This window comes from Dendrobates tinctorius, unplaced genomic scaffold (genome assembly GCF_039654945.1).
Source record: "Dendrobates tinctorius isolate UK_male_01 unplaced genomic scaffold, ASM3965494v1 ptg000126l, whole genome shotgun sequence".
In the NCBI taxonomy this organism is placed as follows: domain Eukaryota; kingdom Metazoa; phylum Chordata; class Amphibia; order Anura; family Dendrobatidae; genus Dendrobates; species Dendrobates tinctorius.
The window spans coordinates 9895265-10039443 of record NW_027361794.1 but is presented as its reverse complement, the minus strand read 5'-3'; the positions used below and the strand labels follow the sequence as shown (position 1 = coordinate 10039443).

General features: G+C 47.7%; 1 protein-coding gene across 1 annotated transcript; it reads right to left on the bottom strand.

Annotated features, from left to right (window-relative positions):
- Positions 1 to 68051: 68051 nt before the first annotated feature.
- LOC141047311 (uncharacterized) lies at positions 68052 to 143485 on the bottom strand. The gene is made up of 7 exons (XM_073542371.1): positions 143372 to 143485; positions 97421 to 97570; positions 97112 to 97291; positions 96905 to 97028; positions 96724 to 96821; positions 95486 to 95576; positions 68052 to 69853 (listed from the first exon to the last, which is right to left on the bottom strand). Exons 2-7 carry the CDS (start codon positions 97511 to 97513, stop codon positions 68682 to 68684), a joined length of 1758 nt encoding a protein of 585 aa, XP_073398472.1. The 5' UTR covers positions 97514 to 97570; positions 143372 to 143485; the 3' UTR covers positions 68052 to 68681.
- Positions 143486 to 144179: the final 694 nt, after the last annotated feature.

Below are 144179 nucleotides of genomic sequence, written 5' to 3'. Positions count from 1 at the left end.
GTCAGTGGTGAATACTGCACTTGTGGCTGTCAGTGGTGGATACTGCACTTGTGATTGTCAGTGGTGGATACTGCACTTGTGGCTGTCAGTGGTGGATACTGCACTTGTGGCTGTCAGTGGTGGATACTGCACTTGTGACTGTCAGTGGTGGATACTGCACTTGTGACTGTCAGTGGTGGATACTGCACTTGTGACTGTCAGTGGTGAATACTGCATTTGTAATTAACACAGTCTATTACTCAGTAATCATAGCTTTGTTACCTTCTGGGACTTCTGGATAGCGACATTCTTCTTCTTGCAACTGATAAGAATCAATAAAGTTTAGAAATGTGAAAAGTCTTTATTAACATAATTTCAGTATCTTGCTTGAAGTCTTCATTCCCTAGTCTATACCAAATCTGGTAATTTTCCTATCCTATAATATCACAGCGTACCATAGCAATCAGTAATATCCATAGAATTATTATCAGAATTTGTACCATATATGGATTTCAATGTTTGAAATAATAAACCAATAATAAGTGATAATACATTATTATCCATATTCTTCATGTGACAGAACTTTTTTTATGTCATAGGTGTAATTACCTTTTTCAACCCATAGGTGTCACTGTGTTTTATGTAACCAGTGTTTTCATCTTTATTAATAAAGAATATATTTATTATACTAATAATATGTAGGAATGTAAAGCCATGAACCAAAATAAGAATATATGAGTGAGCGAATGAATGAATAAAAGAATTGTTGCATATAACTCAGAAGTGAAACATTTCCTTAGTAATAGAACCATATAATTGCTATATTTAATGAAGCAATATTCTCAGTAGATATTACTTTACTAAATATTGGTGAAAGAATTAAAAATAATGAAAAATAAGAATAAAAATAAAAATAAGGCCTTTATGTTGATGCAGAGTAGTTCTGTCCTCAGTAACATATACCCTTAATATTTCCATGATCTGGATTATTTCATAATTGTCATAAACTTGTGTTACCAAAATATTCAAATTATGCAACTTTACATGTATTACTCCTCTTACTGTAAAGAAATGACTCTTTATAATACTTAATGTTATTATCCCCAATACTTATACCATTGTACCTTATTTCTATTTGTTCTTTATTAAAATGTGTGAAGAAGAGGTATTAATCAAATGTGATGATGTAGTCAGGATCAAAAACATATTTTCCCCCTTAATACCAAAAAATATTGTTTCATGAAATAATTCATTTATCAAAACCAAAATTAAAAATAATTAATGTATAAATTATGTGAATTTATACTTGCTTATACCATTATTTGTCTGAAGATGTGTGACCATTAAAATTAATTTGAATATCATAAAATTATCCTTTGGAAAATTTAATTTAAATGTAGACTTTCTTCATAAACCATTTTGATGTGCGATTGCACTTATCCACAATTAACTAAATCAAGAAATAATAATTACTATAGAAATATAGAAATATATGTTGTGTAGATAATATTTCATTATATATCCTAATATTCTAATAATTTAACTGATCTGCATATTTCTCCTAAAGATAAAGGCTTTTGGGTTTTTTTTTTTTCTCTCATTCAGAATCCTGAGGCCTCTTACAAACGTATCACATTACTCCTAAGCAGCTGCTCATACACTCAGTCACTGTCACTCAGACTGTGTAATATATTTAAGTTTAAACCAAATACCTCACATACGAAGGTGTGATGAATACACGTATTTTAACCCAAATTATCCTAATTATCAATGCATTGTAAACTATTTCAATTTAGTCTCTTAATATTTCTTAGAATATTCCCCAAATACACATGACATAAATATATGTATAGCTATACTTGACATTTAGGCCTGGAAAAAAAATTCCATTGGTTTGCAAAAGTTGAGACCCCCTTAAAAATTCTTTTACTTATTATTAGAACAAGGTTCAAATTCCACATGCTGTGGTTGTCATTCAAACCATGCAGTTAGTTATATGCATATTATTTCAGTGTTAAATATATAAAATCATGCCATTATTGCAACTTCCTGTGTAAATAAAGGCATAAATCCTTGGAAGAGAATTTTTCCGGATTAAGTCCTGCTTTGAAATGAAAATTCTAAGGAAACATAAAAAATAAGGTTAATATCATAGTCATAATTCTAAATATTATTACTGATGTAGATTTTAATTTTCACTAAAAAATACAGTTCTACTATTTCTACTTCTACAAACACTCTATATATACTGTATGAATATGTATCTATCCACAAACCATAAAACTACAGGATTATACTCTATATAATAATTACATATAACTAATTAATACATTGTATAACACTTTTACACAATATATATAATTACTTTTTCTAGCCAATTCCTACACCCATACTTATTTCTCTGCAAAAAATATCCTGAAAAGTTCTTGCCATTTTGAAGCTGATAGATTCTTGGAGCAGAGTATTCAGTTTACAGGCCATGATGTCACTCACCACCTGTTTCTGTCTGTTAAATTCGGCCATCTTGGTTACAGAAAGAAGATCAGAACTTGGAATTTTATAGGGCTTAAACTGTGAAGTTTTTTCGGTGATCCTTTGCATCATTCCATAAGGCTTATAACAAATATGTAATTTTCTTCGTTCTTCACAGATTTGATTTTGGGGAAATCTCATTTTAGAAGGCTTTGCTAATACCGGCTTCTGATAAGATTTTACTCTGCCTGTCTTCACAAAATTAGCACAATTTACTTTCCTTTCACGATTCTCGTGTTTTCTGGCAAAATCAAGGGACTGCGCACATTCAAATAAAGAATCTTTTTGTGACGCAATAACACGAGATGCAGGATTTAAAAACCAAAATTTGCCTACAAAACTCCTTATGAGGGATGGTGTTTTGACATTCTCACTCAGCATTTTGTACAGACGGTCATATATGGACATGAACGTAAAAATACATTCCTTCCGACCAATCCTTAATTTTTGAAGAATATCAATATCTGGATGATTTTCATTTGATGAACAAAAAAAATCAAAATTTTTAATCTGTCTTTATCAGTTAAATTCTCATGTGTTTCACCAGATAACTTTAAAGATAACCTCCTGGAAAAGGTTACAGGGATCCACATTTTGAACAACTGATTCTTCTCCTCGTTACATAAATCAAATTTGTCAACACAACTTTCAAAAACCTCAGAGTTTCTATAAACATGAATTGTGTTGTCATATGCAGGAATTATTTTGCATATCTTTAGCAAACTTTTCCTTACTTTACTTCGGATTTCGGCCTGTGAGTCGTCTATTTTTAGTGGTACGTCTTTCCCTTGTACGTCCTCTACGTCAGTTCTGAAGTCTCCTCCTACTTCTCCATCTTGTTCCACGTCTGCAAGGTCACCTTCAATGGCTGCTACAGACACTTGATTACAGTCAATCTCCCTAACTTTACAGCCAATCTCGAGAACATCACAACAATCATTTTTGGATTTCTCTGACACAGATCTATGAAATATATCTACCATCTGTAGAATATTTTTTAATCTCTCTCTTTCTCTATTGAAGAATTTACAATCTAACTTCTGATTCGCCATTTCGCACTCGGCATATAAGCTAAGCCATAATACTTCTGGATTAGACTTGTCTACAGACTTAAATTCCAATTTACTCTGCTTAGCAAGAGAATTAATGACATCCATTTTATTTCTCTTACCTTGAAATGTCTCAGCTTGTTCCTTTGATGGACAAGGCTGGGCTCTTGTCTTCACACGTCTGGCACTTTGGCACTTGTAGTACTTCTCAATCCATCTGGCAATTCTTAGTCCCCACTTCTAGATTCTGTCTGATTTTTGTGAATAGTGGAATTCCTGATAACTTGCACATATGACTGACGGTAGCAAAGTTCAATCCCCCTTTTGGGCAAGTTGAGGGAAATCCGCAAAAAAAATACAAAAATTCAGATCTGGCTGGCTCTCCAATGTAAAATAATGCTTATCCTGTAAAATACTCAGGACTAGTTACCAGATAAAAATGTAGTGGTTTATTTGGATTCTTCCATCCAACAAAAGATTATTACAGAAAACATAAAAAAATAAGTGAAAGATTGTCCATTAGTTCATATCAAAGCAACATGTATTCTTCTTCTCTCCAGGATCCTGAATAGCAAATGGCTGCTGTCTCTCAGTTCGGCTTCTCACATAGCCGTCAAGTAATATCCCAGCTGTCTGTCCATTCAATGCTATATCCGTGCCGAGATGTCATCCTTGCGTCTGTGTCTCATGATGGGGAGGGAGCAAGAGCGCCCTCTACAGTTAGCTATGAATTATATACGTCTCCTAAAGCACGTGGTCTCTACATATATAGAGCTGTCTTTCTACCATGAGCCAAGCTTAAAAATAGCCTATGTCATATAAGCTAAAGCAATCTACAGAACTGGGTGTAATAAGAAATATTTAACGAATTATTAATATTTAACAATAATTCGCACAATTCATGTCCATTTAGTGGTTTCATGTGAGAATGGACAGTTCCATACTGCGCGCAGTCATTCATCTTTTTCGCTTATATCCTACATTCGCTTGGTCATTTATGTAATGCATTGTTATCTGTGCAACATAAGTTTATCATTAGCTCTATCTGGGGTTTGTCAGTCCTATGTTGTGCGCAGTACCTCATCTACTTTGCTTGTATACTATGTCTGTTTGAGTATTCATGTTGTGCGTTTTGCCATCTACGCATTATATATTCATTCAGTAGTTCTGTGTGAAGATTGACAATACCATATTGCGTATGTATCAGTCTCTTTGCTTACTATTGGTCACGACTAGAGATGAGCGACTTTGCCTTTTTTCGGGTCGAGTCGGGTTTCATGAAACCTGACTTTATCAAAAGTCGAGTCGAACGAAATCGGCCGACTATAGGGAAAAGTTGAAGGTTCGACTGAAGCACGAAACCCAATGCAAGTCAATGGGGAAGAAAAGTCGGCAGGGAGTGGAGGACAGTAAACACACATGCATGCCGGACCGCTTTTTTAAAGTGCGCGAAAACCCGACTTTGGCGAAAGTCAGCGACTTTTGAATCTGACCGACCTGTTTCGCTCAACTCTAGTCGCGACATATTGAATACGTTTGAGTGTCCATACAATACATTTTGTTGCTAGCGCAATATAGTTTTGATCAGTGGTGCCATGTGGGGAATATGTTTTATGCCATGCACATTCATTTTACTTGGCATTAGTTATATCCTACTTTCTGTATGCATAAGGGAACCGTTTATTTCTCAGTTCGAAAATCATGCTGCTCTAGTAGCTGAATGAATCGAAAATAGGTGTATATACATCAATATTTATATTATTGTTTCATTTTAGGCACTACTTCACTCATAATTTATGTGGTCTTTACCATGCTGACATTGGCTTGTCAGTCCCTTTTGTGCATATTCATTGCACACTATTCATCTCCTTCAGACTGAACTCTTGTTTGAGTGTCTGGCTGCACAGTGTATCTCTTTTTCATGCTGGCTACAGGTGGGGGCTGATGTCTGTGTAGGAGAGGCCTCCACCGAGGGGACCATCTTCTGGGTTCCTGGGGTATCTGTTTCCAGGGAGCAGAGCCAGGGGATGGACTGCTAAGGCTGGTTTCACATTTGCATTTTTTGCGCTGCGTTTTTCCCCTATATTTAACATGGGTGCGTGTTGGCATGCGCACATATGCGTTTTTCGTGCGCTGCGTTTTTTTATGGTGTGCATCCTTAATTTCCAGACGCTACATGTTGCATTTTTTGGTCCGCCCAACGGCTTAAAAAAACGCATGTGCACGTTTTGCGCAAAAAATTACCATTATGGTCTATGGATGCGCATGTATGCTTTTTTTGCGCAGGCGTTATTTTGGTGTCCATTGGTTAGACTAGTTATAAAAATCCCCACCTAAAAAACTTCCTGTCTATATAAAAGGAGTTGTCTGCCAGCACTGTACCATAACTATAGAGACTGCCTGGAGAGCAGAAAGACTGCAAAAGAAGACCCCATTTTCAATTCCAGCGTCAGCAGCAAGAATGTGAGTATTATTACATCTAAAAATGTATGTCTCTCCTTTTAAATTGTATATGTACTAATGCATTGTATTATTTTTACATGCAGTATGTCATCGGAATATTCACCATCCCGGCAGGAACTGGCACAAGCAGACCGTGAGGTGATTATTTTCGTGCGTTTGGTAAGTATATCTGCTGCTTCCCAAAATCTCCCCAACGTTTGTTGGTTTTTTCAGACATCTTCAGCGGACGCAACTAGTGAGGGCGAACAGCATGAGCAGCCAAGTCCCGGTGGTGATACGGAATGTAAGTATCAAATGATTTGTAATGTTCTTTATTTTTTATCTTCTATATTTCCTCTTATCGGGAACTTTTTTGTAACTTCTTATTCACACAAAATTCGAATATTCTAATGATTGTGTTTTGTCTAGGTTCCACAACGGGATGAAGACGTCTACCTGGATAATGAGCACCTTATTCGCCTGGTCCAGGAGCGTGACCGGCTGTACAACAAGGACGTGGTGACCCGGCGGCTATGGAATGAGGTGGCCGCAGCGTTGATGGATGGCTGGGACAGCACAACTGCATCCTCAAAAAAGGCGTTTAGTAAGTATTTCCCTGCTCTGTTATGCCGCAGTGACTATTGTCCTTGATTGCACTGTTGGGTTTCGTGCTAGATATATTCTAGCAGGAAATCCAACAGTGTCATCTGACTCAACAGTGACTGCTTTGGGTATTGTATTGCTGTATTGTGCCACAGTGACTATTGTCCTTGATGGCACTGTTGGGTTTGGTGCTAGATATACAGTTGTGGCCAAAAGTATTGACACCCCTGCAATTCTGTCAGATAATACTCAGTTTCTTCCTGAAAATGATTGCAAACACAAATTCTTTGGTATTATCTTCATTTAATTTGTCTTAAATGAAAAAAACACAAAAAGAATTGTCCTAAAGCCAAATTGGATATAATTCCACACCAAACATAAAAAAAGAGGGTGGACAAAAGTATTGGCACTGTTCGAAAAATCATGTGAGGCTTCTCTAATTTGTGTAATTAACAGCACCTGCAACTTACCTATGGCATCTAACAGGTGTTGGCAATAACTAAATCACACTTTCAGCCAGTTGACATGGATTAAAGTTGACTCAACCTCTGTCCTTGTGAGTACCACATTGAGCATGGAGAAAAGAAAGAAGACCAAAGAACTGACTGAGGACTTGAGAAACCAAATTGTGAAGAAGCATGAGCAATCTCAAGGCTACAAGTCCATCTCCAAAGACCTGAATGTTTCTGTGTCTACCGTGCGCAGTGTCATCAAGAAGTTTAAAGCCCATGGCACTGTGGCTAACCTCCCTAGATGTGGACGGAAAAGAAAAATTGACAAGAGATTTCAACACAAGATTGTGCGGATGTTGGATAAAGAACCTCGACTAACATCCAAACAAGTTCAAGCTGCCCTGCAGTCCGAGGGTACAACAGTGTGAACCTGTACTATCCGTCGGCGTCTGAATGAAAAGGGACCCAGGAAGACCCCACTTCTTACCCCGAGACATAAAAAAGCCAGGCTGGAGTTTGCCAAAACTTACCTGAAAAAGCCTAAAACGTTTTGGAAGAATGTTCTCTTGTCAGATGAGACAAAACTAGAGCTTTATGGGCAAAGGCATCAACATAGATTTTACAGGAGAAAAAAAGAGGCATTCAAAGAAAAGAACACGGTCCCTACAGTTAAACATGGCGGAGGTTCCCGGATGTTTTGGGGTTGCTTTGCTGCCTCTGGCACTGGACTGCTTGACCGTGTGCATGGCATTATGAAGTCTGAAGACTACCAACAAATTTTGCAGCATAATGTAGGGCCCAGTGTGAGAAAGATGGGTCTCCCTCAGAGGTCATGGGTGTTCCAGCAGGACAATGACCCAAAACACACTTCAAAAAGCACTAGAAAATGGTTTGCGAGAAAGCACTGGAGACTTCTAAGGTGGCCAGCAATGAGTCCAGACCTGAATCCCATAGAACACCTGTGGAGAGATCTAAAAATGGCAGTTTGGAGAAGGCACCCTTCAAATATCAGGGACCTGGAGCAGTTTGCCATAGAAGAATGGTCTAAAATTCCAGCACAGCATTGTAAGAAACTCATTGACGGTTACCGGAAGCGGTTGGTCGCAGTTATTTTGGCTAAAAGTTGTGCAACCAAGTATTAGGCTGAGGGTGCCAATACTTTTGTCTGGCCCATTTTTGGAGTTTTGTGTGAAATGATCAATGTTTTGCTTTTTGCTTCATTCGCTTTTGTGTTTTTTCATTTAAGACAAATTAAATGAAGATAATACCAAAGAATTTGTGTTTGCAATCATTTTCAGTAAGAAACTGAGTATTATCTGTCAGAATTGCAGGGGTGTCAATACTTTTGGCCACAACTGTAGCACCCACTGTCAGAAACAGCCCCACCAACATGCAGCCTCACGAGAGTGACACTACCCACTGCCCGACAAAGCCCCCCAACATGCAGCCTCACGAGAGTGACAACACCCACTGCCTGACACAGCCCCCCAACATGCAGCCTCACGAGAGTGACAACACCCACTGCCTGACACAGCCCCCCAACATGCAGCCTCACAAGAGTGACAACACCCACTGCCTGACACAGCCCCCCAACATGCAGCCTCACGAGTGTGACAGCACCCACTGTCCGACAGCCACACCAACATGCAGCCTCACGAGAGTGACATTACCCACTGCCCAACACAGGACCCCAACATGCAGCCTCACGAGTGACAGCACCCTCCCCCCCCACAGCCCCCCAACATACAGCCTCACAAGTGATATTACCCACTGCCCGACACAGCTCCCCAACATGCAGCCTCACAAGAGTGACATTACTAACTGCCCGACACAGCCCCCAACATGCAGCCTCACAAGAGTGACAGCACCCAATGCCCGACACAGCTCCCCAACATGCAGTCTCACGAGTGACAGCACCCAATGCCCGACACAGCTCCCCAACATGCAGTCTCACGAGTGACATTACCCACAGCCCGACACAGCCCCCCAACATGCAGCCTCACAAGAGTGACACTACCTACTGCCCGACACAGCCCCCCAACATGCAGCCTCAGTAGAGTGACAGCACCCTCTTCCTCACACAGCCCCCCAATATGCAGCCTCACGCGAGTAACATCACCCACTGCCCAACAAAGCCCCCCCAACATGCAGCCTCACGAGTGTGACATTACCCACTGCCCGACACAGCCCCCAACATGCAGCCTCACGAGAGTGACAGCACCCTCTTCCCCCACACAGCCCCACGAGTGACATTACCCACTGCCAAACACAGACCAACATGCAGCCTCACAAGTGACAGCACCCACTGCCCGACAGCCTCCCAACATGCAGCCTCAGGAGAGTGACGTTACCCACTGCCCAACACAGCCCCACCAACATGCAGCCTCACGAGACATTACCCACTGCCCAACACAGCCCCACCAACATGCAGCATCACGAGTGACAGCACCCTCTTCCCCCACACAGCCCCCAACATGCAGCCTCACAAGAGTGACAGCACCCTCTTCCCTACACAGCCCCCTAACTGGCAGCCTCACGAGTGTGACATTACACACTGCCGAACACAGCCCCCCAACATGCAGCCTCACGAGAGTGACACTACCCACTGCCCGACAGCCCGAGAGTGACAGCACCCTCTTCCCCCCACAGCCCCCCAACATACAGCCTCACGAGAGTGATATTACCCACTGCCCGACACAGCCCCCCAACATGAAGCCTCACAAGAGTGACAGCACCCACTGCCCGACACAGGCCCCCAAAATGCAGCCTCAGGAGAGACATTACCCACTGCCCAACACAGCCCCCCCAACATGCAGCCTCAGGAGAGGGACGTTACCCACTGCCCGACACAGCCCCACCAACATGAAGCCTCAGGAGAGGGACGTTACCCACTGCCCGACACAGCCCCACCAACATGCAGCCTCACGAGTGATAGCACCCACTGCCTGACACAGCCTCCCAACATGCAGCCTCACAAGAGTGACATTACCAACTGCCCGACACAGCCCCCCCCAACATGCAGTCTCACGAGTGTGACATTACCCATTGCCCAACACAGCCCCCCAACATGCAGCCTCAGGAGAGTGACAGTACCCTCTTCCCCACACAGCCCCCCCAATATGCAGCCTCACGAGTGTGACATTACCCACTGACTGACCCATCCCCCCAACATGCAGTCTCACGAGTGTGACAGCACCCACTCCCCGAAACAGCCCCCCAACATGCAGCCTCACGAGTGTGACATTACCCACTGACCGACCCATCCCCCAACATGCAGCCTCACGACTGACAGCACCCACTGCCCGACACAGCCCCCCAACATGCAGCCTCACGAGTGACAGCACCCTCTTCCCCCCCACAGCCCCCCAACATACAGCCTCACGAGTGACAGCGCCCACTGCCTGACACAGCCCCCAACATGCAGCCTCACGAGTGACAGCACCCACTGCCCGACACAGCCCCCAACATGCAGCCTCACGACTGACAGCACCCACTGCCCGACACAGCCCCCCAACATGCAGCCTCACTAGAGTGACATTACCCACTGCCCGACAGCCCCCCAATATGCAGCCTCACGAGTGACGGCACCCTCTTCCCCACACAGCCCCCCAACATGCAGCCTCAAGAGTGTGACAGCACCCACTGCCCGACAGCCCCACGAGTGACCTTACCCACTGCCCGACACAGCCCCCCAACATGCAGCCTCACGAGTGACAGCACCCACTGCCCGACACAGCCCCCCCAACATGCAGCCTCACTAGAGTGACATTACCCACTGCCCGACACAGCCCCCCAACATGCAGCCTCACGAGTAATAGCACCCACTGCCCGACACAGCCCCCCAACATGTAGCCTCACGAGTGATAGCGCCCACTGCCCGACACAGCCCCCCAACATGTAGCCTCACGAGTGATAGCGCCCACTACCTGACACAGCCACAAGGGATTCACAAATGTAAAGAAAATCCATTTTTTGGGAAATTGCTATATTGGAAAATAGATAAATAATGAAAACATGATAAATAGCAGAGACAGCATAGAGACGCGTTCCAGACGCCCATGGCATCGTGCGGTGCTATGCTGTCTCTGCTGTTCAGCATTTTCAGAATATTTTCTCTCTTTCATTACATTTTGTGATTTCCAAGAAGCTGGATTTTCTCCATATTCACTTTTAGTCCAGGGATTCGGTGCTTCTGTTCCTCTAGAGCTTGGGGAAGCGTTTGTTTTCGATTTTATGTAGGAGGGAGTTACATCACCCCATTCAACCTGCAGCAAAGCAATATGCATGATCTCACCCTTCCCCACACAGCCCCTCATCATCCCCCCTTCCCCCACACAGCCCCTCATCATCCCCCCTTCCCCCACACAGCCCCTCATCATCCCCCCTTCCCCCACACAGCCCCTCATCATTCCCCCTTCCCCCACACAGCCCCTCATCATCATCTTCCCTATGCAGCCCCACTCACTCAAGCAACATCAACTCCTTTCCAAAATCCATCCTCACACCGAGTCCTGCGTCCTCATTCCCATTTGAACAAGGGTCCATGGTGCAGCCCTCGGTCCTCTCCTCTCACACCCTCCATGGAGCAGCGGTAAATGCTAGACTGTATGGGCTCCTTCCAGGTGTGATGTCAGCTCTGGGTGCGTGTCATACCAGGGGGGGGGCGTGTTCTGACAGCAAAGGCAGGAAGAGAAGACGCCATTACACGTGTCTCTGCCGTCTGGTGCAGGGAGAGAAGCCTCCAATACACACTGTCTTAGCTGTCTCTATGGTGCCGGCGTCTGTGAGCAGTGTGGAGTTAGGTCAGCCGCGTCGGTGACAGGCAGGAGGGTTTAGTAACAGGTTGGTGTCTTCTTAGATGTTTGGTTGATGGGGCTGATACTTGGGGCTAACTAGTGGGATTTGGGGGCTTACCTGGGAGCTGTTGGGCTCCCGGAGGGGAGGGGGGGATTAATGCACGCTGGTGGGGTCTGGGGGGGTTAATGCACGCTTACGGGATCTGTTTAGGGTCTGGAGGGGTTAATGCTTGTGGGGTCTGCTTGGGCTCCCAGAAGGGTTAATGCATGCTTGCAAGTTCTATTTGGGGTCCGGGGGGGTTAATGCATGCTTGTGGGGTCAGTTTGGGGCAGGGGGCTTGGGGTATATAATGCACACTTGTGGGGTCTGGTTGTACTTCGGGGGGTACTAATGCATGCTTGTGGGGTCTGGTTGGGGAAGGGGGGTGGGGTGTTAATGCACGCTTGTGGGGCCTGGTTGTACTTTGGGGGGTTCTAATGCATGCTTGTGGGGTCGGGGTGGGGGGTTAATGCATGCTTGTGGGGTCTGGTTGTACTTTGGGGGGGGTTCTAATATATGCTTGTGGGGTCTGTTTGGGGCAAGGGGGGTGGGGGTTAATGCACGCTTACGGGTCTGGTGGGTCTGGGGGGTTAATGCATGCTTGTGGGGTCTGGTTGTACTTCGGGGGGTACTAATGCGTGCTTGTGGGGTCTGGTTGGGGAAGGGGGGTGGGGTGTTAATGCACGCTTGTGGGGCCTGGTTGTACTTTGGGGGGTTCTAATGCATGCTTGTGGGGTCGGGGTGGGGGGTTAATGCATGCTTGTGGGGTCTGGTTGTACTTTGGGGGGGTTCTAATATATGCTTGTGGGGTCTGTTTGGGGCAAGGGGGGTGGGGGTTAATGCACGCTTACGGGTCTGGTGGGTCTGGGGGGTTAATGCATGCTTGTGGGGTCTGGTTGTACTTCGGGGGGTACTAATGCATGCTTCTGGGGTCTGTTTGGGGCAGGGGGTGGGGGTTAATGCATGCTTATGGGTCTGGTGGGGTCCGTGGAGGGTTAATGCATGCTTGTGGGGTCTGGCTGTACTTTTGGGGGGGGGTTCTAATGCATGCTTGTGGAGTATGTTTGGGGCAGGGGGTTAATCCACGCTTACGGGTCTGGTGGGGTCCGGGGGGGTTAATGCATGCTTCTGGGGTCTGGTTGGGGGTGGTGGGGTTAATGCACGCTTGTGGGGTCTGGTTGTACTTCGGGGGGTACTAATGCACGCTTCTGGGGTCTGTTTGGGGCAGGGGGTGGGGGTTAATGCACGCTTGTGGGGTCTGTTTGGGGCAGGGGGTGGGGGTTAATGCACGCTTGTGGGGGTCTGGTTGTACTTGGGGGGGTTACTAATGCATGTTTGTGGGGTCTGGTTGGGGGTGGGGGTTAATGCACACTTGTGGGGTCTGGTTGTACTTCGGGGGGTACTAATGCATGCATGTGAGGTCTGCTTTTGGCTCCCAGGGGGGTTAATGCACGCTTGCAGGGTCTGTTTTGTCAGGGGGGTGGGGGTTAATGCACACTTGTGGGGTCTGCTTGGGCTCCCAGGGGGGCTATGGCTGGCTTGTGGGGTCTGTTTGGGTCTGGGGGGTTAATGCACGCTTGTGGGGTCCGGCTTTGTCCTAGGGGGGTTAATGCACGTCTGAGGGGTCTGGTTGGGTCTCCGGGGGGGGTGTTAATGCATGCTCCCGGGGTCTGGCTGGGTACAGGGTGTGTTAGTGCACGTTTGTGGTGTCTGGTAGTCCCAGAAGAGAGGGGTTAATGCACGCTTGTGGTGTCTGGTAGTCCCGGGAGAGGGGGGTTAATGCACGCTTGTGGTGTCTGGTAGTCCCGGGAGAGGAGGGTTGATGATGCACGCTTGTGGTTGTGGTGTCTGGTAGTCCTGGGAGAGGGGGGTTGATGATGCACGGTTGTGGTGTCTGGTAGTCCCGAGAGAGAGGGATTAATGCACGCTTGTGGTGTCTGGTAGTCCGGGGAGAGAGGGATTAATGCACGCTTGTGGTGTCTGGTAGTCCTGGGAGAGGGGGGTTAATGCACGCTTGTGGTGTCTGGTAGTCCCGGGAGAGGAGGGTTGATGATGCACGCTTGTGGTGTCTGGTAGTCCTGGGAGAGGAGGGTTGATGATGCACGCTTGTGGTGTCTGGTAGTCCCGGGAGAGGAGGGTTGATGATGCACGCTTGTGGTGTCTGGTAGTCCCGGGAGAGGAGGGTTGATGATGCACGCTTGTGGTGTCTGGTAGTCCCGGGAGAGGAGGGTTGATGATGCACGCTTGTGGTGTCTGGGAGTCCCGGGAGAGGGGGTTTAATGATGCACGCTTGGGGTGTCTGGCAGTCCCGGGAGAGGGGAGTTAATGATGCATGCTTGGGGTGTCTGGCAATCCCGGGAGAGAGGGTTAATGATGCACGCTTGGGGTGTCTGGCAGTCCTGGGAGAGGGGGGTTAATGATGCATGCTTGTGGGGTCTGGTTGGGGGTTAATGCACGCTTGTGGGCTCTGGTTGTACTTCGGGGGGGTACTAATGCATGCTTGTGGGGTCTGCTTGGGCTCCCAGGAGGGTTAATGCACGCTTGCCGTGTCTGGTTGGGCCCCGGGGGGGTTAATGCACGCTTGCCGTGTTTGGTTGGGTCCCGGGGGGGTTAATGCACGCTTGCCGTGTTTGGTTGGGTCCCGGGGGGGTTAATGCACGCTTGCCGTGTTTGGTTGGGTCCCGGGGGGTTAATGCACGCTTGCCGTGTTTGGTTGGGTCCCGGGGGGGGGTTTATGCACGCTTGCCGTGTTTGGTTGGGTCCCGGGGGGGGTTAATGCACGCTTGCCGTGTTTGGTTGGGTCCCGGGGGGGGTTAATGCACGCCTGCCGTGTTTGGTTGGGTCCCGGGGGGGGGGTTAATGCACGCTTGCCGTGTTTGGTTGGGTCTCGGGGGGGGTGGTTAATGCACGCTTGCCGTATTTGGTTGGGTCCGGGGGGGGGTTAATGCACGCTTGCCGTGTTTGGTTGGGCCCCGGGGGGGAGGTTAATGCACACGCAGGGTTGGGTAGTCCCGGGGGGGGGTTAATGCACGTTTGTGAGGTCTGGTTGGGCTCCCGGGGGATTAATGCACGCTTATGGGTTCTGGTTGGATCTCAGGGGTTTTTAATGTACGCTTGTGGGTTCTGTTTGGGTTTCCGGCGGGATTAATGCATGCTTGTGGGGTCTGGGTGGGCTCCTTACTGTGGGGGGATTAGTGCACGTTTTTGTGGTTTGGTTGGGCTCCAGGGGTGGTTAATGCATGCTTTTGGGGTCTAGTTTCTGCCCTGGGGGGGTTAATGCACGTTTGCGGGGTCTGAGTGGACCCTGCATTAACCCACCCCAGAAGCCCACCAGATCCCACAAGCGCGGAGGGTTTAATTTACACTTGTGTGTCTGGTTGGGCTCACGGGGAGGGGGTTAATGCATGCGTTTGTGGTCTGGTGGGCTCCTTGGGGGTCTAATGCAGGGCCCAACCAGACCTCTCAAGCGTGCATTAACCCTTCCCCGGGGCCCTACCAGACCCCACAAGCATGCGTTAATCGACCCCCAGAAGCCCAACCAGACCCCACGAGCGTGCATTATCCCCAGTAGGGCCCCCCGGGGACAAACAGACCCCACAAGCGTGCATTAACGCCTCCTGGTCTGGTTGGGATCTTGGGACAGGGGGGGATTTAATGCGCAATTGTGGTGTCTTGGGGACTTGATGCTAGGGCGAAGGGGCCTGTCTGCATCTGTTGTGACTTGAAAGGGGTGGATTTATTTTGGGGTAGGCGCTCGACTGGTAGGGCTTTTTGTTTGGGGAAGAGGTGCCATCTGGTGGGGGTTTATACTTTCGGGGGATGGACATCCGACGGGGGTTTATGATGGGGAAGCTGGACATCCGATGGGACTTATGCTGGGAGGGGGTGGACGTCCGATGAGGTTTATGCTGGGGAGGGGTCAGGGGTGGACGTCCGATGAGGTTTTATGCGGGGGTGTATGTCCAATGATGGTTTTATGCTGGGAATGGCATCCAATAGGGGCTTAAGGGGGGTGGACGTCCGATAGGGGCTTAGGCTTAAGGGGGGTGGACGTCCGATGAGGGTTTATGCTGGGGGGGTGGACGTCCGATGGGGGTTTATGCCGGGGTGGACGTCGGATGGGGGCTTATGCTTGGGGGCGTGTGGACGTCGGATGGGGGCTTATGCTTGGGGGCGTGTGGACGTCGGATGGGGGCTTATGCTTGGGGGCGTGTGGACGTCCGATGGGGGCTTATGCTTGGTGGCGTGTGGACGTCCGATGGGGCCTAATCTTTGGGGGGTGTTTACGTCCGATGTGGGCTTATGCTTGGGGGCGTGTGGACGTCCGATGGGGGCTTGTGCGCTTGGAGGGCGTGTGGACGTCCGATGGGGGCTTGTGCGCTTGGAGGGCGTGTGGACGTCCGATGGGGGCTTGTGCGTTTGGAGGGCGTGTGGACGTCCGATGGGGGCTTGTGCGCTTGGGGGTGTGCGGACGTCCGGTGGGGGCGTGCGGACGTCCGGTGGGGGCGTGCGGACGTCCGGTGGGGGCGTGTGGACGTCCGATGAGGGGTTTTGCTTGGGGGTGGAGGGTGCATGATGGGGATTTATGCTTGAGAGGGCATCTGATGGGGATTTATGCTTGGGGGAAGGGGGCATTTGGGCTTTTATGGGTTTATCCTGTGGGGTCCACTGATTAGTGTGAGGTGGAGGTTTATGATTGGACAGGGGGGGGTTACCCTGTGTGGCCCTCTGGTTGGTGTGCGGGGTGGTTAATGCTTCATTGGGGCACACAAAAAGCTATGTTTGTATGCTGCTTATGCTTGGAGGGAACACTACTAACTGGCATGAAGCTAATCCGTTTTAGCTTAGTGTCAGTAGGAGGCAGACATGGGTCCGGACCACCCAGGCTGGTTTCTGCCTTAGGTCTTGATTTTTTTTATTAATGATTTCCCTTTTTCTTTCAGATATGGCGTTTAAGGGCGACAGAGTGGAGTTATCACTCTGATCTCCCACCTAGAATTGTCACTACCATATCATCTGTGGTCTACGAGGCATCAAGAGTGTTTGCGGTTTTCCGGCGGATAGTCCTTGCCACTAATCCCCCTACCCTCTTGCCCCCCCATATCCAGATAGAGTAGGGAGGGAAGACAAATCCCGTTACCTGCCAGTCGCCTGAAAGTCTGTGTAAAGGTTAGGATTTGAAATCTTCAGGACAGGTATATCCTACCAGGCAGTGAGGGGGCTCCATTAAAAAAATGAAGGGACAAGACAAATATGTCCTAGTTTTCCCCTGAGCAATATGGACATCTCCTGGGGAAACCTTCCTATTCATGCGGCCTCCACGTTTGACAGAGGCTCCTGCGACCCTACTCTTAAAAATCCAGGCTCTCGTCTAGCCTCTGGTGGCCGGGCCACACCACCTGCGCCCTGAACAATCATGCACACCAACTTTCTAGTGCTTCCTGCCCTCTACCTATCAGGGTAAGAGTACTTTTCTTCTGCAACAGAAGACTAAACTCCTCCTTCCCAAGAGGTGCACAGTCCAATTGTGGTTTCGGAAATGTTCAGTCCAAAAAAGCAACCAACAGGACAACTCTCCTACCCGCCAGGAAAAGAAACCTTCCTTCAGGCCCAACCCCCTCCTGGCGTCCACAAACCCATCAGCGCTGGTCTACTACGCCTGGATCTAGCAGACTCCCTTTGGCATGACGGGGCGTTCCCAATTGGATGTCTCTCAGGGTTGGTTGCTGTCTCCTTCTATTCAAGGCTGGTATTATGATATCTGGTCCTAGACACCGGAAGCAGGCCATGGGGGGGGCCGAGCCACAGACCCTCCCATCAGTCCTGCCCGCATGCACCAACAGCATATTACAGTTGTACAATACATAAGAAATGCATTGCATGAAACAAGCAAAATTTTTCAATGCAAAAAAATGCACTTTTATAAAATTAAAGGTTTCTATATATGTAAGAATGTTATTTAGCCAATATTTCTGTAAGTAAAAGTCTGAGATTTCTGTGGGAAATCTTAATTTGTTCCTCTTAAACTGGTTCTGAATGTAAATAAAACACTGCTCTGATCTCCATGTTGTAATTTAGCCTTTTATTTCATGCATGGACAAGCCCATGATGCATCTCTGTAACACATGGAAGGTGCTGTAATAACTGGGTTAGGCTAGTTTTACACTAGCGTAGCTACACGCAGCGCACGGCGCCCCCTCCGGTCATCTACTATCGCACATCGCTGCATGCCATCTGCGCCCCCTATCTTGAGCATAGGGTGCACAGACTGCGCTAGTAGGATTTTGCGTGTGCTGCGCTCTTTTGACGGTGCGCCGAGCGCCCCAAAATGCAACATGGTGCGCTCGGCGCACCGTCAAAAGGGCGCAGCGCACACAAAATCCTACTAGCACACAGTCTGCGCACCCTATGCTAAAGGTAGGGTGCGCAGATCGCATGCAGTGATGTGCGATAGGAGATGACCGGAGGAGGCGGGGCTTAGTGGCGCCGTGCGCTGCATGTAGATACACTAGTGTGAAACTAGCCTTAGACAGGTAAACCACTTTTGAGACAGTGAAGTTCACTTGTACAAGCTGCATAGATGTAAGCCTGCCTAAAGGGAACATGTCACCAGGATTCCCCATAAAAAATGATACAAACTGGTGTGCATGGAGCGTGTAAGCGCACGTTCACACTGGCCACTGAACAGAAAAAAAACACAAACATGACTGAATACCCTGCAGTAAATGGCGTTGTGCATGAAAATAATATAGGAGATTTAGTTAACACGTTCTTTATTAAAAAAGCCAAAGCCATCCCACCACTTCACGGTGACGTAATTGGGACAGTCCTAACTAATATTAAAAACCTTACCGCTTTGTCCTGTGACTTGCTTGTGGATAAGGACTGAGAAGGATTAGGCCCAAAGAGTGGACACACAGGAATGGGAAACCACATCAATATATAAAGGGTTTTAATATTAGTTATCACTGTCCCAATTAGGGTCACTGTGAAATGGTAGATGGCTATTGGCTTCTGCATTTTTTTTAAATCGAGCGTGTTAACCAAGTACCTTATATTTTCATGCATTATTGCTGTTTACTACAGGGTATTCAATCATTGTTTATGCCCCGCCCCCCCCGTATAAAGTACTACCACCACCTGTATGTTGCCATATACAGCATTCTAGAATGCTGTGTACATAGTACGACCACTACCTGTCAAACCCCCCCACTGCTACACTCAGAAACCCCTCTAATCTTATTAATATTCCCTGCATGCCATCTGTCTCTCTTAATTGTGCACTTTGGAATTCTCGCTCAGTGTGTAACAAACTCTCCTTCATTCATGACTTCTTCCTTTCTAATTCTCTTAACCTCCTGGCTCTTACTGAAACCTGGATCCAGCAGTCAGATACTACCGCTGCTGCTGCTCTTTCATACGGGGGGCTACACTTCTCTCATACCCCAAGATCAGACAATAGAGCTGGTGGAGGCGTTGGTCTGCTCCTATTACCAAAATGTACCTTTCAGGTTATCCCTCAAGTACCCTCACTTGTCTTCCCTTCTTTTGAGGTCCATGCCGTCAGACTCTACACCCCCTTCTCCATGCAAGTGGCGGTGGTGTATCGTCCTCCCGGCCCCTCCCATCAGTTCCTGGATCATTTTGCCACTTGGCTTCCACATTTTCTCTCCTGTGACATCCCTACCCTCATCATGGGAGATTTCAACATCCCCATTGCTCTTCCCCTCTCCCCATCTGCTACTCACCTTTTATCTCTAACCTCCTCATTTGGCCTTTCACAGCTTACTAATTCTCCAACGCATGAAGACGGAAACTCCCTCGACTTGGTCTTCTCTCGGCTTTGTGCAGTGGATGATTTTGCAAACTCCCCTCTCCCGCTCTCTGACCACAATCTTCTTTCATTCTCTATACAGAACTGCCAGGCTGCTCAGGTCACCCCCACTGTCCAGACTTATAGAAACATACAGGCCATTAACACCCAGAAACTTCTGAAGAACTTGCAGTCTTCATTGGCCCCTATCTCCTCCCTCTCATGTCCTGATTCTGCATTGAAGCATTACAATGAAACACTTCAAAGTGCCCTGGATGAATTTGCACCCCCTATAAATAGAACACCACAACACAGACGGCGACAACCCTGGCACACGGTGCAAACACGTTTCCTGCAGCGGTGCTCCAGGTGCGCCGAACGTCTGTGGAGAAAGTCCAATCTACACGAAGATTTCATCCATTTTAAGTTTATGCTTAGAACATACAACACTGCCCTTCACCTCTCCAAACAAACCTATTTCAACACCCTCATCACCTCACTATCCAATAACCCGAAACGTCTCTTTGACACTTTTCATTCTCTACTTAATCCAAGAGTACAGGCCCCAACCACGGAGCTCCGAGCTGACGATCTGGCCAATTACTTCAAAGAAAAAATTGACCAGATCCGACAGGAAATTATCTCCAAATCCCCTCATACCATGCACTGTCCTCCCTCCCCCACTGCATCTAACTCACTCTCTGATTTTGAACCAGTCACAGAAGAAGAAGTAAGCAGGCTCCTTGCATCTTCTCGCCCAACTACTTGCACCAGTGACCCATTTCCGTCACATCTCCTCCAGTCCCTTTCCCCTGCTGTCACCCCTCACCTAACTAAAATATTTAACCTCTCTCTCTCTTCTGGTATTTTTCCCTCCTCATTTAAGCATGCCATCATACATCCACTACTTAAAAAACCATCCCTCGACCAAAACTGTGCCGCTAACTATAGACCTGTCTCTAATCTTCCCTTCATCTCTAAACTCCTGGAACGCCTGGTCCACTCCCGTCTTATCCGCTATCTCTCAGAAAACTCTGTTCTCGACCCTCTCCAATCCGGTTTCCGCTCTTTACACTCCACTGAAACTGCCCTCACTAAAGTCTCTAATGATCTGCTAACAGCTAAATCAAATGGTCATTACTCCATGCTAATTCTCTTGGATCTCTCTGCAGCATTCGACACTGTGGATCATCAGCTCCTCCTCACTATGCTCCATTCCATTGGCCTCAAGGACACCGTTCTCTCCTGGTTCTCCTCCTATCTCTCCGACCGCTCCTTTATTGTTTCTTTTGCCGGTTCCTCCTCCTCTCACCTTCCCCTTACTGTTGGGGTTCCTCAAGGATCGGTTCTAGGCCCCCTCCTCTTCTCCTTGTACACTGCCCCTATTGGTCAAACAATCAGTAGATTTGGTTTCCAGTACCATCTCTATGCTGATGACACCCAATTATACGCTTCTTCTCCTGACATCACGCCAGCCTTTCTAGAAAACACTGGCGATTGTCTAAACGCTGTGTCTAATATCATGTCCTCACTATATCTGAAACTGAACCTGTCAAAGACTGAACTCCTGGTGTTTCCTCCTGCTACTAATGTACCTATACCCGACATTGCTATTTCTGTGTGTGGTTCCACTATTACTCCCCAGCAACATGCCCGCTGTCTTGGGGTCATACTTGATTCCGAGCTTTCCTTTGCACCCCACATTCGATCACTGGCTCGCTCTTGTCATCTGCACCTCAAAAACATTTCTAGAATTCGACCTTTTCTTACTTTTGACTCTGCAAAAACTCTTACTGTTTCTCTTATTCATTCTCGTCTCGACTATTGTAACTCTCTTCTAATCGGTCTCCCTCTTACCAAACTCTCCCCTCTCCAATCTGTCTTGAATGCTGCAGCCAGGATCATATTCCTCGCCAATCGTTACACCGATGCCTCTACCTTGTGCCAGTCATTACACTGGCTACCCATCCACTCCAGAATTCAGTATAAACTTATTACCCTCACCCACAAAGCCCTCCATGGCTCAGCACCACCCTACATCTCCTCCCTTGTTTCAGTATACCACCCTACCCGCGCCCTCCGTTCTGCTGATGACCTGAGGTTAGTATCCTCAATAGTCAGAACCTCCCACTCCCGTCTCCAAGACTTTACACGTGCGGCGCCAATTCTTTGGAATGCACTTCCCAGGTCAATACGATTAGTCCCCAATCCCCACAATTTTAAGTGCATCCTGAAAACGCATTTATTCAGACTGGCCTATCGCCTCAACACATTAACCTAACCTATCCCTGTGTGGCAGAGCCAAAAGTTTTACCATAACCAGGTTCCCAGCATCATGTTCCCACATGCTTTATGCATCCATTAGCCCTCTGTGTCTGTACTGTTACACACTTAACATTATGGCTGGTCCATACAATCAGAGCAACTGTTACCACCCACCTTTCGTGTCTCCCTCTTTCCTCATAGACTGTAAGCTTGCGAGCAGGGCCCTCACTCCTCTTGTTATTTGTTATAATCTACTGTATGTGATTATTGTTATGCTGTAATGTCTATTGTCTGTACAAATCCCCTCTGAAATGTAAAGTGCTGCGGAATATGTCGGCGCTATAAAAATAAAATGTATTATTATTATTACCTGTATACCCTCTATATACAGCATTTTATAAAGCACGTCCACTATCTGAATGCCCTTATATATACACAACATTCTAGAGTGCCAATCTGTATATCTTTGTTTTTTTTTGTTTTTTTTATTAGATTTGCCCTTGGGGCAGCCCCATCCAATGGGCTTCGCTTGTCTTAATCCGGTGCCTCCTCCTATCCTTCTTTGAGTCGACGACGCGTCCTAAGTCCATCCACACGGTGTCTTCCATTGCTCTTCGGTGCAGACTTCTCTTTGTGCTTTGCAGTACTTTGCTTTGTGATCGGCAGGGCAGAGACGTGTTCCTGCACAGAAGCGTCAAGGGGGAGGTTGTGTGGATGATGTAGGATGCATCATCCACGGGAAGGAGGACTGTACTGGAAGAAGAACAGTGACAAACATAATACCAGACTGCCCCGTAGGTGAGTATAAGATGTTATTCACATTTGCCTCAGACCACACTTGAGGACGTTTCGAGACCGTGCCTCAGACCACACGTGAGGACGTTTCGAGACCGTGCCTCAGACCACACGTGAGGACGTTTCGAGACCGTGCCTCAGACCACACGTGAGGACGTTTCGAGACCGTGCCTCAGACCACACGTGAGGACGTTTCGAGACCGTGCCTCAGACCACACGTGAGGACGTTTCGAGACCGTACCCGCCAGACATCAGACCACATGGGAGAACATTCCTACGTTGTGCCTGCCATGCCTCAAAGTGGCACAGAAAGCAGAGTAGAAAGTTGGTCATTGTATTTTAACCCCTTCATGACCAAGCCTATTTTGACCTTAATGACCAGGCCATTTTTTACAATTATGACCAGTGTCCCTTTATGAGGTAATAACTCTGGAACACTTCTAACAGATCCTAGCGATTCTGAGATTATTTTTTCGTGACATATTGGGCTTCATGTTAGTGGTAAATTTAGGTCGATAATTTTTGCGTTTATTTGTGATAAAATCAGAAATTTGGCAAATTTTGCAATTTTCAAATTTTGAATTTTTATTCTGTTAAACCAGAGACTTATGTGGCACAAAATAGTTACAAACTAACATTTCCCACGTGTCTACTTTACATCAGCACAATTTTGGAAACAAATTTTTTTTTTTTGTTAGGACGTTAAAAGGGTTAAAAGTTGACCAGTGATTTCTCATTTTTACAACAAAATTTACAAAAAAAAAAATTTTTTTAGGGACCACCTCACATTTGAAGTCACTTTGAGGGGTCTATATGGCAGAAAACACCCAAAAGTGACACCATTCTAAAAACTGCACCCCTCAAGCTACTCAAAACTACATTCAGGAAGATTAGTAGCCCTTCAGGTGCGTCACAGGAACTAAACCAACGTGGAAGGAAAAAATGGACATTTTAATTTTTCCAACAAAAATTTTCTTTTAGCATCAATTTTTTTTTTTTTATTTTCACATGGGCAACAGGATAAAATGGATCCTAAAATTTGTTGGGCAATATCTCTTGAGTACATGGATACCTTTTTGGGTGCACAGCAGGGCTCAGAAGGGAAGGAGCGCCATTTGACTTTTTGAATGGAAAATATGCTGGAATATTTAGCGGTTGCCATGTCGTGTTTGGAGAGCCCCTGTGTGCCTAAACATTGGAGCTCCCCACAACTGACCCCATTTTGGAAACTAGACCCCCCAAGGAACTTATCTAGATGCATAGTGACCACTTTGAACCCCCAGGTGCTTCACAAATTGATCCTTAAAAAAAATTACTTTTTTTCACAAAAATTTTCCTTTAGCCTCAGTTTTTTCATTTTCACATGGGCAACAGGATAAAATGGATCCTAAAATTTGTTGGGCAATTTCTCCTGAGTGCACGGATACCTCATATGTGGTCATAAACCACTGTTTCGGTGCATAGAAGGGAAGGAGCGCCATTTGACTTTTTGAATGGAAAATTAGCTCCAATCGTTATTGGACGCCATGTCACGTTTGGAGAGCCCCTGTGTGCCTAAACAGTGAAAACCCCCTACAAGTAACACCATTTTGGAAACTAGACCCCTTAAAGAACGTATCTAGATGTCTAGTGATCACTTTGAAACCCCAAGTGCTTTACAAAAGTTTATAACAGCAGTGAAAATAATCTTTTTTTAATCAAAAATGATTTTTTAGCACGCTATTTTTTATTTTCCTAAGGGTAATAGGAGAAATTAGCCCCCCAAAGTTGTTGTGCAATTTGTCCTGAGTACGCTGATACCCCATATGTTGGGGTAAACCACTGTTTGGACACACGTCGGGGCCTGGAAGGGGGTGAGCACCGTTTGACTTTTGGAACGCAAAATTGGCTGGAATCAATGGTGGCACCATGACGTGTTTGGAGACCCCCTGTGATGTGCCTAAACAGTGGAAACCCCGCAATTCTAACTCCAACCCTAATCCCAATACACCCCTAACCACAACCCTAACCCCAACACACCCCTAATCCCAACCCTAACCACAAGCCTAACCCCAAAACACCCCTAACCCTAATTCTAACACAAATTCCATCTGAAACTCTAGTTGCACCCTAACCCTAATTTCAACCCTAACCCTAATGGAAAAATAAAAATATGTTCTTTATTTCATTATATGTGGCTACCTATGGGGGTGATAAAGGGGGGGTTTATTTACTTTTTATTTTACTTTGATCGCTGTTAAAGTTTATCACAGTGATCAAAATGCACTTCCATAATATTCCATATTATATGCCAAACAAGTCGCAGTGTGCGCCGGTCACACTTCAGCACCACTGAGTGGGCCTCTATGAAGGACATCTGCCTCGTTTTGCGTGCCTTCGATGATTCCACGCGGATGGCGAGTGCAGATGATGCACTAGTCAGCATGACTGTCCCCCTTATCTGCCTGCTTCAAAAAACACTGCAAGCACTAAGGGATGAGGTTTTGGAAGAGGTGGAGGATGAGTCCCAAATGCCATCTGCTTCTGGACAGTCTGCGCTACGTGCTTCCTCACAAAGGCCTAGGCAGGGGACACTGTGAGGAGGATGAGGAGGAGTCGATGGAGGAGGAAGACATCTCTCCAGAGGAGGGAGGTACACAAAGCTCTAGTCAGTATGTACAGCGAGGGTGGGGTGATGCAGAGCAGGCAGAGATCACTCCTCAAGCAGGGGACAGCGGTTCTTTGGCAGTTGGGAGTCTGCAGCACATGGTTGATTTCATGCTGCAGTGCCTGAGAAACGACCGCCGCATCGCCCACATTCTCTACATGGCTGATTATTGGGTGTACACCCTCCTAGGTCCTCACTACCGGGACAACTTACAAAGCCTCATACCAACGTTAAACCGGGAGCGTAAACTGCGGGAGTACCAAGACACACTGGTGCAGTCCATCATGTTTTCCATTCCACCCGACAGCAGTGGTGCCAGTGCTTTACAAAGCAGCTCTGTGCGTCGAGGTAGTGGAGGAAACTTGGCACAAAGAGGGGGCAGTGGCAGCGCCTCAGCACAAGGCAAGACCACTATGGCCCAAATGAGGCAAAGTTTTGTGTGTCCGCCACAATTGTCTACACCATCACAGATGGCTCCAGTCAGCAGGAGGCAACGTTTCCGTCAGATGGTGACAGACTACATGTCTTGCCCTGTCAGTGTACCCCCAGAAGGCTCTTCCCCCTTCAAGTTTTTGGTCTCTAAGCTGGATACATGGCCAGAGCTTAGCCAGTATGCATTGGAGGTACTGGCTTGCCCTGCTGCCAGTGTATTATCGGAACGCGTCTTTAGTGCCGCAGGTGGTGTACTAACAGACCGTCGCACGCGACTATCTTCCGATAACGTCAACTGGCTTACTTTTCTGAAAATGAACAAGGCCTGGATCTCTCCAGAATTTGCCAGTCCTCTTCCCGACTAAATAATTGGTTGGCAACTGTATCCAGGTCTCCTGTTGTGTTCATGTTTCTACCACCTGAACTATAATCCCTGGGTTTCAACACAGCCAGTTGTCGCTCAGATGTGTCGTCTGCACAGAGAAAAACACACTAGCTCCTGTGTTAGTGGGGTTCAGTAACGCCAGGTGCTCCCCTGCTGTGTGGACAGCAAAGTCTCCTGCTCCATCCACATTCAAACTCCTACTGATTTTTAACCGTGCTCCACTTAGGCCTCTGGCTCCACTGTCTCTAGTATTTCCCCTGGCCTCCAACCCCGCCTGTTACAGCTCTGAAGTGGTGTCTGCACAATCCACACTTGTTCCTGTGTTACTTGGGCTCAGTCACGTCAGTTGATCCCCTGATGTGTGTCCGGCAAGGTCTCCTGCTCTGTCCACATTCCCGTTACTAGTAGTGTAAATGAGGACAGAGCAGGAGACCTTGCCGGACACACATCAGGGGATCAACTGACGGGACAGAGCCCCAGGAACACAGGAACAAGTGTGGATTGTGCTGACGCCACTTCAGAGCTGTAACTGGCGGGGTTGGAGGCCAGGGGAAATACTAGAGACAGTGGAGCCAGAGGCCTAAGTGGAGCACGGTTACAATCAGTTGTAGTCTACAACCTCTATAAAACCAGCTGCAAGTTGGCCTTCGCCTGCTGCATGCCTCATCCTGGGCTCCAACATCGTCAGTTGGTGTTCAGAAGTGCCGTCTTCACAGAGAAAAACACACTTGCTCCTGTGTTAGTGGGGTTCAGTAACGCCAGCTGTTCCCCTGCTGTGTAGATGGCAATGTCTCCTGCTGACTCCACATGCCCAAAACATCAGGCCTCAGCCTGCTCCATGCCTCAACCTGGGCTCCAACAATGCCAGTTGGTGTTCAGAAGTGTCGTCTTCACAGAGAAAAACACACTAGCTCCTGTGTTAGTGGGGTTCAGTAATGCCAGCTGTTCCCCTGCTGTGTAGACAGCAAAGTCTCCTGCTGCCTCCACATGCCAACAACATCAGGCCTCAGCCTGCTCCATGCCTCATCCTGGGCACCAACAACGCCAGTTGGTGTTCAGAAGTGCCGTCTTCACAGAGAAAAACACACTAGCTCCTGTGTTAGTGGGGTTCAGTAATGCCAGCTGTTCCCTTGCTGTGTAGACGGCAAAGTCTCCTGCTGCCTCCACATGCCAACAACATCAGGCCTCAGCCTGCTCCATGCCTCATCCTGGGCTCCAACAACGCCAGTTGGTGTTCAGAAGTGTCGTCTTCACAGAGAAAAACACACTAGCTCCTGCGTTAGTGGGGTTCAGTAACGCCAGCTGTTCCCCTGCTGTGTAGACAGCAAAGTCTCCTGCTGCCTCCACATGCCAACAACATCAGGCCTCAGCCTGCTCCATGCCTCATCCTGGGCTCCAACAACGCCAGTTGGTGTTCAGAAGTGCCGTCTTCACAGAGAAAAACACACTAGCTCCTGTGTTAGTGGGGTTCAGTAATGCCAGCTGTTCCCCTGCTGTGTAGACGGCAAAGTCTCCTGCTGCCTCCACATGCCAACAACATCAGGCCTCAGCCTGCTCCATGCCTCATCCTGGGCTCCAACAACGCCAGTTGGTGTTCAGAAGTGTCGTCTTCACAGAGAAAAACACACTAGCTCCTGCATTAGTGGGGTTCAGTAACGCCAGCTGTTCCCCTGCTGTGTAGACGGCAATGTCTCCTGCTGACTCCACATGCCCAAAACATCAGGCCTCAGCCTGCTCCATGCCTCAACCTGAGCTCCAACAATGCCAGTTGGCGTTCAGAAGTGTCGTCTTCCCAGAGAAAAACACACTAGCTCCTGTGTTAGTGGGGTTCAGTAATGCCAGCTGTTCCCCTGCTGTGTAGACAGCAAAGTCTCCTGCTGCCTCCACATGCCAACAACATCAGGCCTCAGCCTGCTCCATGCCTCATCCTGGGCTCCAACAACGCCAGTTGGTGTTCAGAAGTGCCGTCTTCACAGAGAAAAACACACTAGCTCCTGTGTTAGTGGGGTTCAGTAATGCCAGCTGTTCCCCTGCTGTGTAGACGGCAAAGTCTCCTGCTGCCTCCACATGCCAACAACATCAGACCTCAGCCTGCTCCATGCCTCATCCTGGGCTCCAACAACGCCAGTTGGTGTTCAGAAGTGTCGTCTTCCCAGAGAAAAACACACTAGCTCCTGTGTTAGTGGGGTTCAGTAACGCCAGCTGTTCCCCTGCTGTGTAGACGGCAATGTCTTCTGCTGACTCCACATGCCCAAAACATCAGGCCTCAGCCTGCTCCATGCCTCAACCTGAGCTCCAACAACGCCAGTTGGTGTTCAGAAGTGTCGTCTTCCCAGAGAAAAACACACTAGCTCCTGTGTTAGTGGGGTTCAGTAATGCCAGCTGTTCCCCTGCTGTGTAGACCGCAAAGTCTCCTGCTGCCTCCACATGCCAACAACATCAGGCCTCAGCCTGCTCCATGCCTCATCCTGGGCTCCAACAACGCCAGTTGGTGTTCAGAAGTGCCGTCTTCACAGAGAAAAACACACTAGCTCCTGTGTTAGTGGGGTTCAGTAATGCCAGCTGTTCCCCTGCTGTGTAGACGGCAAAGTCTCCTGCTGCCTCCACATGCCCAAAACATCAGGCCTCAGCCTGCTCCATGCCTCAACCTGGGCTCCAACAACGCCAGTTGGTGTTCAGAAGTGTTGTCTTCCCAGAGAAAAACACACTAGCTCTTGTGTTAGTAGGGTTCAGAAACACCAGCTGTTCCCGTGCTGTGTAGACGGCAAAGTCTCCTGCTCCATCCACATTCAAACTACTACTGATTTTTAACCGTGCTCCACTTAGGCCTCTGGCTCCACTGTCTCTAGTTTTTCCCCTGGCCTCCAACCCCACCAGTTGCTGCTCTGAAGTGGCGTCTGCACAATCCACACTTGTTCCTGAGTTACTGGGGCTCAGTAACGTCAGTTGATCCCCTGATGTGTGTCCGGCAAGGTCTCCTGCTCTGTCCACATTTCCATTACTAGTAGTGTGAATGAGGACTGAGCAGGAAACCTTGCCAGACACACATCAGGGGATCAACTGACGTGTCTGAGCCACAGTAACACAGGAACAAGTGTGGATTGTGCAGACGCCACTTCAGAGCTGCAACTGGTGGGGTTGGAGGACAGGGGAAATACTAGAGACAGTGGAGCCGGAGGCCTTAGTGGAGCAAGGTTACAATCAGTAGTAGTCTACAACCTCTATAAAACCAGCTGCAAGTTGGCCTCCGCCTGCTGCATGCTTCATCCTGGGCTCCAACAACGCCAGTTGGTGTTCAGAAGTGTCGTCTTCACAGAGAAAAACACACTAGCTCCTGCGTTAGTGGGGTTCAGTAACGCCAGCTGTTCCCCTGCTGTGTAGACAGCAAAGTCTCCTGCTGCCTCCACATGCCAACAACATCAGGCCTCAGCCTGCTCCATGCCTCATCCTGGGCTCCAACAACGCCAGTTGGTGTTCAGAAGTGCCGTCTTCACAGAGAAAAACACACTTGCTCCTGTGTTAGTGGGGTTCAGTAACGCCAGCTGTTCCCCTGCTGTGTAGATGGCAATGTCTCCTGCTGACTCCACATGCCCAAAACATCAGGCTTCAGCCTGCTCCATGCCTCAACCTGGACTCCAACAATGCCAGTTGGTGTTCAGAAGTGTCGTCTTCCCAGAGAAAAACACACTAGCTCCTGTGTTAGTGGGGTTCAGTAATGCCAGCTGTTCCCCTGCTGTGTAGACAGCAAAGTCTCCTGCTGCCTCCACATGCCAACAACATCAGGCCTCAGCCTGCTCCATGCCTCATCCTGGGCTCCAACAACGCCAGTTGGTGTCCAGAAGTGCCGTCTTCACAGAGAAAAACACACTAGCTCCTGTGTTAGTGGGGTTCAGTAATGCCAGCTGTTCCCCTGCTGTGTAGACGGCAAAGTCTCCTGCTGCCTCCACATGCCAACAACATCAGACCTCAGCCTGCTCCATGCCTCATCCTGGGCACCAACAACGCCAGTTGGTGTTCAGAAGTGCCGTCTTCACAGAGAAAAACACACTAGCTCCTGTGTTAGTGGGGTTCAGTAATGCCAGCTGTTCCCCTGCTGTGTAGACGGCAAAGTCTCCTGCTGCCTCCACATGCCAACAACATCAGGCCTCAGCCTGCTCCATGCCTCATCCTGGGCTCCAACAACGCCAGTTGGTGTTCAGAAGTGTCGTCTTCACAGAGAAAAACACACTAGCTCCTGCATTAGTGGGGTTCAGTAACGCCAGCTGTTCCCCTGCTGTGTAGACGGCAATGTCTCCTGCTGACTCCACATGCCCAAAACATCAGGCCTCAGCCTGCTCCATGCCTCAACCTGAGCTCCAACAATGCCAGTTGGCGTTCAGAAGTGTCGTCTTCCCAGAGAAAAACACACTAGCTCCTGTGTTAGTGGGGTTCAGTAATGCCAGCTGTTCCCCTGCTGTGTAGACGGCAAAGTCTCCTGCTGCCTCCACATGCCAACAACATCAGACCTCAGCCTGCTCCATGCCTCATCCTGGGCTCCAACAACGCCAGTTGGTGTTCAGAAGTGCCGTCTTCACAGAGAAAAACACACTAGCTCCTGTGTTAGTGGGGTTCAGTAATGCCAGCTGTTCCCCTGCTGTGTAGACGGCAAAGTCTCCTGCTGCCTCCACATGCCAACAACATCAGACCTCAGCCTGCTCCATGCCTCATCCTGGGCTCCAACAACGCCAGTTGGTGTTCAGAAGTGTCGTCTTCCCAGAGAAAAACACACTAGCTCCTGTGTTAGTGGGGTTCAGTAACGCCAGCTGTTCCCCTGCTGTGTAGACGGCAATGTCTCCTGCTGACTCCACATGCCCAAAACATCAGGCCTCAGCCTGCTCCATGCCTCAACCTGAGCTCCAACAACGCCAGTTGGTGTTCAGAAGTGTCGTCTTCCCAGAGAAAAACACACTAGCTCCTGTGTTAGTGGGGTTCAGTAATGCCAGCTGTTCCCCTGCTGTGTAGACCGCAAAGTCTCCTGCTGCCTCCACATGCCAACAACATCAGGCCTCAGCCTGCTCCATGCCTCATCCTGGGCTCCAACAACGCCAGTTGGTGTTCAGAAGTGCCGTCTTCACAGAGAAAAACACACTAGCTCCTGTGTTAGTGGGGTTCAGTAATGCCAGCTGTTCCCCTGCTGTGTAGACGGCAAAGTCTCCTGCTGCCTCCACATGCCCAAAACATCAGGCCTCAGCCTGCTCCATGCCTCAACCTGGGCTCCAACAACGCCAGTTGGTGTTCAGAAGTGTTGTCTTCCCAGAGAAAAACACACTAGCTCTTGTGTTAGTAGGGTTCAGAAACGCCAGCTGTTCCCGTGCTGTGTAGACGGCAAAGTCTCCTGCTCCATCCACATTCAAACTACTACTGATTTTTAACCGTGCTCCACTTAGGCCTCTGGCTCCACTGTCTCTAGTTTTTCCCCTGGCCTCCAACCCCACCAGTTGCTGCTCTGAAGTGGCGTCTGCACAATCCACACTTGTTCCTGAGTTACTGGGGCTCAGTAACGTCAGTTGATCCCCTGATGTGTGTCCGGCAAGGTCTCCTGCTCTGTCCACATTTCCATTACTAGTAGTGTGAATGAGGACTGAGCAGGAAACCTTGCCAGACACACATCAGGGGATCAACTGACGTGTCTGAGCCACAGTAACACAGGAACAAGTGTGGATTGTGCAGACGCCACTTCAGAGCTGCAACTGGTGGGGTTGGAGGACAGGGGAAATACTAGAGACAGTGGAGCCGGAGGCCTTAGTGGAGCAAGGTTACAATCAGTAGTAGTCTACAACCTCTATAAAACCAGCTGCAAGTTGGCCTCCGCCTGCTGCATGCTTCATCCTGGGCTCCAACACAGCCAGTTGTAGCTTGGAAGTGCCGTCAGCACAGATAGAAACACTCGCTCCTGTGTCTGTGGGGTTCAGTAACGCCAGCTGCTCCCCTGCTGTGCGGATGGCAAAGTCTCCTGCTGCCTCCAAAATCACGCAACATCTTATTATCTACTTGCTCCAAGTAGGCCTCAGCCTGCTCGGAGCATTGATCCTGGGGCTCCAACACAGCCAGTTGTAGCTTGGAAGTGCCGTCCGCACAGATAGAAACATTCGCTCCTGTGTCTGTGGGGTTCAGTAACGCCAGCTGCTCCCCTGCTGTGCGGATGGCAAAGTCTCCTGCTGCCTCCATAATCACGCAACATCTTATTTTCTACTTGCTCCAAGTAGGCCTCAGCCTGCTCGGAGCATTGATCCTGGGCTCCAGCACAGCCAGTTGTAGCTTGGAAGTGCCGTCCGTACAGATAGAAACACTCGCTCCTGTGTCTGTGGTGTTCAGTAACGCCAGCTGCTCCCCTGCTGTGCGGATGGCAAAGTCTCCTGCTGCCTCCAAAATCACGCAGCATCTTATTTTCTACTTGCTCCAAGTAGGCCTCAGCCTGCTCGGAGCATTGATCCTGGGCTCCAACACAGCCAGTTGTAGCTTGGAAGTGCCGTCCGCACAGATAGAAACACTCACTCCTGTGTCTGTGGGGTTCAGTAACGCCAGCTGCTCCCCTGCTGTGTGAATGGCAAAGTCTTCTGCTGCCTACACCATCACACTACTACTGATTTTTAACCGTGGTCCACTTCGGCCTCTGGCTCTACTGTCTCTAGTATTTCCCCTGGCCTCCAACCCCGCCAGTCGCTGCTCTGAAGTGTCGTCTGCACAATCCACACTTGTTCCTGTGTTACTGGGGCTCAGTCACGTCAGTTGATCCCCTGATGTGTGTCCGGCAATGTCTCCTGCTCTGTCCCCATTCCCATTACTAGTAGTGGGAATGTGGACAGAGCAGGAGACCTTGCCGGACACACATCATGGGATCAACTGACATGACTGAACCCCTGTAACCCAGGAACAAGTGTGGATTGTGCAGACGACGCTTCAGAGCAGCAACTGGCGGGGTTGGAGGCCAGGGGAAATACTAGAGACAGTAGAGCCAGAGGCCGAAGTGGAGCACGGTTACAATCAGTAGTTGTGTACAACCAATATAAAACTTGCTCCAAGTAGGCCTCATCCTGCTGCATGATTGACCCCTGGGCTCCAACATCACCAATTGCTACTCAGAAGTATCTTTGGCACGGGTACTCCCTCCTGCCCAGCCGGGTTCCAGCACCGTCAGCTGTTTCTCGGCAGAGCCTTTGGCCGAGGTGCCTCCTTCTCGGTGTCTGAGTTCCAGCAACATCTGCTGGTTCTTGGTAGTGCTTTAACGCACAGGTACCTCCTGCTTAGAAACCGTGTTCCAGCACCGTCAGCTGGACCACAGTTGTGCCATTGGCTCTTGTTCCTTCTGCTACCCATCTGGGTTCCAGCACCGTCAGCTGGTTCTCGGCAGTGTCTTTGGCACGGGTACTCCCTCCTGCCCAGCCTGGTTCCAGCACGCCTGCTGCTTCTGGGTAGTGTCAACGTCACTTTGCCACCAATACGTTGTCCTGTCGTGTTGCTGTAGGGTTAGCCGAGTCTATGGTGCCTGCAGTTTCGGTGCTTCCTATGTGGGCTGCGGGTTCTGGTACTAAAGGCTGGTTCCGTAGTGCCAGTAGGACAAGCACCCCCTGCGTCCTGCTCGCGGCCTTGCAACTTTGTTGATTATGGGTACCTTCTGCTACCCATCCGGGTTTCAGCACCGTCAGCTGTTTCTCGGCAGAGCCTTTGGCCTAGGTGCCTCCTTCTCGGTATCCAAGTTCCAGCAACGTCTGCTGGTCCTTGGTAGTGCTTTGTAGCACTGGTACCTCCTGCTTAGTAACTGTGTTCCAGCACCGTCAGCTGGTCCATGGTTGTCCCATTGGCTCTTCTTCCTTCTGCTGCCCCTCTGGGTTCCAGCACCGTCAGGTGGTCCTCGCTAGTTTCATTTGCTCTTGCAGCTTCTGCTAGCCATCCGGGTCCAAGCACCGTCAGCTGGTTCTCGGCAGAGCCTTTGGCCTAGGTGCCTCCTTCTTGGTATCCGAGTTCCAGCAACGTCTGCTGGTCCTTGGTAGTGCTTTGTAGCACAGGTACCTCCTGCTTAGTAACCGTGTTCCAGCACCGTCAGCTGGTCCACAGTTGTGCCATTGGCTCTTGTTCCTTCTGCTGCCCCTCCGGGTTCCAGCACCGTCAGCTGGTCCTCGATAGTTTCATTTGCTATTGTTCCTTCTGCTACCCATCCGGGTTCCAGTACCGTCAGCTGGTTCTCGGCAGTTCCTCAGTCTTCTTGTACCTTCTGCTACTTTTCCAAGTTCAAGCTTGTGGAAATGGTTTTTGATTCCCACTCTGGATCTCCCTGACAATGACCCTGAAGACGACGACCCTGAAGACCACACAGAAGAATACCTAAAAGATGACCCTGAAGAAGATGACCAAGAGGACAAAGAACATGAAGACAACCACCAAGATGCAGAAAAACAAGAGACAGAAGAACAAGAAGCATAAAAACCAAAAGCAGAAGAACATTAAGCATAAGACTAAAAATCTGAGCAAATGATATTATCTAATTTATAAGCAGAAGAAGACTAAGCAGTGTATGGGGGTGAGTCCGTTCCTCCTCGTGGTGCCCCTGGAAAAGGCCTGCTGCTGCAGGCCAAACTGAACGCGGACAAATCCTGTTGTAAATCTTTTGTGACAGGCTGAACGGAAGGTGTAATCTTCAAACTTTTATAGATTACAACTACAGGAATGCCTGACACAAATAAGAATATGATGAAGAAGAATAGGAAGAAGATGAAGTAGAATATGAAGAAGAATAATAGTTGAATAAGAAGAATATGAAGAATGTAAAAAAAAAAAAATAGGAAGAAGGTGAAGAAGAAGAAGAAGATAAATAAGGTGAAGAAGAAGTTGATGAAAAAGATGCTGCTGAGGATGATGAAGGAGAAAGTGTGGGAGAAGTAAAAAAGAAGGTGAAGAGCATGGAAGTAGTGAAACATACATATCTGACAAAATATTAAAGACTTTAACATAGTCAATATCTTTGTAACTACGAACGTCTTTAAAAAAAAAAAATTACTGCTATTCCATTTGATTGGGCTAAACCTCTATGGCTTTAATGTCTCCTACACCTCCCACAATACATTCTACATTATTATTAGCTGTTTTTCTTCATGTAGAATTAACCTACAGGGAAAGAAAGGGTTTTTTTTAATTCCGATATTTCTGTTCCATTGACTTGAATGGGACTTCCGGGATCGGAATCGGCGATACCCGATACTTTTTTTAGATCGGCCGATCCATTCCGATCCGATATTTTTCAGTATTGGGTGGTATCGCTCAACACTAGTGAAGAGGATATACTGCTAGTGAATGGTGTATTTGGTATATAAAGAACCACATTGTCAGCATCAAATGACAGCAACAAAAATTATATCACAAACACAGTTTTCTTGTGACTTTATGGATGGACTCAATTTGGAAAAAAAAAAGCATTAAAGGGACATGTGTTAGGCTGGTTTCACACTTGCGTTTTTTTTAGCGGTATTTTAGCGCTAAATAGCGCATGTGGTTTTTTTTCCTATACTTTGCATGGGATGCGCTTATGTGCGCATACACATGCGTTTGTACGCGTTTTTCCGCGCATGCGTTTTTTTGCGGTATGCACTCGGGCGCACAAAATGCAACCTGTTGCATTTTTTGGGCGTCCGAATTGCCTCAAAAAAACGCATGCGCGCGCAATGCGTTTTTTTACAGCAAGACACCCATTATAAGTCTATGGTGAGCATATGTGCGCATTGGCATGCTTATGTATGCGTTTTTTTGCACATGCGTTTTTTTTTTTACCATTAGTTTAGACAATGGAATTTAGGGGTTTGGGTTAGAGTTAGGGTAAAGTTAAGGGGGTTTAGGGTTAGGGTCAGGGTTAGGGTTAGGATCAGGGTATGGTTTGGTTAAGGGTTAGGGTTAGGGTCAGGGTTAGGATCAGGGTATGGTTTGGTTAAGGGTTAGGGTTAGGGTCAGGGTTAGGGTTAGGGTCAGGGTTAGGGTTAGGATCAGGGTATGGTTTGGTTAAGGGTTAGGGTTAGGGTCAGGGTTAGGGTCAGGGTTAGGGTTAGGGTCAGGGTTAGGGTTAGGGTCAGGGTTAGGGTCAGGATCAGGGTATGGTTTGGTTAAGGGTTAGGGTTAGGGTTAGGGTCAGGGTTAGGGTTAGGGTCAGGGTTAGGGTTAGGGTTAGTAAAGTCATGGTTTGGGTTAGTGTGAGGGGCCACCTAATGTTTGGAAAAAACGCAAACGCGGTAAAAACGCACTAAAAACGCATACAAACGCATAAAAACGCTGCTTTTTTTCATGCATGCTCATAAAAATGCTTGAAAAAAACGCAGCAGTTGTATGCTTTTGTATGCGTTTTTTCAATGCGTTTTTTTGCGGGAAAAACGCGCTGCAAAAAAAAGCAAGTGTGAAACTAGCCTTATCTGTGTTTTCCAATTAATATATATCAGTTCCCCATGGTAAGAAAATACAGTAGAAAAGATGCCCCAAAATCCATCTGGAATGTCATGGCCTGGCAATTGCCCGCAGTAGACCTTGATGATTTGCATGCCCAAGTGTATTCAGTGTGGCAGAAGATTCCTAACCTCATTAATAGCAGCCAAAGCACGTGGTTAATAGTGCGCATGGCAGCTCTACGTGATACTGAATAAACTGAGATATCTTTTTTTCATCATTTCCTTTCCATTATGATGTAGATCCATCCTTTGATTCTTGGTTTTGCCTTTTCAATGTTGAGGAGTGTTCATTTTGCCTCCAGTATCAGAGAAGGTAGCGCAGTACAAAGGGACAGGCAGAACTCGTAACAGGGACAGAACCGGATCAAAACCAAACAAGCAACAAGTAATCAGGCACAAGACACACGTACGCAAGAGGTCAACTAACTCAGCCGAGGGCAGGAGTATAACTGACACCGGACCTAGGTCGAGTGGCCACTAAAGAGAGAGGCAGAAACAATTAACCCTTGTCTGACCAGGACGGGCCAAAGACAAAACCCTGTCCTGAATCATGACAGTACTCCCCTCTCAATGGGGGGTCACTGGACCCCCGGGGCTCTCAGGATACTTGGCATGAAAGGCCCAGACCAACCAATCCGCATGAAGCGATCGGGCAGGAACCCACGACCGGTCCTCAGGACCGTAGCCTTTCCAATGCACAAGATATTGAAGAGCACGACGGACCAACCTAGAGTCAACAATTCGTTCCACCTCGTTCTCAGACTGCTCGCCTACCAAAACTGGTGGCGGGGAAGACAATGATCCCTCCCCACAGGACCCCACAGGTGTCAAAAGGGCCCTATGGAACACATTGGGGATCCGTAGAGATGGCGGGAGACGCAACCGAAAAGCCACCAGGTTAACCGCTTTAGTAATTTCATAGGGACCAATAAATTTAGGTCCAAGCTTCGCAGAGGGGACCTTGAGCCTTATATTCTTGGTAGACCACCTTACCTTATCCCCAACCTGGAACACCGGCCCCACGGACCCTTTTTTGTCTGCAAAAAGCTTATATTTAGCCTGAGCCTTCGTAATATTACTCTGGACCTCCCGCCATACCTCCCCTAACCGCTGGATAGTCTCATCCGCCCCAGGACACCCAGAGTCCAAACAGGAGAACTCTACAAAATGTGGATGAAACCCATAGCTGCAAAGAAAGGGAGATGTATCCGTAGACTGGTTAATGCGGTTGTTAAACGCAAACTCGGCCAAAGGTAACACAGTACACCAATCATCCTGTCGGGCTGAGGTCAGGCAACACAGAATTTGCTCCAGAGACTGATTGGTCCGCTCAGTCTGCCCAATAGTCTCTGGATGATAAGCGGATGAAAAAGACAGACCAATACCCAACCTCTTACAAAATGCCCTCCAAAATCGGGAAACAAATTGTACCCCCCTATCAAACACCACATTCAAGGGTACCCCATGCAACTGTACCACATGCTCAACAAACAATCTGGACAACGTTTCCGCATTAGGTAGAGCCGCCAAGGGTACAAAATGTGCCTGCTTACTAAACCTGTCCACCACTACCCAAATGACGGTATTACCCTTGGAAGGGGGAAGATTGGTGATGAAATCCATGGACAAATGGGTCCATGGTCTATCAGGAATTGGCAGTGGCACCAATTCCCCGGCCGGCCGATTATGGGGGGTTTCCACATGGGCACATACACCACAAGCAGACACAAATTCCCCAACATCAGAGGCTAAAGAAGACCACCAGAATATCCTAGCGATGGCCTTCCGGGTAGCCGAGATCCCTGGATGTCCACCCAGAACTGAGTCGTGGAACTCCCGAAGGACCTTGAGACAAAATTGAGCTGGTACAAAAAGTTTATCTACCGGCTTAGCCGGAGGGGCAAGAGACTGAGCTTCCTGAATCTCCCGCTCCAACACATTAGAAATACCTGCCACCACCACCCCAGGCTGAAGAATGGAGGATGGAGGTTCGGGGGGGGGACACCGGATCCAGATTGCGTGACAAGGCATCCGCTCTGACATTTTTGGATCCTGGCAGAAAAGTGATGGAGAACTGGAATCGGGAAAAAAAAAGTAACCATCTAGCCTGTCTAGGAGTCAACCTTTTAGCTGACTCAATGTAAGCTAGGTTCTTGTGGTCCGTAATTACGGTTATAGGATAGACAGCCCCCTCCAATAAATGCCTCCATTCTTCAAAGGCCAACTTCACGGCCAGAAGTTCTTGATTCCCAACATCATAGTTTCTCTCCACAGGGGAGAATTTCTTAGAGAAAAAGGCACAAGGTCTCAAATTAGTCAAAGTGGCGGGTCCTTGGGACAACACCGCCCCCACCCCCACCTCTGAGGCGTCCACCTCAACAATAAATGGTTCAGACGGGTCCGGTTGAATAAGAACCGGAGCAGACATGAAAAACATTTTTTTAAAAACTGAAATGCCGCTATCACTGCGGCTGACCAATTCTTGATATCGGCCCCCTTTTGAGTCATATCTGTGAGAGGTTTAACTACCTGTGAGAACCCCCTTATAAACTTGCAATAATAATTAGTGAATCCTAGGAAATGCTGCAGAGCCTTCAAATCACAAGGTTGAACCCAATCGACAATGGCCTGCACCTTATTAGGATCCATGCGATACCCCTCAGCAGACACAATGATTCCCAGAAAAGACAGTTCCTGAACAAAAAATATACTTTACCGTGACACTGAACCCATGTCATATAGGTGATGCGGTGCTGCCTGCCTCTAGGGTTGTGTGTCCCGACGCGTTTCGTTATAATGTACTCATCAGGGGAGTCTTAGCAAAAACGTCTGGCTAAGACTCCCCTGATGAGTACATTATAACAAAACGCGTCGGGAGACGCAACCCTAGAGGCAGGCAACACCGCATCACCAATATGAAATGGGTTTAGTGTCACGGTAAAGTATACTGGAGAGACTGGATTCCTCCACACTGGGTGAGATCTGACTATGCAAAAAGCCGTAATAGAGTATATAAAAGGGCATTATTGATATCGTTATGCAAATTGGTCACTATGAACGCTCACTGATTTAGCGAGGTAGCATGGTTCTTCTGAAGTGACTAATGTGCAATTTTTTCTCTCCTTTGCCTCCCTCTATAAGCTGCAATATTGTGTATATTACATACTGGCTTCATGCTGCTAGCCAAATCTGCAATTCTCTGTATGCATTAAGCACTTATGTGCAAGGGATATGTGATGTTTTTCTAAGCACTTTAAAGAGTCTAACCTCTATTTGAAGGTTAATAAAACCTAGCGATATGCACAGAGCACTTTTTGGAGACTTTATGGCAATAATCTTGGTGGTTTTTATAGGTTTGATGGTCTAACCTTATCCGCGTAACATTGGCATTTTGCTCTAGTGAGAGCCTGTTGCATTTAGGTATTTGTTTTCGATCCATCCAGTGACCACTTCAAGAAAAAGGGTTCCATTATTGGTATTGAAGCCTCATACACAATTTAAAGGCAGAAATATCCTGCGAGTATATCTTTTTATCTGTATGTCTTTGCGTTTTTGTGGTTGTTGGTGTGACTGTTCACAAGGGTGCTGTTTGTCAATTACATTTTAATTTTTGATTAAAAGTTATATTTTATCCATTGCTAAATTGGTAATTATATTTTGGATACAAATCCTGCTAATTCACCATTATTTTTATAGGAGTCTCCAACCTAACTGTCCCTAATCAACAGCTGGCCACCAGCTTGGAGTCAATCAGGTTCAAGGATGACCCACAGTCCACAAAAGCCGAAGTAGGGAAAAAGCAGTTCTTAACACCAAGTTCCACCTTTAACAGTATCTTAGAAAATGAAGAAAGGGGTACCTGAGAGTCTGAGTGACCTCCAAGATGATCACCCAGACTCAGCCGCATGTTAGTCGGTGGGCAGGAGGGGCAGTAAATTTTCCAATGTCCAGGATCACCGCAGTAAAAACACAGTTTTCCAAAGCGCCGTCGTCTCCTTTCTTTCTCTTTTAGATCAAGGGTTCCCATCTCCACGGTCTCCAATGTAGGACTAACTCCCCTTCCTTGGGAGAATAACGGGGTCTCAATCTGCATCACTCCTCTCGCCCGTAGCCTGTGATCCATTCGGACGGCCTGTGTCATAGCATCCTCCAGAGAATCAGGCGGAGGGTAGAGTGCCAAGGCATCTTTCAGATGTTCAGACAGGCCTCTACGGAATAAGCACCGGAGGGCGGCATCAACCCAGAAGACCTCAGCAGCCCAGCGTCTGAACTCTGAGCAAACCACTCGGCTGAGTGCTTCCCCTGACATACACTCATCACCATGTCCTCAGCCATACGCATCCGATCAGGTTCATCATAAATATGCCACAGGGCCTCAAAAAATGCATCCACAGTCATACGCTCAGGGGCAGTGGTCGGAAGGGAGAAAGCCCAAGCCTGGGGGGCTCCCCTTAACAGAGACATAATGACCCCCACTCTCTGACTTTCATCCCCAGAAGAGTGCGGTCTTATTGAGAAAAAAAGCTTACAGCCCTCCTTGAAAACTTTAAATTCCTTTTTATCTCCAGAAAAGGTATCAGGTAATTTAACCGCGGACTCTGGGGAAACTAATGTAACATCTTGAGCCCCCGATGAAAAAACCCCCTGCACAGTGTCAGCGATCATCTGCTGAGACTGAGCCAGGACTCATTGTTTCCCAATGAGTTTCTGAGACATCTGAGTCAGATGCTTTACCTGCTTAGAAAGAGCGTGCATAGGATCCATCACACACACAGGAGAAGGAAAGAAAAAAAAAAAAGGTAACGGTCAGTTATAATGTCAGGATCCTGTCAGCATCGGCAAACTGCCACGGCTGAGCAGGGTGACTTACCCACACTACAGGAGGACCCGGGGCCCGATACTGCAGTGAAAGTTCTAGCAGACAGGACCTGCGACACTGAAAGTAGTAAGGAGTACAAGGACCTACGATCATGTGACTGCAGGGGGCGGGGCTTAGCGTCCTACTGCTGCAGATGATGTAATATACTTACTGCAGGGATACTGTAGTAGAGGAGAGGGAAACGCAGTTCAAACAAGCAGAGGTCATGCACGGAGAGGGCGGCGTGGTACCAGAGGGACGAGCAGAGAATAGTCAAGTCACAGGCAGAGAGTCATACACAGAGAGGGTAGCGCAGTACAAGAGGGACAGGCAGAACTCGTAACAGGGGCAGAACCGGATCAAAACCAAACAAGCAACAAGTAATCAGGCACAAGGCACACATACGCAAGAGGTCAACTAACTCAGCCGAGGGCAGGAGTATAACTGACACCGGACCTAGGTCGAGTGGCCACTAAATAGCCGCCCTCTGCCAGAGAGAGGCAGAAACAATTAACCCCTGTCTGACCAGGACGGGTCAAAGACAAAACCCCGTCCTGGATGATGACAGATACCAGGAAAATAATGGGACCAATAATAATAGGACCAATCATTGTTCACCTGCACCTCCATGCTTGAAGGGGTAAAATATACAGAAAGGAGAATACAATTTTCATTGTTTTTAGAAACGGTTGGTTTCCGTCCCCAAACAAATTTACCACAGAAATGAATCCTGTAATTCTGGGTTGTTCGCGTTACTAAATCATTTTATTGCAATACTTTTGTTTCCTGAAATCTGTTTTAGAGTCTAATGAAGCCAAACAATGGGACTTTCTCATACTAAACTGGGACACATACATTTTCTTAGAAAACCAAGGAAAAACGCAACTTGCATTGGTTTACTTGATTCAGCCCCATAAAATGACCTCATAAATGTGTCCCTACATTGTGTCTGTGTACACCTGGACTGAGTGAACATTAACTGTACAATGCAGGGGGGTAGAAGTGCTCCGAGGGCCGGAAGAAATTCATTTTTTTCTGTGCTGTACGAACACTAATATTCCATCTAAAGAAATAAAGTGACAAGAAATCAGCACTCATTTCAAAAGGAAAATGGCCCTCGGCGTCTGTTCACACAGTGTTTTTTTATTTCTGATGCCTCATATGCTCTTAGAATAAGCGTTTGGTTGGTTTTGATAAAACAACTTGCTGTATGAGCAAATTCTAACAAAGTGGTTGAAAAAAGCATATTGAGTAGGGATGAGCGACTACTGAAGTATTCGGACTCGCTATACTCGCACCGAGTATACCCTAATACTCGGGTATTCGATACGAATAGCGAGTCCAATGATAGTCAATGGAAAATGCGAGTAATTGTCTGCTGGACCCTACAGAGTGGTCTGGGGGCTGAGGAAAAGGCTAAAAAATGTGTAAATGTTAAAAAATGTATGCTGTAAACAAATGTATATAACATGGGGGCACCTGGTCAGGGGCTGCACGATTGTTTTTACACCACTGCTTCACTAGAACGTACAAACACTTTTTGAAGTCCTGTGGTTTTTTGCCGGAAGAGCGGTACTTGTACACCACTTACGCACTGCCAGTGATATATTAGAAGTGCCGTAAGAGCGAGTGATGATGGAGGCGATCTTCTGACAGCTAAGTGTGTAAGTGGTGTAAGGAGAGCAATCTGCCCTAGGGGCTGTGTTATGGTGAACGCAGGAAGGAGCCACCCATCATCATCATCACAAGGGATTCACAATTATAAAGCTTGGACTACTGTCCTTGTTGTGCTACTGCCCAATGTGTAGGCATAGATATAGTGCCTTCAAAACATTAGCCCTAGGGGCTGTATCATGGTTGATGAAGGAAGCAAGGCAGGTCTGAAGGGCCAAACAATTATGATAAAGCCAGGACTACTAGCATAGAGATGGCAGTGACCAGTGTCCAGGAATAGACATAGTGTCTCCAAAAATTAGCCCAAGGGGCTGTATTATAGTTGATGAAGGAAGCAAGGCAGGACTGAAGGGCCAAACAATTATGATGAAGCTAGGACTACTAGCTTTGAGGTGGCACTGCCCAGTGTCCAGTCATAGCCATAGTGTCTCCAAAGATTAGCCCAAGTGGGTCGCCCGCCAGGGCCGTGGGGTACTTGGTACCGGGCCCATGGGTTTCAATGGGAGTTGTCACAGTGGCAGTGACCCGGTCCGTGGCCCTGGGCATCCATGTAAAAGGAATGGTGTTAAGTGTGGCTGATTAAAGTTTATAAGTGGAGGATTCGTGACGCCACCTGTGGTGCTCGGCAATGAAGGTGTTGAGCCGACGCTGCAGACAGATCCTCTGGGACAGATGGTGTGGTGCAGCAATGACGTTGTGGCCCTCCACAGGTAGGGCTGTAGTCCCAGGGCAGTGTAGATGGAGAGATAGTTGGGAGAGCGGAATGGTGCAGTGTTAAGCACAGAGATGTAGCAGTCCTGAGTGGGTTGGCGCAGGAATAAGCAGAGAACACCAGGGCATGTAGTTCCAAAGCTTTACTCACAGTCTGTTGTGCATACAGGTGCCCGCATCCGTGCCGCATCCTCCAGGTCAGGGGCTCAGTCAACCTCCAGGCAAGATGAAGTACTCCGTTCCAACACTCCACCAACATATGCCTTTTCTGAACCTCTCCTCACTAGCGCTTATTTGAGGTACTCACAGTACTGAGTTACACTGAAGTTCCTCCTTTCAGATGTTGTTTTGAACTCTACTTGTACGGCAGACAGCTGTAGCCTGCTTTGGGGACTCCTTGCTATCAAATCCCAGCTCACTCACGTTGCTATTGTGCCCCCAAGTCTTGTGTGGGAATAAAGTGGTGACAACTTCTATTCCTCCGGTGTCTGCTGCAGGACCATTAGTATCAATACAACCTCGGGGACCGAACCCCGGCCATGCACTTAGAACTTGAGGAAGGGCTCTGCTCTGACCCTAATCCGTAGTTCTCTTCTTCTCCTTATGTTCCGTACAAATCTTTCTTTCTTATGGAGAATCAGGCTTTCTATATATCTCTTTCCCGTGCCAGCAGCCTCAGGTCACTGAAGACTGATGCAGCACCTCCTTCAATCCATCCCTCTTCGGGGAGCTTCTCTCACAGACTCCTCTAGTCCTAATATCTTCCCGCTCTTTTGTGCATCTAAGCTCCACCCACCTCCCAGCACTCTTCGTGTTCAAAGCAGGGAGCCACCAAAGGTGCTTTGCTACACTACTATGTTGTGTGGGATGCAGGTGTTGGAGTGTGGTCAGGTGTCTCCACCTTACCTGGATGGTGGGGAACCACACCTCAGGAGGATGTGCAGTACCTCTGTGGTGACTGAACCCTCAGGGGCGCCACACAAGCACTTTATCATAGTTGATGAAGGAAGAAAGACAGGTCTGAAGGGTCAAACAATTATGATGAAGCAAGGACTACTAGCATAGAGGTGGCAGTGCCCAGTGTCCAGGCATAGCCATAGTGTCTCCAAACATTAGCCCAAGGGGCATGATACCGTGGTTGATGAAGGAAGAAGGGTCTCACTCTCATCACAAGTGCCTCCAATGGGAAATATTAAGTAATATAACATTGTTTTTAGCTTATTGACCATGAGGTGCATGTGTCAGAAGCAGGTTTTGAATACATGTGTAAGAAGAAGAAAATGGGCTTGTATGGGAAAGGATGGATGTGATCCCCAATTTTATAAAAACAAAACATGTTTGGTGACTTTAGGTTTGGATACTTTCATCTGGAGGGCTTAAATACTGTTGCGAAATCCAGTCCTTGTTAAATTTTATCAGAGACAGCCTGTCTGCATTCTCTGTTGTCAACCATGTGCGTGTATCTGTGATGATTGCCCCAGCGGCACTGAAAACACGCTCTGACATCACACTAGCAGCAGGGCAGGCCAGCACCTCCAAGACATAGAAAGAAAGGTCGGGCCAACTGTGCAGCTTGGATACCCAGTAATTAAATGGTACAGAAGCGTCATGAAGGACGCAGTTATGGTCACTTAGATAGTCATTGACCATCTTGTTCAACTTCTCCCTCCTTGACATTGCTACTGTTCCAGCTAGTCCTTGGTGATGAGCCGGTTTATTGAAGATGGCCCAGTTTGTGGACATTTTACCACCACCTCTTTTGGACCTGCTTGGCGTATCTCTCCCCATTAATACATGAATACATGCTGTTGCACAGAGCTGGTTTCTCTGCTAGCAGTGGTGTCTGAGGGTGCTGTTGCCATCAAATGATCGACAACGGCCTTCTTGAAGGATTCCATTGTGAAACCCCTTGGTGACTGCAACAGTAGCAAAGGAAAGGTGGGTCTAGAAAGATGGCCAACCAGTATAGGTTGATATTGAAAATGTGGATTACGTGAGGGTCTTGGCACGGACAGTCAGATATGAAGTGTGCCCTGTGTGCCATGCTGCAAAGAGGCAAATGTTCTGTGACCCCTGAAGGAGGAACAATACCTATCCTCTCCTCACACTGACTCTCCTCCTACACCTCCTCCTCTTCAGCCCAACCATGCTGAACAGACATGAAGCTGGGGTTGGGATTCCCCTCTGTAGTATGAGGTGTCCCTTCAGTACCACTGAAAAAGAAGTCCTCTCCCTCCTGATGATATTGGCTGGGCTGGGTAGGATCACCCATTGTGAAATCTTGCTCCATATCCAGCTGCAGGGCACGCAAAGATTCCATTTTTTGATTCTGCAGCAATTTTTTCAGCAGACATAGCATAGGGATAGTTACGCTGATAATAGCCTGATCATTGCTCACAAGCTTGGTGCAGTACTCAAAGTTATCAAGCACCTCACAAATATCAGCGATCCACACCCACTCGACAGTTGTTATGTGTCTTGGCTGAGTCTCAGTGTGATGGGCATGTTTAAGCTGGTATTCAGAAAGTGCCCTCTGCTGCTCACTTACCCTTGCCAACATATGATATGTTGAGTTCCACCATGTTGGCAGGTCATAAATGAGTCTGTGGTTTGGCAAATTAAATTGATTTTGAAGCGCTGCAAGACCGGCAACAGCGGTTGAGGAGTGGTGGAAATGAGCGTAAATACGGCGCACCTTCTCAAGTAGGTACAGCAAGTCAGGGTATGTTTTTATACATTTCTGCACCACCAGGTTCAGCATGTGAGCCATGCATGGCTTCCCGAGCTTTAAAGACACCATCAGGTTACGCCCATTGTCGCAGACAACCAGACCAGGTTGGTGTTGCATTGGGGAGAGCCAATGATCGGTCTGTTGTTTTATTCCTTGCCACAGCTCTGCTGCAGTGTGTGGTGTTTCACCTAAGCAGGTTAGCTTCAGCAGAGCGTTTTGCCGCTTTTCCGATGCGCTGCTGCACAGCTCCCAACTTGGGAGTGATGTGGAGGGCAATTCAGCATAGGATGACGAGGCGGAGGAGGAGGAAGAGGGGAGACTGGACGTATATGATGAGGAGGAAACCCTGATTGAGGTTGGGCCCGCTATTCGTGGCGTGGGTAGGATATGTGTTGATGGTCCAGTTTGAGACTTTGTCCCACCCTCCACCAGGTTGAACCAGTGTGCCGTGACAGAGATGTATCGTCCCTGGCCACAAGTACTTGTCTACGTGTCTTTTGTAAGATGGACCTTCCCAGTTACGGCATTGGTGAGAGCACACTTGTTTAAGACGTGCTGGTGTAATGCGGCGACGGCACACCGGGAAAAATACAGCCGGCTGGGAACCAAGTATCGTTGGGTAGCCACAGCCAAAAGATCACGGAAAGACTGTGACCCTACAAGCTAAAACGGCAACATCTCCATCGCTAGCAACTTGGCAATGTGCACGTTCAGTATTTGAGCTTGTGGGTGTGTGGCTTGGTATTTACGCCTCCTTTCATACATCTGGGGCACGGACAATTGGACGCTGTCCTGTGACAAACAAGTTGAGGAGCTTGTTGTGGCCTGTGTCTGTGCAACCGCAGCTTGTGAGCAAGAGGTATGATGATCACCTGCTTCCTGCCCAGCAGATTGGTAAGGACATATCACAGGCGACATGGCATGGTTTGACCCGCAGTCGCAGACACTGATTTGGTACCCTGTTGTTCAGCCCACCGTCTATGGTGCTTGGCTGCCATGTGTTTCCGCATACTGGTGGTGCTTTGGTTGCCTTTGCCCTGGCCTCTGCTCAGCTTCCTATGGTAGATGCTGCAGATGACAACATTTGGTTCAGAAGGACTATCGGAAAACAATTTCCAGACAGCAGCTGAAAGCAACCTTGCTTTGACTTGGGGTACAGAAGGATTGCTCTTGGCAACAGTTGACACACTTCGCACTCCGCTCAAACCAGTAGCCCTTGGTGCCTTTGTTGATGCTACGTATCCACCTTCATCCTCTGTGCTGCTGTGCTGGCTATGCGTGCCAACGGACCTGGTCAGATCGGTGGTCTCATCATCGACCACCTCGTCATCCATGTCATCCTCCTTCCGTTTTGATATTGGAGACTGGCCAGATGGCAACTGTGTGTGTCATCACCATCAGCCTCCACCTCTTCATCCGGTATATCACGTGGATGAAAGCGGCTTTCTTCTGGACGTGGGGTTTCAAATATTTGGCCATCTTAAACAGACGATACCCCCTCACGTTCCTCTTCAATGTCGTGCGGTGAGAGGCCAGAGGCAATGCAAGGAAATGGATCAAACAGATCCTCGGAGTGACCAAGGTTGGGGTCAAATGTTTCCTGTGACTCCTGACCGGGTGATGAACTAGGAACAGGTTGAGAATATGATGACCCAGCGTTATCTGTATGGACAGTAGACTGTTTTGTCATGGATGATTGGGTGCTGCTAGAACATTTTGTGGAGGCCTTATCAGCCATCCAAGACAGTATCTGCTCTTGTTCTTCTGGCTTCCAGGCCCGTTTATGTTCCAGACCGGGAAATTTCACCAGGAACCTAGATGCATCAACCTTCTTTGGTCTCCCAGACTCTGTGCCTTGTTGGGCACCAACGACCCCACGTCCATGTCCCTTCATAACAGCCTTTTTAGGAATTTTGGATTTTTCTGCCATAGTTGCAGATATTCAGATGCAGATATTGGGAACAAGGAGCAGTTACTGCTTTGTGGAAGGTAGCACTACAGCCTAGTACTGCTTTGTGTTTTACAATCAGCACTGCAGCAGCAGAAAAAAATTGCCCTGAGGTTTAAGGCAAGAATACGCACCCCAGACACCACATAAGACAGTGGTGCTGCCTGTGTGTCAGTTGTGCAGTACCGTGCAGTCATACTATCCGCTGTGATTATGTGAACACAGCACCGCAACAGCACAAAAAAACTGCCCAGAGGTTTATGGCAAGAATACGCAGCCCAGAAACCACACAAGACAGTGGTGCTGCCTGTGTGTCAGTTGTGCAGTACCTTGTGTGCGTACTATTTGCTGTTATTATGTGAACGCAGCACGGCAGCAGCACAAAAAAACTGCCCTGAGGTGTAAGGCAAGAATATGCAGCCCAGACACCACACAAGACAGTGGTGCTGCCTGCGTTTTAGTTGTGCAGTACCGTGCGTGCGTACTATTTGCTGTTATGTGAACGCAGCACGGTAGCAGCACAAAAAACTGCCCTGAGGTTCAAGGCAAGAATACGCACCCCAGACACCACACAAGATAGACAAGTGGTGCTGGCTGAGTGTCAGTTGTGCAGTACCGTGCGTGCTAATCGTTGTGAATGTGTGGCGCCCCTGAGGCTCGGTCGCCACAGAGGTACTGCATCTTCTCCTAAGGTGTAGTGCCCCACCATCCAGTTAAGGTGGGAACTCCTTTCCACACTCCAACACTCGCACCCCACACACAACAGGGTAGTTCTGCACAACCACATTGCGGCTCAGTGCTTAGAGAGTTGCAGAGCACCTTTGGTGGTTCCCTGCTTGGAACACTGGATGTGCTGGGAGGTGGGTGGAGTTAAGATACATAAAAGAGTGGGAAAGTGTAGGATGACAGGTCAGTCTGACAGAAGATCAGTTGGGTAGGAAGTCACTCAGACAGGAGTGAGGATCCCTGGAAGAAGGGATGGAGGAAGGAGTGCTGCAGCTGCCTCAGTGATCTGAGCCAGCTGGCACGGGAAAGGAAAAGAAGGAGAAAGACGTAGAACTGAAACCTAAGCTTCCATAAGAGAAAGACGAGTACGGAACGAAGGAGTAAGGAGAACAGAGAGGACGTGGGTTAGAAGAGGAATCCTGCCTATAGGTTCTCAGCACAAGGCCGGGGCCCGGTCCTCGAGGTTGTATGGACACTTATGGTTCTGCAGCAGACACCGGTGGAGTAGTTGGCTGTAAATGCACTACTCCCATCTAAGACTTGGGGCACAACAGCAACACGGATAGAGAGCCGGGACTCAGGAGAAGGGAGTCCCCGAAGCAGGCTACAGCTGTCTGCCGTACAAGTAGAGTTCTTGGGAACATCTGTCAGGAGGAACTCCAGAGTACCACGGTACTGGAGATCTTCACACTAAAAGGCACTATAGAGGAGACGTTCAGGAAAGGCACATAAGTTGGCGGAGTGTTGGAGGGGAGCTTCCCATCTTGCCTGGAGGTTTGCTGGGTCCCTGGCCCGGAGAACACGGCACAGAAGCGGGCATTACTGACTGTGAGTAAATCTTTGGAACTACATGCCCTGCTGTCCTCCATTCCTTCCTGCGTCCATCTGCCTGACACTGCTACATCCCCTGCGCCGGACACTACACCACCTGTGTCCCCACATCTACACTGCCCTGGGACAACAGCCCTGCCTGTGGAGGGCTATACCATCCTTACTGCACCACACCATCTGTCCCTGAGGATCTGTCTGCAGCGTCGGCTTAACACCTCAGGTGGCGTCACGAACTATTCTATTCCACTTAAATTACATAACAAACTCCCATTGATTTTTGGGCTCCCAGGGCCACGGACCAGGTCACCGCTGCTGTGACACATCCCCCTGACACCGGCCCGGTACCGAGTACCCCATGGCCCTGGGAGGGCGACCCAACCTGGAGTCACGAACAGGATGACGAGATCCGATGCCATCGGGTTCTGTGTGCCTGAGATTTGTTGGACTTTGAACTTTTGAGAATGTGTAGAAGACCCAATTTAATGGACTGTGACATGAATATTAAAAATGGCCGCTGGCGTGGAGAAGAAGGGCGTGAAGAGATAGCAGGTCCTAGGAAAAGACCACGAAGAGTCTTGGGCCTTTCCTGCCTGAATTACTATGTGACAGCAACATGGCCCACCCCCCGAGGGGTTCGTAGACTGGCTTGGTATGGAGGAGCTGGAAGACGCCGCCCCCGGAAGGAGGGGCAGAAGAAGCCAGTGGCGGGAAAGGGGCCGAGGCGGGGAGAAGAACGCCATTTTGGAGAGAGAGGGAAGGAGGCCTGTAGAGCGCGCGGAGGTTAAGTTGGATCTCCCCGGCGCCATGGCTGAAGGCTCCGACCCTGTAGCAGAGATGAACCGTCAGCAGCTGGAGGACGAAATTGCCCAGCTGACGCGCCACCTGCAACTGAGGCTGGAAGCACTATGGTCATTGAATCTGCAGCGCGCCCAGGAGGGGCCTACACCTGCGGTACCCTCGACGCTGGTACCAGCCGTCGCTGCACCGGACCTCTTCCCGGCAGACCCAGTGGAGCCTGCGACCGCTGCGCAGGTCCCGCCAGCGACCCCTGCAGAGCCGGAGCTGCCATTGGCTCCACCGCCGTCCCCGGTGTCTCACCGGGCAGCGCCCGTTGCCACCAAGCCTGCACCGGAGTGGAGGCCACGCTGCCAGGAGGCACCAGGTATATACCCCGGCCCTCCTAATGGGTTGCCCTCCGAAATCACATCTGAGGCGGGATTGTGACAACTCGAAATGGGGCAGTTGGAAGAGTCCGCTGGGGGCGCTAGTCAGTCAGAGATGGGGCGGTGGAAAAGGTCCCTACTGAGAAGGGTACGGCTGGAACAGGCGGGCACGATTCAACATTTTCGGGGGATAGATGAGTATCAGTCGCTTTGGGATAGTGACCTCGGGATCCCTTGGCGGCCGAACCCTCGTATAGTTGCTTATCAGCGCCGACAAGCTGCAGAATCCCTTGGTGCTAGGCCTCGTACCAGAGCAGTGGAATCACCTATTGAGGAGGAGCAGTTGATGGGCATTGAGATGCATCATGGGTTCGCTTTACCACAGCTTCAGTGACCTATAGCCAGAAACCAGAATCAAGATGAAGATACCACATCTGGTAGCAGTTCCCAATCGGCTTCCAGAACCCCAGGAGGGGACCAGCACTAATGATTTACAGTAACTCTCGTGACCCAGGAGGGTATTTAGCACCGTTGTGCCATTTTGTTTGCATTACATGGTTTAGTTTTTGGTTTTCCAGAGTTGCCCTGTTTTGATTGGCAGCGTTTCTACATTTGGAACTGAGGAGATCATGGATGCTATATGATCCAAAACTGTTATTGTAAATAGTTGCACCTCTCTAGGTGCCTTCTCTTGGTTTTACATAAGGACACTTTGCGAAGATGATGTCTACCTCAAAGGACACTGCAAGAGATCCCGGCTGGGAGCGGTGTCCAGCACTTACAAGAATAATTGTTGAAAGTTTTAATGTGAAGTATTTTGATAATGATGTATCTTATGAGAGTATTAGTAACTAGGAAATGGCTTTTATATAGAATGAGAAATGTTTTGATACAGAGATGAAAGATTTGAATAAAGAGTTGAAAATGTAAATGGTGAATCAGGTCACAGTTGTCACTTGAAAGAAAGTAGAAAATGTGCACTAGAAAGAGAAGAAGAAATGTGTACTAGAGAAGGAAAGATGAAGAATACTGAAGTGATAGTGAGTCACAGATAATAGCACTTAGAATTACGTAAAGTATGAAAAATTGCACTTTTGACTTGAAGTTTAGATAGTTAATTAAGAATTGTTTGCAACGTTCAAGAAACAATGCCTCCTATACTAGGCAGTTTAGTATAAGAAATGTTTATGCAGCATTACAAAATTTTGCATGTTCCTGTACTGTCAACTTTGTTTATCTTGCAGCCCGCGGACATGCTGTGTTTAACGGGGGGATATGTGGCGCCCCTGAGGCTCGGTCGCCACATAGGTACTGCATCTTCTCCTAAGGTGTAGTGCCCCACCATCCAGTTAAGGTGGGAACTCCATTCCACACTCCAACACTCACACCCCACACACAACAGGGTAGTTCTGCACAACCACATTGCGGCTCAGTGCTTAGAGAGTAGCAGAGCACCTTTGGTGGTTCCCTGCTTGGAACACTGGATGTGCTGGGAGGTGGGTGGAGTTAAGATACATAAAAGAGAGGGAAAGTGTAGGATGACAGGTCAGTCTGACAGAAGGTCAGTCGGGTTGGAAATCACTCAGACAGGAGTGAGGATCCCTGGAAGAAGGGATGGAGGAAGGAGTGCTGCAGCTGCCTCAGTGATCTGAGCCAGCTGGCACGGGAAAGGAAAAGAAGGAGAAAGACGTAGAACTGAAACCTAAGCTTCCATAAGAGAGAGAAAGAGAAGTACGGAACAAAGGAGCAAGGAGAACAGAGAGGATGTGGGTTAGAAGAGGAACCCTGCCTATAGGTTCTCAGAACAAGGCCGGGGCCCGGTCCCGGAGGTTGTATGGACACTTATGGTTCTGCAGCAGACACCGGTGGAGTAGTGGACTGTAAATGCACTACTCCCATCTAAGACTTGGGGCACAACAGCAACACGGATAGAGAGCCGGGACTCAGGAGAAGGGAGTCCCCGAAGCAGGTTACAGCTGTCTGCTGCACAAGTAGAGTTCTTGGGAACATCTGTCAGGAGGAACTCCAGAGTACCACGGTACTGGAGATCTTCACACTAAAAGGTACTATAGAGGAGACGTTCTGGAAAGGCACATAAGTTGGCGGAGTGTTGGAGGGGAGCTTCCCATCTTACATGGAGGTTGGCCGGGTCCCTGGCCCGAAGGACACGGCACGGAAGCGGTCATTAATGACTGTGAGTAAATCTTTGGAACTACATGCCCTGGTGTCCTCCATTACTTCCTGCGTCCGTCTGCCTGCCTGACACTGCTACATCCCCTGCGCCGGACACTACACCACCTAAGTGTCCGCACATCTACACTGCCCTGGGACAACAGCCCTGCCTGTGGAGGGCTATACCATCCTTGCTGCACCACACCATCTGTCCCTGAGGATCTGTCTGCAGCGTCGGCTTAACACCTCCCTTGCCGAACACCACAGGTGGCGTCACGAACTATTCTATTCCACTTAAACTACATAACAAGCTCCCATTGATTTTTGGGTGCCCAGGGCCACGGACCAGGTCACCGCTGCTCTGACACATCCCCCTGACACCGGCCCTGGGAGGGCGACCCAAATGCAGCACGGCAGCAGCACAAAAAACCTGCCCTGCAGGGGTAAATGTGACCTAAAAAAAGCTGGGAAAATGGTCACTACTCAGTCCCTGACCTTATACTTTCAGCTCTGAAAAGAGCTTTTTGGCTTTACAGAGGATTTCTGGCTGATTTGAACCAAAAAACACAACTCTCCCTAGCAGCTGCTCACACTCTCCCTAGCTGTGTTCTGCATGCAATGTGCAGAAAATGGCGGCGGCAGGCAGGGCTTAGTGTCAGGCTATGATTGATGACTCATAGGAAGCTGGGCAGCCAGCCAATCATAGTAGAATCATAGAATCATAGAATCATAGAATCGTAGAGTTGGAAGGGACCTCCTGGGCCATCTGATCCAACCCCCTGCTCAAAGCAGGATTCGCTAAATCATCCCAGTCAGATGTCTGTCCAGCCTCTGTTTGAAGACTTCCATTGAAGGAGAACTCACAACTTCTCGTGGCAGCCTGTTCCACTCATTGATAACTCTAACTGTCAAAAAGTTTTTTCTAATATCTAATCTGTGTCTCCTCCCATTCAGTTTCATCCCATTGCTTCTAGTCTTTCCTTGTGCAAATGAGAATAAAGTTGATCCTTCTACAATGTGACAGCCCTTTAGATATTTGTAGACAGCTATTAAGTCTCCTCTCAGTCTTCTCTTTTGCAAACTAAACATTCCCAAATCCTGCAACCTTTCCTCATAAGACAGGGTTTGCAGACCGGTCACCATTCTGGTCGCTCTTTTCTGAACTTGCTCCAGTTTGTTGATGTCTTTTTTAAAATGTGGTGCCCAAAACTGGACACAATATTCCAGATGAGGTCTGACCAAAGAGGAGTAGAGGGAAATAATGACTTCACGTGATCTAGACTGTATGCTTCTGTTAATACATCCTAGAATTGCATTTGCCTTTTTTGCTGCTGCATCACACTGTTGACTCATATTCAGTCTGTGATCTATTAGTATACCCAAGTCTTTTTCACATGTGCTGTCACTTAGCCCTATTCCTCCCATTCTATATATGCTTTTTTCATTTTTATTGCCCAGATGTAGTACTTTGCATTTCTCCCTGTTAAAAACCATTCTGTTAGTTGCTGCCCACTTCTCCAGTTTATTTAAATCTTTTTGAATCCTCTCTCTCTCTTCTCTAGTATTAGCTATCCCTCCTAGCTTTGTGTCATCAGCAAATTTAATCAGTTTACCCTCAATTCCTTCATCTAAATCGTTGATAAAGATGTTGAACAATACAGGGCCCAGGACAGAGCCCTGTGGTACCCCACTTGAGACATTCTTCCAACTGGATGTGCAGCCATTTACGACCACTCTTTGGGTCCGATCACTAAGCCAGTTATGAATCCACCTAACAGTTGCCTTGTCCATTCCATACTTAGTCATTTTTTCAATAAGGATTGTATGAGAGACTTTGTCAAATGCTTTGCTGAAGTCAAGATATACTATATCTACAGCATTTCCTTGATCCACCCAATCAGTGATACCGTCATAGAAGGAAATTAAGTTAGTCTGACATGACTTATTAGTTACAAACCCATGCTGACTCTGTTTAATCACTTCATTCTTATCCAGGTATTGACATACATGTTGTTTAATAATTTGTTCAAAGATCTTTCCTGGTATAGAAGTCAGACTCACCGGCCTATAGTTGCCTGGGTTCACCTTCTTCCCCTTTTTGAAGATAGGAACAACATTTGCTCTTCTCCAGTCTTCTGGCACTTCTCCTGTTCTCCAAGAATTTTCAAAGATTATGGAGAGGGGTTCAAAAATTTCTTCTGCTATCTCCTTCAGTACTCTGGGGTGTAATTCATCTGGACCTGGAGACTTGAATTCATTTAGGTTAGCTAAGTGTTTCCTCACTATCTTTCTGTTTATAGATATCCTGGATTCTTCTATTCCCTTAATAGGACAGTGAATAACAGTTGGTGTTACATTTCCTTTCTGAGAGAAAACAGATGCAAAATAGGAATTTAAAAGTTCAGCCTTCTCAACATCCTGTCTTACCATTTCATCATTTTCATCCTGTAAAAATCCTATAGCATCTTTGACTTTTCTTTTACTTTTGACATATCCCCAAAATCCTTTATTATTGCTTTTGACATCTCTTGCAAGCCTCAATTCATTGTCAGCTTTAGATAATCTGATTTGTGCCCTGCAGGTTCTGCAGACAGCATTATATTCTTCTTTAGATATGCCTCCCTCTTTCCATTTTATAAACATTTTTTTCTTCCTTTTTAGCATGTGCTTAAGTTCTGTGTTCACCCATCCTGGTTTCCTTAAATGCTTCCTATTTTTCCCTCTTTTCGGAATTGTTAACAACTGTGCTTTGAGAATTTCATTTTTCAAGATTTCCCATCCTTCCTGGACATTTTTGTCTTTAAGGATATCCAGCCATTGGATCCCTCCAATTATCTTTCTGAATCCCTTAAAATCTGCCTTTCTGAAATCTAACCTTGACGTCTGAGTCTTCACAGGTCTTCCTCCTCTAGTTATCCAAAATTCTAAAATAGCATGGTCGCTACCTCCTAGGGTTCCAGCCACTTTTACCTCCTCAACCATTTCCTCCCTGTTTATAAGGATTAGATCCAAGGTAGCAGTTCCCCTTGTTTTCTCCCCTACCTTTTGGAAGATAAAGTTGTCAGCAAGAGAGGATAAGAATTTCCTTGACCTGTTAGTTTTGCCTGAGAGAGATTCCCAACAAATGTCTGGATAGTTGAAATCTCCCATGACAACTATGTCATATTTTTTGGAGAACTTGGCCATTTGATGCATAAAGAGTTCATCCATATCTTCAGCTTGCACAGGCGGCCTGTAGTAAATGCCTACAATGGTGTCCTTTCCATTGTTCTGTCCTTGTATTCTTACCCAAACAGTTTCCACAGAACTCCCAGTCTCTGAAGCTTCAATCTCTGTGCAGATATACGCGTTTCTAACATACAATGCAACACCCCCTCCTCGTTTATCAAGTCTGTTTCTTGCAAATAAGTTGTATCCTTCTAGTCTTGTATTCCAATCATGTGTATTGTCCCACCAAGTTTCAGTGATTCCAATGACATCATATTTCTTTTCCTGTGTTAGTAGTTCCAATTCTCCTTGTTTGTTGCCCATGCTTTGTGCATTAGTATAGAAACATTTTAGTTTGTGATTGGTTTCTCTTTCTCCAATATTTTTATTAATTAGATTCTTTCGTCTTTGTTCTTCCTTTCCACTTCTAATAGCAGAGTTCTCAATAGCATTTGTCAGGTGTATGGCTTTTTCTGGTCTTTTGCTTCCCTTCCCATGTTGTTCTAGTTTAAAGCTCTCCTTACAAGTGTAGCAAGGCGACTTCCAAATACATGCTTTCCAGTCTTCGTAAGGTGCACCCCATCTCTAGCAAGTAGTCCATCGTGTAAGTAGTTCACTCCGTGATCCAGAAATCCAAATCGTTGCTGACGGCACCATCGACGTAGCCAGTTGTTCACTTGCAGAATCTTATTCCACCTCCTTGTTCCATGGCCATCCATTGGGAGGATGGAAGAGAAGACCACCTGCGCTCCCAGTTCTTTCACTTTCTTGCCTAAGTCTTCAAGGGTCTCTGCAGATGGTTTCCAGGTCGTTTCTTGCGGTGTCATTTGTCCCCACATGTAGTAGCAGGAATGGGAAGTCATCTGTAGGTCTGAAGAGTCCTGATATCCTGTCAGACACATCTTTAATTTTTGCACCTGGAAGACAGCACATTTCTCTTGAAGTTATATCCGGTCTGCAGATAGCGGCCTCTGTTCCTCTCAACAGTGAATCCCCCATGACCACCACTCTCCGTTTCTTCTTCACAACATTTTTCTTTCTCCATCCAGGAGGACACTGAAGGCGTACAAGGTTGCTGTTTGTTGGCAAAGTCTTATCCTGATGTATTTCTTCATTGTTTTCCTGCGTGAGAGCCTGGTACTGGTTTCTGAGCAGTATGGGTGCTGACTGCCTCCTGATACTCCTGCTTCTCTGGGTCACATGTCTCCATTCCTCTGTTTCTTCAGGTGCACTTCGAATTTCTTCTCTTTCTGTAACATGAAGAGATAATTCTGCTCTGTCCAAGAACTCTTCACCTTCCTTAATGATCTTCAATGTAGCTAACCTCTCTTCGAGATTTTGCAACTTTTCCTCCAACAGGGACACAAGCTTGCATTTGTGGCATGTGAAGTTTGGCTTTTCCACTGGTAAATCTGTGAACATGTAGCAAGAAATGCAGCTCACCAAATGGCTCCTGGCCTCTTCCATCTTGAGATTTCTTAAAAACGATGAAAGATGAGCCAAAATTCGCGCGCCTATCGGCGCGCGGTTTTTCCAATTTCCTCTTTTCAGCTGCAACGGCCAAAACCCAGTGATCGTTGAGCTCGCGGAGACTCTTCACTTATCCCAGAAGGCACTGGAAATATGCAAATGATCTCCTCAAGACTCTTCCCCTGGTTTTCCGATTTCCTCTTTTCAGCTGCAACGGCCAAAACCCAGTGATCGTTGAGCTCGCGGAGACTCTTCACTTATCCCAGAAGGCACTGGAAATATGCAAATGATCTCCTCAAGACTCTTCCCCTGGTTTTCCGATTTCCTCTTTTCAGCTGCAACGGCCAAAACCCAGTGATCGTTGAGCTCACGGAGACTCTTCACTTATCCCAGAAGGCACTGGGAATATGCAAATGATCTCCTCAAGACTCTTCCCCTGGTTTTGCCCTAGTAATGCCCTAGTAATGCCCTTTCCCCTAGTAATGCCGCCCACAACCAAGAAGGGTGTGGCATTACTGTGATTAGCAACTGCTGGATGGGAGAACCGAATAGCGAGGCGAGTAGTAAAATACTCACTTTGGTTCAAGTACCACATTACTCGCCAAGTACCGAATACCCACGAATATGCTCGCTCATCCCTAGTTATATCAGGCCATCCTCTTCGCCTTTCGGTGCTGGTTTTTTCTTTGTGGCCATGTATTGACTATCGTTCCCCTTAACAAAATCACTGTTAATTTTCAGTAGCCATTACCCCTGATTTCTGATTTATTTTCCAGAGTTAAAAGTGCTTGTTGGTTTACCAAACTTGACCTCAGGGGGGTGTATAATCTTATTCGCATCAAGCACGGGGATGAATGGAAGACGGCATTTAATACTCCGGAGGGACATTTTGAGCATCTGGTGATGCCTTTTGGGTTCACTAATGCCCCTTCCATCTTCCAATCCTTTATGAACGATATTCTCCGGGACCTTGTGGATAAGTTTTTGATCATTTATCTGGATGATATTTTGATTTTTTCCAGTGATTGGGATTCTCATGTGGAACATGTCCGGACTGTGTTCCGGATTTTGAGGGAAAATACGCTGTATGTTAAGGGATTGAAATGCCTTTTTGGTGTACAGAGGATTTTGTTTTTGGGATTCATTTTGTCCCCGCCTGCTATTGAAATGGACCCGGCCAAGGTACAAGCCATTTATGATTGGGTTCAGCCCACTTCTCTGAAGGCTCTTCAGAAGTTTTTGGGTTTTGCTAATTTCTACCGTAAATTTATAAGTAATTTTTCTGGTATTGTTAAACCTCTGACGGATTTGACCAAAAAGGGCGGTGATGTGGTGAATTGGTCTCCAGAGGCAGTCGCGGCATTTCAGGTGCTTAAGCAGAGATTCGCCTCTGCTCCGGTTCTACGGCAACCTGATGTTTCACTCCCATTTCAGGTGGAAATAGATGCTTCTGAGATTGGTGCAGGAGCCGTTTTGTCTCAAAGAGATCCGGTAACCTCTCTGATGAATCCCTGTGCCTTCTTTTCTCTGGAATTTTCTCCATCTGAATGTAACAATGAGATGGGGAATCGGGAATTATTGGCCAAGAAGTGGGCATTTGAAGAGTGGAGGCATTGTTTGGAGGGAGCTAGACATCAAGTTGTGGTCCTCACCGACCACAAGAATTTGATTTATCTTGAATTAGCCAAGTGCTTTGAATACTAGACAGGCTAGGTTGGCTTTGTTTTTCATGTGTTTTAATTTTGTGGTCTGCTTTTATCCAGGCACTAAGTATGTTAAGGCGGACGCCCTTTCTAGGAGTTTCTTTGCGGATTCTCTTGATGTGACCGAGCCTACGACCATTCTAAATAAGGGTGTAGTTCTTTTCGCCATCTCTCCTGATTTGAGACATGCCCTGGAGGAATTTCAGGAGGATAAACCTGAACGATGCTCTATGGGAAAATTGTTTGTCCCTGACCAGTGGAGGAAAAGAGTAATGTCTGAAATTCATTGCTCTGCGTTGGCTGGTCATCCAGGTATCTTTGGTAACAGAGATTTGGTGAGTCGGTCTTTTTGGTGGCCTGCCTTATCTCGTGATGTCAGGAATTTTGTGCAGTCCTGTGGGACTTGTTCTCGGTCTAAGCCCTGTTCTCATACTAGTGGTTTGTTGTTGCCCCTGCCGGTGACAAGGAGGCCATGGACCCATATCTCAATGGGTTTTATCTCTGATCTCCCTGTCTCTCAGAGAATGACTGTTATTTGGGTGATCTGTGAAAGATTTTCTAATATGGTCCATCTTGTACCACTCCCAAAGTTGCCATCTTCTTCTGAGCTGGTGCTCTTGTTTTTACAACAAGTGGTTCGTTTGCACAGGATTCCTGAGAACATTGTGTTGGACAGACGGGTCCAGTTTGTTTCCAGATTTTGGAGGGCTTTTTGCTCCAAACTGGGAATTCAGTTGTCTTTCTCCTCTGCATTTCATCCTCAGACCAATGGGCAGACTGAGAGAACAAACCAGACATTGGAGTCCTATTTGACATGTTTCATATCTGCTGATCAGGAAGATTGGGTCTCATTTTTACCCTTGGCCGAATTCACGCTAAACAATAGGGCTAGCTCTGCCACTTTGATGTCTGCTTTCTTTTGTAACTTTGGGTTTCATCCTTGAATTTTCTTCAGGGCAGGTAGAAGCTTCTGCCTGCCCAGGTGTGGATTCTGTGGTAGAGGTTTGGGACCAAGCAGTGGATAAGTTGTCCCACTCTCAGGAAAAGGCCCAACGGTTTTCCAAACGGCATAGGACCATTGGTCCCCGGTTTAAAGTGGGTGATATGGTTTGGTTGTCCTCAAAAAATATTCCCATGAAGGTTGCATCTCCAAAATTCAAGCCAAGGTTTATTGGACCTTATAAGATTTTGGAAATCCTTAACCCCGTTTCTTTCCGTTTGACTCTTCCAGTTACGTTTAAGATTCATAACGTCTTTCATAAATCTTTGTTGAAAAGGTTTGTGGAGCCAGTCGTTTCCATGGCAGAGCCCCCTGATCGGTACTGGTTAAGGGTGATTTGGAATATGAGGTAGAGAAGATATTGGATTCTCGTCTGGCTAGACGGAGACTTCAGTACTTGGTCAAGTGGAAGGGTTATGGCCAGGAGGATAATTCTTGGGTCTCTGCTTCTGACATCCATGCCAAGAGATTGATTCGTACCTTTCACTAGGCCCATCCTGATCGGCCTGGTGGTGTGGATGAGGGTTCGGTGACCCCTCAAGGGGAGGTACTGTTGTGAATTCCCTTGCTCGAAGTTCTGAGCCGAAGCTCCCTCTGGTGATTACTGAGAGTAGTGGAGCTGGCCAGGTGGATGGAAGTTCTCCACCTGATGAAAATAATTGGGAAGCTGGGATAACTGGCTGGGAGCATATAATTGAGCTGGCTGCTCTTGGAGGTTGCTGGTGATTTCCTCTGTGTGCATTTGGAGTTCTTTTGTCCCCTGCCTGATCTGCATGGTTCAGCTAAGTGATTCTTTTGCTAATCCTTTGCATCTAATCTGGTTGTCTTTTTTTTTGCTTTCTGTTTTGCTGCAGCTTGTTCAGTCCCCTGTTATGTTAGTATCTTTTTGCTTTGCTGCCAGTTTATACCAGAGTGCTCATCTTGCGGGGGTGAGGTGTGTGACCTCAGGTTATTTTTAATTCAGAAGTGTTGGACTTTTTCAGGGTTTTGTGCGTGATTGCAGACAGTATCTTTTCTGTCCTGTCCTGTCTAGACAGCTTGGACCCCACCATTTGCTCAATCTGTTCTCTGCCTGTGTTTGGGTCTGCAATCCGCTTAGTTACCAACCTCTCTGGTCTTCTGGTGGCTTAGCCTGTTCCTGTCATCCTCCTCGGTGACCCATTCATAACACCGTTCTATATTTTTTTTGTACCTGGGTTTATTAAGAACTGCTATTTACCACTAGGCAGAGACCATACACCTGAGATTGTTCATGATATAGGATAATATGGTATATAATTGTTATACTTCTTCCATATGGGCTTTCCACTTAAACCCTTTACCCCCGAGGGTGGTTTGCATGTTAATGACCAGGCCAATTTTTACAATTCTATTGTCCCTTTATGAGGTAATAACTCTGAAACGCTTCAATGGATCCCGGTGATTCTGAGACTGTATTTTCATGACATATTGTACTTCATGATAGTGGTAAATTTATTTGATATAACTTGTGTTTATTTAAAAAAAAAAATGGAAATTTGGTGAAAATTTTGAAAATTTCACAATTTTCCAAATTTGGATTTTCATGCCCTTAAATCACAGATATGTCACACAAAAAACTTAATAAGTGTCATGATCTAGACCGGGGCTGGAGTCCTGTTTCCCTTTTTCCCGGTCTGGTCATGAAGGGGTTAACCTTTCTCAGCCTCAGTCTGGGTTTAGGTTTGCTATTTATCGCTGCTGCTTCTTGCAGGTGATGTCGGTTATAGTTCCTGTCTAGGGCTGCTGTAGGTGACTCTGATTGCTCTGATTGGTCCTGCTATGTTTGCTATCTGATCCTGTGTCTCTTTTTCCCACTATTCCCGTCCTGACTCAGTGTTTCCGTTTAGTGTGCTGACCCCTTGGTTTTGACTTGGCTTGCATCCTGACCTGCTTCTGTCTTTTGTCTTAGGCTTCTTTTACATTTACCGGGTTTTTTTGCGGCCCGTTATTGCGGTACGTTTTTTTGCGTGCCGTATCTCCGCAATTTTCACGAACCACAAAAAACTTGCGGATCGCCATTTTTCAGGTTTCCAATACTATGGAAGAAGTATTGGTAAAAAAACGGCGTTCCACAAAACCGGAAGTGACGGTGCACCGCAAAAACAAACTTCCGTTTGTTTTGGCAACCCCATTGAAACCCCACTGATTTTCAATGAGGGCCTGGTCCGTAAGCCATGAAAAAGATCAGGCAGGCTCGATCTTTTTTCATGTCCGCAAATACAGCCCTCACGGCCATTTGGCACATGACGCACCGTGGAATTTTTGCGGGCCGATTTTGCGACCCCATAGAAATCTATTGGGGCTGCAAAAACCCGGTAAATGTAAAAGAAGCCTTATCCTCTTCCAACCGTTGCTGATTCTCTGGCTTGTTTCTGACCATGTGTATTGCTGTGACCTTTGGTACTTCGTTCCCTCTCTGTTGCTGACCCGGCTTTTCAGACTACTCTTCCGCCACCTAGTGGCTCCTGCCTGTTGCTCTGTGGTTTCACTGTGAGTGTACCTGTTTTTCCTTCACCCACTTCCCTGGTGGAGGTTGTGCTACTGCGCTGCAGCAGGCATTACAATAAGTAACATTTCCCACATGTCTACTTTACATCAGCAGTTTTGGAACCAAAATTATTTTTTGTTAGGAAGTTATAAAGGGATAAAAGTTAAACAGTGATTTCTCATTTTTACAGCATCATTTTTTCTTAGGGACCACATCACATTTAAAGTCTCTTTGAGAGGTCTATATGATAGAAAATACCCCAAAGTGACACCATTCTAAATACTGAACCCCCTAGTGTGTTTCCACAGACCGTATATCTGTGGGCAAAACACGCTGACATGTTCGTTTTTCAATGTTAGTACGAGCCACAAAAGGTCCCTCACAAGTGCATACGCACAACACATATGGATGTCATCCGTGTGGCATGCATCGGCGCCGGGGAAGAAGCGTTGCAGTAAGTGCTGTTCCCCGGCGCTGAACACGGCTTTCATCACTCTCCCCTGATCTTCCGGCGATTGGCACAAGCAAGGGAGAATGATGAGAGCTATATTTAAGTGATAAAAGAGACAGCAGGCAGCGGCTGATGGGACTATTATTCCCATCAGCCTATCCCTGCTAATAACAGTGACAGCAGGCACAGCTGATTGGGGTATTCATCAGCCGCCTGTGCTATAAATAAATAAATGAAAAAACGGCGTGGGTTCCCCCGTATTTTCTATAACCAGCCAGGCAAAACTCACAGCTGAGGGCTGCAACCCTCAGCTATCAGATTCAGCAAGGTTAGTTATCAAGAATAGAGGGGTCCCCATGCTGTTTTTTTAAAAAAAATATTTAAATAAAAAATTTAAGAATGGCTTGAGGCACCCCCCAATTCTTGACAACCAGCCTTGCTAAAGCTCACAGCTGAGGGCTGATATTCTCAGACTTTTGATGGGCCATGGCTATGGACCCCCCAGCCTAAAAACAGCAGCCTGCATCTGCCCAGAAAAGGCATGTCTATTAGATGCACCAATTTGGGCACTTTGCCAGGCTCTTCCCACTTGCCCTGTAGTGGTGGCAAGTGGGGCTGATGTCACCTTTGTATTATCAGGTGACATCAAGCCCACTGCTTAGCAATGGAGAAGCATCTATAAGACACCTATCCATTACTAATCCTATAGTTGTATTTTAAATAAACACATGCAGTGCCAGCTAGACCCAGGGGTTACTCAGTACCGGGCCGGTCAGTTCTTAAAGAGGATGTCACGGCAGCAGTGACCAGGTACGTAGCCCTGGGCGTGCAATAAAAATAAAGAGAATGATTTTAGGAAATAAAGATGGGGATAATTTGTGACGACACCCGTGGCGTTTGGCAAGGAAAGTGATAGCCAACGCTGCAGTTCAGATCCACTGGGACAGTTGGTAATGCAGCAGAGTTGGTACAGCTCTCCACGGGTAGAGCTAGGCCCCAGGACAGTTATGGTGTAAAAGATGATGATGGTGGTTGTAGTCGTGGTGCAAGGCAGGTGACGCTGTAAATAAGTCAGAGGACACAGGGGAGTGCAGTCTTCACAATTTTACTCACAGTTCTTCCAGTTACAATCCCCAGCTGGGGCGCTGTGTCCTCCGGGTCAGTGGTCCAGCCAGCTCTCAGGTAATTTGAGGTACACCTTGTCAGAACCCCCCTTCAGATGTTCCTTCTCTGGCAGTCTCACTGTGTTGGCTTCCTCCTCTCCTGCCCTGCACCTTCACACAGGTCCCCTTGATCCTATCCAGCTGCCTTTTCAGTGAATGTGTATGGATGTGGTTGCAGCACATGCAGATACTGCAACCTCCGGTTAGCTAGCTGAGTCTTTAGTTTCTCCACTAGTATGGGGCCGGTCCCCTACTGCGATCTGGTCCCTCCGCCCGACTACGCTCGGTGTGGATACGGGCCCAACAGGTGGATTCCTCACTACCCATGCCTCTAAGACCCCCTCTTCCTCTCTTCCACTGAAGCTTATCTTTGTTTCTTCTGTTTTTCCTTTCTCTCTTTCTGCTGGTCTAGGAACGAGCTCCTCACTGCTCAAGTCCCCAGCTCCAACTCATTTCCTCTCTCAATGTCACTTCCTTCAGCTCTCCCCTTGCTGCTTTCTCCACCCGCACCCTCTACCTAGTCTCTCCCTGGCCTGGAGAGGTCTGGTGTTGGATGCTTGTGTCTGGGTTCTGGGTAGTGCCCCCCTTCTTACCGGAGAGCAGAATACCACACCTCTGGATGAGGTGCAGCACGTCTGTGATGACTGAACCCTCAGGGGTGCCACACACACAGCCAGAATAAAGTCCTTTCATTGAAAAAATGACACAGACTCCATTAATAATCTTAATTAAACCATACTTACAACCTCGCTTAATTCCAACAAAGCCCTCATTCTACTGTAATAAAAGTAAAATAAAAAACAAACAAACAATATATCATACCTCTCTGTTGTTCTGTCCATATCTGGGGGATAATTTGTTTTTAACCTGGACGTTGCCAAGATGCGACGGTCCAGGTTGAGAATCACTGGTGAATGAGCTGCTGTGAACGCAGCGTAAGTGACCGGGGTGACAACATAGAGGCTACCTCCTGTCACTGGACTCTGTTCCCAGCCGAGCTGAGCTGTGAGTTTTGCATGGCTGGTTATAGAAAATACAGGGGGAACCCATGTAGTTTTTCTCATTTATTTATTTATAGCGTAGGCGGCGGCTGATGAATACTCCCATCAGCTGCTCCTGCTGTCACTCTTATTAGCAGCAGCAGGGGTAGGCTGATGGGAGTAATAGTCCCATCAGCTGCCACCTGCTGTCTCTTTTATCACTTAAATGTAATTCTCATCATTCTCCTTTGCTCGCGTCGGTCGTCGGAGGAGCAGGGGAGAATGATGAGCCGTGTTCAGCATGCGCCGCTGGGGAACAACGCTTACTGCAACGCTTCTTTCCTGGTGCCCGTCTGTGTGGTACTGATGCGGCACACGGTTGCCACACATATTACACACACGGACACTGACGTCTCCTGAACCGGAAATATCAGGACGTGTGAGACTTTATAGCGGGTTTTTATGTTTGCTGTCTCACATTAAAAGACGCTTTTTATTGCAAAAAGTAGTTTTTGCATCAACACATTTTTCCATATTTTGGCGCACAGAGTCATGTGAGGTCTTGCTTTTTTGTGAGCCGAATTGACGTTTTTATTGTTATGATTTTTGGACACATGACATTTTTTGAGAACTTTCTATTCTGGTTTTTGGGAGACAGAATGAACAAAAACCAGCAATTAGTGAATTTCTTTTTTTTGGGGGGGGGCGTTTATACAGTTCCATGTGTGGTAAAATTGATCAAGACGTTTTATTCTTAGGGTCAGTATGATTACAGCAATACCTCATTTATATAGCTTTTTTATGTTTTGGCGCTTTTATACAATGAAAACTATTTTGTACAAAAAATAATTATTTTTGCATCCCTTTATTCTGAGAGTTATATCCTTTTTATTTTTCCGGTGATGGAGCAAGGGGGGCTTGTTTTTTGCAGGACAAGATGACATTTTCAGTGGTACCATGTTTATTTATATCCGTCCTTTTGATTGTGTGTTATTCCTCTTCTTGTTCAGCGGTATGATGATAAAGCATTGCTATTTGCCTTTTTTTAATGGTGTTCACAAAAGGGATTAACTAGTGGGACAGTTTTATAGGTCGGGTTGTTGAGGACACGGAGAAACTAAATATGTGTACATTTATTTTTTAGATTTTTTTTCCATTCAAATATTTATTTAGCGATAGAATATATATTGATTTTTTTAAATTATGTTTGATTTTTTCTAAATATTTTTACAGTTAATTTTTTTTCTCCTTTTTTTCTAACTTTTTTACTTAGTCCCACTATGGCACAATCATTTTTTCCAGGCTGATCGCTTCTATAGCATGCAGATAAAGCAGCATCTACATGCCACAGAAGCTGTCAGAGCAGCACTGACAGAGAGACTTGCTGAGAATGCACCGCGCATGATCAGCAAGCTTGCTAGGTCTAGTGACCAGGATGTTGTCATGACATCAGGTCACCATAGCAATGATCAGGACTCCGTGTCACACTGTGGGATCTCTGATCCAAAGGAAGAGGGGCTGTCAGCCCTGTGCCGGCTTCCAGAATGATGCGATCGTGTTCGATAGCAGCATTTTGGGGGTTAAAGTGCCGGAAGTGGTCTGTGGCTACTCCAGGCACCTAGTGCTGGATGTCAGCTGTCAGAATCAGCTGACACCCGACGGCGATCACCCAGGCACCCCCAGTGTGCGCGGCCAATCGCGATGACGTAATATTCCGTCCATGCTCAAATTGGCCCAGGTCACATGGATGGAATATTAAGTCAGATGTCAGAAAGGGGTTAATATAAAGGATTTTACTAAACTATACTTTGGGACAGGTTTAGAAATGTTTTATATACTTACCCGATGATTGTTCTCTGCATAATCTCTTCTTTTAACATGTTTTTATGTGTTTTGTTGAAATAATGATATTGTATTTCATACTGACACTTTGTTTATGGGAGTAACCTTTGTAGGCTATGTTGTTGGGATTTCTACTCCTGAATATATGTAGGTCCTTATACATGGGTAAACAAAGGAACTACATATTGCGGCAAAAGGCGTATACATGACAGCATCATACTGCAGGGAAAGACATGTATTTTACAACAACAAAGAACGTGATAATACAACATGACAATATTTAAGAGTATTTAACCAAACTCCATTACAGTCCATAAATCCCCATGTCCCTTTTACCTAAAGTCATTACTCACATAAAGTCACATAATGACAATTGTATTGTCATTGTCCTTGTCTCAGACACTACTTACTACCATATGACACCACTTATTCACTCTCACAATGCCCTGCAGCTACTCCTATTAATCTTTGTATAAGCCAACCATCCCTGCTAATGGCTCTGAAGTCATTATATGTCTCCATTCTGGATAGAGTTTCAATAACAGCATCTCATTAGCTGCAAAGTTAGTAAGCGAAAATTTTTCCACGAAGGCAGCTCAGTCCGACATGGCTGTTCAACATATTTAGTACTGATCATTTTCTTACAATGAGTGATTTTAATTTAACATGGTCAAACATGAGGAAATACGAGTGGTTGTCCTAGTAGTGGTCAACCCCTTTAAGAAGATACAATTTTCAGTTAAAATATTTCCAACATTCTGAACATGAAAAAGGCTTCTCTCCTGTGTGACTTCCCTGATGTTTATTAAGAGTTGATTTCGGTGAAAAGGATTTCCCGCATTAAGAACATTAAAAAGGCTTCTCTCCTGTGTGGGTTCTCTGGTGCCTAACAAATTTTGATTTATGGTTAAAACATTTCCCACATTCTGAACAAGAAAAAGGCTTTTCCACTGTGTGAGTTCTTTGGTGTATAACAAGATTCCATTTCCGGTTAAAACACTTCTCACATTCTGAACAGGAAAAAGGCTTCTCCCCTGTGTGAGTTCTTTGGTGCTTAACTAAATCTGGTTTATGGGTAAAACATTTCCCACATTCTGAACAGGAAAAAGGCTTATCCCCTGTGTGAGTTTTTTGGTGATAAACCAAATCTGATTTCTGTTTAAAACATTTCTCACATTCTGAACAGGAAAAAGGCTTTTCCCCTCTGTGAGTTCTTTGGTGCTTAACCAAATCTGATTTCTGGTTAAAACATTTCTCACATTCTGAACAGGAAAAAGGCTTCTCCCCTGTGTGAGTTCTCTGGTGCCTAACAAAATTTGATTGATTGTTAAAACATTTCCCACATTCTAAACAGGAAAAAGGCTTCTCCCCTGTGTGGGTTCTCTGGTGCTTAACCAAATCTGATTTATTGTTAAAACATTTCCCACATTCTGAACAGGAAAAAGGCATCTCCCCTGTGTGATTTCTTTGGTGCATAACTAGATTCCATTTCCGGTTAAAACATTTCTCACATTCTGAACAGGAAAAAGGCTTCTCCCCTGTGTGAGTTCTCTGGTGCTTAACAAAATCTGATTTATGGTTAAAACATTTCCCACATTTGGAACAGGAAAAAGGCTTATCTCCTGTGTGAGTTCTTTGGTGCTTAACCAAATCTGATTTCTTGTTACAACATTTCCCACATTCTGAACATGAAAGTCTATTCTCTGCTATGTGAATTTTTTCATGATTAAGAAAACTCTTTTTGAGAAAACTATTTCCATATTCTGAATAAGAAAATGGCTTCTTTTCTTTAGAATCAATTTGTTTTTTAATGCTTATATTGTTACTCTGATTTTCCTTAGTGGCTGCCAATGAACCAGAAGACAGGACCTGTTTCAAAAGATCAGATGTCAAATCTTTGCTGTGAAGGGATGATGTTATATCTGAAGTAATGGCGTTCTCTTCAATTGTATCCTGTAGGATCTCATCTGATCTTAAAATTGAAGATGTCAGCTGTCTTTCTGATCTCCTGGTACAGTCATCTGCTAAAAATAAAACCAATTATTAATTTTGAATAAAATATCCTCAACTGTTATACTTTTGAGCATTTCTACTTAAACTGTCTGTAAAAATTACAAGCTTTTTAAAAATATTGAATTATTCACCAAGACAATGACAATTCAGAGTCTAATCAAAAGCCTTCTAGCATGAACTAGTGCATCGTGGTGTTCAATGGTTTGTTCGTTCTGCCTCTCAAACATGGAATAAAAAGCCACCAAACAATGTTATATAGGTGAAAATTATACCAATAAAACTTTTACTCATGTCACGAAATAGAAGACAACACTCAGGTCCATCATCTGTCAGTGGAAAAAATAGAATTAGTCTTACTGGTAATTTGGTTTCTAGGAACCTTCCACGACAGCCATATCGGAGGATGTCTCCCCGCCCTAATGGGCGACAGGAATTGCACAAGAGGTTAAATAACCCTCCCCTTCCTACCACCTCCAGTGTTTTTTCTGTACACCCTAGCATGTGGAAGCTACAGATAAGCTTATAAAAGCAATCCGATCTACCATGGGGCTGGTGTTATGATTGAGTCACCGTAGGAGGCAAAAACAGAAATGCTAGCTAAGTCCAGAAAACCAGAGAGGTTGGCAGCTATCGGATTGCAAATCCCTGAACCTATCAACACAACTAGCAGTAGCCGTGGGGGGTTCCTACGATGCCCTAGACCCCTCGATCACAGCCGGAGAACTATATAGCCTAAAGACAGAAAGGGAAATCTAAACTGCCCCAGAGCAGACCCCAAAGCAAAAGGCAGCCCCCCACATATAATGACGATGAAGCAAGAAGAAAGAACAAAACACAGACAGAAAGATAGACTGAGCAAAGACGGGGACCAAGCTAACTAGATAGGAAAGGACAGGAAGGCTGCTGTCTGCAATCCGTGAAAAACCCTATGAAAATAAGAGCTAACAGACTGACAGTGAAAAAGGCCCTGAAGATGCTAGGCTTCAAAAAGACTATGTCAGTACTCAGGAATATTCTGAAGACAGAGCAACAGGCAAAAGGAGATTCAGCTCACCCCAGCAGGGAATGGCAGAATCCAGAAAAGCAGGGCAAACAAAAACAAAACACAAAAGCTAAAAGGCAAAGCAGAAAACTTAGCTTTAGAGGAGCAGGAATCAGACTGGTCTCTGAGAAGTCCACAGAGAAATCACCCGCAGGGCAGAAGGGTGTCGGCAGCCTTATATCCAGTCCGTGACTCCACTCAGCCAGTCATCATCATTAGGCTCAGGTGCCTGATAATCAGGCTCATTACCTTCCTTTACCAGAATAGGGAGTTCACCAGACCTCAGTGACGAAGGGGAAAATGAACTCACAACAGTACCTCCCCCTTGAGGAGGGGTCACCGAACCCTCAACCACGCCACCAGGGCGATCAGGGTGAGCCCGATGAAAGGCACGCACCAATCTTTTGGCATGAATATCAGAGGCAGAGACCCAGGAATTATCTTCCTGACCACAACCCTTCCACTTAACCAAATACTGCAGTCTCCGTCTAGCCAGACGGGAATCCAGTATTTTCTCTACCTCATATTCCATGTTACCTTCAACCAATACAGGGTCCGGAGGTGCCACCCCAGGAACAACTGGTTCAACAAACCTCTTCAACAAGGACTTATGGAACACATTATGGATTTTAAATGTGACAGGAAGAGCCAAGTGAAAAGAGACCGGATTAATAATCTCCAAAATCTTGTAAGGTCCAATAAATCTAGGCTTAAACTTAGGAGAAGCCACCTTCATAGCAATATTTTTTGATGATAACCACACCATATCACCAACCTTAAACTGGGGACCAATGGTCCTATGTCGATTGGAAAACCGCTGGGCCTTTTCCTGGGAGAGAGATAACTTATCCACCACTTGGTCCCTGATCTGGTGCATTCTCTCCACCACAGTGTCAACACCTGGGCAGGCAGAAGGCTCCACCTGCCCTGAAGAAAATCGAGGATGAAACCCAAAGTTACAAAAAAAAGGTGACATCAAAGTGGCAGAACTCGCTCTATTATTTAAAGCAAATTCGGCCAAGGGCAAAAATGAAACCCAATCATCCTGATCAGCGGAAATAAAACATCTCAAATACGACTCCAAGGTCTGGTTTGTTCTCTCTGTCTGCCCATTGGTCTGAGGGTGAAAAGCAGAGGAGAAGGACAACTGAATTCCCAGCTTGGAACAGAAAGTCCTCCAAAATCTAGACACAAACTGAACTCCTCTGTCAGATACAATGTTCTCAGGAATCCCGTGCAAGCGAACCACCTGTTGCAAAAACAGGGGCACCAACTCAGAGGAAGACGGCAACTTAGGGAGTGGTACAAGATGAACCATCTTAGAGAACCTATCACAAATCACCCAAATAACAGTCATTCTTTGAGAGACCGGCATATCAGAGATGAAATCCATTGAAATATGGGTCCATGGCCTCCTGGGGACCGGCAAAGGCATCAACAACCCACTAGAGCGAGAACAAGATTTAGACCGGGAGCAAGTCCCACAGGACTGCACAAAATTCCTGACATGATGAGACAAGGTGGGCCACCAAAAAGAGCGACTCACCAGATCTATAGTACCAAAAATACCTGGATGACCAGCCAATGCAGAGCAATGAACTTCAGACATCACTCTCGTCTTCCACTGGTCAGGAACATACAACTTTCCACTGGGACAACGCTCAGGTTTGTCCTCCTGGAACTCTTGCAGAGCAAGTCTCAAATCGGGCGAGATGGCAGAAAGAACTACCCCTTCGCCTAAGATGGTAGCAGGTTTGGTCACCACAGGAGAATCAGCAAAGAAGCTCCTAGAGAGGGCGTCTGCCTTGACATTCTTAGTTCCAGGAAGAAAAGAGACCACAAAATCAAAACGTGTAAAAAACAAGGCCCACCTAGCCTGTCTAGGGTTCAAGCGTTTAGCCGACTCTAGGTAAATCAAATTCTTGTGGTCAGTGAGGACCACAACTTGATATTTAGCTCCCTCCAACCAATGTCTCCACTCCTCAAATGCCCATTTCATGGCCAACAGTTCCCGATTCCCCACATCATAGTTACGTTCAGATGGAGAGAACTTTCGGGAAAAGAAAGCACAGGGATTCATTTTAGATGGTACAGGATCCTTTTGGGACAAAACAGCTCCTGCACCAATCTCTGAAGCATCCACCTCTACCTGGAACGGGAGTGAGACATCAGGTTGCCGCAAAACCGGGGCGGAGGTAAATCTTCGCTTCAGCTCCTGAAAGAAGCAACAGCCTCCGGAGACCAATTCAACACATCAGCACCCTTCTTAGTCAGATCAGTCAATGGCTTGGCAATACTAGAAAATTTTGCTATAAATTTCCGATAAAAATTAGCAAAACCCAAAAACTTCTGGAGGGCCTTCAAAGAAGTGGGCTGAACCCAATCATAAATGGCCTGTACCTTGGCCGGGTCCATTTCAATAGTTGACGGAGACAAAATAAACCCCAAAAATGAAATCCTCTGTACTCCAAAAAGGCATTTCGATACTTTGACATACAGGGAATTCTCCCTCAAGATCCGGAACACAGTCCGAATATGTTCCACATGAGAATCCCAATCCTTGGAGAAGATCAAAATATCATCCAGATAGATAATCAAAAATTTATCGACAAAGTCTCGGAAAATATCGTTCATGAAGCACTGGAAGACAGAAGGGGCATTAGTGAGCCCAAAAGGCATCACCAGGTACTCAAAATGTCCCTCCGGAGTATTAAACGCCGTCTTCCATTCATCCCCCTGCTTAATGCGGATAAGATTATACGCCCCCTGAGGTCAAGCTTGGTAAACCAGCAAGCACCTCTAACTCTAGAGAATAGATCCGAAATCAGGGGTAACGGATACTGATATTTAATAGTAATTTTGTTGAGGGCACGATAATCAATACAAGGCCTTAAAGAACCATCCTTTTTGGCCACAAAAAAACCCGGCACCTAAGGGTGAAGAGGATGGTCTAATATGACCCTTCTCCAACGCCTCCTTAATATAGGACCACATAGCCTCGTGCTCGGGTACAGATAAATTGAAGAGCCGACCCTTGGGAAATTTACACCCCGGGCTCAGTTCAATTGCACAGTCATAACTCCTATGAGGAGGCAAGGACGCAGACTTATTCTCACTAAATACATCATAAAAGTCCGCCAAATAGTCAGGAACATCATGCGACTGAGGAGAGGTGGAAAAAACCGGAGCCTCACTAAGGCACACCGACAACCCCAACTCACCACAGACACAGATTTCCAATCCAAAACTGGATTATGAATTTGCAACCAGGGAAACCCCAGAACAACGGCATCATGCAGACCATGCAACACCAAAAATCTGCAATTTTCTTGATAGTCTGGGGCGACCCGCATGACCACCTGGGTCCAAAACTGAGGTTTATTTTTCGCCAAAGGAGTAGCATCAATCCCCCCTCAAAGGGATAGGCGTCTGCAGAGGTGTCATCGGAAATCCACAACGTTTAGCAAAATCCAAGTCCATTAGGTTTAGCGCTGCTCCCGAATCCACAAAAGCCTTGGCGGAAAATGGGGACAGGGAGCAGATCAGAGTAATTGCCAGAAGAAACTTAGGTTGAACACCACCAACAGAAAACGTGTGTGCAAAGCGTTTCTCTCGTTTAGGACAAACAGAAATAATATGCGAGGCATCTCCACAGAAAAAACACAGCTTATTACGCCTTCTGAACTCCTGACATTGCGCCTTAGACAAAACTCTTATCACATTGCATAGGTTCAAATGTCTGTTCAACCGGTGGCAACACCTCTCGTGCAATCCTGCATTCACGTAAACGCCGATCAACCTGAATGGCTAATGACAGAATCGTCCAGACCAGAGGGAACAGGAAATCCCACCATAGTATCTTTTACGGCTTCTGACAAACCCTTCCGAAAGAGAGCAGCCAAGGCATTATCATTCCAGGTAGTAAGGACCGCCCACTTTCGGAACTTTTGACAGTACAACTCTGCAGAATCTCGACCCTGGTTCAATGCCAACAGGGTCTTTTCAGCCTGATCAATAGCATTAGGTTCGTCATACAACCCCAAGGCTTGAAAGAATGCGTTCACATTAGTCAGAATAGGATCATCTGGTTTCAAAGAAAACGCCCAATCCTGGGGATCGCCATGCAGCAAAGAGATGACAATTTTAACCTGCTGCGCGGAGCTCCCCGACGAGTTAGGCTTCAAGGCAAAAAATAATTTACAATTATTTTTGAAACTCAAAAATTTAGATCGATCCCCAAAAAACACATCAGGTGTAGGGATCTTTGGTTCAACAGCATGCGAACGAGCAAGGTAGGCGGAAATTCCCCGCACTTCCGCAGCGAGCTGCTCCACACGATCAGACAATTGCTTTATCTCCATTGAGAGAAAAAAAAATTCCCCCTACGGCCTCAGAGATATAGAGGAAAGAATAAACACACTTTTTTTTTTTTTTTTTAAACACAATTCTTTCCTGCTATTGAGTACCCTAGGATCTGCGGTATGGCGGGTGATTCTGTTATGATTGAGTCACCGTAGGAGGCAAAAACAGAAATGCTAGCTAAGTCCAGAAAACCAGAGAGGTTGGCAGCTATCGGATTGCAGACCCCTGAACCTATCAACACAACTAGCAGTAGCCGTGGGGGGTTCCTACGATGCCCTAGACCCCTCGATCACAGCCGGAGAACTATATAGCCTAAAGACAGAAAGGGAAATCTAAACTGCCCCAGAGCAGACCCCAAAGCAAAAGGCAGCCCCCCACATATAATGACGGTGAAGCAAGAAGAAAGAACACAACACAGACAGAAAGATAGACTGAGCAAAGACGGGGACCAAGCTAACTAGATAGGAAAGGACAGGAAGGCTGCTGTCTGCAATCCGTGAAAAACCCTATGAAAATAAGAGCCAACAGACTGACAGTGAAAAAGGCCCTGAAGACGCTAGGCTTCAAAAAGACTATGTCAGTACTCAGGAATATTCTGAAGACAGAGCAACAGGCAAAAGGAGATTCAGCTCACCCCAGCAGGGAATGGCAGAATCCAGAAAAGCAGGGCAAACAAAAACAAAACACAAAAGCTAAAAGGCAAAGCAGAAAACTTAGCTTTAGAGGAGCAGGAATCAGACTGGTCTCTGAGAAGTCCACAGAGAAATCACCCGCAGGGCAGAAGGGCGTCGGCAGCATTATATCCAGTCCGTGACTCCACTCAGCCAGTCATCATCATTAGGCTCAGGTGCCTGATAATCAGGCTTATAACCTTCCTTTACCAGAATAGGGAGTTCACCAGACCTCAGTGACGAAGGGGAAAATGAACTCACAACAGTTACCACTAAAGTGCAGGAATCATCCAATAGAGTATTAGATAGGGAGGGAAATTAGTGCTGTCTTGAAAGGTTCCTAGAAACCGAATTACCGGTAAGGCCTCTTTCACACTTCCGTTTTTTACAATCAGTCACAATCCGCCAGGTTTTGAAAAAAACGGATCCGCAATTTTTTTTGAGGATCCGTTTTTTTCCCCATTGACTTCCATTATTGGCGGATTGTGACGGATTGCCGTCCGTTGCATCCTTTTTTTTGCGGATCCGCCAAAAGTTCCTGTCCGTTACCATCCTCAAAGATTTGAAAACGGAGCTTGCAACGTTTTTTTCTGTGGCGGATCCTCCAGACACTCATTTAACCCGAATTTCTTTCTGGGTGCCGGACAAAAAAAAAAAAAAATTCTCTCTCTCTCTCCTTTTCCAGGCCGCGATTCCTTTAAGATTCTTCATTTGTCGGATCCGTCAAAAAAACGGACGGGTGCCATCCGTTGTCATCAGTACTAAAACGGATCCGCCATCCGTCCTTTTGGCGGATCTTGACTGATGCAAAAAACTGAAGTGTGAAAGAGGCCTAAGACTAATTCTAATTTCTCTAGTCCCCTTCCACGACAGCCATATCGGAGGAATACCATCAACTAATTTCTTAGGGAGGGATAACAGCCTGCAGAACGCATCTGCCAAACGTTAAATCCCTGTTGAAATTTAGTCTATAATGTCTGGTGAATGTATGGTCAGACGACCAGGTGGCGGCTCTGCAGATCTGCTCCGAAGATGCGTTCCCTCTTTCTGCCCATGATGTTGCTATTGAACGAGTAGCATGGGTTCTTAGCGATGTAGGAGGGGGAACGTTCTGTGACGAGTAGGCGAGGTTGATCGCTTGCTTAATCCAATTCGCGATTGTATTTTTTGCCGCCTTTTTGCCTTTATTTCATCCTGAAATCTGAATGAATAAATTCTGATCAATCCTCCAACTCTCCGTTTGCTGGAGGTAGAAGAGAACTACTCTGCGGACATCGAGGGTGTGGAACACTTCTTCTTTTGTGTTGGAGGAGTTTGGACAGAAGGAAGGCAATATGATGTCCTGGAACCTGTGAAAGTTCGAGACTACCTTAGGCATAAAAGAGGGATCTAATCTCAGGATGATGCTATCCTCCATGATGGTTAAATATGGCTCTTGTATTGAAAGGGACTGCAATTCTCCTATGCGCCTTGCAGTAGTGATTGCTACCAGGAACACGGTTTTTAGCGTTAAGTTTTTCAGAGTTGTGGAAGAAAGTGGTTCAAATGGCTCACTGGTCAAGCCCCTGAGAACTAGGTTCAAGTCCCAGGGGGGATCTGGCTACGGAGTCTGGGCAAGATCCTAGACGCTGAGGTTATGAATCGTTTGATCCATTGATGGTTTGCCAGGTCCTGGTCGTAGAATGAACTAAGGGGTGACACCTGTACCTTTAAGGTACTAGGTGTGAGTCCCAGATCCAGACTGTTGCTTTTTGTAAAAGGGGAAGGGAGTCAAGGATTTCTTCCCTGGAGGTTCCTGGAGTGAGGTGGTCTTCCAGCGTACGCAGCCAGCGGAATAGGGACCTGGCTACACACACAGAGGCTATATTGGCCTTGAGTAGGGTCGTGGAGGCTCCCAGGATTTCCGGAGCAGGCTCTCCGTTTTCCGATCCATGGGATTCTTGAGCTGAGATGAATCCTCGAATGGAAGAGCCGTTCTCTTAGTCACCCTGGATACCTGCACGTCCACTTTCGGGACCTCCCATAGGGAGCAATCTCCCTCTAAGGGAAACTGATTCTTCATGTCTGAGGGAACACTAAGCCCTTTCTCGGGAAAGGCCCATTCGTGCATAACCAGGTTTCGGATGTTTTCGTGAATGGGAAACCCCTTTTGGTCTTTGGGCTTCAGTCCCCCAAATATTTCATCCTGAATAGAGCATTCCACTTCCATCTCTTCCAATCCCATAGTGCCCCTTACCATACTAATTAAATCCCCCATGTCCTCAGACAGATGAGAAGCAGTATCTTTTGTTATCAGGTTTGGGGCGGAAGTGGAACTCTCATTTTCCCACGCATCCTCTGAGTTAGAGGTATCAATCTCACCTGAGTCAGATACCACAGGGGCCGCTTTCCTTTCCCTAGGAGGAGGGGGCTGTGGTGTCGCGGTCTGGGCTACAGTCATCATAGAAGTTTGGACTTCTTGTTTGATGAGGGTTTTTATACTGTCCAGTAGGGAGGGTTGCTCTGCACGTATTACGACATCCGTACAGGGCTGACATAGTTTCTTCCTATATGTCGAGGAAAGTTTGGCACCACACACACATTTGCGGCTCGGTTTCTTTATAGGGTCAGGAGCCTTGTCTCCCTAAAACTGAGAGAGAAGGCATACTAAGTCACCTCAGAGACCATTCAGACAGAATAAAGGGGGGACCCACCCCGCTACTTACAGTAGGAGGGTGAACGATGGGCTCCGCAGCAGATCGTGAGGGCTTATCGCCATCCATTGGTCAGTCTGTCACAGTCACCAGTGCAGAAATGGCCTTACCTGGACGCCCTCAGACCAGGGTTTTAACAGCCGAGGTCCACCAGTGTGTTCTGTGCTCCTCCTCCCCTGGTCCGCAGGTGGGGGTATTCAGGATCACCCCTCCTCGCAGCTGATTCCGCAGCTTTCAGTGGCTGTCCCGTTCCTCCGCCCCATCTGGGGTCGCTGGCTCCGCCCCCTTGGTCCCGGTCTGCCTTTGTTGGCCCATCGGTGGTGGGGGGGTGCAGTGGTTCAGCACGGGGCCTGAGACGCCGCCAGCTTCTATCAGCGGCCGCCATTGGTCGCATAAGCATTCCACCGGGAACGCTGCAGTGATGAACCGGAAGTTCGGCGCCGCGTCACCTCCGGTGCGTGTGTGCGCCAGCCGTTGTGGGGAGGATGCCGGGGAGCTCACCGAGGACCCCGGCTGCATGTCGCTGCCTCACTTTACCCCCGGGGGGTGCAGGAGAGGCAGGCAGGAGTCCTGAGTCGCGCCGCAGCAGAGACAGGAGCCGCCTGTCATACGGAGGAGAGTGGAGACTCCGACAGCCGGCCGCCCGGCTTCCAGGTATTCGGTGTAGTGCCTCCGGTCGCCGGCCACGGCAGCATTATCCGGACCTCTTCATGCCCCATAAGGGACAGGAAAAACATTTGAGGTGGCAGGAAGGGGAGGGTTATTTATCCTCTTGTGCATTTCCTGTCCCCCATTAGGGCGGGAAGACATCCGCCGATATGGCTGTCGTGGAAGGTGACTAGAGAAACAAAGGTTTCCACATTATTAGTGGCTCAAAAGCTCTTGAAAAGCAACATGGCTTCCACAACACCTTACTGACCGCCAATACGTCTTTTTACTGACCTGAGATATGAGAATAGCATCCCTATACAGGTGACAATCCAGCAGCTGTCGGCTGTACACTGTAGCTGACAACTTACTGCATCAGCCATGATCATTGTTGGCACCGTCTATATCTGTTAACCCCTTAGATGCTGCTGTCAAAATTGGCTACATCATATAAGTGGTCAACAGACTGTGGGGGCTTCCGATTTAACCTCAAAGGCAACCAGAGATCATGATTGTGTGGTCCTGAAGTTTGCCATGGCAATTCATGGCCAAATAATGGTCTTAGAGTCTACTGGTTATAGCGGCATGGTCAGAAGTTAGCAACATTTAGGTGGTAAAAATAACATTTTTCCTTTTCTGTTATGCCACTTTGCATTAATTCCTGAAAATCACCTGAATGGTTAATAAACTACCTGACAGTAGTTTTCAATATGTCGAGGGTTGCATTTTATAAACTGGTATCACTTTAGGGGGGTTTCCAATATCTACGAACCCAAAAGTCACTTCAAACCTGGAAAAGTCCCTAAAAAAATGGATTTTGTAAATTTCCTTGAAAAAATGAAAAATTACTGCTACATTTTGAAACCTCCTAGAAAGCTAACAAAATAAAATAGCATTTTACAAATGGTGCAGATGTAAAGCAGACAAGATGGAAATGTTATTTATTAATACTTTTCTGTGGTATGACTATCTGGATTAAAGGGATAACCATTCAAAGTTTGAAAATTGCACTTTTTTCACATTTTGGTCATATTTTTGATTTTTTTTAATAAAGAAACACAAAACACATCAACCTAAATTTACCATTATCGTAAATTATAATGTGCCACGAAAAAACAGTCTCAAAATCACTGGGTTATGTTGAAGCGTTCCAGAGTTATTACCACATAAAGCAACACTGGTAGGATTTCAAAAATTTGGCTCTGTCACTAAGGGGATAAACAAATCCAGCAATATCCGCTCTGCCAAAGTCAAATTTCCACTTGCTTCTGAGCCTTGCAGTGCGCCCAAACCACATTTACCATCCATATATTTGGCATTACTATAGTGAGACGAACCCACTTAATTTACGGTGTGTGTGTCTCCTGAAGCACAATCTGGGCACCATGTGTTGGGTAATAAAAAGGAAAATGTGAAATGCTACGTTGCAACATCCAGTAGAAGCCAATTTCCATAAAGTGGTTGTGGAGTCAAAATAGTCATTACTCCTAGAGAATAATTCACTGAGGATTATAATTTCCAAAATGGGGTCACTTTATGGGGATTTCTACTGCTTTAGTTTTCTATAATTTTGTTATATTAGAACATCTGCAAATGCTGTGTCCTCTCTCCATTGGAATCTGCTCCTGTGCCTTACTTATTGTGCAGGCGTTACTAGTAATAGAGGAGACGTCGAAACCAGAAGCTCTGGGTGGCACTGGCTCTGTCCAGCCATTAAGGCTGGTTTCATATTAGCGTTTTTGCGCGCAGCACATCGTGCGCTATCGGGCGGATGCGCCATGCTGCCCTATGTTTAACATGACGGGCGCATGGTCTAGCGCTTGCACGCGTTCATCAGCGTTTTCGGGCACTGCGCTTTTTCCAGGTGTGCGCCCAGACGCGCTAGACGCAACATGTTGCATTTTTTGTTCCGCCCAACCTCGTCAAAAAAGTGCATGCGCACGGAATGCACCAAAAAAAAAATCACATTACAGTCTATGGGGTTGCTGGCATGCGCTTGGTCATGCGCACTCCGCTTTTGAGTGCATGCGATTTTTGAGTAAACAATGTCTAGACACTGGTTTAAACCACCTCCTAAACAAAGAAACATTGATTGTGGGTTGTGTACATAAAAGAAGGTGTGTGCACTGGCAGACCACTAGCTACAGAAAGCCTTGAGGAGACCAGACAGCCTGCAACATACAAGAGCCATTTGGATCAAAGCTGCATCTGCAAGAATGTGAGTATTCTTAAATCTAATGTCTGCCTGTCCTTGCAAATATATTATGTACTAATGCCTTTTTTTTATTGCAGCATGTCTTCTGAGGATGAATATCGGCCGTCCCGTGATGAACTGGCCCAAGCAGAGTGTGATGTGCATATCTTCCTGCCCCACATTTTGGGTAAGTATAGCTGCTGCATCTATAAATGTGTAAAATTAATTTTTGTTCTTTTTCAGATATCATCACACACAGTATCAGAGTCCGCGGTGCAGGAGCAGCGAAGCCAAGTCCCGGCGGGGAGACGGAATGTAAGTATAGACTGATTTGAATGTCCTTTTTTTAAAAAAAAAATTTTCTCTGCCTTTTTTTCTTTTCCCTTTTTTTCATCTTCAATCTTTCTTCTTTTCTGTATCTTTTTCTATCTTTTTCAATCACAAATATTTCCAAGATTATGTTTTTTTTTTTCTAGGTTCCACAACAGGATGAAGACATCTATTTGGACAATGAGGCCCTGATCCACCTGGTCCAGGAGCGTGTCCCATTGTGGGACAGCCATGACCAGCAGCACGCGGACAAGGTGGTGACCTGGCAGCTCTGGAATGAGGTGGCCACAGCGCTGATGGATGACTGGAACACCGCTTCTCAAAGTGACACATGGAGTTTAGTATTTCAATGCTCTGTGATGCTGCAGTGACTATGACTATTGTTCATGATGACACAGGTGTGTGTCTAGATATATTCTAGCATGAAACACAATTGTGTTATCATGGTGAACAATCAGTGCATTGTCTATTGAATTGTTTTGTGATGCCGCATTGTCTCTTGGGCATGATGACAGAATTGTGTTTCAAGCTAGATATATTCTAGCATGAAACACATTTGTGTTATCATGGTCAACAGTGAGTGCATTGCCTATTGAATTGTTTTGTGATGCCGCATTGACTGTTTGCCATGTTTACTTAGGTGTGTGATGATAGAGATTTTGCCATTAGTGCATTGTATAATTTTTTTTCTTTGTTTTTCCCACAGTGAAAAAAGTCAGAACCCATTAGCGCTCGACGAAGGACCGCTTCAACAAGGATGTTCGTGATGAGGGCCAGGTTCCAAGTGGTTCAGCGGCAAGGACCAGAAGAAAACACCGTTATCATCGGGAGTTGCCATTCCTAAGACCGGTCCTTGCCAGCAGAGCGTAAGTATTTTGTATTGTATTTTTTTTTACTCTGTGATTTTCTATTCCACACCAGTTGGCACTTGTAAATGCATGATACTAATGTTTTTCTTTTCTTTTCACAGCACCTGGAGCAGCACCCTGCAACCTGTCCCTGGAGCGGACCTTCATCGAATGACCTTGGAACCGTCCCAGCCATCCGACAGCCAGGAAGCAGCTGGCAGGTCGGCAACACAGACAACTGGAGATCAGGAAGCTGGTATGTCAGGTCTTCCCCTGTCACAGGTCTCTGCCACTGGTTTTGCGGGCACTTCCCGCCAGCGGCAGAGGGCCTTGGACAGGAATGTCATGCCCAAGTTCATGTACTTGAGCACGGCCTTTCAGAACAGCCTCAAGGCGCTGTCAGACAGAGTGGAAAGCGCTTTTGCCCTCATGGAATGTGGTTTTAACCACATGGACCACCGCTTCCACTCTGTCGACAGTTGCCTTGACCGTCTGGAGGCCGACCTCAACAGACCAGCGCACCATTTTTTCAACAAAATTGAATGGGCCATGGCGGAACACCTTAATCCTGATCAACAGCTGAATGTGATGCAGGCCTGCAACACTGCTTACTTGCAGGCTATGCAGCAGAATCAGTACGTGCAGCAGTCAGTGGTGTCATTTCCAACTGTGCCACCACTGACTCGCTTCACCACAATACCGACTTCTGCTGCATACCACTGCACGGCCACCTGTATTCCAAGCCAAGCCGGACACCACTACACCACCCCAAGTCTGAGTGCTGCTGGACACTCCCCCGCAACCACCATGGTAAGCGTTGCTCCTGTCTGGAGCACCACTACTGCCACCGATCCACCTGCTTGGAGCACCGCCACCGCACCACCGTCTTGGAGCATCGCCGCCTATTCTCCTGCTAGGAGCACCGCCACCACTCCTCCTAGGAGCACCAACACCGCCACCGGCCCACCTGCGTGGAGCACCGCCACCTATTCTCCTGCTAGGAGCACCACCACCACTTCTCCTTCTAGGAGCACCGCCACCACTCCTCATCCTGCTAGGAGCACTGACACCACTTCTGCATCTAGGAGCACCGCCACCACTCCTCATCCTGCTAGGAGCACCGCCACCACTTCTCCATCTAGGAGCACCACCACCACTCCTCATCCTGCTAGGAGCAATGTCACCACTCCTCATCCTGCTAGGAGCACCGCCAGCACTCCTCCTAGGAGAAAACGCCACTTCTCCTTCAAGGAGCACCGCCAACACTCCTCATTTTAGGAGCACCACCACCACCACAGAGCATCAGCATCTGGGGGGTGACCCGCATTCCCTCTATTTCGAAACAAGGCCAAGGTGCACCAGCTCCAGGCGGTCAAGCACTTTAAGGCGGTCACACAGTGCCAAGCGGGTCAGGCTGGACACTCCAAGACCCAAGAAAAAAAAAAGACCAAAGACTTTGTCTCTCCCTTCCCCCTCTCCTCCTAATGTGTCTCACCCTGCCTCCAGCTCCATCCCTGAGCTTCTTTCCCGCACTACTTTCATCGCCCCTTCCCCTAGAACCCCTTCCTCGCCTTCCAGCCGTTCCTCGTCTCTCCACACCCCCAAAGTGCCACCATCTTCCCCGAACCATCATTCCCAATAAACTTTTTTTTATTTTAAAATAAATGTTTACCATAATCCTGTTTGGTTACTGAGTCTTTCGCCGCCGTACACACACTGCACCGTACACTTTGTGTTTTTGCCACCACATAGCCCCATTACTGACACAAGTGTCTTGTGTCATTCCTGGAGATATGTGTAGTCAAAAGCACAAATATATGACTTGTATTTTCACCATCTTCAATCTGCTAATATTGCACAGACTGAATAGAGGGTGGGGTTGATTGCAAAGCATATCTATTGTTACCTTGCCAGGTATCATAAAAAGTTAACTGAGGATGGTGTGTTTTTACCATCATCAATTCACTTTTTGTGACACAAGGCAAGGGGATTCTAGATATACCTTGTAATTAACCACATCCTCTATTCAGTGCGTGGTGAATAAACTGAGAATATGATGGGGAAAATACATGTCATATCTACAATACCCTGGCCTCGTATCATAACTATTTATCACACCTGGGCAGGTGAATACACATATGAGTTAACCTGCAGCGTCACTTCAGTCTGCATTATCTATTGCACACAGACTGGAGCGATGCTGCAGTTTAACTCATATGTGTATTCACCTGCCCATGTGTGATAACATTCTGAAGTCAGGATGCGTTATTTTTGGCGCCCTCACTTCAGCATGACACCAGGCCTGGGTATTGTAGAAGTTGTATAAACTTTATTATCTCTCCAGTCTACGTTCAAACTCAAGCCACAGTGGTGATACTACAAATAATATTTATACTCACATGGTCAGGTGTCATAAAGAGTGAGTGATGCTAGTGCATCCCCAAATCACTATTTGTAACATCAGGCCTGGTGACACAAATATTAGTTGTATTATCTCCACCGTCGCTGAAAATTGAACACAAACTGTAGAGATGATAAAAGTCATACAACTTGTGTGTGTGCATGTATAGTCACCTGGTCAGGAGTACTAGTAAATTCATGATGCACAAAACACAGCATCATGAATTCACTGGTACACCTGGGCAGTTGATTATTGTATTGGAGTGTATAAAAACAGAGTGCACTCGGTACAGGTATCAAAACAGGTTTTTTATTAACATACAGTACACACAAGAAAATTTTTTACACCATTTGATCTTGCCATTCCACCCATCTTACATCTGAGATAAAGTAGGCCGCAAATTGGTCCCTCATTTAGCCAACTTCAACAGCTGACCTGAGAGGGTGCTGATTGAATTAAGGCAATGGGTTTGGAGCCGCATCATCTAATTCAAAGTTAGGGTGCTCTATAGCCATCACAAAATTATGAAGAACTACAGACGCCTTCTCTACCTCATCCACTGTTTCCAGCTTCAGTTTAGTGGCTGTGCTGAGAATGCGCCATCTGGAAGCAAGAATACCAAAGGCACACTCTACAGTTCTTCTAGTCCTGGTCAGATTTTATTGGTGTGGTCCAAGTCCCGGCTGGAGTAGGGTTTCAGCAGGTTTGGGCACATTTGATAATCCTCATCCCCAACCATTACAAATGGCTGTGGCGGACGTTCAGTGTGGGGAAGAGGCCGTGGCATGAGGAAATTGAAATGGTTGCCATACAACCTCCGGCCCATGTCCAAGTTCTTAAAAGCCTGGGAGTCAGGCCATGAGTACTGTAGAAAACGGTAATTAGACCTACCGGTAATTGTGTTTCCAGGAATCCATCCTGACAGCACACTGGAGGACGTCCTTCTTATCCGTAGTGGGACAGGAAACCACGAGAGTTCAAAAGGATCCTCACCCTTCAGTGATTTCACAAAGTAACACCTCTGGATGGATGCAAAACATAAACTTTATTTAAGTCAACATTTTTCATACACATGTTACATCACAGTTGTATGGACGTGTTTGTCGGGAGGGAACTAATAGTGCTGTCAGGATGGATTCCTGGAAACACAATTACCAGTAGGTCTAATTACCATTTTCCAGGTCACCACCTGACAGCACACTGGAGTAGTACCAAAGCATATTGGTCCTAGGGTGGGACTACTGCGTGGAGCACTTTTCTCCCAAACGCTAGTTGTGTGGAGGCCACGTCTATTTTACAGTGTTTAGAGAACATACAGAGACTGGCCCAAGATGCTGCTCTGCAGATCTGTTCTGCCGAGGCTCCCCCCCTCTCTGCCCATGATGCGGCCATGGCTCTAGTTGAGTGGGCTCTAAGGCTCCATGGGGGGCTTTGACCCTGTGCTCTGTACGTTGCGCTAATAATGGCTTTAATCCACCTTGCTATTGTGGATTTCGATGCCTTCTTCCTCTTATTAGGGCCACTGTACTGGACAAAGAGATCATTATCCTACCTCCAGGGCCTGGTTGCGTCCAGGTACCTGAGCACAGTTTCCCTGACATCCAGGTTATGGTAAGCTTTCTCCTTGCTATTTTTAGGGAACTGGCAAAATGAGGGGAGCACTACCTCCTGATTCATGTTCAAGTCTGAGACAACCTTGGGGAGAAAAGCCGGGTCGAGTTTTAGGACTAACCGGTCGTCGAATATTTGTAAGTAGGGATCTTGGGCCGATAGGGCCTGAAGTTCCCCTAGTATTTTAGCTGTCGTAACTGCCATTATGAAAGCCGTCTTCAGAGAGAGGTTACTGATACTTATTTCTACCCCTAGCTGGTATGGCTGTCTATATAGCGCGTTAAGGACTAGGTTAAGGTCCCAAGGAGGGACGGTCTTTCTTATCAAGGGTTTAAGCCTCTGCACAGCCCTTGAAAACCGGGCTATCCAAGGGGGTGATGATAGGGTTGTGTCGTAGAACACGCTTAAGGCTGCAATCTGTACTCTCAGAGTGCTGGGTCTAAGGCCCTTTTCGAACCCTGCCTGCAAGAAATCAAGGATCTTCGGGATGTGGGGTTGGTCAGTTTCGACTGTCGCCTCGCCACAAAAGCTGCAAAATTTTTTCCAGATCTTGTTATATATTGCTGCGGTCACAGGCTTCCTACTTGCATGTAGAGTAGATATGACTTCGTCCGATAGACCCCTTGCTCTTAGGACCTGCCGCTCAGGATCCAGGCTGATAACTTGAGCACTTCTGGCCTTTGGTGGAAGACCGGACCCTGGTGAAGGAGGTCTTTTCTTTTTGGCAGGAGAATAGGATTTTCCCGTGATATCTTCCTGAGTAGAGGAAACCAACTTCTTCTTGGCCAATAGGGGACCACCAATATGACCCTGGCTCTGTCCTCGTAGACCTTCCTGAGAACCCGTGGAATGAGAGCTAGAGGCGGGAAGGCGTACAACAGGCCTCTGTTCCAGGACTGTGATAGAGTGTCTATCCCAGTCGGGTTTCCCGCAGGCTTCAGGGAGTAGAAGGCTTTGACCTTTTGTGTTCCCTTTGTCCACAAACAGGTCTATTTCCGGTTGTCCCCAAAGGTTGCACAGGCTGCTGAACACCTCGTCGTTGAGTTCCCAATCTGTTGCGGTTATTCTTCTTCAGCTGAGGAAGTCCGCAACTTGGTTCCTGGTGCCTTCCAGATGTACTGCTGAGATTGAGAGGACCTCTCTTTCCGCCCACCTGAAGATCTGTTCTGCTAAGCCTTGTAGTGCTGGCGTCTTGGTCCGCCCTGGTGGCAGAGAAAGGCTACTGTCGTGGTATTGTCTGACAGTATTTTGACGTGCTTGTTCTTCACCCGAGACCAGGCGACGAGTAGTACCTTCCAGACCGCATGTAGTTCTCTGAAGTTGGAGGACCTGTTGCTGTCCTCCGGACTCCATTGCCCCTGGTAGTACTCTCCTCCGACGTGTCCACCCCAGCCATACAGACTCGAGTCCGTGGTTACTACGATTTCTGGAGAGTGAATCCATGAGACACCGGTTTTAGGTTTCTCGGGACGGTCCACCACAGCAGCGACCTTCTGACCCGGGGGATTAACTGTATTTTCTTGTCCAGTGAGTCCTGCCTTCTGTCCCAGGATGCTAGGATTGCCCGTTGTAGTTTGCAGGAGCGGAATTGACTACATCTGACACAGGAAATGCACGAAGTTATCAGCCCCAGGATCCTCATTGCGTCCCTGATCGATACCCGGTTCTTTAAGAACTGACGAATCTTCCTTGGCATGCTGGTCTGCTTTTCCTCTGGGAGATAGGACATTCTTCTTTCCGAGTCCAACATGACCCCCAAAAATGTTATTCTGGGCTTGGGTATGAGATTTGATTTTGACCAATTTATGATCCAACCCAACCTCTGCAGCGTGGAGATCGAGGACTGACAGTCGACTCTGAGATGGGCTGCTGAATCTGCTATTATTAAGAAGTCGTCTAAGTACGGGACCACCGTGATGTTTCGGGCTCTTAGGTAGGCCACTACTTCTACCATTAACTTTGTGAAGACTCTTGGGGCTGAAGCTAGGCTGAAGGGGAGGCAGCGAAACTGGTAGTGGTGTATCCTGCCCTCCTTTTCGACCGCAAACCTGAGATATTTTTGGTGGTCTGGGTGAATGGGGACGTGGTAGTACGCGCTTTTTAGATCAAGCGTGCACATTACCACCGCTTTTCCCAGCAACGGAATCGTGGATCTTATTGATTCCATCTTGAAGCGTTTGTATGCTACCCACTTGTTTAGGGGCTTGAGATTTATTATGGTTCTGGTCTCCCCCGATGGTTTTTTTTATTGCGAAGAGGCTTGAGTAGTGTCCTCTCCCTTCTTCTTGCGCGGGTACTGGCACTATTGCCTCCATTTCTAGGAGGTCCTGGATATCCAACCACATGGGGGAAGTCGGACAGAGCTGTGAGCTGGTCACTAAGAACCTGTTCGGGGGTAGGGAGTTGAATTCTATCCTGTACCGTTGAGAAATGACCTGTAGTACCCAGGGGCTGGTGGTGACCTACTGCCATTCTCCCCTGAACTTGAACAATCGCCTACTCTGGTGGCGTCATTTTTTTCCGGGAGCTAGACCCTGGGCAGGAGAAGATGGTATCTCTGCTCCTATTTCTACCCTCGCCCCCTTTGGGGTAGCTCCATCGACCTGACTTCCCCTTCCCTCTGTAGTCCGTTCTCTCGTTGTAACGGGGTCTACGAAAGGGCTGATACTTTCTACGTTTCTCTTCAGGGAACCCCTTTTTTCCATCTGACGCTTTCTCTAAGATATCATCAAGCACGGGCCCGAATACTCTCCCCCCCGAGAAGGGAATTGAGCACAGTTTATTCTTTGACTGCATATCACCTGACCAACTTTTAAGCCAGATAGCCCTTCTGGCTGTGTTGGACAAGGATTGGCTTCTGGCCGTGAAGCTAACGGACTGCTGAGGCGTCAGCCAAAAACCCCGTAGCTAATTTTAGCAAGGGAAGGGATTTCAGAATGGTTTCTCTCGGAGTTCTATCCGACAGGTGCTCCTCCAAATCCTCTATCCATAGATTCATGGAGCGTGCCACTGGTGTCGCAGCTATATTTGTTTTTATGACCGCTACTGAACTCTCCCAGGCCCTCTTTAACAGCCCGTCTGGTTTCCGATCTAAGGGCTCCTTTAAGCTTAAGGAGTCCTCGAACGGAAGGGCTGTCTTTTTTGATACTTTTGCCACTGGGATATCGATTTTAGGGACCTCTTCCCAGACCTTGACCTCCTCTGGGTCAAACGGCAGGCAAAGCCTGAAGTCTCGGGGGATAGTCAATCTCTTCTCTGCTTCCTCCCATTCGTCTAATATCATTGCACGTATATGGGTGCTTACTGGGAAGTCCAGCGAAGTCTGGAAGCGCAACCCCCCGAACATTTCATCCTGTGTTGAGAGGGTAGTCGGGGGTTCCTCAATCTGCATAGTCTGCCGCACTGCCCCCAACAGCTCATCCGTATCGCCGGATGAAAAGAGATATTTCCTCCCCCTTTCTGGGTGCTCTCTGATCTCCTCCTCCTCTGTGTCTGATTCGGACAGGATGTCTTCGAAAGACGTGTCCGACTCCCTCTGCCTCTTTCTGGATGCCTGGGGGTTCACCTGCGGGGTCTGGGACATGGCTAGGCCGGATACCGAAGCCTGTACTTCCTCTCCAATTATTGCTATCATGTTAGACATGAGCGTATCCTGTTCCTCCCCCATTATGCGTTTTGTGCATGCATCGCAGAGGGTCTTTTGCAACGTGTCCTTTAGCTTCTTAGAGCAAACTGGACACTTCTTATCCTTCCTCCTGGGCTCCTTTCTCTCTGAGGTGGAGGTTCCCCCGGAACACATAAAATAAGTGTTCTGTGGGGTCTGCCTTACTGGGGCCCTGCCATGACCTCATTTGAGGCTACTCACGTGACCCTGGCTCTCTGCTCCCGTCTCCGTCTTTGCCTGGCCCTCCATCCTGGATAGAGAGGCTTACTGTGGCTGCTTGCCTGTGGAGACACCGGAACGTGAAAGTGGCCGCGGGCGTACCGTTGCTGTCCTTCCTCCTGCTCCTGCCGCGCTGCCGATCCGATCCACTGCCCGAAAAATGCCCCCCTTCTCAGATGGTGCCGGCAACGCCTGTAACGCCGGGCGGTCGCATTTGATGATGCGACCGGAAATGACGCCCTGGCCTGGCTGACGCGCGCACCCCGGCCTGGATGATGCGGCCGGAAGTGACGCATCCTGGTCCCGGGCATGGCGCGATCCTGGCATGCCGCGTCCCACGGAGGGGAGAGAGGTGCAGCGATCCTCTGCTGGGGTCCACTTGTAGGGCCAGTGGACTCCATAGAGGCGGCCCCGGTACCCGTATATCGGTGGTGGCGGCGGCGTCCGGGGTCGAGAGCCCCCGTCGAGAGGAAGTGACCCCGTCTCCAGGAGCAGCACTACACTGGATGGGCTGAGGGACCCTGTGCCGGGTGTCAGCTGCAGAATTTTTGAGGTAGGAAGGGAAAGGCTGGGCCCCCGATCCTAACCATCTGCGCAGAGCGGACGTATCTTCCTCTCGTCGTTCCTATCCACAGTGGGACAGGAAAAAAACACTGAAGGGTGGTAGGGGGAGGATCCTTTTGAACTCTCGTGGTTTCCTGTCCCACTAAGGATAAGAAGGATGTCCTCCTGTGTGCTGTCAGGTGGTGACCTGGAAAAGTACTTTTTGTAGTTGTATTACACTGATCCACTTCTTTTGGGTTTGATTATCCGGATGTGTTTCCCATCCACCGCTGGGGAAATTGCAGACTGTCCAGAATTTGTCAGCTATTTCAATCCACTTTTCGGCGGTGGGCATAAATTCTGGACAGAGAACGTCCCACAAAGCCCGGCAGGTGTCCGCAACAATTCCCGACAAGGTGGATATTCCAATCCGGTACTGGAAGTGGAATTATAGAATTGTAGAGTTGGAAGGGACCTCCTGGGCCATCTGGTCCAACCCCCTGCTCAAAGCAGGATTCAATAAATCATCCCAGACAGATGTCTGTCCAGCCTCTGTTTGAAGACTTCTATTGAAGGAAAACTCACCACCTCTTGTTGCAGCTTGTTCCACTCACTGATCACTCTAACTGTCCAAAAGTTTTTTCTAATATCTAATCTGTGTCTCCTCCCATTAAGTTTCATTCTATTGCTTCTAGTCTTTCCTGGTGCAAATGAGAAAAAAGATGATCCTTCTACAATGTGACAGCCCTTGAGATATTTGTAGACAGTTATTAAGTCTCCTCTCAGTCTTCTCTTTTGCAAGCTAAACATTCCCAAATCCTGCAACCTTTCCTCATAAGACAGGGTTTGCAGACCGGTCACCATTCTGGTCGCTCTTTTCTGAACTTGAGCCAGTTTGTTGATGTCTTTTTTAAAATGTGGTGCTCAGAACTGGACACAGTATTCCAGTTGAGGTCTGACCAAAGAGGAGTAGAGGGCAATAATGACTTCACGTGATCTAGACTGTATGCTTCTGTTAATACAACCTAGAATTGCATTTGCCTTTTTTGCTGCTGCATCACACTGTTGACTCATATTCAGTCTGTGATCTATTAGTATACCTAAGTCTTTGTCACATGTGCTGTTGCATAGCCCTATTTCTCCTATTCTGTATATGCTTTTTTCATTTTTCTTGCCCAGAAGTAGTACTTTGCATTTTTCCCTGTTAAAAACCATTCTGTTAGTTGCTGCCCACTGCTCCAGTTTATTTATATCTTTTTGAATCCTCTCTCTCTCTCCTCTCTAGTATTAGCTATCCCTCCTAGCTTTGTGTCATCAGCAAATTTAATCAGTTTACCCTCAATTCCTTCATCTAAATCATTGATAAAGATGTTGAACAATACAGGGCCCAGGACAAAGCCCTGTGGTACCCCACTTGAGACATTCTTCCAACTGGATGTGCAGCCATTTACGACCACTCTTTGGGTCCTATCACTAAGCCAGTTTTGAATCCACCTAACAGTTGCCTTGTCCATTCCATACTTAGTCATTTTTTCAATAAGGATTGTGTGAGATACTTTGTCAAATGCTTTGCTAAAGTCAACATATACTATATCTACAGCATTTCCCTGATCCACCCAATCAGTGATTCTGTTATAGAAGGAAATTAAATTAGTCTGACATGACTTATTAATTACAAACCCATGCTGACTCTGTTTAATCACTTAATTCTTATCCAGGTGCTTACATACATGTTGTTTAATAATTTGTTCAAAGATCTTTCCTAGTATAGAAGTCAGACTCACCGGCCTATAGTTGCATGGGTCGTTTTACCCACTGATGTCCCATTGGTGGAGTCTGTTTCAAGAATTTTGCAAGGATTTTCCTCCTGTGAAACGTGACACCTAGACAAAGCATATCCATAAAAAACGCAAACGCATGCAAAAACGCTTGAAATCGCATACAAACGCTGTGTTTTTCGTAATGCGCATGCTGATGCGACAAAATATCGCAGCGTTTACAAGCGTTTTTTGCATGCGTTTTATGTGCGCACAAAACGCTGTGCAAAACGGCGCAAATGTGAAACTAGCCTAAAATTAGGGTGTCTGAGACCAGTAGTTCATTCCAGCCTGTCAGTATGGATTTGTGTGCTGTCCAGCTGGAGCAATCTGCTACCTGCTTAAGCCAAATGGAAAGCCCCAAACCCTAGTAAAACTTGAAGCATATTCCCACAAGCTGCCAGATACAGCCTTGTTTTCCTCTGATTCAGTCCTCTGTGCTCAGCTCCCTGCTAGTGTGTTTGTTTCCTATTGGGATCTCAGCCTGCTTACTGACTACTCTTGCATCTTCTCATTTTGTACTTTCTCTGCCCTCCTGGTTCTGACCCAACTAGCTGACTATTATTACCATCTGACACACAGAATAGCAGGTAACACCATGGCCCAAGCTTAGAGGTTTGTGTGTAAGTCCAGATTTATGTAGAGTGGTTAAAGGATGATGAGCAAGGCAATCCCTGGGATATGGAAAATGGAGTAGATAGTGCCAAGCCTTCTCGTGGTGGCCATCTTTTGATCTGCCAGGTGATCACCTACAGTGCTTCCAATACATTGTGTCTGCAAACTATTCCAGCAAGTTCTGCGTTCGGATAGCTAAGGCTAGTTTCACACTAGTGTATGGCAGAGCTGCGGAGGGATGGAGTTCTGCCGTGAAGCTCCACCCATGGCCGCACGTCCTCCGGTCAGTTCCGCCTATATCGGCATGCTGCCTGCGTACCCTATATTTAACATTAGGTAAGCAGGCCATGCCGATGTATGCGAATGCCTCCGCATGCGTCGATTTGCGGCTAAACGCAATGAGTTGCATTTTGTTGCGGTAGTCGCACCGTCAAAACGACACATGCGGAGGCATCCGCATACACCGGCATGGCCTGCGTACCTAATGTTAAAGATAGGGTACGCAGGCCGCATGCCAACGTAGGCGGAGCTTCACGGAGGTGGTTCAGCTGTGGGCGGAGCTTCACGGAGGAAGCCAGCAGCTCTGCCATACGCTAGTGTAAAACTAGCCTAAATGTATCTCCTTCCTTTCTTAACCTGCCATGTGCACAGAAAGTAGAGTACAACCATATACAGGGTATTGTCAGATTCAGGAGACGTTGGAAAATAATTTCTGAGGTCCATTAGTTTCCTATTTATCCTGATGAAAACTCTCTGGGTAATTAGAGTATGTAGCTTGGTGGCTATTGGCAATCTAAACTTTCATAAGGGCCAATATTCTCTGGCAGATGAGTTTTAAGAAGAAATATTAGACATTCATAGAAAGCTTTTTATAATAGTGCAGAGGTGAGTTGTCTTAAATTTAGATCTGAGGCATTGGAAGAGGTAATGGAGACCTTTTTTGCAGGCTACCAGGTACTTGTAGACTCACATAAGTGAGGCAGTCTGATCCCACCACCATCAAACTACCATACAAAACAAACTAGTAAAAAAGATATAGAATAAAAAAACATGTTATAACCCCAACAACAACATATGTTTGGGGGTAGAGCTCCATCACTAGACTGGAGTTGCACTTATTTATGGTGGACCATTGGAGCTACCGAGTTCTGAAATTAATTTATTGCTTCCCATATTGGGAGAGATTGTGCAGTAATCACAATTCCTTAGGCTCCAAAACGTAATGTAAGTTATGATGTTGGCTGATTCCACGAAACCAGGGCTCGAGCCATGCCAACACATCTCCTGCAGGTGTGAAAAAATGTATACTACAGCCATCAGCCATGCACTGCTTAGAGATATATCATGGCAGAGGTTTAATGTTTTTTTTTATTGTTTATCGCAATCTTGTTTGAAAGTAGTCGGTTTTAAAAGAAACGGAAAAGTCAGGATAATAGGAAACTGTCATGATATCGTACAAAAATTCACACTTGGCCGTCACTGTACATTTAATGTTATCGATCATGAAAATGAAGTTTGGCCAGAAAGACTGGACCTGGGTCTTGTAGGGACCATATGAGCACATTCAGCAGCACAGAAGGGAGAGAAGGTAGATTCATCCAATATCTCAGGGTTCTAGGAAGCCAACAGCATCATTACCCTCCGCTTTCTCTTACAGGCCCAACATAATACTTTTCTTCAAGTGATTTTCTCAGCACATTCTACGTATGGTGTAATTTGGGTTTGTACTTTACTGATCTGGGCAAGTAACGGTCAGCATCTTCTAATTTAGGTAGGTGAATCTTTCAGTTTGTAAGTCCCATAGAAAAGGGCTTTCAATGCCCAAAGTCATTTGAACAAGTTTTGGTGGAGGAGAATTTTGTGGTCTAGAGAAAAACTGGTGATTCCACAATTGTGATTTGGCCGGACTACATGACCGATAAAGCAGCCACACTGACTGAGAAGAATCTGTGACTTCTCTGCATTTAGTGGATACTACTCACCTGGGTAGTCATATGTAGGAATCTCCTCTTTACACCGCTCATCACCCCTCACATATGTCTCTGTGGTATTAATATGGGTCAGATCTTCACTCTGAAACAAATATTGTAAAAAGTCACAGACAGATGGAGGAGTCACGTCTATGATCAGCTCTAATCCTGCCATCTCCACCGTTCTCATTACACAAGTTCTGTGATGTATTAAGAGAAGCATAGAGTCTAGATCACATCAAGTAATTATTCTCGTCTACTCCTCCTTGGTCAGATCTCTTTTAGAATACTGTGTCCAATTCTGGGCACTACATTTATAAAAAAAAATTGAAAAGCGGGAGCAAGTTCAGAGAAGAGCTACCAGGATGGCGAACGGACTGCAAAATATGTGCTACGAGGAACGATTAAAGGATTTCGGAATATTTATCTTGCAAAAAAGAAGGCTAAAAGGAAACTTAATAACTGTCTACAAATACAGTGGGTACGGTAAGTATTCAGACCCCTTGAAATTTTTCACTCTTTGTTTCATTTCAGCCATTTGATAACTTCAAAAAAGTTCATTTTTTCTCACTAAGTAATATACACTCTGCACCCCATCTTGACTGAAAAAAACAGAAATGTAGAAATTTTTGCACATTTATTAAAAAAGAAAAATTGAAATATCATATGGTCATAAGTATTCAGACCCTTTGCTCAGACACTCATAATTAAGTCACATGCTGTCCATTTCCTTGTGATCCTCCTTGAGATAGTTCTACTCTTTCATTGGAGTTCAGTGTTTAATTAAACTGATAAGACTTTGTAAAGACACACACCTGTCTATATAAGATCTCACAGCTCACAGTGCATGTCAGATCAAATGAGAATCATGAGGTCAAAGGAACTGGCCAGGAAGCTTAGAGACAGAATTGTGGCAAGGTACAGATCAGGCCAAGGTTACAAAAGAATTTCTGCAGTACTCAAGGTTCATAAGCGCACTGTGGTCTCCATAATCCTTAAAAGGAAGATGTTTGGGACCACCAGAAGTCTTCCTAGACCTGGTTATACAGCCAAAGGGATGTCACAGTGTAGAGGGATCATACTTTTTCTAATTTACACATGGAAACCAGAGGAGCAATGGAATATAAGTGAAACTATGATTTTAAGTATAAGACATATAATACTGGTATATAAACCAAAACTGAGCACAAGACCCTCACAGCCGTCTACACATCACAGGGGAGATCTCATGACACCTTCTCTCCATCTACCTGATGATCCTGAAGAACATTGGGATCCTCTCGTTTACAGTCCTGTGGAAGAAGAAGACGGGGACATCTCTCTGGTGTTGTCCTCTTACTGGATAGAACTGGAGGAAACACATACAAGGACTGAATTTATTCTTTACATACAGATAATTATAGGCCGTGTGTATTTAGTCCTGTCTATTACCTGGTGATGTGAGGGGCTGGGGAACCTCCATCATGACGTCCTTGTACAGATCTTTGTTTCCTTCTAAATACTCCCACTCCTCAATGGAGAAATAGACGGCGACATCCTGACACCTTATAGGAACCTGACACATACAATGATACCGTCATCCCCCTGATCCCTTCATAGTGTTACTGTATAATGTCCCAGCATTCCCAGCAGTGTCACCTCTTCAGTCAGCAGCTCAATCATCTTGTAGGTGAGTTCTAGGATCTTCTGGTCATTGATGTCCTCATGTATCAGGGGGTGAGGTGGAGGCCCAGTGATTGGGTTCAGGGGTCCTCCCCAACCCTCAGACACAGGGTCCTGACAGCGCTCACTAGAGGTCTTCTTCACCACTATGTAATCCTGGATATGGAGAGACACATTAATAAATCTCACTACAGACATTTCCAGAGTCCTCACCTCTCCAGTTCTGTCCATCTGTTATTCCCATAGATAAGAATGATGTAATGTGACGTCATCAGAATCTCTCACCTCTCCAGTAAGCCGGAAGAGGATCTCTAGGGTGAGGTGTAATATCCTCTCCGCCATCTTGTCTCTGTCCATATCCATCCTTGATGGGTACATTAGGAAAATTCTCTTATACAGAAGATCTTCACTGAGAGGATCCGATATTGTAGAGACCTGAATGAGAAGATGAGCCGATGTAACATCATAAGAATCCAGTGTAATAATACAATTACTGGAGATAATAAGGGAAACATATGAGATTTATTATTTTACAGTATTTAGTTTCCTTCTTTACATCTACTAATAAAACCTATATATTTAGGCCACAGACAACAAGCAGTTTCTTCCTCGGAGTCGGCCGCTGAATACGTTCCTCATAGACTCATCTTCCATAACGCTAATTCTCGTCTCATTTACCGACACTGGAATCGGCATTAGCAATACTGCAGGAGATATTCATTACATGGGACAGGAGAAATAACTACTTCATGGTGAGGACGACATCTTCATCTTCTACTACTCTAGAAACATATTTGTCCAGAGTCGGTCACTGACTCCATCCCCACCGGCCGTCTATATGAAGGTTTCCCGTCTTCCCCGCACTGTAATCTTCTATCACATTAGATCTCAGCTCTGAGTCACACACAGAAGTTTGAGGCTTTTATAAAAGCTTTTTTGTCTCCACAAACACCATGGACAGAAATTATCTGATCCCAAAGTCTCCATGTACAGTGTTTTATGGGGTTTATTTCTGGCCTTAGGCTTTCCTAGATTACAAGAAAAACACCAGAAAAAAGCAGAAATTAAAATGTTTCAAAAGAAAATTGGCTCTAACAATTACTGCAAAAAGAAAAATACATTAAAAAGCAGAAGAAACATTTTATTAATTTTTAACAAGTGAAACTTTTTTTTAAACTCTTTTGGGCCACAAGTGAAACTTTTTTTTAAACTCTTTTGGGCCCCAGAACATAGATGTACACTGCAGGGACGGCACAGGTGCGGCTACAACAAAAACCCTGGCAGTTTAACCAATTGCTGCTGTGAAAAGCAAGCATGGCATCTAAGGATAGTTTCACACTAGCGTATGGCTGAGCTGCAGTGGGATGCAGACATCCTCCGGTCAGCTCCGCCTATGTCGGCATGCGGCGTGCATACCCTATCTTTAGCATTGGGTATGCAGGCCATGCCGATGTATGTGGATGCCTCCGCATGCGTCGTTTTGACGGTGCGGCAACCGCAACAAAATGCAACTCGTTGCGCTCGACGCTGTTTGCCGCACCATCAAAATGACGCATGTGGAGCCATCCACATACATCGGCACGGCCTGTGTACCCAATGCTAAAGATAGGGTACGCATGCCGCATGCCGACGTAGGCGGAGCTGACCGGAGGATGTGCCGCCATGGGCGGAGCTTCACGGAGGAAGTCAACGTCCCTCCGCTGCTCAGCCATACGCTAATGTGAAACTAGCCTAAGACGATGTGACAGAGTCCATCTGAATGCCCTCCGCCCCCAAGAACTCAATAGTATGGGGTTGCCTAATTACTACAATACTTACATGCCTAAAAATGTGCAATGTACAAAGGTCTATGAAGCCGGGACAGAGGCAGCGTCCAATACGTTACGTTTTATCACCCCCATACACATTAGACTAAAGTTACATGAAAGCACTGATTTTGGGGGGTTTGGCCGACCATATAATGTATTTGGGGGCCTCCGTACAGATCATGTCAGGGCAGAGAAGGATCTAGAATCCTGAATTTCAGAGGCTAATCTGTTTGTTCTTCCTGTAGATAATCCTCCGCTAGAGGAGTCTGGAGGCGACTCTCTTACAGACCACAGGAAAGCTGGAATATTTGTGTCTATGGGGGAGTCGGGAGAAATAGCCATCTGCCAAATGACAGTTCAGCCAACAGTTATCTCATGTGTATGGGGCCGTTAGTATTACACTGACAGGCAGTGATGATTACACGGCACTACAGTAGTACAGTGCATCACCGGAGCCATCAGAGGCTTGTATGTTGTATGATCGCACTAATCAGAGGGGTTTAAAAAAAGGTTTTCAAAAATTACCTTCTGCCCCAAGGAAAAGTTCTGTACCGTTTAAGTAGGCCCTCTGGATTGAGCTAAAGACCTCGCCCTGCTCTTTGTGCTATAATCTCTACATGGAATCCAGATTCCCACTGCCATTATATCTTTGCTTTCCTTCAGAACATACTGATGTCTCCCTCCTGGCACACAACACCATATTAATTCAAGTTTGCAATCAGATAGGCCAAAGGTCTGTATTTCTCACTTATCTCATCTGACTCATCACCAGGAAATTGTCCTCTTTTGTGCCCATGTAGCTCAGAATGAGGGGCTTCCAAACAGTACGATGCCCCCAACAGCGCCTCAGACAGTATTATGGCCACCACAACCTTCTACACGTAAGATGAGGACCTCCACTTAGAATAGAGGCCCTTACAGTCCACTACAGCCTCCTCACTCAGTACGAGACCCCCACAGACCTTCACTTAATATGATTCCCCCACAATTCAATTTAAAAAAACAAACCAACAAACATACACATTATTCAGCCAACCCCATTTCTGAGGTACTTTCCTCCGGTATGTGCAGTGAATACTAAGGCTCTATACTACAGGTGTGATGTAGTGACGTCCTTTTGCCTGCAGTTCTCAGAGTCGCAGACTCACAGGCGAAGGCTAAATGGTGGATCAGGAGCTTTTGACTCCATCATTCACTATAATATTCAGTCGTATTACCATCATGGGAATGAGGATATCACTGAAATTGAGATGATGGCGAAGGACAGTGTGTCCGATGCCGAGCCGTACAGAGCTCTCTCATTTCACAGGCACGATAGCGGCCACATGGGCTGTAGTAGCTCATCTGATGGCGCACTTCACCTGGCCACGGGACACTTGTGAGTCTCCACCACAGGAAATTTAGGACCCCCCTCCTCACAAATATGTCTTGAGAAAGGCATTGTAAAGCTGAAACGTCGATGAATTATCTGTCTTTCATTTGGGGCTGAAGCACCAATCTTTATACCTGTATATGCTCATCATCTGGAACTGATTGGTTTTTTCATGAACACTTTATTATGAATGCCAGAGTTTTTTAAATTTTTTGGAGCTTATCTAATGTCATTGTGTGATTGTTGCATGTCCAGAAGAATGGCTTCCATGCCGGAGTACATAATGAATTTGGATTGCATTCTACCAATATAGAGAAGTCCTGAGATCAGCGTCACGGGAGACTAAATACAAGTATTGCACATCCTCTCATCGTACAATAGGCATGTAGATCTGCTTTATCACTACAAATGTGGGATAATGGTTCACAGTATATTCCTAAATGGTCAAATGTGACCCCTATTCCATAATTAGAGATACACAAGAATCACCACACTTGTTAATTACTAAATAGTACATGTGGGATATAACTGATAAGAAATTATTCTGATATAGAAGCTCAGATATCTTGATGAAGTACAACAATTTGTGAACCCCATTTACATAAAACTGAGTAGCAACAGGTAGAGGATAAAATCCAAAAATGTAATCCAGAATGTGGCTGTATTCATAAAAAACAGGCATAGGAAATTTACCCATCGAGTCCCTTAGGGAATAGTGCATCCAGTTTAAAAATCATGTCACTTGCCTTTTGGAGGACCCATCTTTTGCGATCACCTCCTCTCATTTTGGGTTTAATCACCTCAGTGATTCAAAAGGAGATGTCTCCAGTGTCACCTTGATGTACACTGTTCACGTGTCTCACTAATGTCCCAACCATGGTGCATATCTGTCATGCCGCGCTCACCAGGAGGCGGGGCTTCGGTCCTGACGTCACTCCCTCTGGGACGGCAGTCCCTCCGGGGCCTCAGTCTGGTGCGCACGCGCAGCTCTCGTCCTAGGGGCTCCTCCTACACGTCACGTTTGCGCTTGCGCGCTCCTGTCAGTGCTGTCTCCGGGTCAGTCTCCTCTATGGTAATGGAGGACCTGACCCGGAAGCTGTAGTGGTCATGTGCTATATCAGGCCATCCTCCCCTATGGGAGGTGCCTGATTATTGTTGTGCTTCCTGGCTTGGTCTGCTTAGTCCCAGTCAGGCCGTGCGCTGTTCTCAGGTCCTCTGCTCTGTCTGGTATTCTATTGTGCTCCTAGCACTTGCTCTGAACTTTTACGTTGCTTCATGCTCAGTAGTGCCTCTTGGCACACTCTAGTATCCTGTCTCTGTCCCTTGCTCTGTCGTACCTCCTGGTACACTCTGTCCCTGTGCTCTGTAACACCTCCTGGCACGACTGCTGCTCCATTCAGTACTCTGTCGTGCTCCTGGCACGCGTCCTGCTTTGTTTACCTCCGGACGTATTACTCGCTATACGCCATACGTGCTCACGGCTACCGGTCTCGCACTATCTGTAGTTTGCGCACTTCCGTGTACACTCCTTGTGTTCCTGGTACCCAGTTCCCATACACCCATCCGTGCCTCCTGTGAGCCGCCCCTCTTGGTACTGGCTGTCGCAGTTCTGACCTCTGCGGTCCTGCCCCTTAACGATCCCTGTATAGGGGTCGGTCATCACCTGGCGTGCTCGGCCCAGGGGCTCCAGATCCGCGACCCAGAGGGTCCACTCTTAGACGTTGTCTGCTCCTGAAACGTCACAATATCACCCAAATGCTGCCCTACCTTCCCCCTAAACTCCCGCTTGTTCTTGGGGGCATCATCTTGGGGGCATGTTCTTGGGGGCAGGTTCATGTGGCCACATATAAAAGACCTGAGGTTTAACAACTTTTTAAAGTTTTTTCCCTCTGGAAAAAGGATTTACCCATGGAGGAAATTGAGAAAGAGTTACATGGTCTCATCCAATTACAGGTACAACATTCTCCACATCTAAAGAAACCGCAGATTCTTTTATCTAGCCAAATCCACCTGGGCGCAGGTTTTTTACAGAAACTGTGCACTAATTGGTCCTTAATTGACCAACCCTTTCTGAAAGTTATTGTGAGATTACATCCCACAGCACCCCTCAGGTTTGGGTCGGTCAAAAGTATATCCCAGTTGTTATGAATGGGTCACCGAGGAGGATGGCAGGAACAGGCTAGGCCACCAGAAAACCAGAAAGGTTGGTAACTAAGCAGATTGCAGACCCCTGATCCTATCCACACAACTAGCAGTAGCCATGGAGCGTACCTACGATGCCCTAGATGCCTCGGCACAGCCGGAGAGCTAACTAAGCCTAAAGCAAGAAAGGTGAAATCTAAACTGCCCCGGAGCAGACCCCAAAAGGAATAGATAGCCCCCAAACATATATTATCGGTGAGACAAGATGAAACACAAATGCAGGCAGAAAAATAGACTGAGCAAATGATGGGGCCCAAACTGACTAGATAGGCTAGGAAAGGAAAGACACTGTCTGCAATCACGCAAAAACCCTGAAAAATCCAACACGTCTGATGTACAAAAAAAACACTGAAGTCACACGACTTCGCCCCCACTATATCAGCACTCCGGTGTGAACCCGGAAGCAAAGCAAAAGAGACCAATATAACAGGGGTATGAACAAAATGAAACCGGCTGTAAAATAAAGAGCAGTGGTCCAGCACAGCCCCCAGAGGAGCAAGCTGAACCCGCACAAGCAGAGAGAGACAAAAACAGATCAGTTGCAAAGGATTAGCAAATGAACCACTTAGCTGAACATAGTAGGATCAGGGCAGGAGACATCAGACCACAGAATGCACAGGAAAGCAATCACCAGCAGGGATTGAAGGAAGTCTGCAGACTTAAATACTCCAATCAGTAATCCCAGATCTCTAATCGTCATCATCATCATCAGGTGGCAGACCTCTGTCAATCTGGCCAGCTCCACTACCTCCAGTAACCACCGGAGGGAGCAGGGGGAGCTTCGGCTCAGAAGTCTGAGCCAGGGAATTCACAACACCCAGTGTATTCTGAGGATATTAAAGATACGGTCATTCTGTCGCAAGTTATTATTATTCATGTTATCCCATCTTTTGATTGGTCTCTTGGTTAGGTGCGGAGTCATGTCTGTCTCTCCTGTTTTTCTGCAAATGATCGTACGAAATCCAAAATGAACTGTGAGTATCCTTTTTCCTTGAATCTGGTGTTCATGTCTATTTCCTGTATATTAAAATCTGTGACATTAGAACAGATTCTTCTCAATCGTAAAAATTGACCCTTGGGTATTCCTTTTTTTTTAGGGGGATGGGGTGGTGGCTATCTGACCTCAATAATTTATTAGGGCTTGTAGGTTTATGTTAGATGAGTGTCCCTAGAGTCCAATCCCATTCTACCTGGGTTAGTACATCTAGTAATAATTATAACTGGTAATAATTAGGGATGAGCGTGTAATAAGGTGCAGGAGAGATATAGGTCACCACGGAGCAGGCAGACCAACAATAAAAGGTGAGGTTTTTTTACAGGGAGAATATCTGGTGAACATATAATATAACAGAGTAAATGCTGTAACAGGTAATATCAGAGACTGAAGAAATAACAGAAGTGCAAAACAACAGGCAGTTATTTTCTTATGGGAAGGAAACTTATCAGTTCCTGAAGATCTTTCTTGTAGAGATCATTCTTCTCCCACGTAGGCACCCAGGCACCAGGGGTGCTTGATGTCGTCTGTCTCTGGGGTCCTGGGTATAGTCCAACTGGCATATGGGGGGTTAACGTGAGAGCTCAAGGGGTATGTGGATGGCGGCATCCCCCTGTATGCAAGGTTCTTCCTTCTGCTGCGAAAGCAGCGTTCCCTCACCAGGGTCAGGGGCTCTGCCTGGGACTGACTCTCTTGGCAGGTCAGTGTCACATTGCAGTATGTTCCTTGGTCGCAGGGAAGCGTCTCAGGGTAAGGCAGGGTCTCACTGCAGGGGAGCATCTTGTCAGGGCGCGCGGTCTGTCAGTGTGACAAAGTCTCTAACGGGAGGGGAGCGACCAGCCCTCCAAGCGGTGCAGTGACAGGCTTCTCTTACCCCGTCTCGTGCTCAGTGCTCACCGCCTGTGTCTGCGGTCCCTCAGTGTTCAGTCACTGCACCTGTCTCCTCTGCTCTCCTGTGTCAGCGTCCTCTCTGCTCCCGTCCCCACGCTGCTCTGAGAAATGCCCGTACTTTTCTCCCGCCCTGTGCTCTGCCGGCTTCCTGTTCCTGGTTCTAGTACAGTCCCCTAAAGCATCCCCCAGGGAACCTAATGCCCTGCTCGATGGTTCCGGGCACGGAGCTAGGAAAAAAACTCTCCATTGGCTCCTTCGGTGTTTCACCCCCTTACATTCCCCCTCTCTGTGAGCTCGCCATTCCACGGGCGAGAGTTTCTGGAGTTTTTGCTGACAATCGTCCAGACCTCGTACAATTTGCTGCCAGATGAATTTGTCCTGACCGTAGCGTCTGGCGGGCACACTTGCCGTTGATCGTTCAGAACGCCTCAGATCTGTGGAGGTTGTGGAATCAGCCACCGGAAAAGTGGAAGTTGGAGCCTCCTCAGTTACTTCCGTCGTTTCAGGCACCAGCCCAGTTTCCGGGTCTCCCTGAAGGAGTAGAGAGTCTCCGTCTTCTTCGTCCTCAGGAATGAACACGGGTTCAGCCACCGTGGGCGCCGGGACAGATGGCACCACTGGAGGATCTTGACACAAACAGGGACGCAGCATATTACGATGTAATGTACAAGTGGGGAGTTCTTCACCTGTTTCAGGCTGAACTTCGCAGACGGGTCCTCGCCTACTGAGCCATCGCTTCACCCTATACGGGCTCTTCTCCCACCGACACTCCAATTTGCTGTTAGGGCGCTTCTCTCTGACTAAGACTCGATCCCCTGGTCGTAGGGCTGTCCCCTTCTGGGGAGGGACCTGCGGGTGTTCCAACCCTCGGAGGCGGGTCTGCACCAACCGTTGAAGGGTCCGTAGCCGGCGACGATGTTCTCGAACCCAGGAGTACACCCCCGTCCGCGGGTAGTCCTCCTCGGGCTCTAACGCCAATTCAGTCAGTCCCTTCCCGGGTCGGCCAAAAAACAGCGAATAGGGCGTGAACCCTGTGGTACTGTGTTGACGGTTATTGTATGCCCACACCAATTCGTGGACGGACTCAGTCCAGCGTGCTTTCTGATCTTCTTCAAGTGTCCTCAGCATTTGGATAAGGGTGCGGTTGAATCTCTCACAAGCTCCGTTCCCCTGTGGGTGGTAAGGGGTGGTCCGAGACTTATCGACTTTGTACAAGTGAAGCAACTCTTCCATCACCTTCCCTAGGAAGCAGGCTCCTTGATCCGAATAGATTCGCTTGGGGCACCCGTATACTTGAATGAAATGTTTACAGATAGCATAGGCCGCAGATTCGGCAGTCTGGTCCCGAGTAGGTGTAACCACAGCAAATTTGGAAAAGTGGTCGATCATTACCAGGCAATGTTCATAGCCCTGGTGTGCTGGGCCATTCATCAAGTAGTCTATGGCCAGTAACTCCATGGGGGCAGAGGACCTCACCGTTTCTGTAGGGGCTTGCTGTTCCGGCGGCTTAACTAGTCCACAATTTCGGCACTGCTGACATACTTTCTCTACGACGGTCCCAATGTAGGGATGATAGAACAACCGTTGCAGCCACTGAAATGTTTTTTCCGTCCCAAAGTGTGCCCTCTTCTCATGTGCTTCTTTAGCCACCTGTTCTACCAGGGACGAGGGGATGATCGTTTGCCAAACGAAGCTCAGTTCAGATTGTAGGTACACTTTCCTGTACAAGATTCCATCCCAAAACTGTAACCGCTCCCACTGGCACAACATTTTCAACATCTCAGGGGGCATGGCTGCCTGCTCACTCTGGCCGGGCACCTGTTTGGTTACGAGCCACCGCCTCAGCTGGGCTATTTCCCGATCTTCTTGCTGTATCCGGACCCACTCATCACTGGGTTATTCCAACAAATTCTCGGGTGTACTTCCTTGAGCCGTCTCCCGCGTCGCTGCCACCGTCCTGGCAGTCCCTCCAAATTCTGGAACCTCTATAGCCTCCAACTCTTCATCCCAGCTGAGCGCTGGCGGGCGGTAGTTTACTCGCAAAAGGGCATCCGCATGAGTATTCTCCACTCCTCTCCTGTAGGAGATCCTGTACCAGAATTTTGCCATTCGTGCTACCCAACTTTGTTCTAAGGCCCCTAGCTTTGCTGTTTCGAGGTGGGCCAACGGATTGTTATCCGTACACATGTGGACTTCCGAGCCGGCCAAATACTGTGCAAACTTCTCAGTCATTGTCCACACCAGCGCCAACAACTCCAGCTTGAATGAGCTGTAATTTTCTGGATTTCTTTCTGAATCATGTAAGGAGCGACAGGCGTATGCGATGACACGCTCCTTCCCATCCTGCATCTGTGAGAGAACTGCCCCGAGTCCTTGTAGACTTCCGTCAGTGTGCAAGATGAATGGCTGCGTGAAATCAGCGTAGGCCAACACCGGGGCCTCCGCCAGGGCCTTCTTCAAGGCCTGGAATGCCTTCTCCTGTTGCTCTCCCCAGTGTACATTCCTGTTCTTCGCACATGAGGGTACTCCTTTCAGCAATTCCAGGAGGGGGTTTGCGACGCCGGTAAAATCCTTCACAAAGCGCCAGAAGTATCCTGTGAGTCCCAGGAATGCTCGTACATCCTACACGGTTTTTGGGGTCGGCCACTCCTGCACTGCAGCGATCTTCTCCTACGAGGGCTTCACTCCCTCGGCGGAGACCACATGCCTCAGATAGTCAATTTGTGTTCGGAAGAGGTGGCACTTCTGGGGTTTCACCTTCAAACCAAATTTTTGCAGCCGACTCAGAACTTGCTCCAGTCTCCGGAGATGTTCTTCAACGGTGGGAGCAAAGATGATTATATCATCCAGGTAAATTAGGGTGGCTTCGAAGTTCAGGTCCCCCAGACACCGCTCCATGAGACGCTGAAAAGTTCCCGGGGCGTTGGCCAGCCCGAAGGGCATGCGGTCGAACTCAAATAGTCCCATCAGGAGAATGAAGGCCGTCTTGGCTCGGTCATGTTCAGACATGGGTACTTGCCAGTACCCGCTGGCCAGGTCCAGTGTGGAAAAATATCGGGCATTTCCCAGTGCTGACAGGGACTCCTCTATCCGCGGTAGTGGACATGAATCTCGCACTCTGCTAGCGTTGAGCCGGCGGTAATCCACACAGAAACGTAGAGTTCCATCTTTTTTCCACACCAAGACGATGGGGGCAGCCCACGGGCTCTGGCTCTCATGGATCACTCCCTTCTTCAGCATCTGTGACAGTATTCCCTTAACCTCCTGATACATTTGTGGGGGTATCTGGCGATATCTCTCCCGTATCAGTGCCGCGTCCCCAGTGGGTATCTCATGGGTAATGGCTGTCCTGCGCCCAAAATCATCGTCATCCTTTGCGAACACCTCCTGGTACTTCCCCAGCAAGGCCTCCACCTGGGGAACCTGATGAGAGGGCATTTCTGTGAGTTCTGCCCGCATTTGCTCTAGTATCTGTCGGCCTTCTTGTAACACCTGGGGATCTGGGGCGACCTCCGCTTTCACCGTCACCAACCATGAGTCTTCCGCTTTGGCAGTGAACTGCACTGTTTCAGAGGGCACCAGCTCGTCTGGTACACCTAGAATGTGAGCCAATTCTGCTCTGGGAGCCAGGGTCACATCAGTCTCTCCCAAGTTCACACAGCGCACGAGGACCGTGCCATTTCGCACTGTGGCAAGGGTCTGTGTGACTAGTATCCCTGACGGCAATTGGTTGGCTGGGCTAGGCTTCACCTGCACCTCCGCTCCTTCTAGTGGGACTCCTGCTTGCACCGGCAGGGGAAGCACGGTCTGTCCAGGGGGTAGCACTCGATTCACAGAGGCAGGGATGATGACTTTGCCTAGTCCCTTTCCACCGCTGCAGATTTCCCGGACCCGTGCTGCCTGGATCAGTTGTTGAAAGACCTTCTTCTGTGGGGTCTGATCACTCCACTGTCGTAAGAATTGATCTGGGGTCTCGTTGAGTAGTAAGCTTCCGAGGTCTTTAAGCACGTTCATGCCCAGGGTCACAGTATGGTCCCGAGCAGCTTCTCCATCTACCAACACTACTCCTTTTCTTCCCACATCTTTTCCACAGACTTCTATGTTCAGCCACACCACCCCTGCGACCGGGATGGGTAGGTGATTGGCCACCGTAAGTCTAATGACTGGGCCCCACTCAGGTCGCAGCGCCTGTGAAGTGTCTACGAAAAAATTTTTCGGGCATGGTGGTCACTTGTGAACTGGTGTCTACCAGGCATCGCACAGCTCTCCCATTGATTTCGGCCCAGACCAAGGGGCACATGGAAACAAGGCTGGTGGTACTATTTTCACTCCTCTGCTCTTCTTGCTCCGGGCGGTGTTCCTCGCGCTAACCCCGCGGGGATGGTCGGCTCCGCTGGAGACACCACCGGGCAATATGACCGGACTCTCCACAAGTACTTTATAGCATGTGAGAGGGCGTCTTTTCGGGGTAGCTGTAGCTTCTCTTTGGGGAACAGCTCCTCTTCCCCGCATCCGTGGTTCGGGCCCCTCCGCCTGGGTTCTCCTGGAAGTCGCCATTTCTTCTCGGAACTGACTGATCTCCATCCTCAGGTCTTCCACCCATCGGGGGACTTTGTCTTCAGTGCTAGTTGCCTCCCCGCTCCGCACCTTTCCCACCGAGCCTGTCACATCCTGCTCTTGCTTGCGCGTGCGCGCCTCACTACCTACTTCAGAAAAGGTCATGCCTGGCTTCACGCGCAGGCGCTCTCGCATAGCCTGCTTCATCATTCCGTCACGTAAACCTGTCACCAACTGGTCTCTGAGCACCACGTCTACTGACCCTACACCTACCCCATCCTTTCTTTTGATAGCAGTGTGAAGCTCTTGTAGGGCGTTCATAAACTCGGTCACGGTCTCCCCCTCTCTTTGCACCCGATGGAACAGTCGCATCCGTAGTTCCCCTATGTCAGTGGGGTCCCCATGTGTCTCCTCTAGACTACATAACACTTTCTGCAAAGTATTTCATTCTAGGGGGAGTCTATGCATGACAGAGTCCCGTGCCTCCCCCTCTAGGGCCATCAAGGCTATTTCTCCCTCTAGTGCTGGTGCCAAGGGGTGCATCCGCAGTAACCCCTGAATTCTCTCTGTCCAGTTCCATAACATCACAATGTTCCCCACAAACCTTGGCAGATTATTCAACATGGCTCCCAATGAGATACTAGTCTTGGGGCCTTCCCTGACTGCTTGTTCCGCTCTGTCCGTGTCTTCGTGTGACATCCTGCCGACTACGCCAAAAATGTAATAAGGTGCAGGAGAGATATATGTCACCACGGAGCAGGCAGACCAACAGTAAAAGGGGAGGTTTATTTACAGGCAGAATATCTGGTGAACATATAATATAACAGAGTAAATGCTGTAACAGGTAATATCAGAGACTGAAGAAATAACAGAAGTGCAAAACAACAGGCAGTTATTCTCTTATGGGGAAGAAACTTATCAGGTCCTGGAGATCTTTCTTGTAGATATCACTCTTCTCCAACGTAGGCACCCAGGCACCAGGGGTGCTTGATGTCGTATGTCTCTGGGGTCCTGGGTATAGTCCAACTGGCGTATGAGGGGTTAATGTGAGAGCTCAAGGGGTATGCGGATGGCGGTATCCCCCTGTATGCAAGGTTCTTCCCTCTGCTGCGGAAGCGGCGTGCCCTCACCAGGGTCAGGGGTTCTGCCTGGGACTGACTCTCTTGGCAGGTCAGTGTCACGTTATGGTATGCTCCTTGGTCGCAGGGAAGCGTCTCAGGGTAAGGCAGGGTCTCACTGCAAGGGAGCGTCTTGTTAGGGCATGCGGTCTGTCGGTGTGACAAAGTCACTAACGGGAGGGGAGCGACCAGCCCTCCAAGCGGTGCAGTGACAGGCTTCTCTTACCCCGTCTCGTGCTCAGTGCTCACCGCCTGTGTCTGCGGTCCCTCAGTGTTCAGTCGCTGCACCTGTTTCCCCTGCTCTCCTGTGTCAGCGTCCTCTCTGCTCCCGTCCCCGCGCTGCTCTGAGAAAAGCTTGCACTTTTCTCCCACCCTGTGCTCTGCCGGCTTCCTGTTACTGGTTCTAGTACAGTCCCCTAAAGCATCCCCCAGGGAACCTAATGCCCTGCTCGATGGTTCCGGGCACGGAGCTAGGAAGGCAACTCTCCCTCGGCTCCTTCGGTGTTTCACCCCCTTACAAGCGAATAGCTTTGGATAAGTCGTTATCCGAATAACTATAGTGCTTACCCAATAGCTGCATCGGGAACCCGGATACCTGGAGCGCACCCGATAATCAGCTGTTTGGAGCCGCAGCTGCATGTGTCGCACCTGTGTGACAGACACAACACATGCATGGAGAGCCTGTTTGGAGCGCTCCAGGTATCAGGGTTCCCGATGCAGCTATTCGGTAAATGCTATAGCCATTCGAATAAGGAGTTCTCCGAAACTATTCGCTCATTCCTAGTTATAATTAAACTGGAAGTAAATCTAAGGCCCACTCTATTGATGTTGAGTTCCCTGACAAATTCATGAAATTGTTCACTCATCCCTGACCAGGTGATAAAAATGTTGTTAATATATCTATACCATAATCCAAAATATATATGCCACAACTTATGATCATCCCTGAATATTCCTCCAAGCCCAGGAATAGATTAGCTTATGAGGGGGCACAGGGGCTCCCCATCGCAGCACCCCTGAGCAGTTGTTGGAAGTACTTCCTGTCAAAAAGAAAGAGGTTATGAGGAAGAGTGAATTTTAGAAGGTCCTCTATGAAGTCATTATGTTTACTACTCTATTTCTCTCAATTTTAAGAAATCTCTTACTCCTCTGACACCATCCTCATGCGGTATATTACTGTGCAAATCCTCAACATCTAGTAAGGCCTGCTCCCCTACATGCATGTATACATGCTCAAGAATACAAAAATAAGGAAGCAGGCAAAGGTAAACCATTTTACAGAGGGATTATTCCAACTGTAAAACTTCAGGACTAGGACCTCAGGAGCCTAAGGAGGTACTCTGGGAACATTACAGTATGTGGGTGACTGTGGGAACATTATACTGTGCGTGGGGAAATGGTAAATTGGGAACATTATACTGTGTAGAGAGAATGTTGCTACTGTGAGATTATACTGTGTGGGGTGGGATGGCAGTACTGTGAGAAGATTATACTATGTGTGAGGATGGTGGAACTGTGGGAACATTATACTGTGTGTGGGGGGATGGCGGTACTGTGGGGACATTATACTGTGTGTGGAGGGGGATGGCAGTACTGTGGGGACATTATACTGTGTGTGGAGAGGGATGGCAGTACTGTAGGGACATTATACTGTGTGTGGAGAGGGATGGCAGTACTGTGGGGACATTATACTGTGTGTGGAGAGGGATGGCAGTACTGTGGGGACATTATACTGTGTGTGGAGGGGGATGGCAGTACTGTGGGGACATTATACTGTGTGTGGAGGCATCATACATACATAAGAGGCATAATGGAGGCATTACAAAGAAAGGGGCCCTGTACTATGAGAACAATCCATTTCCTCACTTCCAAAGTTGGGTCGTATGTAGAAATGAGTGACTTTTCCTTTTTTCGGGTCGAGTCGGGTTTCATGAAACCCTACTTTCTAAAAAGTTGGGTCGAACGAAATCGTCCGACTATAGGGAAAATTCGTGGTCCGACTGAAACACGAAACCCAATGCAAGTCAACGGGAAAGCAAAGTCGGCAGGGAGTGGAGGACAGTAAACACACCTACAGTGCCCATTTCAATGCCAGCGACATCAATTCTTATTACTTGTCATGCCCGCCATGTCCGTTATGCCTGTCATGCCCGCCATGCCCCTTATGTATCATGCTGCAAGATCCTGAAGCAGTGTGCACACTCACCTCGTGACTGTTGTGCTGCAAGATGCCTGAAGCAGTGTGCATGAGCGCCTTACCTCGTGGCTGCACGCCGTTGTTAGGTAACCATCCGTCTCTGCTCTGATTCTGCAATCCTCTCTGTATTCCTGGAGCCCCTGATCATGTGACCTTCTCTATGGTCCAGCCCAGTCTGATTTAGCAACGCTCTCTCTGACCCTGGAGGATTGAACCGGAAGTCCTTCCCTGGTCCTGACCAGGAAGTGCAGGTGCTATGGTGCTATATCAGACCGCCCCTTCCTATGGTCGGGGCCTGAGTATCGTGTTGCTTCCCAGCATGGCTGCTTGGTCTGCTCGGTCGCTCCCTGTATTCTGTGCCCCTGCACTCTGTCCTGACATGCGTCTCTGCACACGCTCTGTGCTTGTACTCTGTCTCTTGCCTCATGCCACGTCTTGTGTTGTCTTTCGTGCCATGTTTGTCCTTGCTATGCTGTGCCTTGTAGTACTTCCTCTGTTCTCTGCCTTAGCCTGTTTCGCTATGTCTTGCCTAAGCTCTTCCTTGCCTTGTTGTACATCCTATGTTCCTTGTCTAGTCTCAAGGCTCCGCCTTGACCCGTCTCTGGGCTTTGGTCTACGTTCCGCTGCTAGTTCTATGTCTCTGTCCTGAACCCTGACCCTGGCATGTCCTCTGCATGCGCAGGACCTTGTCTTGAACTCTGTGTCTTGCCCCCGTTTTTCGCGCACCCTTTCACCTCTCGTACCAGGCTTTGCCGTGCTGTCTCGCACGCGTCTCTGTCCTGTACCTTCGCCTAGCCCTGCCTTGTGGCTGAGTGCCCTCTTGCACGTGCCTGGTCGTCCCGTGCCCGCCTGTTGTGCCTCAGCCGTGCCGCCTCTAGTCGTGCCCGCCTGCTTGTGCCTCAGCCGTGCTCGCCGTCCAGTGCTATAGTGGTTTCCGTCTGTCTGTGCCTCAGCCGTGCCGCCTCTAGTCGTGCCTGCCTGCCTGTGCCTCCAGTCGGTACCGCCTGCCGGTGCCCCAGTCATGTTTTCCGTGCTCCCTTGCATTCACGCTGTTTCTCGCACTGTGCATTTTCGTGCTACTCTTGCACAAGTCTTTTGCTATCCTTGCTCTGTCCTGAACCTTGTCTCTCTGTCGTGTTCTGAGTTCCATGACCTGTCTTGAATCTTTGTCTTGCTTGTACCTTGCTCTGTGCTCTGCTCTTTGTCTTGAACCCTGACCCTGGCGTGCCCCTCTGTATGCACAGGACATCTGTCCTGAACTTCAAAGCCCAACATGTTCTCTAGCACGTGTGAGACTTGCCGCTGACCATGTACCCTGGCATGCCTCCTAGCACGGCCAGGACCATTCTTTGTACCGTGCCCCTGGCGTGCCTCTAGCACACGCAGGACCTTGAATCTTGAATCCTGGCGGCTTCCTTAGCGCACTCAGGACCTTGAACCCTGGTGTGTCTCCTATACATGCACCATGCCTAGTGTGTTGAACCCTGCCTTGCACCTTGCCTTGGACCCTGGCATGTCCCTAGCACACAACCTGCCTTGAACTTTGCCTTGAACCCTGGTTTGCCTGCTGGATGCCCGGAACCTGCCGACCGCTGCCAGAGATCGTAAGCCTGACGACTGCGGCCTGATGTCCGGAGCTGATGTCCGCAGCCTGATGCCCTGATCCTGTCGATCGTTGCTAGCTGTCCGAAGTCCGACATCATCGTGCCTTTGCCTGTACCCAGGCATGCCATCTAGCACATACCATGCCATGGAACTTGGCGTGCCCTTGCACGCACCTTGCTGTGTTTTCCCTGTGTTTTCACATCTTGCACCTGATGTTACCCTGAAGTTTTCCTTAATGAAGATACCTTGAACTTACGTCTTGTCTTGTTTCCTGCACGTCCCTGGTTGTCAGACACTCATAATGTGTCTTCCTTGAGCCGGCCGTCTGATCCCAGCAGTCGTGGTTTCTTGCCCCTGACACTCCCTGTATAGGGGGTGTTTCCTCACAAGGTCAGCTCGCCCTCGGTGGGTGGGTGCCATGACCCAGAGGGTCCACTCTAAAGAAAAGTCGACTCAGCTGAAGCTGACTCGTCACATTACTTAAGCTTGGCAACCTTAATTTACTTTATAATAATAGTTACGCATTGAAAACTGGGGGTTATTTGGCTGAAGTTGGGGGGGGGGGGGCTGGCGCCAGGTTTTCATGTGCCCTGGGCCAAAGAGCGTCAGTGCGCCCTTTTAACACATACCACAATTCATAATGCTGCGATACGGCACAGAAATATAGGTATAGTTCAATAAAAAATACTTCACTGCTTACATGACATGACTGATTTCTATTTTAAATTCTACAATAGCTCAAAAACCGGACAGTATATTACGCCATACATTATTATGGCCACCACCTAGTGCACGATACAGAATAAGGAGCCCCATATAATTCTCCATACAGAATAATTGGTCCCATATAATGTTACATGCAGTATATGATGAGCTCCACATAATGCTACAGTCTATGTTGGTCCCCATGGATGATGCTCCACTATCTTATGGGCCCAAATAATGCTCAATATATAATGGGCCCCATTTCGAATGCTCCGGTGTATAATGGGCCCCGTAAATGCTGCTCCAGTGTCTGATGTCCCCCATTTGGAATGCTCCAGTATATGTTGGTCCCCATGGACGATGCTCCATTGTGTTATGGGCCCAAATAATGCTCCATATATAATGGGCCCCATTTCTAATGCTCCAGTGTATAATGGGCCCCATAAATGCTGCTCCAATATCTGATGTCCCCCATTTGGAATGCTCCAGTATATGATGGGTCAAATGGATGATGCTCCAGTGTATGATGGGCCCCATATATCATTCTCCAGTTTCTGTTGCTCCCCAAAAAATGCTCCCAACATTTAAAAAAATTAAACACCTCTCCTCACTGGGCACTGCTCTACTCTGGACTCCTCAGCATTGCCATTTTAAAGCTCTCTGCATTTGTACTGTTTCAGTAGAGGGTATACAGATGTGATGTCATCGCGCTCTGTAACCTGAATTTCACTGTCAGGAAAGGCGGAAGACGTCACGTCGGTGGAGCAGGGAGAGGTAAGTGTTGTGAGTTAATTTTCCCCTCCGTCACTGAGGCCTGGTGAACAACCTATTCTAGTGAAGGAAGGTAGTGAGCCTGATTATCAGACACCTGGAACTAATGAAGACGATTGGCTGAGTGGAGTCACTGACTGGATTTAAGGCAGCCTACGCCCTTTCTGCCCTGCGGGTGATTTCTCTGTGGACTCTTGGACACCAGTCTGATTCCTGCTCTCCTAAAGCTAAGTTTTCTGTTTTGCCTTTTTGCATCTAAGATTTGTTTTTGTTTTTCTTGCTTTTTGGATTCTGCCACTCCCTGCTGGAGTGTGCAGTAGTTCCGTGAGCTCTGTCTTCTGAAGGTACCTGAGTGCTGATTTAGTTTTTGAAGCTTAGTTGCTTCAGGGCCATTTTTATATCAGCTTGTTGGCTTTTGTCTCTGATAGGGTTTTGGCAGATTGCAGACAGCAGCCTTCCTATCCGTTCCTATCTAGGTAGTTTTGGGCCCCGTCTTTGCTCAGCCTGTCTTTCTGTCTGTGTAAGTGTTTTCATCTTGCTTCACCGTCATTATATGTGGGGGGCTGCCTATTGCTTTGGGGTCTGCTCTGGGGCAGTTAGATTTCCCCTTTCCTTCTTTAGGCCTATGTATCTCTCCGGCTGTGATCGAGGGGTCTAGGTCATCGTAGGAACCCCCCACGGCTACTGCTAGTTGTGTTGATAGGTTCAGGGGTCTGCAATCTGATAGTTTCCAACTTCTCTGGTTTTCAGGACTTAGCTAGCATTTCTGTTTTTGCCTCCTACGGTGACTCAATCATAACACAATCACCCGCCCAACCGCAGATCCTGGGGTACTCAATAGCAGGAAAGAATTGTGTTTAAAAAAAAAAAAAAAAAAAAAAAAAAGGTGTGTGTATATTCTTTCCTCTATATCTCTGAGGCCGTAGGGGGAATTTTTTTTTTCTCTCAATGGAGATAAAGCAAGTGTCTGATCGTGTGGAGCAGCTCGCTGCTGAAGTGCGAGGAATTTCCGCCTACCTTGCTCGTTCACATGCTGTTGAACCAAAGATCCCCACACCTGATGTATTTTTTGGGGATCAATCTAAATTTTTGAGTTTCAAAAATAATTGTAAATTATTTTTTGCTTTGAAGCCTAACTCGTCAGGGAGCCCCGCGCAGCAGGTTAAAATTGTCATCTCTTTGCTGTGCGGCGATCCCCAGGATTGCGCGTTTTGTTTGAAACCAGATGACCCTATTCTGACTAATGTGAACGCATTTTTTCAAGCCTTGGGGTTGCTGTACGACGAACCTAATGCTATTGATCAGGCTGAAAAGACCATGTTAGCATTGAACCAGGGTCGAGAATCGGCAGAGTTGTACTGTCAAAAGTTCCGAAAGTGGGCGGTCCTTACTACCTGGAATGATAGTTCCTTGGCTGCTCTCTTTCGGAAGGGTTTGTCAGAAGCCGTAAAGGATACTATGGTGGGATTTCCTGTTCCCTCTGGTCTGGACGATTCTATGTCTTTAGCCATGCAGGTTGATCGGCGTTTACGTGAACGCAGGATTACACGAGAGGTGTTGCCACCGGTTGAACAGACGTCTGAACCTATGCAATGTGATAGAGTTTTGTCTAGTGCGCAACGTCAGGAATTGAGAAGGTGTAATAAGCTGTGTTTTTTCTGTGGAGATGCCTCACATGTTATTTCTGTTTGTCCTAAACGTGAGAAACGCTTTGCACACACGTTTTCTGTTGGTGGGGTTCAGCCTAAGTTTCTTTTGGCGATTACTCTGATCTGTTCCCTGTCCACATTTTCCGCCAAGGCTTTTGTGGATTCGGGAGCAGCGCTAAACCTAATGGACTTGGATTTTGCTAAACGTTGTGGATTTCCGTTGACACCTCTGCAGACGCCTATCCCTTTGAGGGGGATTGATGCTACCCCTCTGGCTAAAAATAAACCTCAGTTTTGGACCCAGTTGGTCATGCAGGTCGCCCCAGACCACCAAGAAAATTGCAGATTTTTGGTGTTGCATGGTCTGCATGATGCCGTTGTTCTGGGGTTTCCCTGGTTGCAGATTCATAATCCAGTTTTGGATTGGAAGTCTGTGTCTGTGGTGAGTTGGGGTTGCCGGTGTACCTTTAGTGAGGCTCCGGTTTTTTCCACCTCTCCTCAGTCGCATGAGGTTCCTGACTGTTTGGCGGACTACTATGATGTATTTAGTGAGAATGAGTCTGCGTCCTTGCCTCCTCATAGGAGTTATGACTGTGCTATTGAACTAAACCCGGGGTGTAAATTTCCTAAGGGTCGGCTCTTCAATTTATCTGTACCCGAGCACGAGGCTATGCGGTCCTATATTAAGGAGGCGTTGGAGAAGGGTCATATTAGACCATCCTCTTCACCCTTAGGTGCCGGGTTTTTTTTTAGTGGCCAATAAGGATGGTTCTTTAAGGCCTTGTATTGATTATCGTGCCCTCAATAAAATTACTATTAAATATCAGTATCCGTTACCTCTGATTTCGGATCTATTCTCTAGAGTCAGAGGTGCTTGCTGGTTTACCAAGCTTGACCTCAGGGGGGCGTATTATCTTATCCGCATTAAGCAGGGGGATGAATGGAAGACGGCGTTTAATACTCTGGAGGGACATTTTGAGTACCTGGTGATGCCTTTTGGGCTCACTAATGCCCCTTCTGTCTTCCAGTGCTTCATGAACGATATTTTCCGAGACTTTGTCGATACATTTTTTATTATCTATCTGGATGATATTTTGATCTTCTCCAAGGATTGGGATTCTCATGTGGAACATGTTCGGACTGTGTTCCGGATCTTGAGAGAGAATTCTCTGTATGTCAAGGGATCAAAATGCCTTTTTGGAGTACAGAGGATTTCTTTTTTGGGATTTATTTTGTCTCCGTCAACTATTGAAATGGACCCGACCAAGGTACAGGCCATTTATGATTGGGTTCAGCCCACTTCTTTGAAGGCCCTCCAGAAGTTTTTGGGTTTTGCTAATTTTTATCGGAAATTTATAGCAAAATTTTCTAGTATTGCCAAACCATTGACTGACCTGACCAGGAAGGGTGCGGATGTGTTGAATTGGTCTCCGGAGGCGGTTGCTTCCTTTCAGGAGCTAAAGCGTAGATTTACCTCCGCCCCGGTTTTGCGGCAACCTGATGTCTCACTCCCGTTTCAGGTAGAGGTGGATGCTTCTGAGATTGGTGCAGGAGCAGTGTTGTCCCAAAAGGATCCGGTAACATCTAAAATGAATCCCTGTGCTTTCTTTTCCCGAAAGTTCTCTCCATCTGAACGTAACTATGATGTGGGGAATCGGGAACTGTTGGCCATGAAATGGGCATTTGAGGAGTGGAGACATTGGTTGGAGGGAGCCAAACATCAAGTTGTGGTCCTCACTGACCACAAAAATTTGATTTACCTAGAGTCGGCTAAACGCTTGAACCCTAGACAGGCTAGGTGGGCCTTGTTTTTTACACGTTTTGATTTTGTGGTCTCTTTCCTTTCTGGAACTAAGAATGTCAAGGCAGACGCCCTCTCTAGGAGTTTCTTTGCTGATTCTCCTGTGGTGACCAAACCTGCCACCATCTTAGGCGAAGGGGTAGTTCTTTCTGCCATCTCGCCCGATTTGAGACTTGCTCTGCAAGAGTTCCAGGAGGACAAACCTGAGCGTTGCCCCAGTGGAAAGTTGTATGTTCCTGACCAGTGGAAGAAGAGGGTGATGTCTGAAGTTCATTGCTCTGCATTGGCTGGTCATCCAGGTATTTTTGGTACTAGAGATCTGGTGAGTCGCTCTTTTTGGTGGCCCACCTTGTCTCATGATGTCAGGAATTTTGTGCAGTCCTGTGGGACTTGCTCCCGGTCTAAATCTTGTTCTCGCTCTAGTGGGTTGTTGATGCCTTTGCCGGTCCCCAGGAGGCCATGGACCCATATTTCAATGGATTTCATCTCTGATATGCCGGTCTCTCAAAGAATGACTGTTATTTGGGTGATTTGTGATAGGTTCTCTAAGATGGTTCATCTTGTACCACTCCCTAAGTTGCCATCTTCCTCTGAGTTGGTGCCTCTGTTTCTGCAACAGGTGGTTCGCTTGCACGGGATTCCTGAGAACATTGTATCTGACAGAGGAGTTCAATTTGTGTCTAAATTTTGGAGGACGTTCTGTTCCAAGTTGGGAATTCAGTTGTCCTTCTCCTCTGCTTTTCACCCTCAGACCAATGGGCAAACAGAGAGAAAAAAACAGACCTTGGAGTCGTATTTGAGATGTTTTATTTCCGCTGATCAGGATGATTAGGTTTCATTTTTGCCCTTGGCCGATTTTGCTTTAAATAATAGAGCTTGTTCTGCCACTTTGATGTCACCTTTTTTTTGTAACTTTGGTTTTCACCCTCGATTTTCTTCAGGGCAGGTGGAGCCTTCTGCCTGCCCAGGTGTTGACACTGTGGTGGAGAGAATGCACCAGATCTGGGACCAAGTGGTGGATAAGTTATCTCTCTCCCAGGAAAAGGCCCAGCGGTTTTCCAATCGACATAGGACCACTGGTCCCCAGTTTAAGATTGGTGATATGGTGTGGTTATCATCAAAAAATATTGCTATGAAGGTGGCTTCTCCTAAGTTTAAGCCTAGATTTATTGGACCTTACAAGATTTTGGAGATTATTAATCCGGTCTCTTTTCGTTTGGCTCTCCCTGTCACATTTAAGATCCATAATGTGTTCCATAAGTCCTTGTTGAAGAGGTTTGTTGAGCCAAGTTGTGCCTGAGGTGGCACCTCCGGACCCTGTATTGGTTGAAGGTAACTTGGAATATGAGGTAGAGAAAATTCTGGATTCCCGTCTGGCTAGACGGAGACTCCAGTATTTGGTTAAGTGGAAGGGTTATGGTCAGGAGGATAATTCCTGGGTCTCTGCCTCTGATATTCATGCCAAAAGATTGGTGCGTGCCTTTCATCGGGCTCACCCTGATCGCCCTGGTAGCGTTGTTGAGGGTTCGGTGACCCCTCCTCAAGGGGGGGTACTGTTGTGAGTTCATTTTCCCCTCCGTCACTGAGGCCTGGTGAACTCCCTATTCTAGTGAAGGAAGGTAGTGAGCCTGATTATCAGACACCTGGGACTAATGAAGACGATTGGCTGAGTGGAGTCACTGACTGGATTTAAGGCAGCCTACGCCCTTTCTGCCCTGCGGGTGATTTCTCTGTGGACTCTTGGACACCAGTCTGATTCCTGCTCTCCTAAAGCTAAGTTTTCTGTTTTGCCTTTTTGCATCTAAGATTTGTTTTTGTTTTTCTTGCTTTTTGGATTCTGCCACTCCCTGCTGGAGTGTGCAGTGTTCCGTGAGCTCTGTCTTCTGAAGGTACCTGAGTGCTGATTTAGTTTTTGAAGCTTAGTTGCTTCAGGGCCATTTTTATATCAGCTTGTTGGCTTTTGTCTCTGATAGGGTTTTGGCAGATTGCAGACAGCAGCCTTCCTATCCGTTCCTATCTAGGTAGTTTTGGGCCCCATCTTTGCTCAGCCTGTCTTTCTGTCTGTGTAAGTGTTTTCATCTTGCTTCACCGTCATTATATGTGGGGGGCTGCCTATTGCTTTGGGGTCTGCTCTGGGGCAGTTAGATTTCCCCTTTCCTTCTTTAGGCCTATGTATCTCTCCGGCTGTGATCGAGGGGTCTAGGTCATCGTAGGAACCCCCCACGGCTACTGCTAGTTGTGTTGATAGGTTCAGGGGTCTGCAATCTAATAGTTTCCAACTTCTCTGGTTTTCAGGACTTAGCTAGCATTTCTGTTTTTGCCTCCTACGGTGACTCAATCATAACAGGTAAGTATTGCAAGTGCTGTGGCCCTGAGTAAGCATGGGGGGACCATTCGTGGGTGACGGCACAGGCACAGGGCCCCTCATAGTACGACGGTATGTCTGACGGCGAGTGGGCCCTCCCACCGGCAGAGAAACTTTTGCGTACTATGAGGGGCCCTGTTCCACTGCCGTCGCCCACGAGTAGGACCCCCCCACCTGCTCAGGGAACTGGCACTTTCATCTGCACCTTCCTCTGTGTCACCGTGTAAGGTGGTATAGTATGCGGGAAGGGGCACCTGAGTTTCATCAGTGTCACATTCTGGCTCTGTAGAGTGTGAGGGGAATGTAATGCTGTGGGTCAATATACCAGCAGAATCATGTAGCAGTGGCTGTGCATCAGTGCACTCCATCTCCAATTCATGTTGGACTGGGGAATTCAGAATTTCACTTGATAACACAGGAATAGCCTGTGAAAAGAGCTCCATCCTTCACTTTTAGTGGGGGTGAAGGAGACAAGGAAAGGGGTGGTTCCTGATCAGAAGCCTGCACTGACGACTCAGTGCTTGCTTTTTTTTTAACTTTAGAAGAGGAGGCGATAGAGATGGAGGCTTTTTCGGCAATGTAAGGCAAAACCAGTTCCTGATGCGCCGGCTTTAAAAGCAGTTTACCTATGCCCAGAAAAGGGAGCCTTGAAGGCCTTCTTGTTCTTGTGCCAGCTGATGACGCAGGCTCAACACCTCCTGCCTTAGCTGCTATTGTGCTTTTGGCAATACCAGCAGATGCACCACCACCACCATCAGTACCAGCTGGCCCCCCCACACCCACGTCCACGGCCTCTTCCACCATCCGTAATAATTTTTGTGAAAATGGACTAAAAATACCAGCAGATATATGGTACTGTTTCAGAAGCGGACAGCTCTATAAGGTCTAGGGATAATTGTAAATCTCCGTATATATTTCATGAGTCAGACACAGATGGTCACAGACTCAGTATGGATTAGACAATAATATAAAAATTTTCAAAAGGGTACAGTATCACTAGATACAAGGTATAAATATTATAGTTTAAACATACTGAATCTCCGTATACATTTCAGGAGGCAAACACAGACGCTCTCAGGCCCAGTATGGATCCGACAACAATATAGACAGTTGAGAAAAGGTACTATGGCACCCCTGAGGGTACGGTCGCCAGAGAGGTACTACACCTCATCCAAAGGTGTGGTATTCCACCCTCAGGTAAGGAGGGATCACCACTCAGGACTCCTAACCTTGCACTCAACACACACACTAGTTAGTCAGTGCTTTCTGGGTGTACCCGGCAGGAGGATGGCCTCATCCCAGACTGACTAGGAAAGGGTGTTGGGCGTTAGTGTGGAAGGTAGGTACAGTGGGAGGAGCTTAGGTTGTGGAGTGATTGTGGGCATCCAATCAGAGAGAGCAAGCTGACAGTTGATGGGTGGAGCTAGTCTGAGGTAAATGGATCTTTCTAGAGAGTTGTCAGTTGGGGACAGGACAGAGTAAGAGCAGGATTGCTGTGAGAGGGATGAGGGTCAGAGAAGAGAGAAAAATCTTATCCAAGCTCCTAAACTGGAAGGAAGGGGTCCTGGGGGGCACGGGAAGTGCAATAAGCCACCTGTGAAGCCCGTTTCTGGAGAAGGAAGGACCAGGCCTCTTTGAGGAAGGTGGCTCCTGAAGGTAGTGAAGAAATACAGGGCTCAGCTAGAAAGAAGGAGGCTGAGGTAACTTTAAGTGCCTCAGTCGCAGCCGCATTCAATACTCAAAAAGACAGCAGTTGGAATAAAGGACCCCGGAGCCTGACCCACGTCGCCCGTTGTGATCCGTGGCTGCCGGCTTGGGACACTGTTTGCGAAGGCCCCTAGCAGGAAGGAAGGGAGAGATCAGCGCAGAGACACGGTCTAGAACGGATACACAAGGAGGATTCTTGAACAGGTGTTCCTGATCTACCTTTGAGTTTGCCGGACCCCTCCCTCGGATGACACAGTACCAATCGGATCATCTTGTGCTCAAAACTTTTGAGGAAAAACTCAGAAACTGCACCCAACTGCATCCTTGGTGGCTTTTACAACTCGCCTGCTACACACGCTACACTCACCATCACCGTCAACGGCTCACAAACACCAGCTCAACTGCACCAGGATACATCTCTGCCCGTGGAGAGCTTCATCATCTTGTCTGCTTTAACACCGGCACAGAGGATCTGCATTGCAGGGTCGGCTACCCTAGCCAAGTACCACGGGTGGCATCACGATCCCCCTTTCCAAATTAATTATCATACCATCTTCCCCCTCATCTGAACTGTCATCTTCTTTATTGGACACCCAGGGCCACGGACCGGGTCCCAATCACCACCGTGACATACTTCCCCCTTAAAAGAGCCTGAAAGACCCGGTACTGAGTAACCCCCGACCCTGCGTGGCGTTTCATTTTAACATCAGATAACAGGGATATATTGTATAGTTTCAACATTATAAATCTACGTATATATTTGAGGAGGCAGAAACAGACGCTGTCATGGCCAGTATGGATTCGACAACAAACTAAAAAGTCGAAAAAGGGTACAGTATCACCAGATCCAAGGTATATATAGTATAGCTTCAACATTCAAAATCTCCGTATTTATTTCAGGAGGCAGATACAGACGCTCTGAGGCCCAGTATGGATTACACAACAATATAAAAAGCAGTAAGAGGGGAATGGATCCCAAGCGTACTACTGTATACAGTGTTGGGGTCATTTGGCGATCTACATATATATTTCAAGAGTAACACACAGCCTCTCACAGGCTCAGCATGGATCACACCATAATATAAAAAGAAGATCCGCAAGAAATAATCACACATGTGTGCCAATGTTCCAGGTGTCAATGATGCACTTTGAGTGGTGGGTGGAGGAGGAATTTTGGGTACGAAGGGTACTGGTTCAACAGATACAAGGTATATATAGTCTACTTAAAATACAAAACAATTTCCGTATGTATTTCAGGAGGCAGACACAAATGCTCACACGCTCAGTGTGGATTTGCCAATAATGTAACAAGTTGAAAAAGGGTACAGTATGACCAGATATAAGGTATATATAGTATAGTTTAAACATTCTAAATCTCCGTAGACATTTCATGAGGCAGACACAGACGCTCTCAATCCCAGTATGCATTAGCCAAAAATATAAAAAGTATAAAAAGGTTACTGTATCACCAGATACAAGGTACATATAGTAGTGTTTAAACATTATAAATCTCCTTATTTTTTTCAGGAGGCAGACACAGACGCTCTCAGGGTCAGTATGGATTGCACAATATAAAAAGCAGTAAAAGGGTAATGGTTCAGAAGCGTACAGCTGCATACAGTGTTGGGGTAATTGTAAAGCTCAGTAGATATTTCCAGAGTCAGAAACAGACTATCACTGGCCCAGTATGGATTAGACCAGTCTATAAAAAGCAGTAAATGGGTAAGGTATCACAAGCATACAGCTGTATACAGTGTTGGGTTAATCTTAAATCTACAAATATATTTCTGGAGTTACAGACAGACGTTCACAGGCTCAGTATGGATTACACAAGAATATAAAAACTTGAAAAAGGGTAATGTTTTACAATTGGTTAGCTGCATACAGTGTTGGTGTCATTTTAATTCTCCTTATATTTTACCAGAGTAAGACACAAACTCTCACAGGCTCAGTATGGATTACACCCAAATATAAAAATGAGAAAAAGGGAAATGTATTCGAAACGTACACCAGTGTACAGTGTTGGAGTACTTTGAAATCTTCGTTTATATTTCAGTGTCAGTCTGCCAGTCCAGACTCTCCGCTAGAGGTAGGTAGATGGATAAAAGTACAGACGTAAAGTAGAGTGATTTTAGATGTTTTTGAATTTGTAATCACGGGAAAACCTTCCGGGAGAATTCGCAGAGGCGATGCTGACCCTCAATAACTTTAACTGTGGATACAGCTAAAACGCAAATTAGTGAAGAAAGGGTTGCTGTATCACAGTTGCGTTGATCCCATCACTGTAACTCATCTCCATCAAATTGTGATCACAGGGAGAGCTGTAGACATGGTCCTCACTGCCTATCATGATCTGTCTGGTCACTTTGGAGTGCAAAACACACAAGCCACAGGCCGTAGGGGATTCTATTGGATTTCCATGACAGGAATCATTGAAAAATTGTGGCAGAATGTCACACGTCTGTGACTATGAAAAATGTGAAAGGTGATCATAAAGCACCATTGCATCCGATTGGGAGTTGATGTCCATTACAAATGGTAGCCATTGGTAATCTGAAGGTAGAGGCCAGCAGGACAGGACATAGCTACATCTTAGGCCTGTTTCACACATCAGTTTTTTGCTTCAGTTGAAATTCGCTAAAATGGCGGACAACGGATCCGTTCTTGGACTGATGACAACGTTTGTCACCGGACCGTTATTTTAACGGATCCGTCGAAGGAAGAATTTTAAAGGAACCGCTGTCGAGAGAGAGAGAATTTTTTCGCCGCCAGAACAGAGTTTAGGGTTAAATTTCCGAGCGAGGCAAATCCTCCGGGCATGCGCAATGTCAAATGCGGATCCGGCCGCCGAAAAAACGTTGCATGGTCCGTTCAGGCATGTCGGCGGACGCCAAAATTTTGGCGGATCCGCAAAAGAACGGATGGCCATCCGTCAAGATCCGCCGGTAATGCAACTCAATGGGAAAAAAACGGATCCGCCAAACAAAATAGAGGATCCGTTTTTTTGCACAACGGCGGATTTTGACAGATTTAAAAAAACTGATGTGTGAAACAGGCCTTAACCATCATCGATCAGTACACCAAATTTGTAGTGGCCGTCCCTGTGATGGATTTAACTGGCCAGACTACACAACGGTGGAGCAGGGAGAGGTAAGTATTGCAAGTGCTGTGTCCCTGAACAAGCAGGGGGGACCCACTCGTGGGCACCAGTACTGGCACAGGGCCCCTCATAACACGCCAGTGTGTCTGATGGCGAGTGGGACCCCCCACCATCAGAGACACTTTATTGTACTATGAGAGGCCCTGTGCCAGTGCCGTTGCCCAAGGGTTCGGCCACACACCTGTTCAGGGCAACAGCACTTGCCCGGATGCGGCAGGTGTTGACCCCGGGCCTGGGGTTGGGGGGGGGCAGCCCATTTCGGGTGGTTTAAAAAATGGCATATGTTGATGTGTTGGCTGGACTTTCAGCTGCTGACAATGGAGGAATTGGAGAAGTCAGAGGAAGAGGACAAAAGCGAGCCTTTTTCTGGCAACCTATGTGTTATCAGGGGAGGGAGGGACAAATTCTTTTGAAACCCATTCATGGTTCATTTTAATGAAGGTTAGATCATCAACATTTTGGGTCGACAGACGGGTCCTTTTTTCTGTCAGGATTGATCCAGCAGCACTGAAGACTCTTTCAGATAGCACACTACCAGCAGGGCAAGCGAGCTCCTGTAAGGCATATTGTGCCAATTCAGGCCATGTGTCCAGTTTTGAGGCCCAATAATCAAAGGGGAATGACCTGTGAGGGAGAACCTCGATATGGGAGGAGAAGTAGTTTGTAACCATAATTGACAACTGCTGTCTCCTTTCACTTGCAATCGATTCTGTATTAGCTGTTGTGTGTGCGGGACTTGAGAAATCAGACCACAACATGGTCAGGAAACCCCTGTCTCCAACGCCAGTTCAGCTGTGTGCACCACAAACACTCCTTCCATTTTGCCCACTACAGCTCGTGGGAGAACCAGCTCCGCTGCTGTGTGCTGGGAATGCCTCAAACAACCTGTTTACCAGAGTTGCTTGTTTGTTAGCCAATATTAGCTCTAGGTTCTCCTGTGGCATGATGTTGTGTAATTTGCCTTTATAGCGTGGATCGAGGATGCCAGCCAACCAGTAGTCGTCAACACTCATCATTTTGGCAATGCAGGGGTCCCTTTTTAGGATCCGCAAGGCATAGTCACACATGTGGGCCAATTTTCCAGGTGTCAATGCTGCACTGCCAGTGGTGGGTGGAGGAGCACTTTTCTGGAAAATCTACATCCCTCCAGTCACGCACAAACCCTGTACCTGACCTTGGCATGCCCACATGTTCTCTTGCCCCCTGAGAAGCATCCTCCTCCCCAAAATAAAAATCCTCCTCATCTTCCTCTTCTTCCTCCACCTCGTCCATGACAGTTCCCTGACCAGACAATGGCTGACTGTCATCAAGGCTTCCCTCCTCCTCCTCCTGTTGCTCCTCAGCTGCAGACGCCTGATCCTTGATGTGCGCCAAAGTTTGCATGAGCAGACGCATAAGTGGTATGCTCATGCTTATGATGGCGTCGTCTGCGCTTACCAGCCATGTGCATTCCTCAAAACACTGAAGGACTTTACAAAGGTCTTTCAGCTTTGACCACTGCACACCCGACAATTCCATGTCTGCCCTCAAACTGCCTGCCTGTGTATCCTCCCACAAATGCATTACAGCCTGCCTCTCTTGGCAAAGCCTCTCAACCATGTGCATGGTGGAGTTCCATCTTGTAGCAACGTCTATGATTAGGCGGTGCTTGGGGAGGTTGAGTGATCGCTGCAGCTTCTGCATACGACTGGAGTGGACGTTTGAGCGACCGATGTGCGAGCAAAAGTCTTCGCACCTTATGGAGCAGGGCTCTTAACTCCGGATAATTATTTAGGAAGCACTACACCACCAGGTTCAAGGTGTGAGCCAGGCAAGGTATGTGTGTGAGTTTTGAAAGGGCTATTGCTGCCACAAAATTCTGCCCATTATCACTGACTACCTTGCCTGGCTCGAGATGTAGACTGCCCAGCCATGACTCAGTTTGTCGATGCAAGTACTCGGCCAGTACCTCCGCGGTGTTAGGGCTGGCGGAACGCACCAAATTATAAAATAATAGTAGGTGCGTTCGCAGCCCGGGGTCCACCTTGCAGAGGTGGTACACTGCTGCTAAGTAATGGCGGAAGAATTAAGCGGTGTGAAACCAGTCACACGTGGGTTACGTCACCCAATGTGAACAGGGGCGAACTCTGTTAATGCACAGAGCCGCACAACCGCTGAACGTAAATGCCGGAGCCTGTTAAGCTCACAGAGCCTGGCCAAAAAAGTGCACAGTGTACGGCCACACAACTCTACCCCAAGGACACGGGGTTAGAGTTCTTCTAGGCCCACTGAACGTGCAGCGTCACTGCCGCGAACGCCGCTATAGACGCTGGCTATGGAGCAAGTGCACTGAGGCGTGCCAAGTCCCTGGTGAGGACTGATGCCTGACTCAACCTCTGTTCTACCTACGCCTAAGCCTGGGCGCTAGCAGGCTAGGCTGCACAACACATGCGTACCAAGGGTAGGGATTTCTTAATGAGTCATTCACCAGAGACATTCGTGCGTGCATACATCACTCACTCCACATAGTCTGTAAATACAGTCTTATCCTAGCGCTTGGCCGAGCGGCCATGCGAACCTTTTATAGCCGCGAGCGTCCGGGACCTTCCTGGCTTCTCAGATGGGCCAATCCAAACAGGAGCAGGACCTGAACACATGACCTTCGATCTCCAATGGGAGATCACTCCACGGGCATGCTCAGTGGCCCGACATGGGGACTTAGTCCCAGGAGAATCTCACTGCTGAGCAGCATGTATTGTCATAACTGCGCCAGAGGTGGCAGCAGCAAGCAAACCCACGGAGCTGGTCTGGGCAGAGCGCCTGGACCAACGAGTTTGCTGAGCAACCTCCTCTGTGGCTGGAGAGGAATGGGAGACCGCTGGAAGTAAGGCTTGTGATTCTCGCTGTGCAGTGACAGAAGTCTGACGCCTAACATTACCCCCCCTCCCCTCTGAACCTCGTTGCGCTCAAACTCCGCAATGAGAAGAGGAGCGTGGATGTTCTCCACTGCCTCCCAGGTCCGAGCCTTTGGACCATGACCCTTCCAATCCACCAAATAAAACTTTTTGCCCCACATCAACTTGTATCCCACGATGGTATTGACCTCAAACTCGTCCGAAGACAAGTCTGATGTCCCGGCACATGATTCGGCGAACCGGGACAAGTGAACAGGCTTAAGGAGGGACACGTGGAATGTATCAGAGATAGCCCAGTGTGGTGGAAGGGCCAGACGGTAGACCACAGAGCTGATCTGCTCGAGGACCTTGAAGGGGCAAGGGCAGCACGGTGGCTCAGTGGTTAGCGTTGCAGCCTTGCAGCGCTGGAGTCCTGGGTTCGAATCCCACCAAGGACAACATCTGCAAGGAGTTTGTATGTTCTCCCCGTGCTTGCGTGGGTTTCCTCCGGGTACTCCGGTTTCCTCCCACATTCCAAAGACATACTGCTAGAGAATTTAGATTGTGAGCCCCATCGGGGACAGTGATGATAATGTGTGCAAAACTGTGAAGCGCTGCGGAATATGTTAGCGCTATATAAAAATAAAGATTATTATTATTATTATTATTTATAAGGGGCCAATGTAGCGCGCAGCGAACTTAGCGGACTCTACCCATAGCCTGATGTTTCGGGCGGAGACCAAGGGGCAAAAGTCGGAGCAGGGCACCGGTGTGCGTCACCAGAGGTCCTCATTCTCTCCTTGGAAGCCCGGATAGCATCCTGGGTGCAATCCCAAATGACGCGTGCCTCCACCGCCCAGTCTGCCACCCTGGAGTTGGTGGATGACACGGGCATGGGCACAGGGACGCGCGGATGCTGACCGTAATTTAGGAGGAATGAGGTCTGACCGGTGGAGTCGGCCACAGCATTGTTCAAAGCGAACTCTGCCCATGGCAGCAAGGATGCATAGTCATCCTACCTGGCCGAGACAAAATGTTGAAGATATGTGATCGGGGTCTGGTTGACTCTCTCTACCAACCCGTTCGTCTCGTGATGATAGGCCGAGGAGAGATTCAGCTCAATGCTGAGCAGGGAACAAAGCTCTCTCCAAAACCGGGAAGCAAACTGAGGACCCCGGTCACTGACAATCTTGTCCGGCATGCCATGCAGACGGAAAACGTGCTTAATTAACAACACTGCCAGGCCCCAGAAGGTAACCGGGAGAGAGGTACCAAGTGCACCATCTTAGAGAAATGGTCGGTGACAACCCAAATGACCGTGCTGCCACTGGACTTGGGTAGCCCCACCACAAAGTCCATACCGACCATCTCTCAGGGCCTGTCCGCTACCAGTAGAGGAAAAAGAAGCCCAGCGGGCCGCTGCCGAGAGGACCTATTCTGGGCACAAGACGCACGCCTGAATATAATCCCTGACGTCACGGGCCATATGCGGCCACCAGTACGTCCTCGCCAAAAGCTCAGAAGTCCATTTTGTCCCGAAATGTCCACCCACTTTGGATGAATGAGCCCAAGAGAGGACCTCTGGTCGCAGACGGGCAGGGACAAATGTCTTGCCTGGAGGTACTGACTCAAGGGCAACCGGAGCCACAGTCCACAGGCTCTCGGATGGGATGATCAGCCGAGGCTCCTCCTCCTCTTCCTCCGATGACACCATGGAGCGAGAGACAGCATCAGCCCGGACGTTCTTCTCCCTGGAGAGAAAATGGAGGGTGAAGTGGAACCGGGAAAAGAACAAAGACCATCTGGCCTGGCGAGAGTTAGGCGACGGCTGTTTGCAAATAGGCCAAGTTTTTGTGCTCGGTGAACACCTGGAAAGGGTGGCAAGCCCCCTCCAGGAGGTGTCTCCACTCCGAGAAGGCCAACTTCATCGCTAGCAACTCCCTGTCCCCGATGGCATAATTCCTCTCCGCCGGTGTGAAGGTCTTGGAGAAAAAGAAGCAAGGGTGCTTCCGACCTTGCGTGTCCTTCTGAAACAGGACCGCTCCAGCATTGACGGAAGAGGCATCCACTTCCAGAATGAAGGGCTTATCTACATCAGAGCGATGTAGAATGGGAGCGCTAGCGAAATGGGACTTAATGGAGGAGAAGGCCTTGGAGACCGGTTCCGACCACAACTTGGGATTTGCACCCTTCTTGGTGAGGGCTACCAAGGGTGCTACCAAAGTTGAGAAGTGGAGGATGAATTGGCGATAATAATTTATGAACCCCATAAAGCGCTGCACCGCTTTGAGAGAATGAGGTTCCTGCCAATCCATCACCACCTGTAGCTTGGCAGGATCCATGGCCAATCCCCGGGCGGAGATGATATAGCCCAGGAAAGGCAAGGACTCCTGCTCAAACACACACTTCTCCAACTTGGCATAGAGGGAGTTTGCCCGCAAGCGATCGAAAACTCTGCAAACATGCAAACATCTCTCCGGTGGGAGTCAATATCTGGAGAGTAGATGAGAATATCATCCAGATAGACTACAACCGAGGTGGTAAGTATATCCCGGAAGATATCGTTCACAAAGTCTTGGAAGACGGCCGGGGCATTACCAGGTATTCAGTGCCCATTCCTGGTGTTAAATGCCGTCTTCCATTCGTCCCCATCACAGATGCGAATCAGGTTGTAAGCCCCCCGCAGATAAAGTTTGGAAAACACCCTCGCTCCCCGTAGCCTATCAAACAGCTCTAATATCAGGGGCAGAGGACACTTATTCTTAATGGTGATGGCGTTAAGGCCCCTGTAATCAATGCAAGGACGTAGTTCCCTACTGTTCTTATGGACGAAGAAGAATCCCGCCCCCGCTGGTGACACTGACTTCCTAATGAATCCTCTTGCCAGCTTCTCCCTGATGTATTGAGACATGGCCTCTGGACCCGGGAGAGATAGGGGATAGACTCGATCCCGGGGAGGCTCAGCACCCAGCAAGAGGTCAATAGGACAGTCATAGGGGCGATGCGGTGGAAGGGTCTCCGCCGCCTTTTTGGAGAACACGTCCGCATACTGTCGATAGTGTTTGGGGAGCGAGGAGAGATCAGCGGGAACCTCGGTGGAGGCAACCTGAACACACTCCCTCAGACATCTACCCTCACATGATTTACTCCACCCAATAATCCTCCCTGAGGACCACTCTATATGGGGGGAGTGATACCGCAGCCAGGGGACCCCTAGAAGTACCTGGTCAATATCCTCGGGCATGACGAGGAGGGATATCGTCTCCTGATGAGATGGAGCCACTGAGAGTAACAAGGGGATGGTCTGGTGGGTTATTAGTGAGGGTAGAGTGACGCCGTTCAACACTCTGACTGTGACTGGTGTAGACATCATAATCAGGGGTATAGCGTGCCGTTGAGCGAAGGCTGACGACATAAAATTGCCCTCTGCCCCGGAATCCACGCAAACCTCCACCGCCAGAGTGGAAGAATCAAACTCAAGTGTCCCCTTAAAGGACAGCTTGGAGGAAAACGTCGCTGATTCTAGTGCGCTGCCTCCTACGGCCACTAGGCGCAAGTGTTCTCCCAGCTGCTGTGGGCACCGGTTGGCAAGGTGAACGGACTGCCGGCAAACATGACAGCTCACAGGAGCTCGAGCGGACCGGGGCCTGGATCCCACACGGGAATCCCCCTGATGCTCGGACGCCCGATCGGAAGATTCCAGAGGTTTAGTAAAACTAGATGCCAACCTTAACCTCTGTCTACACTGGTCCCACTCCAACCTTCACTCGGCGAAGCAAAGATCTAAATGGGTGGAGACAGTGATAAGCTCCTCCAGTGTAGCGGGAATCTCCCTGGTGGCCAGAGCGTCCTTCACATGGCCAGCCAAACCTCTCCAGAATTCCAGAATGAGGACCTTATCTGGCCACTCTAATTCTGAGGCCAGCGTCCGGAACTGGATGGCAAAGTGGCTGACCATGGACGAGCCCTGTGACAATGCCAGCAGGCTTAGCGCGGTGTCATGGGTGACTCGTGGTCCCAGGAAGACCTGCTTCAGAGTGTCGAAGAACCGCGAGACACTCTGCACCACATGATCACCACGCTCCCACAGTGGTGTGGCCCACTCCAAAGCCCTGCCCAACAAGAGGGAAATAATAAATCCCACTTTAGCCCGCTCAGAGGGGAATCGTGCGGCCAGCAGCTCCAGCTGTATAGAGCACTGGCTTACGAAACCCCTAAAAGAAGCACTATCACCCGAGAACTTCTCGAGCAGCGGGAGACGGGACAAAGTTGGGGCAGGGATGGCTGTGGTCACACGGGAGACAGCCTGTGTGGCTGCCTGGGCAGCGACCGCAGTAACATCCGCAGCTAAGGCTGAACGCATCCAGAGCTGCCAACCTGCCGGATGTACTGCAGCAGTCGCTGTTCATCCGCCATTACTAGCTAGACCCTGGCGCTAGGATAATGTTAGGGCTGGCGGAACGCACCAAATTATAAAATAATAGTAGGTGCGTTCGCAGCCCGGGGTCCACCATGCAGAGGTGGTACACTGCTGCTGAGTAATGTCGGAAGAATTAAGCGGTGTGAAACCAGTCACACGTGGGTTACATCACCCAATGTGAACAGGGGCGAACTCTGTTAATGCACAGAGCCGCACAACCACTGAACGTAAATGCCGGAGCCTGTTAAGCTCACAGAGCCTGGCCAAAAGAGCACACAGTGTACGGCCACAGAACTCTACCCCAAGGACACGGGGTTAGAGTCCTTCTAGGCCCACTGAATGCGCGGCGTCACTGCCACGAACACCGCTATAGATGCTGGCTATGGAGCACGTGCACTGAGGAATGCCGAGTTCCTGGTGAGGACTGATGCCTTACTCAACCTCTGTTCTACCTACGCTTAAGCCTGGGCGCTAGCAGGCTAGGCTGCACAACACATGCGTACCAAGAGTAGGGGTTTCTTAATGAGTCATTCACCAGAGACATTCATGGGTGCATACATCACTCACTCCACATAGTCTGTAAATACAGTCTTATCCTAGCGCACAGCCAAGCGGCCATGCGAACCTTTTATAGCCGCGAGCGTCCGGGACCTTCCTGGCTTCTCGGATGGGCCAATCCGAACAGGAGCAGGACCTGAGCACGTGACCTTCGATCTCCAATGGGAGATCACTCCACGGGCATGCTCAGTGGCCCGACATGGGGACTTAGTCCCAGGAGAATCTCGCTGCTGAGCAGCATGTATTGTCATAGCTGCGCCAGAGGTGGCAGCAGCAAGCAAACCCACTGAGCTGGTATGGGCAGAGCACCTGGACTGACGAGTTTGCTGAGCAACCTCCTCTGCGGCTGGAGAGGAATGGGAGACTGCTGGAAGTAAGGCTCGGGATTCTCGTGTGCAGTGACAGAAATCCGATGCCTAACACGCGGTGTGTCTACTGTCGCCCAAAGACATCATTTTTAAAACAGCCTGCTGACGCTTACCACTAGCTGTTCGATAGGGGGACACCTCGTGTGCAACACAGACAGATGTGGATGGAGTGCTCGTGTGACTGCCCTCTGTCGACGAGCTTTTGCTTCTGGAGGAGGAGGACGAGGGTCGAATGCCTACACCCAACTGTTTCCTATACCGTGGGCTAGGCAGCACTGTTCCACCGCCGCTGTCCCCTGTGGAGCCTGCATCCACCACATTAACCCAGTGCGCAGTGATGGACATGTAACGACCCTGGCCATGCCTACTGGTCCATGCATCTGTTGTGAGGTGCACCTTTCCACTCACTGATTGTTTTAGTGCATGGATAATGCGGTCTTTCACATGTCAGAAGAAGTGCTGACTGGGTAGGTCATAGCGTGGGACAGCGTAGGCCATGAGTTGTCGGAAAGCTTCGCTTTCTACCAAATGGAAGGGCATCATCTCTAATGAGATCAGTTTGGCAATGTAGGTGCTCAAAGCATTCTACACGGATGAGAGACTGAGTACTTTCTTGTCCTACTCAGAGTGTCTGGTAGGGTGAGCTGGACTTGAGAGCTGCATATGGGCGAACTAGCATTGGACATGACGGACTGAGAAGGGGTTGGTGATGGTGAGGGTGTTGATGGTCTAGATTCAGTGTTTCCTCGCGAAAATATTGTGTTTGCGTGACTGGTTTGGCCTAGCGATGACACCTCAACATTTCTTGATGGTAGTGTGCTTAGCGGTGGCCTTACAGTGGGGGAAGCGATGGCGCATTGCCGGCTAACTTGAGTCGGAGCAGGTGCACATGTGCTACCTGAGCTTTTGTAGTCCGCCCACACTTGCAAGTGCATGTTGGTTAAATGTCTAAGCATGCAACTGGTATTCAAGTTTCTTCGATTTTTCCCTCTGCTAAAGGTCCTTCGGCACTTCTTACAGATAACCTTTGCGTCATCAGTAGGATTTTATTCAAAAAAGTGCCACACTGCACTCTTCCTACTATGGTACAAATTTTCAGGGCTTGCACGCTGTGCTAATTTGACCGTCTGGCCAAGCTGCCCTGCAACTCTTTTAGTTTTCTTGCCAAGTTTTTTGACAGCTACGGGCCTGCCGGATAACCGCTGCTGTGGTGACGATGTCTTCTGCGGATCCTTCTCCTGTTCTGACCTATTGTCACCAGCACCCTCTTCCCCCAATGGATGCCAATCCGGGTCAACAACTGGGTCATCCATGACCTTGTCTTCAATGTCATCTGCACCTTCCTCTGTACCTTCCTCTGTGTCACCGTGTAAGGTGGTATAGTATGTGGGAAGGGGCACCTGTTACGGCGGCGGAACACGCTTAAAAAAAAATATAAATAAACGTGTTCGCCGCCCGGGGTCCACCGTGCGGCAGGTGTAATAACCGCTGCTGAAAAGGCAGAGCACCAGGACGGTAATGTGCACAGGAAGAGCTGAACCTGGTGCACAAAAGCAAACTCTGTTAAAAACTCACAAAGCTGCACACAAAACACAAATGCAAAAAACGCTGAGTCTGTATTAGCCTCAGACTCTCAGCGGCACACGTGCGGTAGCAAAAGCCGGAGTAGTTAAGAACAGCACTACACCCGAATGGACTTACCATGAATAGGCATGTGCACGGTGTCGCGACTGCGAACGCCAAAAGCGGGCTGCAGGCGCGATATAGCAGGCGCAATGCAGGACGCAGGCTGCTGCAACAGAGAATGCTTGAGCGCGCTGGCGCGCACACTGGCTGTATCCCAATCACTCACACGTTCGTATTATCAGAAGGAAGGGGTTTCATAATAAGTCATTCACCAGTCCAAGCATCCATCACCAAACACACAGCAGCAAGTATGGAAAATACTAGCGCATGGCATAGCGGCCATGCGCACTTTTTACAGTGTGTGGGACCTGCTGGAAACCTCCAGAGGCCCGAGCATAACCAATCAAATCAGGAGCAGGACCTGAGCACCTGACTCCTGAACTCCAATGAGAGCCAGTCCCGTGAGCATGCTCAGACGCAGGGAAAAAGGACTTAGCCTCAGGAGACAAATGTGAGAATCTGGGTTGCTGCATATGCATAGAATGACCCAGATTCCTAACATTACCCCCCCTCCTAGGGCCCACTGCTCCCTGAACCCTCCGATCCACCAACCTGTGCCCGACAGCAGCACAGGTCTCAGACTCGTCAAAAGGCGAGCCTGATCTCCCAGTAGGTGAAACCGAAAACCGGGAGATGCGGACGGTATCGGGGGAGACCAGATCACCAGGTCTCAGGAGGGACACCCGGGAAACAATGGAAGTTTTAGGAGAAGGCCGCCGTGTATCGGCGGGCGTAGCCGCTCTCCGTTCGGGAAGGCTATCCTGAGCACATAGGGTGCATGCCCGAATGAATTTCTTTACATCCCGAGCCCTGTGCGGCCACCAATACGAACCGGCCAGTGACTTCGTGGTCTGCATATAGCCACGATGGCCGTCCACATTGGGCGCGTGTGCCCACGCGAGAACTTTAGGCCGCTGGCGAGGAGGGACAAAAGTCTCGCCTACCGATTCGCAATCAGACCATTGCGGGGCGCTGTCTTCCTGAGAAGCAGCAGACAGATGGTGACAACCGCACATGGTCTCTTGCGCCGGACATGTCTCCGAAATGGTGCGAGACACCTCCATGGGCTCGGGGGGTAGAACCTCTGGCTCGGGCAGATCCAAAGGCTCAAAAAATTTGGGAGCCGAAGTACCTCTACGTTTTGTGTGAGCACGCTCCAAACCACGCTCCGAAAAACGGAGGTCAATATGGGAGGATATGGAGATTAGCTCCTCCAGAGTGGTAGGGATCTCTCTAGTGGAGAGAGCATCCTTCACATGCTCGGCTAGTCCTCTCCAAAAAACTGGGATGAGTGCCTTGTCAGACCACTCTAACTCAGACGCCAGTGTCCGAAAACGGACGGCGTATTGGCTTACTGAGAGTGATCCTTGAGACAAGGCCAGCAATTGGAGAGAGGTATCGTGGGTAACCCGTGGACCAAGAAACACCTGCTTGATAGCGGTAAGCAGATTAGCCGCGGTCCGAACATCTGGGTCACCACGCTCCCAAAGTGGCGTTGCCCATTCCAGCGCCTTGCCCGACAGTAGGGATATAATAAAGGCCACCTTAGCCCGTTCTGTAGGGAATTGTGCAGCCAGCAGCTCCAGATGTATCGAGCACTGGCTGATAAAACCCCTGCAGGAGGCGCCATCCCCAGAATATTTCTCAGGTAACGGGAGGCGGGTAACTGTCGGCGCAAAGGCGGACATGGACATACGTCCCACTGCGTCCGTAAGTGCCTAGACAGCAGCATCCGTGGCCTGCGAAGCTGCGAGGGCCCTCTCAAGGGTGGTCAAGCGAGCCTCGAGCTGTCGCACGCATTGCAACAGTTGCTGCTGATCTGCCATTTTTAGCCAGACCCTGGCGCTAGTATTATGCTACGGTGGCGGAACACGGTTAAAAAAAAAATATAAATAAACGTGTTCGCCGCCCGGGGTCCACCGTGTGGCAGGTGTAATAACCGCTGCTGAAAAGGCAGAGCACCAGGACAGTAATGTGCACAGGAAGAACTTAACCTGGTGCACAAAAGCAAACTCTGTTAAAAACTCACAAAGCTGCACTCAAAACACAAATGCAAAAAACGCTGAGTCTGTATTAGCCTCAGACACTCAGCGGCACACGTGCGGTAGCCAAAGCCGGAGTAGTTAAGAACAGCACTACACCCGAATGGAATTACCGTGAATAGACGTGTGCACGGCGTCGCGACTGCGAACGCCAAAAGCGGGCTGCAGGCGCGATATAGCAGGCGCAATGCAGGACGCAGGCTGCTGCAACAGAGGATGCTTGAGCGCGCTGGCGCGCACACTGGCTGTATCCCAATCACTCACACGTTCGTATTATCAGAGGGAAGGGGTTTCATAATAAGTCACTCACCAGTCCAAGCATCCATCACCAAACACACAGCAGCAAGTATGGAAAATACTAGCGCATGGCATAGCGGCCATGCGCACTTTTTATAGTGTACGGGACCTGCTGGAAACCTCCAGAGGCCCGAGCATAACCAATCAAATCAGGAGCCGGACCTGAGCACCTGACTCCTGAACTCCAATGAGAGCTAGTCCCGTGAGCATGCTCAGATGCAGGGAAAAAGGACTTAGACTCAGGAGACAAATGTGAGAATCTGGGTTGCTGCATATGCATAGAATGACCCAGATTCCTAACAGCACCTGAGTTTCATCAGGGTCTGATTCGGGCTCAGTGGGTGAATGTACCAGCAGATTCGTCTAGCAGTGGCTGTGCATCAGTCCACTCCATGTCAGATTCATCTTGGACTGGGGAATTTAGGATTTGACTTGATAACCCAGGAATGGTATGTGAAAAGAGCTCCATGGAGTAATCTGAAGTGTGTGCTGCAGCAACCTTCACTTTTGGTGTGGGTGAAGGACACAACGAAAGGTGTTGTTCCTGACCAGAGGCCTGCACTGACGACTCTGTGCTTGCAGTTTTTGTAACTTCAGAAGAGGAGGCAATAGAGCTGGAGGCTGTTTCAGCAATGTAAGTCAAAACCTGTTCCTGATGCTCCGGCTTTAAAAGCGGTTTACCTACTCCCAGAAAATGGAACTGTGGTGTAGTGACCACTGTGTCCGATAGGGGGCGCTGTGTGGGTGTCCCAGGATGAACAGATAGCCTTGTCCAGAGTGGTAACAGGAGCAGGGTGCTAAAGGATCGTTATGTATCTCAAGGTGGGTGGCCTTGGGATGAAGGCTTGATTATGTGATCAGCAGAGCTGATCTTTCGTGCCAATGTGTTAGGGAGAGTTACCTACAAACCCACCCAGGGGTGTGTCTAGAACGCCATACAAAAGAATGTATGAATGCTTGTAGGACCTGTGATGAGGTCATAGCCATGTGACCCGGTGGGCATGGCTACGGACCATATAAGGTGGCCAGGGTAGGTCACATGAGTGAATGCAGGGACCCGGTTGGTCCATTTGGAAGGTCCTGTCTGAGAGAGATGGGGCTGTCTACCTGACAGCAAGTGAACGCTGTGTTTAATGGCTGCACATGCCTGATAGGTCCCTGGAGGAAAAGGACGTCTGCAGCGTGGTGAAGCGGCCATGAGGTAAACCCGGAGAGGGGATATAACTGTGAGGCTAAGAGAGTCTGCGTATGGCATAACCTGTGTGACCACAGGGACAACAGAGGGAAGCGCTGTCATGGACGCTATGCTGTTTTCTATTGCTTTGATGCATGAATAAACCGCATGGACTGTTATTATTTTATGGAAAACCCGTGCCGGATCTGGTTATTTGGCTGCCAAGCGAGTATCCCCTACCCGAAAGACAGCGCTACCTTACAGAACCTTAAATGCCTTCTTGTGCCAGACGATGACGCAGGCTCAACACCTCCTGCCTTAGCTGCTATTGTGCTTTTACCAGAACCAGCTGATGCACCACCACCATCAGTACCAGCTGCGCCCCCCACCCACGTTCCCAGCCTCTTCCACCAGACTTCCTCATGTTTGGGAAAATGTACCAGAAATACCAGCAGAGAAATGGTACTGTATGAGTAGCGTACAGCTGTGTAATGTGTATGTAAGAAGTGAAATCTCCGTATATATTTTGTGAGTCACAGACGCCCACCCAGTATGTATTTCACCGTAATCCAACAAGCAGATACACGGTACTGTATCAGAGGTGTACAGCTGTATACGTTGTTGGTGAAACTGTCAATCTCCGTATATGTATTTATGGAGTGTCACACACACACGCTGACTCTGTGTAGATGTGACCGTAATAAGAACACCAGATATCAGATACTGTTTGAGAATCGGACAGCTCAATACGGTGTATAAAGAAATGGAAATGTCCATATATGTATTTATGGAGTGTCACACACACACGCTGACTCTATGTAGATGTGACTGTAATAAGAACACTAGATATCAGATACTGTTTGAGAATCGGACTGCTTTATATGGTGTATAAAGAAATGGAAATGTCCGTATATGTATTTATGGAGTGTCACACACACACGCTGACTCTGTGTAGATGTGACCGTAATAAGAACACCAGATATCAGATACTGTTTGAGAATCGGACAGCTCAATACGGTGTATAGAGAAATGGGAATGTTCGTATATGTATTTATGGAGTGTCTCACAGACACACGCTGACTCTGTGTAGATGTGACCGTAATAAGAACACCAGATATCCGATACTATTTGAGAATCGGACTGCTCAATACGGTGTATGGAGAAATGGGAATGTTCGTATATGTATTTATGGAGTGTCTCACAGACACACGCTGACTCTGTGTAGATGTGACCGTAATAAGAACACCAGATATCCGATACTGTTTGACAATCGAACTGCTCAATACAGTGTATAAAGAAAAGGAAATGTCCGTATATGTATTTATGGAGTGTCACACACACACGCTGACTCTGTGTAGATGTGACCGTAATAAGAACATGAAGAGAGAAGGAAGATCCGGCACTGGAGACTTGATAAAATCCACAATAAGTTTTATTCACATAAATTCATGATAAAACCATAGAGGGGAAAAAGGACCCCCACGCCTGACGCGTTTCGAACCTTACACCAGGTTCTTCCTCAGAGACATGAAACAAAACAGTTCACAAAATAATTATAAACATTCCTAATCAGTAGAGGAATTCCACACATGTGTATAATCAAAGAGGCATACAACTAAGCCCTCAAATCACTGGTGGAGTCACTCCCTTGCAAGAAGAAAGAAAAAAAAAAAAAAAAAAAGACCTAAACACCAATGGACAAGACATAAAATATACAAAAAAATGTGCAATACACACGTATAAATACATAAATACATAGCAACTTTCAAATGACATAAAAAAAAAAAAAAAAACCTCAGCACTCAATAGAAATACATAAGATCATTTCTATAATTTAAACCTTGCGGATGCCGTGCATCAAGCGCAAGTATCCAGAAGGCTTCCCGACAGTGTAGTAAATGTTCCCAGTCACCCCCTCTGGGGGGTTTCAATACCCGTTCTATTCCCTTAACTTTAAGACTGCATAAATTACCCTTGTGTGGAGTTCCTCTACTGATTAGGAATGTTTATAATTATTTTGTGAACTGTTTTGTTTCATGTCTCTGAGGAAGAACCTGGAGTAAGGTTCGAAACGCGTCAGGCGTGGGGGTCCTTTTTCCCCTCTATGGTTTTATCATGAATTTATGTGAATAAAACTTATTGTGGATTTTATCAAGTCTCCAGTGCCGGATCTTCCTTCTCTGTTTGCAACACATGGTGGTCAGCCATTTGATCCCTAGGCACGACCGGCTTACAGGACTATTTTGGTGAGCACAAATTTCCCTTTCCCCTTCCTATTTTTCTAACCGTAATAAGAACACCAGATATCAGATACTGTTTGATAATCGGACAGCTCAATACGGTGTATAAAGAAATGGAAATGTCTGTATATGTATTTATGGAGTGTCACACACACACTGACTCTGTGTAGATGTGACCGTAATAAGAACACCAGATATCAGATACTGTTTGAGAATCGGACTGCTCAATACGGAGTATAAAGAAATGGAAATGTCTGTATATGTATTTATGGAGTGTCACACACACACACACGCTGATTCTGTGTAGATGTGACCGTAATAAGAACACCAGATATCAGATACTGTTTGAGAATCGGACTGCTCAATACGGTGTATAGAGAAATGGAAATGTCCGTATATGTATTTATGGAGTGTCACACACACACACGCTGATTCTGTGTAGATGTGACCGTAATAAGAACACCAGATATCAGATACTGTTTGATAATCGGACAGCTCAATACGGTGTATAAAGAAATGGAAATGTCTGTATATGTATTTATGGAGTGTCACACACACACCCTGACTGTGTGTAGATGTGACCGTAATAAGAACACCAGATATCAGATACTGTTTGAGAATCGGACTGCTCAATACGGTGTATAGAGAAATGGAAATGTCCGTATATGTATTTATGGAGTGTCACACACACACACGCTGACTCTGTGTAGATGTGACCGTAATAAGAACACCAGATATCCGATACTATTTGATAATCAGACACCTCTATACGGTGTATGTATGGAAAAATGTTAATCTCCGTGTATTTTTTTACGGAGTCACACACATATAGCATGTATTTGTCTGTGATACCAGCCGGTACACGGTAGTGTGTGAGGAGCGTACACCTCTATACGGTGTGTGAAAAAATTACGCTCAGTATCTACTGTGCAGAAAAAAAGGAATAAAAGGATTTTTGCTTCTAAAAAAGCAGTCTGCACAGCAGTGTGCAAACAGCAATGCAGCTATCAGGGAGCCTTATAAGGCAGCCTAATCACCAACAGAGCTGATGCACACAAATACTGTATATCCTCCCCTGTCACTGCACACTATACTGTTGTGTTGTACAGTGACATTTGCTATCAGCAGAAGCTATTTTTTTGTTTTTTGGCCTGCCTAAACGCTCTCCCTATTGAGAACGAGCAGCAGCAACCTCTCCCTATGCTAAGATCGACAGAAGTAAGATGGCGGTCGGCGGTCACGGCCTTTTATAGGCACTGTGACGCCACACAAAGCCAGCCAATCACTTCAATGCCCTTCTCTAACATGGTGGGGGCCGCTGCCTATGTCATCACGTTGCCCACAGTGTGCGTCCTTGATGATTGGCTGAGAATAGGCGCTGGAAGGATTGTGGGAAATGTGACTTTGGCGCTCAAGTCGGCGACCTCATGGTCGACCTCACGCTATGGTTGGGGTTCGATTGGCAAAACCCGACTTTACCAAAAGTCGGCGGATTCTGAATTTGGCGGACCCGTTTCGCTCAACTCTAGTCATATGTATCTATTACAGGAAACAGAACAAAAACACAATGATTCTTATAAAATGACAACAAAAACACCAAACAGATTTAGTGCTGAAGGGTTAATATCCCCTCCCCCCCCCCACACACTCTGTAATGGGAAATCTCCATCACCTACCTCCACCAGCACTCCACATATATGGCTGCTCTGTGCGCACAGGACCTGTGATGAGGTCACAGGAGGGGAGGAGTCAGTGGTCACATGATCAGGGGCCTCAGTGTATGCAGGACTCTGCTGTGCTGGTTGTCATGGTGCTGGATGAGGGGAAGTTTATGTGTGGGGTCAGGAGGGGTTTACAGGGTGGATGTAGCAGAGCTGTGTGTATACGAGATGTACGGAGCGGAGCGGAGCTGCGTGTGTACGAGGTGTACGGAGCAGAGCCTTGTGTGTACGAGGTGTACGGAGCAGAGCCGTGTGTGTACGAGGTGTTAGGAGCGGAGCCGTGTGTGTACGAGGTGTACGGAGCGGAGCCTTGTGTGTACGAGGTGTACGGAGCGGAGCCGCGTGTGTACGAGGTGTACGGAGCGGAGCCGCGTGTGTACGAGGTGTGCGGAGCGGAGCCGCGTGTGTACGAGGTGTGCGGAGCGGAGCCGCGTGTGTACGAGGTGTACGGAGCGGAGCCGCGTGTGTACGAGGTGTACGGAGCGGAGCCGCGTGTGTACGAGGTGTGCGGAGCGGAGCCGCGTGTGTACGAGGTGTGCGGAGCGGAGCCGCGTGTGTACGAGGTGTGCGGAGCGGAGCCGCGTGTGTACGAGGTGTACGGAGCGGAGCCGCGTGTGTACGAGGTGTACGGAGCGGAGCCGCGTGTGTACGAGGTGTACGGAGCGGAGCCGCGTGTGTACGAGGTGTACGGAGCGGAGCCGCGTGTGTACGAGGTGTACGGAGCGGGGAGCCGCGTGTGTACGAGGTGTACGGAGCGGAGCCG

Coding starts and splice junctions, on each gene's coding strand:
- LOC141047311 (XM_073542371.1), bottom strand. CDS start 97,513: ATGTACCCATCAAGGATGGATATGGACAGAGACAAGATGGCGGAGAGG. Junction 96,822..96,904: donor CCAGCCCCTCACATCACCAG/GTAATAGACAGG, acceptor TGTTTCCTCCAG/TTCTATCCAGTAAGAGGACA. Junction 95,577..96,723: donor ATGTTCTTCAGGATCATCAG/GTAGATGGAGAG, acceptor TATTTGTTTCAG/AGTGAAGATCTGACCCATAT.